Source organism: Erinaceus europaeus, chromosome 20 (assembly GCF_950295315.1).
Source record: "Erinaceus europaeus chromosome 20, mEriEur2.1, whole genome shotgun sequence".
Lineage (NCBI taxonomy): Eukaryota > Metazoa > Chordata > Mammalia > Eulipotyphla > Erinaceidae > Erinaceus > Erinaceus europaeus.
This window is the reverse complement of record NC_080181.1, coordinates 16,572,004-16,691,096: the sequence shown is the minus strand read 5'-3', so window position 1 is coordinate 16,691,096 and position 119,093 is coordinate 16,572,004. Positions and strand designations below refer to the sequence as shown.

Below are 119,093 nucleotides of genomic sequence, written 5' to 3'. Positions count from 1 at the left end.
CATAATAAAAGTGTTAGCAAGGATGTGAGAAATTGGAAATTTCATATCCTGCTTGGCAACTTTGGAAGTTTCTCAAAAAATTAAAGAGTTCCCATACTAATGTTCACAGTATTATTCATGATAGCTAAAAAGTGCATCCAACTCGAATGCCCATGTGTGAATTAAAGATGGTAGACTCACATAAATAATATTCAGCTGTAAAAAAGAATGAAACATTGATATGTACAACATGAATGAACCTTGAAAACATGCTAAGTAAGAAAAGCTAGACATAAAAGGCATGATACTGCCTTTTAATATATTGTATGATAGTGTCATTCATATATGAAAAGTCAAGTTTACAGGGACAAAAAAGTAGGCTAGTAGTTGTCTAGGTTGGAGGAGCTAGGAAGGAGTGACTGCTGCTGGATACAAAGTCTCTTGTATCTCCAGTGATCAAAACGTCAAAGTGGGGCAGGGGTAGACAACAATGGTTATGCAAAGAGACTCTCACGCCTGAGGCTCCAAAGTCCCAGGTTCAATCCCCTGCACCACCATAAGCCAGAGCTGAGCAGTGCTCTGGTAAAAAAAAAAAAATCATGTTGAGTGAAATAAGTCAGAAACAGAAGGATGAATATGGGATGATCTCACTCTCAGCCCGAAGTTGAAAAACAAGATTAGAAAAGAAAACACAAGTCGAACCTGAAATGAAATTGGAGTATTACACCAAAGTAAAAGACTCTGGGGTGGGTGGGTGAGTGGGTGGGGAGAATACAGGTCCATGAAAGATGATGAATGACATAGTGGGGGTTGTATTGTTAAATGGGAATCTGGGGAATGTTATGCATGTACAAACTATTGTATTTACTGTTGAATGTAAAACATTAATTCCCCAATAAAGAAATAAATTATTAAAAAAAAAAAAACGTCAAAGTGATGGTTGCAAAACTGAAATATTAAAAAAACCACTGAGGCAGTCATATACTTTAAATGGGTAAACTACATGATATGTACATTATGTCTCGAGTTTGCTTGCTTGCTTTCTCTTCCTTCCTTCCTTCTTTTTAAGTAAATAACTTTTATCTCACAATTTCTTTGGGTCATAAATTTGAAGTCGGATGATGCTGGCTCAGCAGCTCCCCATGAGGTCATGGTCATGTCTATCAGAACCGGATGCATCTACAGGCTTGAAGAAAGCTAGAGGACCCACTTCTATTGTAGCCTGCTCACACGGCTGCAAGCTTGGTGCTGTCTACTGGACAGATAGATGGCTCAGTTCCTCTCCAAAGAGGTCCCTGAGCATCCTCATGACATGGCAGTTGGCTTCTTCCAGTTTAAGTGGTCTAAGAGAGGCCAAGGAGGCTTTGTCAATGATTTTTGACCTAGTCTTAGAAGTCCCACATTTCAGTACATCATCTCACAGATTAGCCCTAGTCATTATAGGAGAGGGCTACACAAAAGATTCAACAGCAGGAACCGGGAGTTACTGGGCTTATCTTGAAAGCTACCAATAACTGACAAGAAAGAGAATGACAAACTAGATGCCAGGTACTGTTCTACGCTCACAATAAACCTACAAGGTAGGTACTATCATCTCCACTTTACAGATGAAGAAACTAAGCCAAGAAAAAAGTTAAGCAATTTAGTTAAGGTCACACAGTAAAAGATACAGCTAGGATTCAAACTCAGACAGTATAGGTCCAGAGACACACTGTCAAAAACTACTCAATATTAATCTCAAGTAAGTGTTGCCTGCTTGTTCTCCAAATGGAATGACAGGCTAAAACTAACGGTGAGTTCACAATTCAGGCTCTCACTTATTTTGGATAACCAAGAGATACAAAGCAGAAACTCATGTTTTAATTTCTATTTCTCTAATTACTTATGAGGTAACATAGCTGGAGCCATTCTGGTGTTTCCCACTCATATTCTTCGCCCGTTTTCATTCTGTTTTTTTTCCTCTAGACTAGCAAACATTCTTTCTACAAAGTCCCTTACATGGGCAGTATGTGGCCAGTTTTGGATACTGCATTACTTACCCATCTTTAGATTTTGACTGTAGTTTATCTCGTATGCTTTTGCCATCAAGGTTATTGCTAGGGCTTAGTGATCCCAGCAGACATTGTTCAGTTTTTTGGTAGATGGTGAGAGACAGAGAGATAGAGAGGGAGAAAGAGACAACCTGTGGCACTGCTCACCCTTGTGAAGCTCTTCTCCAGAGATGAGGACCAGGGGCTTGAACCAAGGTCTCTGTGTACGGCAACATGGACACTTTACCAGGTGAGCCATCACCCAGTCTCAGGTATACCTCATTATCCACAAGGTTTTAACCGTGAAATAGCCACACTTACCAAACTTTATAGATCATGCTTTGGGTTGTCTTTTTCTTTCTTTTTTTTTTTTTTTTATATCCCAAGTCAAAAGAAACTTTTTCCCCCTACTGATTGAGCATTTTTCCTTTCATTTAGATATTTAATAACTTTGGAATCTGTCTTTTTTAATATGCTATGAGGAAGGGATCCAACTCTATTTTTGTCCAAATAACCAGCTAATTTTCTGAGGACTGTTATCCCAGCTTTCCCCCTAATTTGTAGAGGCTACTATGTGTTTTAGCCCACATGTCTAAACAGCCACGTCTATTCCCAAGTCGAGCTTAGCACTAAATACTGACTTTCAAGGAGAAAGTCTGATCACAGTGAAAGATAATTCAAACTGCTTTTGCATGTAGTCTTGCCCAAAACAGAATACCCAGTTAAGTAAGAATTTAAAAAAATAAATGTGTGTTTATTTAAAAAGAAAAATGCTAGTCAAGAACAAACCCTGGCATACTTAAAAAAAAAAAAAAAAAAAAAAAAGAAATCAATGCTTCCTCTGAAAGCCAGCAGCACCAGTTAGTGTGGGCACACCTGAGAAGCCCAGGTATCAGTCCAAACATCGGTTGGGTCTCGAATGTTCTTCTGTCATCAAAACTTGCATTCAACAAAATGTTAGTCTGTGTGGACCCTGGTTGTTAGCACAGACAACTGTGACTGCTGGACATATGGCTGCCCTATGTCCACTATCACAACCCAATGCCATCAGGCTCAGAAAAGTTACATATCCTCAACACTCCACTTATATGCAAGTTCCTCTACCGCCTTCTTGCTGGCAAGCCTGGCAAAGCGCTTCTGTTCAAATCCATTGGATCTGCAATCAAGAGACACACTCATCAGCCAGAATCCTGAAGTGCAGATTTATTTTTGAAAAAAGAGAAGAAATCACAATAAAATGGAAAAGGAGGAAAGTAAGACAGCCATAGGAAAATATTTAAGGCATGGGCAATAGAAGCAAAAAGACAAAATACACAATTCATCCTCTGATGAGACTTGCTCAGACCATCATCCCACTTTAGAAATTACATCAGACATTTACCACTCTCTAAAGGACGAACATGCTCAAATAATTTCTACATCTCACACTTGTCCACTTAGTACACATTCAATCAACACTTGTTATATACTAGACACTGAGTCATGAAATGGGTATGACACAACACAGACTAGTACAGACAGACTGACATTTAAGCAGATAACTAAAAGAGCATAAACCATGGTAGACATATGTACTGGGTGTGATGGAAAAAAGAACAGGGATCTCATATAGCTGGGGGGGGGGGGCGGACAAACATGATCAGGAAAAGCTTCACAGATGGAGGCCGTATACTAAGTCTGAAAAGATAGCGAACTAGAGTTGGAGGTAGAGAGGGCCTTTCAGGAATGAGCACAGCATGAGCAAGTGCACACACACACACAAAGAAATGGCCTAGCCTGGGACATGCAGGAAACCAAACTTAGAAAGGTACGCAAAGGCCAACTCATAGTGAGTTTAATAGACCAAACGTTCAGATTACACTGAGCATCTAGCAGTGAAAGCATTAAAGCAGGAGCATTTACAGCATTTTGGAGATAGGAGGCAGGAAAGTTACTGCAATATTATTTAAGCAATAGATGATGAAACAGTAAGAGGGACAGAAAAAGAAAAAAGAAGATACAGTAGGGCTCAGTGATTGACTGGATATATAAGAACAATGAAGAAAGTAAGTTTGACTGGTAACTTAATAATTTTAGTGACTAAATGCAAAGTCTGCCTCTAACCATGATAGCACAGAAGAGCAGGAAACAGATAAGTTAATTTTTTATTATGATGCAAATACATACCAATAGAGAAATCCAATGCACATCTTGCTGTACAAAACTAAGTTGCAAATATAGATCTAGGAATCATACCCCCATATGTGGTAACTGATGGTATAACTTGCTAAAATTTAGTCAGACAGCACAGGAAACTATAGAGATTATTAATGGAACCATGAAAATCATTTAAGGCAGGAGTGAGGACTCTCTGGCTTAAGGACCAAGTCATTTAGTCTGGCCATGCCAACGCAGCCACAGGTGGGACTCAAAATTCAGTAAGTCGAGGAGCTTTTCCATAATAACATTAAATGCTAATTTTTAAGTTGACAGGTTTTACATGGCACACAAATAATGTTACAAATGGTCCTTGGCAGAAAATAGGTTCCTCACCCCTGATTTAAATGGTGAACACAGCAAGAGAAACTCATAAAGATGGACAAGAAGAAAGAAAAGAACCAAGAGTGGGGTGTCATGAGTTTCAAGGCATAGACATCAACTCCTTTCTAAGACTCTGTATGCACTCCGAATTCTTACAGAATTCCTGAAAGAGAGCTCAAATTCACTGTTTTTATTTCCTCACTTTACGTTCATTCTCTAACACATTTGAACTGGCATTTTGTTTCCCTGCACCAGAGTTAGCTCTCTGGCAGGTCATCAGGTGCTTTTCTTAATGACAGACTTTCTTTCAAAATCAGCCCCCAGGTCCTACCATTTTACCTACTAAACACTTCTCTACTCCCTCTTCTCTACATTCTTACTACCACTGTCACAGCTCAAACCACCCTCATCGATATAGCCCAGTCTACTGCACAGTGTCTGTCTCTCTATTCTTAGGCTTTCAGGCCCTTTACAATAATGCCATACGCTTCACCGATATAAAATGTAGAGCTGTTGTGAACCCTTCAGGCTCCCCCAACCCCTAAGATGAAAACCAAGCTCCAGAGAATTTGCTCCCAAGGCCTTCTGTGACCAAGCCCAGGTCAATTTGCAACTCCACTTCAAACTTGCAACTGTCAACCATAGCAAACTGCAGCCTCTCCTCACATACTATGATATCCCCTGCCTTTGTGACTTAGAAGGGAATTTAGTAATAATGTATCAGTGTTGGTTTCTTAAGTTTTGATGCATAAACCATGGCAATGTGATAAAGTGATGAAACTGAGTAAGAAGTATACAGTAAATCTTTATACTACCTTTTCAAATTTTATAAAAATCTAAAAATTGCTTCAGAATTAAAAGTTTGTTTTAAAAAATACAAGAAAATTTTTTCAAGATACTTCTCAAAGAACTTTAGAACACACATTTTCTTCAAGTGCAAAGAAACTAAGCACCAAGGTAAATCATATATTAGACCATAAAATATATCTTAATAAACTTGAAACTACTCCAGAGATGTTCTCTGACCACAGTGAATTTCAACTGGAGATCATCAACAGTAAGATATTTAGAAAAGACTGTCTGGAATTAAGCAATGCACTTTTAAGGAACTAGTGGGTCAAAGAATGAACCAAAAGGAAAATTAGAAAATATTCTGATAAACCATTATTAAATTAATAATAAAAAACTGTACTGCATTTTTTAAAAAGAAAATATTTTAAACATGAATCCAACATGTATTTCTAATGTAGAGATTTAGCAAATTAGAAATAGTGAAGAAATCCTTGTTAGAACAAAAGGCATGAATGCCTGAGGTCCCAGGGTTCTAGGCTCAATCCCCAGCTTTATCATACGCCAGAGATGAGCAGTGCTCTGGTCACCTCTTTCATAAAAATAAAGACTTTCATGAAGTATTCCAGGTCAGCAAAATAGCTCTTAAAGAGTTTGCTGCTATACCTTGTGTACAGCCCAAGTCCAAGCCTGGCCCCCACTGCATTAAAGACAGCTTTGATGCTATGGTCTCTTTGACTTTTTAAAAAAAAAAAAAAAAGGTATACATGTTAATAATGGGAAACTACAAAAAAATTTTTTTTTTTTTGCCTCCAGGGTTATTGCTGGGGCTCAGTGCCTGCACCATGAATCCACTGCTCCTGGAGGCCATTTTTCCCCCTTTTCTTGCCCTTATTGTTGTAGCCTTGTTATGGTTATTATTGTTATTGTTGATATCATTTGTTGTTGGACAGGAAGGACAGAGAGAAATGGGGAGAGGAGGGAAAGAGAGGGGGAGAGAAAGATAGACACCTGCAGTCCTGCTTCACCGCCTATGAAGTGACTCCCCTGCAGGTGGGGAGCCGGGGGCTTGAACTGGGACCCTTATGCCAGCCCTTGCACTTTGCGACACGTGTGCTTAACCCGCTGTGCCACTGCCCAACCCCTCCAAAAAAAATTTTTTTAACCTACAATTTACAGCATATCTAATGGTAGAAAGCAGAATGGTTGGTTTCTCTGCAGGTAAAAAATAAACAAAACAAAATGACTTTTACGACTTGACTATTCAACATCTGCACTGGAAATTCTAGTCAGAGCACTAAGATAAGAAAAAGAAACATGAGGTCTCTGAATTAGAAAGGGGAAATAAAACTGTACTTGCAATGAGCACGACTTTGGTACAATGAATTTGTATCTCTAACTGCAAAATCTGGTAGAATCCACACCAAAAAAAAAGCTATTTGTTGTGCAAAATATAGTTTACTTCAAAGAAAACAACTAGCAATATTTGTTAATGATAAAATTCAAGCTTTCAAGCATAAATTAGAACTTTTAAACCTGACTATCTGCCACCATGAACCCTTTAGCTTCCCAGCACATAAAGATTTTTATTAAAAGATCTAAAAGGTAATGTTAACAAACAGGTGGTTATTTTATATAGTCTAATGAAATATATTAACATTAAGTAGATCTTAAAATATCAGCAAAACCTATAATTTCCAAGGGAACAGTGTATATCACACATGAATAAGAGATCACTTTAAAATAGAACAAATAAATTTTATTGTGACAAAGTAATTTTTTTCATATGGTTTCAGAATCTATATTAGAATTAACTTTTATGAGATTACCACTTAAGGAGGGTGTATATAATATCAAGAAATATATAAAATACACCTTCCTCATTTAATTATCTATGTATAAGGCTGTACTTTCTTATATTTCAACTAGACATAATGCAACAAACTAGACTCAGAATACTGCTAAGTACTAAGACATACACAAATAAAAATTAATGACATTTTTCTATTTTCAGATTTGGAAAATGATTTTTTTCTAAAATACGGTAACATCTTTCTTTTCTCTGCCACCAGGGTTTTTATGCTGGACCTTCCTGCCTGTAGATACCACTGCTCCTGGCAGACTCTTTTTTTTTTTTTTTTTAACCTTCAGTATTTTTGTTGAGAAAATTCTGCTTTACAGAGTTGCTATCATAAGAGTACATTTCCACAAAATCTTTTTTCTTTTTTTTAATATTTATTCCCTTTTGTTGCTCTTGTTGTTTTATTGTTGTAGCTCTTATTGTTGTTGTTACTGACGTTGTTGTTGGGATAGGACAGAGAGAAATGGAGAGAAGAGGGGAAGACAGAGGGGGAGAGAAAGATAGACACCTGCAGACCTGCTTCACCGCTTGTGAAGTGACTCCCCTGCAGGTGGGGAGCCAGAGCTTGAACCGGGATCCTTACGCCGGCCCTTGCGCTTTGCGCCACGTGCGCTTAACCCGCTGCGCTACCACCCGACTCCCGACAAACATGCATTCTATCAGGTGAGCTATCTTGCAGCCCCCACTTTATTTTGTTTAAGAAGTTAATAAACAGGCCTTAAAACTTCTCACTTTTATTTCTAATGTGGCAGATGTTAAGAGATATAACCTACATAAACAGATTATTGTCAAGGTTCTCGATAATTTTAATTGGGACATGTGCAACTTTCCTGCATCCTTTTTCACTCATGTCAAGACAGATGGACAGAGAAAACAAAAGAAAGAGACACTGAAGCTTTCTCCGCTGTCACAGTACCTCCCATATCATAGTGGGGTTCACACCTGGGTCAGGCAATGGCAACTGCGTGGTGAGCTAGCTCTCAGGTTGAGTTTTCAATAATTTTACTGTATGTGCTGCTACAGTGAGCACTGAGTTTTTGATAGTTTTAAGAGTATAAAAGGGTGTTAGGTGGCCATGAATAATAGTTATATAAAGCATCTGTGATCTAGTCTCATAGAGCTTGTACATGGAGATTATTACTCTTGTAAAATATCTGAAGATATGATATTTTCAGGGGTCATCACCCTGGTAGCCTCATTCTATGGCCCGGGCTTCATGAACTTTGTCTTGTTTCTCTTTACTACACTTTTTGATGTAGCACTATACATATCCAATGATTTTTGTTTTCTCAGAACTTAAAAAAAGTAACTATTGACTGAAGAAAACACATTTTGAATATTTATAATGTCTATGTCACTTTCTAAACTGATTGGGTCTTAGATTTCCTTGGTTGTTCAGAGAATTGTAGATGAAGATGTAAATAACAATGGTGTATGAAGACTAAATATGCTTCTTATGAACAAAAAAAAGGATATTAAAATTTTTTAAAAAGTGAGAATCACAGTGCTAGAGTCTAAAACAATGTTCATATATGTAAATGGGAGCCAATGTGTACCTACCTACAGGGACTGACTTTGGATAGCAGCATGTACATTTTATCCAAAATAATAGAAAGGAAGGTAAAATATGCACTCAGAGGTGATAGATAATACACGACTATGAAAAGTGGCAGGTGTGAGACATTACAAGTAACTCCACAAGCAATGAAAAGAAAGTTCAAGAGCTATTGTAAAGAGAACACCACACAGAAGGTCTACTCTACCTCCTATAGCTCATCCCCTCTAACACTCAGAAAATATCACTAGAAGCCACCAATGCCAAAACATAAAGTGCCCTATCCAGACCACTTGAGTTGTTTGTCCAGCACTTTGAAAAGCTTTAAGAAGGAAACAGCAATAGTGTTCCATGCATTGCAGATGGGGTCTTAGCACAAACAGAAGCAAGCAAACTAATCTTGTGATTACTACTGTGATCAGAACAGAGAATGAGGCACAAGTGATTTAGGGAAGGTTAAGATGAGATGCAAGAGAAAACAGAAATGTGTTAAGTATTTGGGCTCACCTATCCACTCCATCCCATCGATATCCAGGCCAGATATTGAATCTGTTGGGAGGTGGTGCTGGACCACTATAACGAGGTCTCACTGAAAAAAAAAAAAGAGAGAGAGAGAGAAAAAGAGAAAGTGAACTATTTACCTGTGTACACCAGAGATTTATCAAAGTGGAAGGAGGAATCTTGTACAGAAATCTCTATTGAGATTCCAAAACTAAAAGAAGCAAAAGTGTTATGGGGGAACCTTCTTTCCACATAGTTATGGATCATCATCCTAAGGACTCTCTCTTCATAACCATCACTTCCATCTCTGAAGATCCCCAGAGGGCTCACCTTTCTTGTTCTTGTTTTCCTTGGCCTTATTTTTCTTGATAAAGTTGGCCATGGGGTCCCCCTCTCTTTCTTGTTCTCTCAGCATCTGGTCTAGATCTTCATCATCAATATAGCGGGCCAGAGGTTTCTGCATCTCCTTCATTGCATCTTCCAGATTTTGTTGCTGCTGACGGGTTTGAGCAAGCCTGGGCAAAAGGAGCCAAGAGTATATTGAGAAAGAGTACGTTGTTATAGCTGGAGAACCTCTTCTTCTTTGGCACAGGACAAATACTGATAATGAAATAGCCCTAGAGTACTAACTGGGAGTGTAGAATATGTCCATACGTTAGGAAGGAGACTGAGCACACAGAACTGTGCATTTCTCAAAATGGCCTTCTTGGAGGCAGAACAATGGACTGACAGGTCGGGAGAATAGAGGATGACTTCTAGTCCCCACTGCAGTCTCGCTTCCCTTTTCAACAGTTTCCTTACCCTTTTCCCCACTGGGCATATAGCTCATCTCTCTCTGAGTCCTTCTCTGCTTTTCTCCTTTGTTCTAAACGTTCCAGTTTTAGATTCCGCTTACGACCAGACTTATCTCGAAATACGGTTTCGGCATACTGGAATTCAGCTACAAAAGAAAACGACAATTTCAAAAATAAATACCAGGCATCAAAATCAGAAATAATATTCTAAAACAGCTGAAATCAACCATTTGGGATTTTGATGCTGGGTAAGAACCTCTGTAGCCACGTCACAAGTAGTTCTTCCCAATGTCTGAGTATGTATTGGTAAGGAACCTAAAAACATTTTTCTAAGAAGGGAAAGACCCACTGAGGAGTGCCAAGAATGCACAAAGCCAGGGTGGAAATCTGCTAGCAATTAAAAGTTTAAGGTACCAAGTACACTGTGCTACATTACAGGTAGTAAAGTAAAAAACTGCATGAGCCTCAGTTGACCTCTGCACCTTCACAGCTTTACCTTCAAGTGTCACGGTTTCTTGGTCCCGATTCTTGAGTTCCTGCTGCTCTCGCTGTATGTCCGTTAACACCAACCCAGTTTTAGCCCCAGAATACATGTGTGCAGCCTATGCAAGGGAAAAGGGAGCATCCAACATTAATGAGACAATGCAACAGCAGGTTGAGGAGGTATATATAGTTAGGTGCGTATTTGATAATCAGGAATGATCAAACCCAAAACTCACTATCTTCATTATCAACACAGGGTTAAAAAATAGAAAATAAACTTTCGTAGAAAATTAATGGCACTACGTAGTTTTAAAACAGAAACACAAACTAACAAGGTATTAAAAGGAAGGCTAAGCATCTGTATTTCTGGCTTTTCAACATGGAAGCTATACACATGAAGACGTGCTCTCAGATCTCCTGGTCAGAAACAAGTAAGAAACTAGGTCCTCCAATAGATAGCTGCATTGATAAAATACTCTATTCAGAAACTAACTCAAACAAACCTAAGTTTTTTTTTTTCATATTTCAGGATAATATGACCAAATGAAAACATTTTATTCAACTCTACTCAAAAAACAAAACCACAAAAAAGGAATATGCTATATATACTGATATTCCTAAGCAATTTACTAAATTTGATTATTATTAAACCAACCAAGGACTAAACATATATAAAATGTCAAGGGGTCCAGATGAAACACAGACCTCACTATATTTCCAAAGAGGAAAAAAACACTAAAACCCACTTCTTGGGCTGGGGACAGACTGGTCTCCTGTCTCAGGACCAGTAGGGGCACAGATGAGACTTGTATGAGAAGTCTGTGTTGGGGGAAATGTGACCAGCACTGGCTCTCCCATTCTGCTTCTTAGCCAACTGGAGGAAGATTCCTATACGAGGACTGGTCTTCTCTACAACCTAATGACTTAGAATTCATGAGGATGGGAGTCAGGCGGTAGTGCAGCGGATTAAGTGCAGGTGGTGCAAAGCACAAGGACCGGTGTAAGGATCCCAGTTCAAGCCCCCGGCACCCCATCTGCAGGGGAGTTGCTTCACAGGTGGTGAAGCAGGTCTGCAGGTGTCTATCTTTCTCTCCCACTCTCTGTCTTCCCCTCCTCTCTCTATTTCTCTCTGTCCTATCTAACAACTACAACAACAATAAAAAGGCAACAAAAAGAAAATAAATTTAAAAAAAAAGAATTCATGAGGACTTCTTTGTTAAATCTGAGCTGCAACATATATTTAACATAAAACACTGACTTTTGGGGGATATAATCCTAAAAGTAGTCTTGTGTTTGAAGTGTCTCTCTTTAAGTTCTATAAAGAGAGACCTATGGTCTACTGCATAATGATATACAGTTTACATTAAATACTGACGTTGTCTCAAGCACTGTCCTGAGATTTACTTCCACTAACTCATTTCATTATCACAATAATAATTATGTATGAATGAAGAAACTAATGCTTACAGATATCACAGATCATGAGTCGAAGAAGTAGGAGCTGAATAACTGATTTGTTTGATGCAAGATTTGTATTCAGAACTCTAATCTGAAAACTCTACTTCTCAGTTTATCCAGAAGAAAAACAGAAAAATTTTCTGATTCTAGTACAATGAGAATTGTGGAATTAAGAGAATATAGAGGCAGAAGCTACTTAAGAAACATGATATTTGCAAGTTCATCTGGGCTGGATTATAGGCATTCCTATGTCAGTCCTATTTTCGACCTCTCAACTAGATTTCCCATACTACCAAGAACGACCACCTCCTAACTCTGGCTTTTATATAGAGCTAGAGAGAGGAGTCACTCGAATTGGAATGGATTCTCAATGGATGCTGAAAAGCCCTACCTTCTTTCCAGGAGGCTTAACCCTTCGAGGTGGCGACAGATCAGAATCAGAAGACTTGGTCCTCTGTTTCCTCCTTGGTGGAGAGAGGTCAGAGTCAGAGCTCTGATGTCTAGGTCTGTTCCTCGGAGGTGACAGATCTGAATCAGAATCCAGGTGGCCTAGGTTTTGTTTATTCCCTGGAGGAGAAAGATCTAAATCAGAAGCTTTTTTGACTACCACTTGGATAGAGAGAAGAGCCAACATATGACACAGATGTCTTAGTAGGAAATTTCCTATGGCTGAAGAGAAAAGTCTAGAAATTAAAGAAAAAAGGGAGTCGGGTGGTAGCGCAGCGGGTTAAGCGCAGGTGGTGCAAAGTGCAAGGACCGGCGTAAGGACCCTGGTTCAAGCCCCCAGCTCCCCACCCGCAGGGGAGTCACTTCACAAGCGATGAAGCAGGCAGTGCCAACCTGGCTAAGCGCACACATTAAAGAGCAGGTGCTTTGTTCTCTTTCTCTGCCTCTCTCCATGTTCTACTGTTCTTAGTTTGTCCATGAGAAAATACCAAATCTTTCTGATTCTATTAAAATGAATTTTATGAAATTAAGAAGATATAAGGCAGAGCTAATTAAGAAATCTGGTGGTTCAGGCGGTAGCGCAGAGGGTTAAGCACACGTGGCACAAAGTGCAGGGACCAGCGTAAGGATCCCGGTTCAAGCCTCCGGCTCCCCACCTGCAGGGGAGTCACTTCATAGGTAGTGAAGCAGGTCTGCAGGTGTCTGTCTTTCTCTCCCCCCGTCTTCCCCTCTTCTCTCGGTTTCTCTCTGTCCTATCCAACAACGAACAACATCAACAACAATAATGACCACAACAAGTCTACAACAAGGGCAACAAAAGGGGGGGGAAGGCCTCTAGGAGTAGTGGATTCATGGTGCAGGCACTGAGTACCAGCAATAACCCTGGAGGCAAAAAAAAAAAAAATCTAGTATTTGCAATGTCTCTTAACGGCAAATTTTTTTTTTGTTTTCTTTTTTTAATCTATTTTTAATATTTATTTTTCCCTTCTGTTGCCCTTGTTTTTTATTATTATAGTTATTATTGTTGTTGTTATTGATGTCATTGTTAGATAGGACAGAGAGAAGTGGAGAAAGGAAGAGAAGACAGAGAGGGGGAGAGAAAGAGAAACACCTGCAGACCTGCTTCACCGCCTGTGAAGCGACTCCCGCGCAGGTGGTAAGCTGGGGGCTTGAACTGGGATCCTTACTCCAGTCCTTGCGCTTCGCACCACATGCACTTAACCTGCTGTGCTACCACCCAACTCCCAGCAAAATATTTTTTAATGAGTTTTTAATACTTATTTACTTACTGACTGACATGTGGGGGAAAAGTTTCACAAGTGGTAGAGAAGTGTTGGAGGTGTCTCTCTTTCCCTCTTTAACTTCCCCTTTCCTCTCAATTTCTCTCTCTACCCAATAAACAAAACATTAAGTAAGTAAGTAAATAAATAAATAAATAAATAAATAAATAAATGGTGAGAAGTAGAGCATCACTCTGGCACATGTGATACCAGGGATCAAACTTAGAACCTCATGGTTTTAAGTCCAACACTCAAGCCACTCGCTACCTCCCAGGCCACAAATAAAAGAATTATACACGACCTTTTTCCTGCTTCCTACAATTCAATACATGATGAAATTTCTATAATTTCTACAAGTATAGAAACTATACCTACATATTATATCTATGATATCTATATATTATAGGTATATATAACTATACCTATATAACTATATATAGTATATAACTACTATAAGGTAGTACGTTTACAGGGGGTGGGGTGAGTAAACAAAGGGATATGTAAAAGCTTCCTCCTGCAACTGCATAATACTGTTTGTCATCACCAGGGCTTCACAGTTCAGGCGAATGTTTTTCAAACAGAAAGACATAAAGACAGAGAGAGAGATAGACAAGACAGCACCGAATCCCTCCAGTGGGTGGGGGGAGCCAGATTCAAACCTAGGTCATGAATGTCAATGAAAATTTTTTAACTCTCATCATTTTAACCTCACAACATTTCCCTATAGTTTTCAACATCTCTTCAAAGAAACTCCATTTTTATTCTTTATTCTTTTTTTATTATCTTTTGTTAGATAGACAGAGAAACTGAGAAGGGAGAGAAAGAGAAGAGGAGACAGAGAGACACCTGCAGGCCTGCTTCACCATTCATGAAGCTTTCCCCCTGCCAGGTGGGGACCAGGGGTTTGAACCTGGGTCTTTGCGTATTTTTACTTTTTTAAAGATCGCAAATCAAGCTTAATCAAGCAAGCACATAAAGGGTCAGGAAGATAGCATAATGATTATGCAAGAAGATTTTCATGCCTGAGGCACCAAAGTTCCAGGTTCAATCCCCAGCACCACGATAAGCCAGAGCTGAGCAGTGCTTGAGGGGGGAAAAAATTCTGAAGAAAAAAAAAAAAAGCACATAAAAAGAGATTTATTTCCATGAACAATGAGTGCTCACCTTTAGAATCATGCTTATTTGAAAAATGGGGTTTTGCTTGCTTTTTACGTGGAGGAGAGAGGTCTGAGTCATATTCATACTTGATGTTCACTGGGAGTGATGGATAAGAGGACTCTGGACCCTTTTGATGCAGAGAATTTTTGATAGTGGTTCCTTCTGGGGCTTTAGTTGTTCTAGACAGTGAATGAGGGGCACTGGGAGCCAAATCAGGGGAGTCCTGACGGGTCCTCCTGAAGTGTGATGTGTCTGAAGAGTCAAGAGTCCTTCTAGTCTGTAATGTGTCAGGAGAGTTGTTATGGGCCCCTCTGTGGGGAGAGAGGTCTGATGAATTGTGACGAGCCCTCCAAGAAGATGTATCAGTGTCATGAGTGGTCCTCCTAGGAGACACACTTGAAGAATGATGGTTAGGCTTCCTGGGAGGTGAAGGATCCAGGGTGTCATGACGGGCTCTCCTGGGAGGTGAAGAATCTGGGGTGTCATGATGGGCTCTCCTGGGATGTGAAGGATTCGGTGTGTCATGACGGGCTCTCCTGGGAGGTGAAGGATCCGGGGTATCATGACGGGCTCTCCTGGGAGGTGAAGAATCTGGGGTGTCATGATGGGTTCTCCTGGGAGGTGAAGGATTCGGGGTGTCATGACGGGCTCTCCTGGGAGGTGAAGGATCCGGGGTATCATGATGGGCTCTCCTGGGAGGTGAAGAATCTGGGGTGTCATGATGGGCTCTCCTGGGAGGTGAACGATCCGGGGTGTCATGACGGGCTCTCCTGGGAGGTGAAGGATCTGGGGAGTCCTGATGAACCTTCCCAGGAGATGAATCTGGGGTATCGTGACAGGAAGATCTCTGTGTGGTTGGCTCTTCCTTCTGGCCTAAACACAATCAGCAGAGTCAGATCCCACAAATACTCTGTTCAAACTTAGGACTCAGTTTCAGAAGATGCCCTCACATCATAAATCTCAAAACTTCATAAACAAAACCTGTTATTTATGAAGGAATGACGAGAAGGGGTAAAAAGCAAACACACTGCCATTGGCTATACAAAACCCAAATGACAGCTAAAACCTAGGCTGTGACTCATTGGGACCACATATATCTTTCTTTCTTTAAAAAAAAAAAATTATTTATTTATTAGAAAGGTAAGACAGGGGGCTGGGCAGTAGCACAGTGGGTTATGCGCACATGGCGCAAAGCGCAAGGACCGGCTTAAGGATACTGGTTCGAACCCCAGCTCCTGACCTGCAGTGGAGTTGCTTCACAAGCGTGAAGCAGGTCTGCAGATGTCTTATCTTTCTCTCCTCTTCTCTGTCTTCCGCTCCTCTCTCAATTTCTCTCTGTCCTATCCAACAGCAACAACAGCTATAACAACAATAACAATAACAACCACAACAAGGGCAACAAAATGGGGAAAAAAAGCCTCCAGGAGCAGAGGATTCATAGTACTGGCATTGAGTCCTAGTGATAACCCTGGAGGCGAAAAGAAAAGAAAGAAAGGTAGGAAGAGGGAGTCAGGTGGTAGCACAGCGGGTTAAGCACAGATGGCGCAAAGTGCAAGGACTGGTCTAAAGATACCGGTTCGAGCCCCCAGCTGCCCACCTGCAGGGGAGTCGCTTCACAGGCGGTGAAGCAGGTCTGCAGGTGTCTATCTTTCTCTCCCCATCTCTGTCTTCACCTCCTCTCTCCATTTCTCTCTATCCTATCCAACAATGACGACATCGATAACAATAATAACTACAACAATAAAAACAGGGGCAACAAAAAGGGAATAAATACTAAAAGAAAAAAAAAAAAAGGTAGGAAGAGAGGGACAGAAAGAAACAGACATCACTCTGGTACATGTGCTGCCAGGGATCAAAATCAGGACCTCATGCTTGAGAGTCCAATCCCTTAATCACTGTGCCATCTCCCGGACCACAAGGGACCACGTATTTCTCAGTTTGTGTCTCTCAGCAGGAAAACCTACCAACCAAGTTCCTACAAAATCTCAAGTGATGATTTAAGAAAGAACAGCAGGCTGTAAGAATTCAGTGCCTCCTAGCAACTCAACCAATCCAAGAAATGATTTATTAATGGAACCTCCTTGTGCATGGCACAGAGAACACCAAGGCAAAACAAATCGCTATCATATTTGCTCAGACATGGTAACAATGTCCTTTATCCAATTCTCAAGAACTCAAAAATAAATAAATAAATAAATAATGATCAGCCTAGGAAAATAATAGAGAATAAGTGAAGGATAACACACTGTAAACTGCTAATACTTAAGGGAAGGACAGAAAAAAGACTAATGCAAATAAAAAGGACAAAAAACATCGGTCCCTTCTCCACACACTGACCCCTTCATCCTGGGAGAGAGCAGAGGTTGTTGAAGCGATCAAATGCTGTTCTTCAGAGTCCTGTCACTCCTCCCAAAGACCTGACTATATACGAAAGCTTCTGAAACTATTCTGAGGAGTGGGTGCTGAAAGGTCCCAGATGAACCACAGGAAGTCTTTAGTAACCAAAACACAAAAGAAAGTAAGTTACTTAGTCTCTGAATTCCTAGGTATTAGCACCTTTGAAGAAGTCCTGAATTATTTTTCACGTTCTGTTTCACGATACACTGAAACAAACTATGAACTCTTCGAAAAGAAAAGCACACAAAGAAAAAAGGGTCCCTCTACTGACTGGACATGTAGATTTGCCTACTGTTGTTAACTCACCTCCCATAAGCTTCCATTTGGTACTGGAACGAAAGGCTTCCATTTGCTTTACCTCTTCCGGTCTCTCATCCACAAACTCAGCCACCTGTGGAATTAAAGACAACAAACTGAGGAAATCCATAGGATCAAGACAAGAAGTACTACAGTCTCAAGAACCTGAAGCTACGACAATTCCTGGTGCTAATATAGAAGACACACAGGCCTAAAAGGGCTGAGAAGAAATACAAATGGGGAGTAGGGCGGTAGCGCAGCGGGCTAAGCGCAGGTGGCACAAAGCACAAGGACCGGCATAAGGATCCCAGTTCAAGCCCCCAGCTCCCTACCTGCAGGAGTCGCTTCACAGGCGGTGAAGCAGGTCTGCAGGTGTCTATCTTTCTCTCCCCCTCTGTCTTCCCCTCCTCTCTCCATTTCTCTCTGTCCTATCCAACAACAATGACATCAATAACAACAACAATAATAACTACAACAACAAAACAACATGGGCAACAAAAGGGAGTGAATAAATATAAAAAGAAACACAAAATGGTCCTAAATCACGTTTGCTCCATAAGCATCTGATTGTCACTGGAGGGTTCAAGTTTTTTTAAAATATACTTACTTGTTAAATATGAGAGATGTTCACAGCAGATAGAGAAAAACAAGTCTGAATACCACTCTGGTACATGCTGTGCCAGGGATCAAACCAAGAACTCTGATGCTCTAACAGTGAAGTTACTTCCCCCATCATTCCCTGACTCATCAATTACCCTCCAAAGGCTAATTTCTTTCATTATAAACCACTTTACTAACTTGCCAGGTAAACAGCTATCACTGGTAAACTAAAAGCTAGATTCCCTTTTGTTTTGTTTTTACCAGAACACTGATCAACTCTGCCTTAAAATGGTGTGGGGGAATTAAACCTGGGGCATTGAAGCCTCAAGCATTACTCTGTTTGCAGAACCATTATGCTATTGCCTCCACCCAAGCTAGATTCCTTCTACCATTGATTTTTACATTTAGAATGAAAACACAGACTTTCTGTCATGCCTACCACTAATCTAGGGCTTCAGGTTCCTTATGAAATCTCGCAGAATAAATCGCCACAACTCTAAGTTTGTTGTTGTTGTTGTTGTTGTTGTTGTTTTAATCCATTCAAAAAAAGTTGTTGTGGGTTTCATTGTTTAATATTTATTTGTTTATCTATTGGGGCAGGAGAGAGTACCACTCTATTCCAGCATATGTAGTGCAGGGGATCAAACACCACAGGGCTTCAGGCAAGATGATTTGAGGCCTACATCTCCAGCTCTGTGTACCTGGAGACTCAACCTCGTGGGCATGGGAAATGAAAACATTTGAAGCACACATACATGGGACGACATGAAACTAGAAAGATTCTACACATCAAAAGCAAACTACACAAAGATAGCCAGGCAACCTAGTAAATGAGAGAAGATATCCGCACATCACACACCCAACAAATGACTGCTATCAAACATCTATATAGAACTGGTACAGGTCTATAAAAGAAGTCAGACCAACTCAATAAAAGACTGAGTCAAAGAACTAAAAAGGCAGTTTCAGTTTTGTTTTGTTCTTGCTTTTCTGTCACTGGGGTTATCTCTAGGGCTAGGTGCTGGCACTAAAAGTCCACCATTCCCGGCAGCCATTTTTCTTCTTCCTGTTTTTTTAAAAATTGGATAGGGCAGAGAGAGATTGAGTGGGGAGGAGAAGATGAAATGGAGAGAGACAGAGACAACTGCAGACCTACTTCACTGATCATGAAGTGTCCCCAATAGGTAGGAAGCAAAAGCTCAAACCCAGGTCCTTCCGCATGGTAACATGTGAGCTTAACAGGTTGTGCCAATGCCCAGGCCCCACAGACAGTTCTTTTTTTATTATTTATTTTCCCTTTTGTTGTCCTTGTTGTTTTTATTGTTGTTGTAGTCACTGTTGTCATTAATGTCGTCGTTGTTGGATAGGACAGAGAGAAATGGAGAGAGGAGGGAAAGACAGAGGGGGGAGAGAAAGATAGACACCTGCAGACCTGCTTCACTGCCTGTGAGGCAACCTCCCTGCAGGTGGGGAGCTGGAGTCTCGAACCAGGATCCTTATACTGGTCCTTGCGCTTTGCACCACATGCGTTTAACCCACTGTGCTACCGCCTGACCCCCAGACAGTTCTTTAATGAAGAGATACACATAACCCAGACACACGAAGAAATGCTCCACTTTTCTTATCATTAGAGAAGTGCAAATTAAAACTACACTGAGATTCCATCTCACACCTGTAAGTATAGCTTACGTCAACAAACCAGGAAACAGCAGGTGTTAGAGAGGTTGTGGAGAAAACGGGGACTCTGCTACACTGCTGGTGGGAATGTGAACTGGTGCAGCCCCTTTGGAAGACTGTCTAGAGAGACCTTAAACAAGTAAACATGGAATTACCTGATGATCCAGTAGTACCACTCTTAGGCATATATCCAAAGGACACACAAACTAATTCCAAGGGGCATATGGAGCCCTACGTTCATAGCTGCATTATTCAAAGATAAGAAGCAGCCTAAATGCCTATCAACAGATGACTGGCTGAAGACACCTATTATTGTTATGCTGTCACTGGTATTGTGGTTATTCTAATTATTTTGCCACCCTTACTTGTGGTGGTAATGATACTATAGCAATAAAAATGAATCCAAGGGCAGGGGTAGTGGTTATGCAAAGAGACTATAATCCTTGGGGCTCCAAAGTCCCATGTTCAATCCCCTGCATCACCATATGCCTGAGCAGAGAAGTGCTCTAGTTTAAAAAAAAAAAAAAAAGTGAGGGGGCTGGGCAGTAGTGCAGTGGGTTAAGTGCATATGGCACGAAGTGCAAGGACCAGCATAAGGATCCCAGTTTGAGCCCCCCCACCCCCGGCTCCCCACCTACAGGGGAGTCACTTCACAGCAGTGAAGCAGGTCTGTAGGTGTCTATCTTTCTTTGCCCCTGTCTTCCCCTCCTCTCTCCATTTCTCTCTGTCCTATCCAACAACAACGATATCAATAACAACAATAATAACTACAACAATAAAACAAGGGCAACAAAAGGAAATAAAGAGTGACAAAGCAAAAAATTTAAAAAAAAAGAAAGTAATAAAGTTAGAGTTTTCTTTCTTTAGGATTTGAAGAAATCATAAAAGCAAAAGATAGGGAGTCGGGCAGTAGCGCAGCGGGTTAAGTGCAGGTGCAAGCGCAAAGTGCAAGGACCGGCGTAAGGATCCCAGTTCAAGCCCCCAGCTCCCCACCTGCAGGGGAGTCACTTCACAGGTGGTGGAGCAGGTCTATAGGTGTCTGCCTTTCTCTCCCCCTCTCTGTCTTCCCCTCCTCTCTCCATCTCTCCTGTCCTATCCAACAACAACGAGATCAGTAACAACAACAATAATAACTACAACAGGGCAACAAAAGGGAATGAATAAATAAATAAATAAATGTTTTTAAAAAGCAAAAGATAATATTATAAAAGAAAATACCTGACTGCATAAAAATTGAAATTTAAATGTAGCAACTATTATAAGTGAAAAGGCAAATAACTTTGAGACATAAAAGAGATAGTATATTCTATTATATAAACAGTAAGTCAATGAAAATTATAATTTAAGTTTCTAAAAAAAATGGATGAAACATCAAGAAAATTCATAAAATACAAATACCCAGTAAACATAAAAAGTGATTCATTTCACTTTTCTTTTTTTTTTTTTTTTTTTTTTTTTTTTTTTACCAGAGCACTGCTCAGCTCTGGCTTATGGTGGTGCGGGGGATTGAACCTGGGACTTTGGAGGAGTGAGAGTCTCTTTACATAACCATTATGCTATCTACCCTCCGCCCCATTTCACTATTTTTTCAAAGGAACAGAGGGACCAATTCATGGCATTCCCAGTAGAGCACACATATTACATCCATGATGACCTAGGTTCAAGCCCCCAGTCCCTACCTGCAAGGGAAAGCTTCTCAAGCAGTGGAGCAATGCTATGAGTCTCGCCTCCACTCACTCACTCACTCTCTCTCTCCCCCCTGCTCTATCAAAATACTGTTAATAATAATAATGATAGAAAAGGAAAAAATAGACACATGGAATGGTGGAATCATTTAATCATGTTGTAGGAACCAATCCCCAATAATAATCCTGGTGACCAAAAAAAAAAGAAAGAAAAAGAGTATCACTGTTCACTTGCCAAACTGTCATAGATTTCCTGTTGTCTTCCTGTAAATAATATTCTAGCACTGACAAGATGGGGAAATGTATTCTCGTACACACCCTACATATCCAGCCCAAAGTAGGAACAGAGTCTGCATTTCAAATTCCTCACAGCCACCAAAGGTACATACCACAGGCAAGTCTCCGTCATCTTCCTCTTCTTCCTTTTCTGGTTTAGTGGTAGACATGGAGGTCCAGCTTACATCGTCATCAACAATCCGCATGCTAAGTGTAAAAAACAAAAAAGACTGAGAAGGAGGAATCACTTTTATATGGCATCCTACAAATACTTATATATGGCATTTGTGATATAAAAGTACAATGGTTATGGTTTCCGACCAAGGCACAGAATTTTGGTGGTGAGTGCCAGATAGAATAGACCCCTGGGACCTTATTATAAGCCACCATTAAATCACTAATAAAAAATTAAAAAGAAAAAGTAATAGTGACTGTGTCTTTCTCATTCACAATGGCATCCTTAACCTACAGCAATTGCTGGCATAGGAGATAGTCAACAAATGTTTATTAACAGATAAGTTACGGTGGGGGGAGTGCTCTACTGGTGGTACTCATGGTTGAGTGCACACATTACAGTATACAAGGACCTGGGTTCAAGTCCACAGTCTCCATTTGCAGGAGGGAAGCTTCACAAATGGTGCTGCAGGGCTCTCGCTCTTTCCCTCCTATCTTCCCTCTTCTATTTCTGTCTTTATCCAAAAATAAAGAAATGTTTTTATAAAAGTCTAGGAACAAATAAGCTACGGATAAATCTAAATAACAATGACTATCACGATATCAACAATTTGAAAAGTTAACAACTACCATTTAATAGAGTGACGTCACTGAGTACTGTCCTCCTTTTAAAGATGTGGGGAGTCGGGAGGTTGCGCAGCATGTTAAGTGCATATGGCGCAAAGCGCAAGGACCCAGCATAAGGATCCCAGTTCGAACCCCGGCTCTGCACCTGCAGGGGAGTCACTTCACAGGTGGTGAAGCAGGTCTCAAAGTGTCTGTCTTTCTCTCCCCCTCTGTCTTCCCCTCCTCTCTCCATTTTTCTCTGTCCTATCCAACAACGACGACAACAATAATAACTACAACAATAAAACAAGGGCAACAAAAGAGAATAAATATTTGTTAAAAAGTTAAAGATGAGAAAACTGAGACCCAGGGAGATAAAACACCTTGCCCAAAATCACACACGGGCCATAAAGTGGGACAGCTAGAACTTTTACCAATATTGCTTCAACATTCAAGCTATTTTCACCACGGGGCACTGTCTCCATAGAACCCACAAAAGTCAGACAGGCAGGAAGGCAAGAGGCCAGGGAAGTGGCATAGGGACAGTGTCTACTTCACATGCATGAGGTTCAACATCCGGTCCCTGGCACACGGAGTTCCCTACACAGAGGCAACAAAGAGAACTCTCCATAAAATGTTTCTCCCTCTCTCTTCCTCCCTCCTTTGCTGTTTCCCTCTCGTTCTAAATAGACTAGGGGGAGGGGGGACGGAGCAACCCAGTTGTGACATACATATCAAATCTAGCAAATTATTACTATATTTTCTTATATATTTATTTATTTGATTTTATTGTCCTTGTTTATTGTTGTAGTTATTATTGATGTTGGACAAGACAGAGAGAAATGGAGAGAGGAAGGGAAGCCAGAGAGGGGGAGAGAAAGATAGACACCTGCAGACCTGCTTCACCGCCTGTGAAGTGACTCCCCTGCAGGTGGGGAGCTGGGGGCTCGAACTGGGATCCTTATGCTGGTCCTTGCGCTTTGTTCCACATGTGCTTAACCCGCTGCGCTACCCCCCAACTCTCTATTATTATATTTTCATAACCATAGCAGTGCTTAGTTCTGGCTACAGCGGTGCTGGGGATTGAATCTGGGTACTCAAAAGCCTCAAGCATAAGGTCATTTGTAGAACTGCTATGCTATTTTCCCCAGCCGGCAAACTAAAGGGAGGGAGAGAAAAGGTAAAACTAACAAGGTAACCAAACCACATAAGGAAACAGATTCGTTCTTCGCAACTAGCTGACTTTACTGAAATTAGTAGCTGCTACTGGAGCTGGGTGACTTAAAGAAGAAATGCAGTGTCACAGTTCTGGGGCCTAGAAGACAGCGGAGGTGGCAGTAAAGCAGTGCAACCTGCGACCCGGGTCGGAAGTGCTTCCCTCAACTCTTGCCATTTCTCACAAGCTCCAGTGTCCTGTGGCTGGTGGCCACATAAATCCATCCTCTTCACAGGGTTGTTTTTCCCTGTGCCTGTTTGTCTCCCAACTTCCCTCTTAAAGACAACACCAGACATATTAGAGTGAGCACCCACCCATCCTAGTCGCGTGAAAAACCTTGTCAGGAGTTGGGGGGGGGGGGGGGTGGATAGCATAATGGTTATGCAAAGAGACTCTCATGCTGGAGGTTCCAAAGTCCCAGATTCAATCCCCAGCACCACCATAAACCAGAGCCGAGCAGTGCTATGATAAGGAAGAAGAAAAAACAAAAAAAACCTATGCCAACTAATGACAAATGCAAAGGTCCTATTTCCATGTCATGTCACATGAAGCTCTGGATGGAGAGGAAGATGGCACTAATAAATCGACCACACAGTGTGTGTGTGTGTGTGGGGGGGGGGGGTGAGTCGGTTTTTTGTTTGTTTGTTCTTACCAGAGCACTGCTCAGCTCTGGCTTATGGTAGTGCAGGGGACTGAACCTGGGACTTTGGGGCCTCCGGCATGACAGTCTCTTTGCATAACCATTATGCTATCTGCCTCCGTCGGATAATAATAATAGTAATAATAATAGGGGGTGTCAGTAACGTCTACTGCTTCCCGGGAGTGTTGAGAAGTTTCAATCCATTCAGCAACGCACAGCGTCTAAAGCACAGCGCGCGGCGACAGGCAGGTGGCACAGGTCGCGGCCTGACTCGCTCCTGTTGGCAGCAGCGCCGCGGTGACAGGCGAGCAGGGGTCTCTGGCGTGAGCCTGGCCCCCCCACCCCCCTAAAGACCCAAGCAGAGGCTGCGAGTTTGCGGGCGGACGCCCCTCCCCGCGGGGGGAGGACACGGGGCTGCGGGGCGCGGGGAGGTCGCCGCCCGGGGCCCGGGGAGCGGCGACGCGGCGCGCGGGGGAGGCCGGAGGTGCGGGGCGACGCCAGGCCCCACTCACCCCTTGCCGCCGGGCCCGCCGGGCTTCGGTCGCTTTTTGCGACGCTTGCGACCGGACTCAGGACCTCCGTCGACGCCGGCATCTGCCCCAGACAAGTAACGCTTGAGATACTCGGCCTTGGAGAGCGGCGGAGCTGCCGCCATGGCAGCGGCGAGGGACTGGATACCGCGCGGCGTCGGGGACAAAATTGTTAAACGCGAAACGGAGACGGGCCGGACTCGGGGCGGGGGCGGGGCTTAAACCGGAAGTGGCTGCGGGCAGGGCCCTGTGTAAACAGGTGAAATCTTTCCTGAGCTTTGGGAGAACTAATTTAACGAGGTAGAGGCAGACAGCAACAGTAAAGTCAGTGGTTGCGGGGACTGAAGCTTTGCTATGTAGGCTTTAGAATGACATGCCACATAAATATCTGTATTTATTAGTATCAGGTGGGGAAGGAATCTGCTTTAAATTGACTTCCAAGGGCCATTCAAGAGGTAGCCAATCCCAAGCATCCCTATGTGTCAAAACATAAATACAAATTAATTGCGCAAGGACCGGCATAAGGATCCCGGTTCAAGCCCCCAGCTCCCCACCTGCAATGGGGTTGCTTCGCAAGCGGTGAAGCAGGTCTACAGGTGTCTTTCTCTCCTTTCTGTCTTCCCCTCCTCTCTCGATTTCTCTCTGTCCCATCCAACAATAACCACAAGGGCAACAAAATGGAAAAAATGGCCTCCAAGAGCAGTGGATTCGTAGTGCTGGCACCAAGCCCCAGCGATAACCCTGGAGGCAAAAAAAAAAAAATTGGGGACTGTGGTGGCCGACCTGGTTGATGAGCATGTTATGATACGCAAGGACCCGAGTTCAAGCACCTGGTCCCCACTTGAAAGTGGAAAGCTTTGCCAGTGGTGAAGCAGTGCTGCTGGTGTCTCTGTCTCTCTCCTTTTCTGTCCCCCCTTCCCTCTTCTCTGTCTTTATCCAAAAAATAAAGGCAACTTCTTAAACATTTTAAAAAATAAAAACAAAATAACTTACCTTCGTAAGAGAGGAAGGAGTTCCAAATGCCATATAATTATTTTCAAGTGCAGCTTTTTGCTTTGCTATGTTCGAGATCCAGATTTGACTCCAGTCCCCAACACACTGAAGGAAGCTTTCCTGGTGCTGTAGTCTTCCACCGTCTCTACTGGTGGAAGCGAACAGGGTTAAGTGCACACATTACCATGCGCCAGGACCAGGGTGGAGGCCCCGTGCCCACCTGCAGAGCGGACGCTTCACAACCGGTGAAACAGGTCTGCAGGTTTTACTCTCTCTTCCTCCCCTCTCAATTTCTGTCCTAGCTAATAAAAATACAAAGGGAAAAAAATGTAAAAATGGTCACCTGGAGCAGTGGATTCATAATGCTGGCACCAAGCTTCAGCAGTAACTCTGGTGGCAATTAAATAATAAAAAATAAATAAAAATGGGGCTTTAAAAAAATTATTACCACCAGAGCACTGATCAACTCTGGTTTATGGTGGTAATGGGACTAAATCTGGACTTTGGAGCTTCAGGCACGAGTCTCTTTTGCATAGCCATTATGTTATCTAACCCCATAAAATGGAACTTTCTAACCTATCTCTACCCCATTGATATTATCATAGCCCTAAATTATGTCTTGGTTGAATCTTCCCAATGAAAAGAATCTGGATCTATTTACAGCATTACAAGAACTGAATTCCAATATTAAAATTCTGAGGGTTTTTTTTCTTCTTGTGAGCATTAAGACCTTTGTTTGAATTATTTCATTTAGCGCTCCCAATTCTCAGATGATTTTATTATCCTTACTTTTCAGATGAGAACACTGAAGTTTGACAAGGTTAAAGCTGCCCAACTGCACAGGCAGAATATGAACCCTGGGAGCAGAGATTAGCACAGTGTGATGGCAAGAGGTAATCCAAACTTTCTGAAATAAAAGACTAAATCTCACCCTTTTCATTTTCATGTTAACTTTTGGTCAGTTTTTATAGTAGACTGTCAAGGTAGTTACATCAACAAATAAATCTTGGAATACGCATTCAGTAGATACTTCTATTTTACTTTATTTTAAAGATTTTACTTATTTATTGAGAAAGATAGGAGAGAAAGAACCAGACATACTCTGGTACACGTCCTGCCGGGGACTGAACTCAGGACCTTATGCCCACGATTCCAAGGCTATATCTGCACCACCTCCCGGGCCACCAATAGATAACTTTTTTTTTTTATTTTTTTTTTATTATTGGGGAATTAATGTTTTACACTCAACAGTAAGTACAATAGTTTGTACATGCATAACATTCCCCAGTTTCCCATATAACAATACAACCCCCACTAGGTCCTCTGAATCCTTCTTGGACCTGTATTCTCCCCACCCACCCACCCCAGCGTCTTACTTTGGTGCGATACACCTGTAATATATATATATATATATATATATATATATATATATATATATATATATATATATATGTAAGATATAGACAGCCAAAAATCAAGAGGGAAGAGGGGTGATAGGGAGAGAGCCAGAGAGAAACCTGCAGCCCTGACTCACCACTAGCAAAGCTTTCCCCCTGTAGGTGGGGACAAGGGATGGGGGGGGTGGTTTGAACCCAGGTACTTGTGCATTGTAATACATGCGCTCAGCCAGGTGTGCCACCACCCGGCCCCCCAATAGATACTTCTATATACTAGAACAAGTTTGATAACCACAAGCATGAACTTTTAACCACAGGCTAAGTGCTCACGGCACAAGCCCAGGAAGTGAAGCAGGCTGGGTCTCTGAGAGTATGGGAGGAGACAGTCAAATGAGGTCATTCACTAGCTGGAGCATCCTGTGGTGCCCCACATACCGCCCTTGCCATCACAGAAAGTACTAAGAGACATAGGTTTGGGAGTCAGTCCCACAGGAAAATATAAGACAACGCATGATAATTATCTCCTTATCTTATTCTCTGACTACTATATTTGAAATGCCTGCCCAACCTTCCACGGCACCACCCTTCCCTGCTTTATGTCTCTGAATAATGCCACTCACCATCTGACAGTTTTTACTTGTCAGTTTGTTGTCAGACCCTTGCCCACTGTTAGCCCATTTTCCTAGTCATACTTTGAACTCCACAAAAGCAGAACTTTGTCCACGGTTTTTGGTGTGCTGGGCAACTAGGTTACCTCTCGTGTCTCTATGGAAGGGATGAATGAAATGTCAACTTTAACCCTCCGATTACACACTGGAGAAAGTTTTCCTTGGGAGGTTGGATTCTACCAGCATGATGACAAACAAGGACAAAGTGAATTCAGAGGCCACGTAGGTCTAAAGGCCATTACTTTAATGAGAACATCTTCACCTATAGTGGACACCCTCCCCTCTCTCTCTTCAGGAGACTGTTGCTCTTCTAAATCAGTATTTCATATAACCACAGCCAACTCCCAGACTATATAGTCCACCTTTCCGACTTCAGAGTCCCAACCCTAGTGGAGAGAGCATTGTATAGAGGGAAGGTAAGTTTCTTCGTGGGCTGAATCAAAATCTCCAAACTAAGGTGAGGGAGAGCTCAACAGACTGGCGGCCTCATGATGGATTGTTGAGAAAATGTGCCTAGACCTGACACAGACCAGGAATGTTCTTCCCACATGTCCAAGGCCTGGTGGGGAGGACACTCCCTTTTCCAGTGACAATGCAATCTGAGCAGCGCAGGGAGCTGGCCTGGGAACTGCCTGTTGCTACTGCTGTGGGGACAGGCCAGTCTCATAACCTTCCGTCTTCATGTCATTGAGTCCCAGCTCCTCGTTTTGGTCAAACGTTCGCTTATAATGCTCCACCTTCATTTCAGGATCATCTTCAGGTGCATATACATTCTGTAAGGTTAAGGACAGATAATCAGTGACTCTGCCATCCTGTTATTCCCCGGCCTTCCCAACTCCCACTTTCCCAAGAACTTAATGACTTTTTCATTCTTTAGGGTCTCTAATTCCCATGTGTGGGTTCAGCCAGTCAGGGACAACAGAGCCCACATGGACCTGAAGTAGGATAGTAAGCCCTAGGCAGAATTAAGGAACAATCTGCCTACAAACACCGTTCCTACTTGCACCTTTCTTATAACAAGTGCACAGAGACTTTAGAATGGTTTTTGCCTGCTTCGTAATAATTGCTCAATAAATTAACTATTTCAGTCAGTCATGAAAATACCCCTGCCCTAGGCTGCTTAGTTCCCCTCAGCTTTTCTATCTTGATCTCTGGACAAAGCATCACTCCTCCTCACACCACAACCAGATCTGCAAAATGAAAACTCCCATTGTTAGTGCTGGCCAAACAGCTCACTTGGATAGTGTGCTGCTTTGCCATGTGGGCAACACAGGTTCAATCCTGGCCACCACTGCACTGAAGGAAAATTAAAGTGCTGTGGTCGCTCTCTCTGCGCCTCTTCCTATCTGTTCTCTTAACTGAAAAAGTCATCTGAGAGAGTGGTGAAGTCTAAGTAATAATCCAAAAAAAAAAAAAAAAAGCAAAAGAAACAAAGCTCTATTGGTAAACCTAGAGCTAAGGGAAAGAGCTAGACTGTTGGAAGTAGTGTAGGAGTATGCTTTTTCTCTCCTCCTGACACACAAAAGACCTTCTTCCTTCCTCACGTTTTCCATTATGTTCCAACTCTGCTAAAAGGTTTCCTGATCAAATCTGAAGGTTTCTGTGAAAGTGATAACACTCAAAGAAGGTCAGGAAATATCTCCATGAAACATCACAAAAGGGCTGCTGTACCTGCAGGTAGCTGTTTCCTGCTGGATCGTCCATAATAAAGTGAACCTTCATACTGCCCTCGAGGATCTAAGGCAAGAGATCACAGCAGGTAAATCTTACACAGCGCCTTGTTTCAAAGGGTTACGTCTGCTAGACAGGAACTAGCCCAGTTAATATTACAGAATCCTTAAAAAGTTTAAGAAAATGGCATAGCACTAGAAGTAGGGAGGATCTGAACTAAGGACTATTAGAAAGATGTTTCAGAAGCAGTTTAATATCCATCTTCTCATCTTCCACTTCAAACATGCCAACTACTGTCCTTACCCATCCCAGCAATAATTGAAGACTTGAGAAGTTACCACAGCACATCATCAAGTGGAGAATACAGGCCCAGCAAGGGAAAAAAGAGAGGAATTAAGAACAGAGGATTAGGGCCAGCAAGACAGCTCATGTGGATAGCACACTTGCTTTCTCATGGGCACAACACAGGCTTGAACCTGGTCTCCACAAGGCTGAAGGAAGCACCAGTACTGCAGTATCTTACTGTGTCTTTCTGTCTGTCTCTCTATCTGAAAAAGTTGGCCTGGAGCAGTGAAGCCCCAGTGACAACAAAAATAAATAAATAAGAAATGAACGTATGCTTGTTGAAAACAAAACATACAAATATCCCAGCCCTCCTGCCACTTAGCTGTCAGAACCTTGTTAGCAAAGACTTCATCCTCAAGGTCAGGAAAAGGAGGTACCCACTCATGGGAATCTGACCAGCCCAAGAAGAAAGACTCAACAAGTTTTGACACAATTAGCACAGCAAAATGGCTAAGTTAAATTACCTTACAATAAACCCGGTGTCAACAAGGCTCACCACCCCCCATTTTTTTCTCCTTTTTTTTTTTTTTTGTAGAGAAATAGAGAAGAGACACTGTAATACTACAGAGAGAATACCATATTACATTACATTGTAATACCACAAACAGAAGAGACACTGTAATACTACAGAGAGAATACCATATTACATTACATTGTAATACCACAAACAGAAGAGACACTGTACTACCACTCCACCATCCATGGAGATGCCCCAGTGCTGTGCATGCTACCATTGACACCTGGGCATGAACCCATGGCCTCACACACAGCAAGGTATATACTCTACTAGGTGAGCTATCTCGTGGATTTCAAGAATTTTAGTCAATGTTTAAACAGAAGAAGAAAAAAAAAAAAACCAATAACTACCAGACATCTTAGCAAAGTCAGAAACACTAGGAAGCAGAAACCAATACATAGGGGGAAAAGTTAAGAAAATATACACGATGCCAGGAAAACGTTAAAAAGAAAAGAAAAGAAAAGAAAAGAAAAGAAAGAAGACAACAATGGCCACAGGAGCGGTGGATTTATAGTGCAGTCACTGAGCCTCAGAATGCAGGAACAGAAGAGTAATCCTCAACAGAATCATACATTTTCTGAGACAAAGAGACACATGAGTTTCCAGAGTCAAAAGACCCACAACAAAAGATGACCTATTCCCATATTTGGCATATCCCAAAATGTCACATCACCGGGGACAATAAGAGGTCACAAGCACAGGAACTGGTAACATACAAAAGATCAGTGATCAGAATGCTGCCACTTATCAGAATGCCTCCAGAATTCTCAGCAGTCAAACAGGTCATTCAGAAATGCAATGCCTTTAAAATTCTGAAGATAAGTTATTTCCATCCTATTCCCAACCAGCAATCTAGTATGAGGGTGGAACAAAAACATTTGCAGACAAGTAAGGTCCCAGAAATGTTTTCCCATGCACTTTCCTCAGGAAGATGCTCCAACAAAATGAAGGAGAAAAAAGCAAGAAAGGTGATGTCGTACAGGAAACCAGAAGACCTGCCAACTTGATGTCTAGATGTTTGAAAAGTAGCACGCAGTGGGTCTGTAGCCTCACATTATAGCCCAGAGCCCTCTCACCTGGTCCAACTTCTGGCTAAACTCTTGTAGTTTCTGTGCCTGGTCAGGACTGAAACTGTCACCCAGTGTGAAAGGGTTCTTAGTCACCTGCAATAAATGGCATGCAAATTGTTAAAATACTGGCTGTTTAATTAGACTTGATCTTCAGCCTGGGGATGGGGGCTAAAGGGTGAAATATGGGGGGGGGGGGGTCCCAAACAGGGAAACCTGGTTTCCATTTACCCCACCACCACTCTCTGATCTAGGCAGCCACTCTAGGAGAGTATCAACTATCTGCTGAGACAACAACTGACATTATGAAACATATAAAAACATTCTCAAAGTCTGAGCTCTCATCCACATCTGAACAGCAACACAATAAATTTTATTTTACTATATAAATACAATTTGCAAAAAAAAAAAAAAAATTAAAACTAGAATTAAATGCCTAACAACTGATAATCAATTAAGGGAAATGATTCCTCAAGGGGAAAGATACAGGGGCTAAGTCACCACACCCATGAATACGTGTGGTGAGGCGCTTAAGACCCTGAAGAAGATCCTCACCCCCTCATTACCCAAAGCACAAACTATTAGTTGGAGCTGGGGAAATAGCATAATGGTTCTGCAAAAAGTCTTTTATGCCTCAGGCACCAAAGGTCCCAGGCTCAATCCCCGCCACCACCATAAACCAGAGCTGAGCAGTGCTATGGAAGAAAAAAAAAAAAAAAAACTATTGGGGGCCAGTGAGTGGTGCACATGTTACAAGCCCCCAGTTCCCACCTGCAGGGGGAAAGCTTCACAAGTGATGAAGCAGGGCTGTAGGTGTCTGTCTCTCTCCCTATCACCCCCTTCCTCTCAATTTCTGACCGTCTCTATCCAATAAATAAAGATTTTTTAAAAGTGGTCCGGGAGGTGGTGCAGTGGATAAAGCGTTGGATTCTTAACCATGAGGTCTCGAGTTCGATCCCCGGCAACACAGGCACCAGAGTGATGTCTGGTTCTTTCTCTCCTCCTGTCTTTCTCATGAATAAATAAATTCTTAAAAAAAAAAAAAAAAAAAGATAAAAAACCCAAAAATAAAAAACTATTGGGTTATGAAAAATATACAAAAATATGTCATGACTTTTCCAACCACCCAATAAATTGTCCCAAAGTTAGGTCTGGGAATTTGCATTCAGATTTTCCCAAAAACTTACCATCACAAATGAAAATATTGATACTTAAATCCTTTAAACCATCCTTGAGTGGGGGATATAGCATAATGGTTACGCAAACAGATTCTTGTGCCTGAGGCTCTGAGGCTCAAGCCCCTGCACCACCATAGGCCAGAGCTGAGCAATGCTCTGGTAAATAAATAAATCAACAAAATGCCCAACTATCATCTCCAAAACCTAGTATATCTGGAGGCTTCCAGTCCCTCCCCACAGCCATGTAGCTCACCAAATCCCGGATGTCTTTCAGCAGCCCCTCCAGTGTGGTGAACTTGCCTCCAAGGACAGCCATTCCCAGCTCGAATTCCAGCTCTGGGATTTCTATACTACATGTCTCCGACTGTGAGGTGAGAAGCCAAAGTAGGGTTTAAGCACAGATTCTCTACAGAAGGCTGGACAGAGTCCTACCAAATTAGTATCACCAGTCATAGCTTGGGGGCAAAGTCAACTTCCAGTTGTCTCTGACTCCTGTCCACGTGAACCAGAGGAACAGAGCCTAACTAATAGAAGACCACTGAGTCCAAGTCCCAAGCTGTCAGCTATCCTGTTACTGGAGGCTACAGACAAGGACCTCACAGACATTAGAGGCAAAAAGCTGCCCAGTGATCAGAAAGGACATATGAACTGCCTTCTGACTTTGCACTGCCTACCATGGCTTGCTTATCTCTGCCCAGGGAGCCTCAAACTCAGGGAAGCAATGAAGTACTTCTTGACTCCAGAACAAAACAAAAAAAGTGTTGTTGTTGTTTTGTTTTTTTAAATACACATATATCTTACAGATATTAACGAGAGATAGAGATAGAGGGAGGAAGGGAAGAGAACAAAGAGTGGGGGGTATCTGCAATGCTCAGCTCTGGTTTATGTGGGTGCTGGGGAGTGAACCTGGTACCTCAGAGCCTCAGTCGTCGTCGTCTTTTTTTTTATTCCCTTTTTATTCCCTTTTGTTGCCCTTGTTGTTTTATTGTTGTAGTTATTATTGTTGTTGCTATTGATGTCATTGGATAGGTCAAAGAGAAATGGAGAGAGGAGGGGAAGACAGAGAGGGGAAGAGAAAGATAGACACTTGCAGACCTGCTTCACCGCTTGTGAAGCGACTCCCCTGCAGGTGGGGAGAGGGGGGCTCGAACCAGTATCCTTACGCCAGTCCTTGCACTTCACACATGTGCTTAACAGCACCACTGCACTACCGCCCAACTCCCTGAGCCTCAGTCTTCTACATAGGCACAATGCTATCTTCCCATGGCCTAGAACAAAATTTTAAAAAGACAAGATTTCTGGGCCTTGGAGATATACATAGGACTTGCATGCTTCAGGTCCCAGGTTTGACAACAGCCAGTGATATGGCTCTGACTTCTCTTATGAAAATAAACAAAGAATTAGAGGGAAGTAAGGAAAGAGAGGAGGGAAGGAGGGAAAAAAGAAGGGGGGGGAAGCTGGTGTACTGTACCAAAGGAAAGGAATGAGTGCATGCGGGGGGTGGGGGGGTAGCTCCTGGTGCACAATGGTGGAGGAGGAACTAAGCTGAGGCTTAGAGTGTTTTACAGAAAATTAAGAAATTTTACACATGTATCAACAACTGTTATTTACTATAAATCATTAACGAGAGAGAGAGAGAGAGAATGGAGAAGAGAAAGACTGATTGGACGGGGCACAGTTCACCCGCTAGGGCATCCTAAAGGTAGCCCAGGTTGAGTCCCAGCCCCACATGGCAGTGTCACAGCACCAGAGGAAGCTTGAGTTCTATGATGCCTTTGTCTCTATATGAAGTTTAAAAACAAACAAAAAAAAAAGTGATAATTTTCTTGAAAAAAAATTTTTTTTCTCTAGGTAGAGATAGAGAGACAGACAGAAGTGTGAAATGTGAAGAGGTCAGTCATCTTCCAGAGGCTGTTACCTTGAGGAGATCTCTGGTCATATCTGAGGGATCTGTGATGTGAAAGGTGATCCTGGTGCCCAAGAGCTCTACTGCTCCTCCTGATTTCACCTGCACAAGTGATAGCAGTCAGGACAGTGACAGCCAACACTCCCGATCCTCCCCTGCTACTGGGAAAGCTCTGCAGAGTGCAGACCTTCAGTCAGTCACACTCATTACTGGCTTCCTAAAACACAGGCTCCTAAACCAAGTGGCAGAAGTTACCCAACTCAAAGAACAAGAACTGGCTGGCACTAGCAGCCTGCCAAAATACAGCCCACGTTATCATGAAACTCTGAATTTACTCAATACAAAAAAAAAAAAAATGAAAGCAAGTTTTGAGAGTTTAGCCTAACCCTTTCATTCATTGCAACCAAGACATGGTTCCATTTTTTTATATACCGGTCTAAGAATTTGACCGGTTTAAGGTTGGAAAGAGAGTATAATGTTTGCGTAAAAAGGTTTTCACAACATGACTGCTCTCGAGTGGCAGGCTCAAACCCCCACCACTGCCACCACCACAAACCGGAGCTGAGCAAAGGCTCTCATTTAAAAAAAAAAAAAAGTTTAATGCATGGATTTTAAAACCCTTCAAGGCACATTTTATTTGCAAACAGTTCTAGAAAGTTCTTGGAATCAAAAATAGGCCTTCCTGAACATTCACCCCTCTTGAGAATTGGTCAAGAATCTTCTCTCTTCCACATAATCAATCTTTAACACAACTTAAACAAGATTATTTCCCAGTTTTAAGACTCCTCACCCAAACCCCTCCTCCCCATAACATCCCAAAGCAGTTTAGAATGGAAGTCAAAGGGTCTTCTCAAGCTGTGCTTCCAAAATAATGGAGCCCACCCACCTCATTGGTCCGATGGCCACAGTTCTCACAGTTGGTAGCCATGATGATAACCTCCTTGAAGTGGGGGATTTCTGGAAGGTAGAGTTAAAGAAAGCTGCTGCCCAGATAGCAAGACCACCCTCCAGGGAAGAGCAAATCCAAACCCAAAGCTGCCTGTCCTGTGACTACAGGAAACACAGGAGGACAAAGTCGAGACTCATTCCTGTTCACAGGCATTGAAGACATGGTTTAGGTCAAACACAAGAGCCTCAAAACCATGGCCTAGTTCCCTCTTTCAACCCAAAAGTCAAGATGCAGTTGTCAAAGGCAACATCCGCTCTCCTCCCTCAGATCAGATAGTTTCCTTCAAGGGAGGAAGAAGGATTGTCCAGCTGAAGGTATCTTCATGCCTATATCAGATGAAGAGTGACCCATTGGCCCAACAAAAGATACGAACTAGCTTCATGTTGGTCTGAGCTGGAGCATTGCATTCTGGGCAGTTTGTGTTGAACTGTAGCACCTAGAATACAACATGGGGTCGGTCACAGGATGAAGCTCTCCCTAGAGGGCCACCCAGGCTAAAGCCATTCAGTTGGTGTGTGGTGCTCGCTTAGGTTGGTGGCGAGTGAGACAATGTGCAGCATCAGGCTGCACCCAAATGTCTGCTCCCGCCTCCACAGCAGCTGGTGGGACTCACTTCATTTCGGAGATCTTCCTCATCGGCTTTCTCTCCTGGTGCCTCTGTCTAAAGATGCAGAGATGCAAATCACAAGCTGGCAGGGACACTGCAGTCGCCCCAACACCCTGCCCCAAACGGGGAAGACATGTTTTGGCTTGCTTATGTCAGCTGCCACCTGGTCTGAGTTGTGAAGAGAAGTAGAATTTTGCAAAGGCCAGCTTCTAGCTGCCAGGGAGGTGTCAGAGCAGCACAGCGCAGGACTCACAAGTGCAAAGTACCAAGCACATTTACACTAGAGTGATGTTCCAGTTCACACACCTTCTCAAATAAATAAGTCTACAAAATAAATAAGCTCTAACTTAATGGGAAAAAAACAGACATTGGGATAGGACTACAGTAGTACTGCATTCTTTATTGTGAAGTTCTCCCTCAAACCTTGACACAAAGTAGATGAAAGGAACAGACAAGCTGAGAATGGGTACACAGGTAGCAGCAACAATATCTAAGTTTCCACTGACTCCAAACAACCGAGAATATTCTCCTGGCTTCTTAGGTCCACTTACCTGGAGTCCCAGCATCTCTTCCTGCTGTAGAGTCCGGTTATAGTGGGTGATCACCAGGGCATCATCTTTCTGGGGAGCGTAGGGGTTTTCCACAAAGCTGTTCCCAGAGGGATCATCAATGATCTATCAGTCGGATGAAGAGAGAACAAATGCAAGATATCACATCTAAACTTCCTCCTACGTTCAGACCGCAGACACCAGAATGCTAAAATCCTAGATGATCTGAATAGTCTCTCTGCCTGCCCCTCCCCCGATCAAGAGCATCTACAATCCCTCAATACTCACCAGAGTGAAAGGAGAGGACACTTGCTTGAGCTCTTTCAGTTTGACAATGAATTCATCAATTCTCCCAGCCATGGCTTCTTCCTTTACCTGATATGAACAGAGAGAGAGAGAGTGTTAGGCCTTATTCCTCTACTCCCTGTCATGCCCATCTCACTTTAATCAAGAAGCAGTGACTTCTAGGGGCCCGGTGGTTAAGCACACAATTTAGTATTCAAGGACCCAGGTTCAAGCTATCAGTCCCCACCTGTAGGGAGAAAGCTTTGCAAGCAGTGAAGCAGGGTTACAGGTGTCTCTCTTTCTCTCTCCCTATCTTCCCATTTCCTCTTGATTTCTCTCTGCCTCTATCAAATAAATTAAGTAGATTCTAAAAGAAAGATAGAAAGAAAACAAAAGTAGTGACTTCCCGTAGTGGGAGTAGAAACACAGAGACTCAAACTTCATGGTAAACTGTAACAAGTCAGTGTGAAGTTTAAGGGTATTGCCAGGTAAGCCTCATGGGGGGGGGGGGGTATTTTAACCAAAGCACAGCTCAGCTCTTAGGGTGGTGCTGAGGCCTGAATCTAGGACCTCAGTGCTGCAGGCCCAAGTTCTGCATAACCATTATGCTATATTCCTAGCCCTGAACCTTATTTTCCCATTCATTCAATTGTGCAGCCCAAACACTAGACTAGAGCTACAACTGTATATAACTCACCTTCCTCTCAGGAGCCTTCCCAATCAAGTGGGAGACAAATGACTGAAGAAGCATCCATGTTATTTCTGCCAAACTAAATTTAGGGTGCAATGGAACACCCAAAACACAGTAGTAAACCCAATGGAATTAGGAAAGGCTATTCAGATGTAATGTTGTATCATCTGTCTGAAGTAAGGCCTCAATAGATGTTTGGGGAGGGAACTGGAAAGGACAGCAGGGAGAATAAACCCTGGCAGCTCGAGCCCCATCAGATGCTTCCCAGAGAGTTCTCCAATACTCTGTCAGAGACACTTCAGTTACATAGAAAGGTGAACAGTCTACTGATTCCCTGGGCTGTGGCAATCAGAAAACCCCAGCTCACCCTTCGTATGGGCTGATCCTGCTCCAGGCCAGAGACAGCACGGCTGATCAATCCTTCCACAGTTGTCAGAGCTGGGGAAGAATAGCAAGACAGATGAGTTGGGTCTCTGTTAGTTATCAAGAACCTGTATGAGAAACTCTCTGACTTCCTCATCCATTCAACTGTAATAACAGTGATGCTGAAAACTCTGTAATAAGCACATCACAGTATGTCACTCTCTGCTTTACCGTGACGTTTTATCTAACTTTCCATTCATGCTAAACCAACAAAGACCACAGCACTTAAGTGGCCAAGCCTATATACAAGTCACCAGACTTGGCACCAGGGCATTTTGTAAACTGGTTAATATTCCAGCTAGGTATGAAAAGCCCAAATACTTGTTATCTTAAACTGACCTCCTTTCTGGCTGAAGGCAGGGATTTCAAAATCCAACTCTGGAATCCTTGTGGTGGCAGAGTCAGTCTTCACGACTTCTCTGTTCATGTCCTGGAGAGAAAGGAAAACATTTAGTCCATCCAGAGAGGTTCGTAGTACAGCTTTTCCTCAAAGCATCACATTTCCATCAGCCACCAGCCCAACTGTTTCATCCTCTCTCCACACCCAAGGAGTTAAGACTATTGCAGCAGTATAGCAACAGGTCATGTCAATCAGGAGATTCAAAAACGGTATCATCTGTTTTCCATCTACACCATGCCTCGGCCTCGCGTGAGCTTAATGTGCAGCTTGGCGATACGAGAATCCAGCATGAAGCCCAGCCAGTCTATCTTGGCGTTACTCTCGATCACACTCTGTCATTTCACAAACATCTCATAAAAACTGCAGCAAAGGTGGGCACGAGGAATAACATCATTGCAAGACTGGCCAGCTCCTCATGGGGCGCGAGCGCTTCCACACTGCGATCATCATCTCTGGCATTATGCTATTCCACTGCAGAATACTGTGCCCCAGTATGGTTCCGTAGCCCCCATGTCCACTTGGTCGATTCCAAATTATATTCCTCCATGAGGATAATTTCTGGAACCATCCGTTCCACCCCGGTTCCATGGCTGCCAGTTCTTAGCAACATCGCCCCGCCAGATATTCGTCGGGATGCGGCATCATCTAAGTTCATTTCCCACGTCTACGCTCGACTGGACCTGCCAATATACGCGGATATCTTCGCCCACCCTGTCCAACGCTTGACGTCTCATCACCCAATCTGGTCCCCTATGCCTACACTGAACTTCTCTGTTCCAGTCTCTTGGAAACAGAGTTGGCAGCCAGCTGAGGTAAAGAACAAACACCTCATCACAGACCCCTGCAAGCGTCAACCCGGCTTTGACCTAGCACGTTATGACTGGGCCCTCCTCAATCGCTATCGAACCGGTGCGCCGCTATGTTCCATCGCTGGGGAGCCAGAGACGACCCGAACTGCCCCTGCGGCTCCAGACAGACTATGACCCACATAGTCAACGACTGCCACCTCTCCAGATTCAAAGGAGGTCTCGAAACTTTACATCAGGCTCAACCTGACGCTGTTGACTGGCTACGGAAGAAGGGCAAACGCTAGAAGAAGAAGGAGATTCAAAGGGTGAAAGTACCCAACATCACCCTGGTATATGAGGTGCCAAGGATCAAACTTGGAATATCACGATAGCAAGCCCTGTTCCCTACTGGCTGAACCATCTCCCCAGCTGAAAGATAGTACTATTATTTTATATATTTATTGCCTCCAGGGCTATTGCTGCGGCTCTGCGCCCGCACCACAAATCCACTGCCCCGGAAGTCACCTTCTCCCTGCTGTTTATCATTGTTGTTATTATTGTTGTTATTGTTGTCACTGTTGCTGGGTAGGACAGAAAGAAATCCAGAGAGGGAAGACAGCGAGGGGGAAAGACAAGACACCTGCAGACCTGCTTCACCGCCTGTAAAGTGACCCCCCCCCCCCCCCCGCATGTGCGGAGCCAGGATCCTTACTCCAGTTCCTGTGCTTTGTGCCATGTGGGCTTAACCCGCTGCGCTACAGCCCAGCCCCCGATACTACTATTCCTAACTACTGATTATGTAATGATGTTGTGACAGAGTTTACGCGGCACATTCACAAATGTTACCTCACCTGAGCAGATGATCACACCAACGCTATTTTACAAAGCAAGAAACTGGGGCCTGGACACTGAATTCATGCCAGGTCCGACCGCCCGGGACCACAGCTCTGACTCCGTTCCCCCACCTTTCTCTAGACTCAGGTTACCTGTTCTGGGCCGCTCTCACCTGCTGGGCCTTGACCGTCAAAGTGTAGCGCACGCCCTGCTCCTGGATCCTGCCTGCCGACTGGATGTCCGTGTTGCTCCAGCCACAGTGCTCGCAGGAAAAGGAGCTCACGATTATTTCTCTGAAGAATGGGATCTTGGTGAGCAGGAGGCGCGTCATGCCCTGGGGAGGGGGGGAGAACAGCGAAGGCAAAAGTCAATGGGATCCCGGCTAATCGCCCTACCGCCTGCGCCCGCTTCCCGGGTCTGACCCACCGCGCCTCACCGCCAACCTCCCTCCGCTCGCGGCCGCAACCCCGCCTTACGTTGCGGTAACAGTTCATGCACAGCGACTCGATCTCGGTCGGCTGCTGTTCTTCATCCTCAGCGCTGATGGGCCGAAATAAGGTGCTGGTGGCGGGAGCCGGGGCCGAGGCTGGCGAGGGGGTAGCAACCGCCCCCGAGGGCGCCGGCTCCATGGCCCCAGCGGCCGCCATCGCCACCACGCGCAGCTCAAAGCTCAGCTTCCGGCTTCCGCCCCTGGGGGCGGGGGTGGGGACGCACACCAACGTCACTTCTGAAATCTATGCCCCGCCCTTTCTTAAAGAGATCTCACTCTTAGGGTCGTCAGGGAATTGTAGAGGTTTCCCCAATCCAAGGATAATGCGAGCAAGACTTCCATAGCCAGCCGCATTCTGGCTTTGTCTAAACTTCAGTGCGGCCACTTCCCCCGGAACACCTTCTTTGACTTAGGGTAGTTGTTGTTCCATAGTAATAGCTCCATCCTATAGTTTTTTGTTTTTTTTAAAGACTTGTTTGTTTATTTATGAGATAGACAAAAGGAAAGAGACCAGAGCATCCCTTGGAACACGACATGTCTGGGAACAAACTCAGGACCACATGCTTGAGGGTCCAACGTTCTATCCATTGTGCCACCTGCCAGGCAGCATCCTATAGGGTTAGAACTACTGATCTAGGGGCCAGAAGATCGCGCACCTAGTTGAGTGCTACAGTGCACAAGGACCTGGGTTCAAGCCCCCTCCCCCACCTGTGGGGAGAAAGCTTCACAAGTGGTGAAGCAATGCTGCAGGTTTCTCTCCCCATTCCCCTCTTGATTTCTGACTCCACCCAAATAAATAAAATTTTAGAATAAAAATAAAATAAAATAAAAACTACTAGTCTGTCTACATGACCCCCCAAGATCATGGGACTGGGTTTTTGCTCAGTATCCTGAGGAAGTGCTTCTATTCACTAAGAGCCAGACACAGCTGCCTCTCTGGATCTTTCCTCTCAATCCCTCCATCATCCTTGCCCTTTCTGTCCCTGCTACACCCAATTTCTGTCCTCATAAGCACCTACTCAAATCCTAGCCTTAAATGCACAGCCCTCATTATCACTCCCCCTCCCCCAAGCCCACAACATCCCAATACCCAGCTGACTCACACCAGCTTCCTAGGAAGCTTATTTATAGTAAACTTTACTTTCCAACAGCCTCTTCTCCCTGGCCACCCACCTCTTTCCCAGTTTTGTTGCTAAATGTGTGACTGTATCTGTGTGTGTGTGTGGGGGGGGGGTAGGTCATGGAAAAGGTCTAGTGAAGGCAGGAGTCCAAATTCATGTGGTCTGTGCTGAGGGAGTGGGAAGATGCTGAGAACCCTCAAAGGCATATGATAAGCCTGAAGGAAAAGGTGCTGGACAGGACACCCTAAAGGGGATGTATTTACCCTTTCTTCTACCTCCCCCCAACTCACCCACCTCCAACTTCAAAGTTCATAAGAAATCTATGAGATGTGTTTGTGTTGGGTGTGTGTGTTTGAGTCTCAAGAAAAGAATCAGTCAAAAAGAGGTCAACAGGGCCAGGAAGATAGCTCACCCAATAAAGTCCATGCAGGAAGTCTTACCATGCACAACATTCTAGGTTTGAGTCTGACACCCCACAGAAGCACCACCCAAGGTACTGGGGGAGCTTCACAGGTGGTGAAGTGGTGTTGTGGTGTCTCTCATCTCTCTTACTATCTCCTAGCCAGGAGAGGCCACTCAGTAGTGGCATCACTCATGTGCTTGGTCCTGGGTTCATTCCCCAGCATCACAGAGAAGTGCCTCTCAGTGTCTGGGACAGCAGGAACAAAGGAGACAGGTCATCTCAGAAGTTTCAGCTTCTCCAGTAGCCGCCTGCGCTTTGTACAGTGTCTTGCTGTCCTATCTTACACAGAATAGTGAGCAATGTAGGTGAAAAGGATGTAGGTGAAAAACCCGGTTCTTCCTGCAGACATTAACAGTCACCCCTTAAAACAGAGCCAGGGCCCCTGTGGACTGGATGAGAAAAAGCAGTGAAGGGGTGACCGTGAGTGATGGGTAAACTTTGGGGGATACTGGTGAGGCCATTCCTTTCCAGACAGGGTCCAAATGAGAGTCACACCAAGCAAATCAGCTTCCATCATAAGCATCTATTTCATTTGCATTTGAAGACTAGACTTCACCCTGAGAGTCAGAAGGGAGGAGCCAGAGATGGGGACAGTCACAATTTTCTCCCCAGAGGGGTTAAGAAGCCCCCACACTTTGAAATTCAGTCAGCTGTTTGAGCATGGAAATACTGGCTAGAGCTCTAGTAGCCCTCCCCCACCTTTTTTTTTTTTTAACCCACCAGCATCAGAGCCAGCGGGGGTCTAAGTACACGAACCTCTAGTGCTTTCCTTGTCGTATTTTCATCTTTTCTTCCTTCTCTTCCCCAACAGAAGCTATCACAGCAGTCCTGGGGCTGCCTCTCCAAGGGCTCCTCTCTGTGGACCAACTGCAGCAAGCGGCCACTAGGCGGCCACCAGTGGTTGGAGTCAAGCCTGGGCATCAAGAGACGGCAGGGCTTCCCAGCACCAAGGCCACAGGCTCGCACATAATTACGTGCACAGAGGACGCCTCTCCCGCGCCCCACTCCCTCCACCCCTGAACGGAGCAACTCATATGGATTCCCAAATGAGCACGGGAAGCTGCGTTTGCAAAGCCTGGTGAGTGTAATGTAGCTGCAGAGGGGTCGCAGGAGGTTGGACATGCCGGGGACAACAGTCCCTTCGGTGCCCTCACCTATCTTACGCAGGGCCCTCCACCCTCTACCCAACAGGCCACTGACAAGTGGCTACAGGGGCTCCCCAGACAAGAAGCTGGTCAGTGGGCCTGAGCAAGTCAGCCCTAGGGCTTCCGCTCCCCCCGACCCCGGTCGTGAATGCTATAGTGGATGTCTTCCCACAGGTCCTCCAGGCGGGCCTGTAGCTCTCTCCGGGCCTTGCCGCTGTCCTCGGGGTGGAATTCCGGGGTGAAGGCGCTGTGGCCCGGAGGGGGCGGCGCCAGCTGTTGTTGCACCTCCTTGGTCTCCTGGTCGATGGCTTGTGTGAACGCGGCGATCTGCAGGAAGGTGTCCTGGCGGAAGGCTTGGAGGCGCTGGCGCACTTCCTCCGACAGCGCCTGGGGGTCGGGCTCCTCCCTTTCCTCCTCGGCGTCTGCAGCTGCCGGGGTCAGAGCAAAGGCACTGAGCTCCTGGCGCAGCTGCTCCAGGTTCTGCTCGATGCGCGCGTGCAGGGCCTTTGCCTTGAGCGTGAGCTTGTGCGAGAGCGCCTGCACGCAGCGACTGAGGCGCGCGGGGCTGGCTGCTGCGTGCGGGGCCACACTGCGGTGCAGCTCCTGCACGTGGCGCCCGATACCGCTCACCAGGCGCTGGGCGTAGGGCTGGAAGAGCTCCTTCACGCGGCCCGTGTGGTACTCCACGCGGCTCTGCAGCTCCTGCAACAGGCCCCGCGCCTCGTCCACTGTGTCCTCCCCGACCAGGCGCAGCTGCTCCTGCAGTTCCTGGACGCGCAGGGCCACCTGCTCCATCAGCTCCACCGTGTAGGGAACCAGCTGCTGCCGCAGCCCCTCCAGGTTCCAGCCCACGCGCTGGTGCACCTCGGCCATGTAGGGCTCCATGCGTGTGCGCACCTCCGCCAGCTCCTCCTGCAGCTGCTGCCGCATGGCCACATCATGCAGGATCCTGGGAGGCTCCTTGCCCTGCCCACTCAGAGGGCCTAGCTTCTCCAGCAATGCGTCCATGTTGCTGAGGTCTTGTTCAAGACTGTCCTTCAGGCTCCTAGGTAGGGAACAGACATCCAAGCTATCAGACTGCTAGCTGCCCAACACCTCTCGCCCCAGAGACACTGCTCATGGATCTTCAGTGGAAACTCAAAGTGTGGGGTGGTGGCATCCTAGTCCCAGCTCTGAGTCCACCTCAAACTTCTCACATAGAAAGCACAAATACAGACCATGTAAGTGCACCTGGAAGTTTGCACGACCCTTTCTTGGGGAGCAGGGGGCACAATCCAGGTGCTCTCCGCCCCTCCCAGGCCCCACAGCTCTGTGGACAAGCAGCAAGTATAATAGTTACAGTGAGACCAAGGTCGAGGCTGCTGAGGGCAGGCGGCTCTTAGTCTGAGCAAGCAGAGCTAACTGCTCAAGAATCCCATTCCAGGGAAGACGAGGTGGCATGCAGAGTCCAAGCCCGCACTTGTCTCCCCCCTTGGCCCCACACTCACGTGGGCTCCCGAGCCAGCTTCTGCTGCTGCACCTGCTCCACCCTGCCTTTGTCACCACTTGTCTGGCTGAAGTAGCCCCAGAAGCCTTTTCGTGCCTGGGCAGTTGGAAATGCTGTGGAGAGGAATGGGGGCAGTTAGTGAATGAAACCCATGTACACACACTGGGCAACCACCCCTCCGCCCAGCCTCCACATGCCCCGCCCAGTTGAAGTCAGGGTGGGATACCTACCTACAAGGAGGGCCAAGGCCCAGGTCAGAACCACCACCGGTCTTGCCATTGTGGACTCTGAGCGAAGACATTGGAGGCCAGGTTAGAGGGAAGAAGTAAAGATGGGACATTTTCCAGCCCACCCCTCCTCCAACCCAGACAACCTGCCCCAAATTGGCTAGGCCTCCTGTGAGGTGTAAACAGCCCCGAGCTGACTAGGGTCAAGAGGACTGGCCTAAATGAGTGCAGACCGGAGGGGAGAGCTGTCAGCCTCAGACCTGGAATGGGCTCCCTGCTCTCTATTCACCTCACACAGAGTTTAGAGCTCAAATCACATTTCCCAGACCCCAAGAGCAACTCCCTCGGCCACCTGTGCCACCACTCCTTGACTGGCCTCCCTCTCTCTGGCTGTATGGCTGGGAAAATGGGTGCGTGCCTCCCAATCTAGTGTCCACCAACACCTCCATATTTAAGTCCTATCTCCCACTGCATGGCTGGGGTATCCCAAGGGAGGAGACACAACTCTGCCAAAGTGCACCCAGAGGGTGTCCCCAGTTCTGAGGTCCCACCCCTATCTCCAGCCAGCATCCCTGTGCCCTGGCTGCTCACCTGCTCCGTTCTGGGCACAGAGAGCAGACTTTCCGCTTTATATTCCAGGGGCCTGGGCCTCTGGCAACAACACCTCTGAGTAAATACCACGTGGAAGGTCAAAGAAGGCTGACCTCAGCTACCTCCTGGCACTCACCTCCTGCCCTTTTCTGGTACTCAGAGGGTTAACAGGAGCCCCCAGTAGCAGGCGGCTGCCCCACAGAGATGTGCTTACTGGGAAGTTTGACTAGAAGCAGGGCTGAATGCCTCACCACTGCCTCCCCAAGCCTCCTGACCTTCAACCTTCCCATGACATGCTGGCTGCCCCCCTCCGTGGAGACAAGGCTGTTTTTCTGCTGAGGGCCCTCCTTACTCAACTGGCCAGCGGCACTGTGCCCCAGACAGGTACAGTGTCCAGCCCTTGGCAACACCACACCAGGCTGTGTGAGCAGCCAGGGAAGATCAGTATTTATAGGGTTAAAGACCCTCCCACCTCCCAGTTTATGAAACTATTCTGGAACAAGCAGGGCAGGTTGGGTGGTATGGAAATGAGATAAGGAGAGGCCCCTGGACCCAGAATGTTGAAACAGAAAGTATCCTCCCCATGGGGGAAAGAATAAACTCGACCCACAGGCACTCTGAGGAAGGGACACCAACAAGCCCAGACCTTTCTCCGTGATGTTCTCAAGCAATAGACATAAACACACAGTGACAAATGCCACTTTTTGCACCTAGATGTCTCTTGAGTGGTCTGCCCTTCTCCGTTTGCTTGCTGCTCACAGCACAGCCCTGCATGTCTCTCATCTGAACGGCGCTCACAGCCTCCATTGACCTCTCTGCCTCGGTCCTGCCTGTCCCATTCATCATCTGCTATGGCCCCTCCCAGCACATTCCCAGCCCCATCGCCCTCCGTGCAGAACCCTTGGCATCCCTGAGCTCACCATCACTTCAGGTGGTAAGCCTTTGACATGCTATTCCTTCTGTTTGAAAGATCCTACCCCTTGATGTACTCCTGGTTCAGATGTGGTTCCAATCAGGCTCGCCTGAAACTGGTTAAAGCAAGAAGGTGGGGAAACAGCCCAGTGTTAAAGCACAGGACTTGCGTACCTGAGACCCCAGAGGCTCCAAGTTCAATGCCTGGTACTGCTATATGCCAGAGCTGAGCAGGGCTCTGGTCTCTGTCTCTCTCACAAACACACAAGTAACTAAATAATTTGTTTAAAAAAGAGAAACTAATAGCCTTAACAAGATAGAATTTCATGTCTCATGCAAACATTAACAGAAGAGGACTCCTTCAATGATAACTGTACTGTCATCCTCAACAAGAGGTCCAAGTTCAAGCTCCAGCACTCAAATCCACCTCCCAGACAGAAAAAAGGGAAAGAACAAATTCTTTGTCATTAAAGACACCCCCGGGGGCCCAGGAAGTGGCACAGCCGTAGAGCACAGAACTTGTAAGCAAGGGTCTTGAGTTCAATCTCCAGCATCACATATGCCAGAGTGATGCTCTGGTTCTCTCTCCCTTGTTAATAAGTAAATAAGCCCTTAAAATAAATAAAAAGACCCACACCAGAAATTGCTCTCACCACTTCTTCTGACATCTCATTAGCCAGAACATATGGCTACTGTTAGCCAAAAAAAAGAGGCCAGGAAATGCAGTCTTTATTCGAGGTGACAGAATTCCAAGTTGGAAAAGGGCTGTCTTACTTAGAAAGAAGAGAAGAGTGAACTTGAGGAGGACTTCAGCAGTGTGGGCTCAAACTTCTCTGCTCTAAAGAGAGTCCAGGTCTTCATTCATCACAGAACACTCTGCATATCCCTATTTTGGAGCCCTGAATATCTTGCAGGGTAATAATTGGTTAAAATGTCTAAGAGTTTTTTCAGTGCAGGGACTCTTGTCTAATTTTTCTCTACTGTCCCATTATGTTTGGCACAGCATCTGATATATAGAAGTTTGATTGATTGCATGCATTCACTCAATTGACTGAGGAACTGAGGTTTGGGGAGACTAAATGACATGTCCATCATTACACAATGAGATTTACACAATACAGCCAGCATTGGAACCTATGTGTTTAGTGCTGTTTCAGAACAGAAAATGCAGGAGAGTTAGCAAACTGTGACCAGGTCTTGGAGGACATTGTGTGGGCAGTCTCCAAAGGGCAATGGAAAGATGTCAGGGAGACTGTTTAGAGGTTGCTTCAGTAGCCAGAATAAGACATAGTGAGCCATCAAACCTCAGGTTCATATCTGTCCCCTTAGCTTAGTGTTGCCAGAACCCCAGGATCTACCATTGGAAATTTTATAGCAATTGGATATGGATACTTAGAACTCTAAGCTTGGGGAGTCACCTGCAGGGGAGTCGCTTCACACGCGGTGAAGCAGGTCTGCAGGTGTCTATCTTTCTCTCCCCCTCTCTGTCTTCCCCTCCTCTCTCCATTTCTCTCTGTCCTATCCAACAATGATGACATCATTAACAACAACAATAACAACTACAACAACAATGAAAAAATAGCAAGGGCAACAAAAAGGGAAAATAAATATAAAATTTTTTTTAAAAAAAACTAAGCTTGCCACTGAGTGTCAGATTCAGTAACTGGTTTGTTGTTGTTGTTTGTTTGTTTGTTGTTGTTTGTTTTTTTACCAGAGCACTGTTCAGCTCTGGCTGATGGTGGTGCAAAGGATTGAAACTGGGACTTCAGAGTCTCAGGCATGAGAGTTTCTTTGCATAACCATTATGCTATCTACCCCCACTGGTAATTGTTATTATTTTGCATATATATGTTGTGTGCGTGCGTGCATGCGTGTGTATTTCATGCTTAACTATTTGGGAATTGTAAATGGCATGCACTGAAGAAGAAAGACCAAAGTACCTCTCCACTGACCTGGGAATTCCACCTGTGTTTTGGTCCTGGGTGCTCCCAAGAGGTGTCATTGTCTGATCCAGAACTTTATGCTCCCCACCTGCGGGGGTGGGGGGGGTTGCTTCACAGGCGGTGAAGCAGGTCGGCAGGTGTCTATCTTTCTCAACCCCCTCTCTGTCTTCCCTCCTCTCTCCATTTCTTTGTCCTATCTAACAACGACGACATTAATAACTACAACAACAATAAAAAAAAAAAAGGGGCAACAGAACCTCATGCACAAAAGGCATGTGCTGTACCTGCAGATCCACCTTCCAGACAAATACATACTCTGAGTTACAAATACATATACTGATGGACTGAGGATGTAGCTCAGTGGTAGAGTTTATGGTTTGCATATGTGAGACCCTACACTCAAGCCTAGTACCACATAAAATATACATACTGAAGAAGAGACCACTTTGGGAAGTTGTTATAAATACTGCAGAAGCAAATATTAGGCCACAGGAAGATGGGGAATGGGAAAAGAGAGATCAAAGTTAAAGCATTCTGAAATCTTTGCATTATTCAGAGAGAAGGTAGGGACATTGATTATCTCTCCACTGTTGAGTCAAGCAGGAATATTAAAATTTCAAGGATAACACATTCAAAGAATACAAAAAGGGTAACTTTCAAACTAGTATATGGGGAAAAAGAGACTAAAGTACATCAGATAAGCTTCTAGTGAAGGTTGGTGGATTGATTGCCTGCATTATCCTCTGCTCATTGCTGAAATGCCAATAAAATGCCACATAGTGCATTTTAAAAATGCATAAACCTACAAAGAGAATAGAAGAAGATCCCCCAAACATCTAGAAAGCTTTTACATGGTCAAGCAATAGCAACTGAACATACTTGAGAAGGGGAATTTGAAGCAGCAAACGCCAAGAAGTCCCAGATTTGCATGGCTGAGCTCCTGGAAGCTTTGACATCAGCTACAGCTGATGGGGTCTTCAGAAATCATGGGTGTGAGGGGTGCTGGAAAGGTGGCAGTTAAGGAAAGGTCTGCTTCAGAAGCAGATCTCTCTCTTCTCCAGCTAAGTTGGGTTACTGTCCTTCCTTCACTTTTTTTTAAATTTCTTTATTGGGGAATTAATGTTTTATATTCAACAGTAAATACAATCGTTTGTACATGCATAACATTTCTCAGTTTTCTATATAACAATACAACCCCCACTGGGTCCTCTGTCATCCTTCTTGGACCTGTACTCTCCCCCCACCCACCTCTTCCTTCTTTTTCTATTATTTTATTTTGTTTTATTTTGCCTCCAGGGTTATTGCTGGGGCTTGGTGCCTGCCACGAATCCATTGCTCCTGGAGGCTATTTTTTCCCTTTTGTTGCTCTTGTTGTTTATCATCATTGTTGTGGTTGTTGTTGTTGTTATTGCTGTCGTTGTTGGATAGGACAGAGAGAAATCGAGAGAGGAGGAGAAGACAGAGGGGAGAAGAGAAGGACAGACACTTGCAGACCTGCTTCTCCGCCTGTGAAGCGAACCCCCTGCAGGTGAGGAGCCAAGGGCTTGAACCTGGACCCTGATGCCCGTCCGGCGCTTCGCGCCATGGGCACTTAACCCACTGCATCACCTCCCAGTTTCCACTGTTCTTCCTTCTAAGCACCAGGAAACTGGACTTTTGCTCATGGGAGAGAGGATCTCTGGCAAGGATGGGGGGGGGGAGTGAGGGAGGGGCAAACAACAAGGCATTGTTGGGGATCAGGGTCATACTTAGAAAAGGGGATTTAAGTAAAGTATTATGTATCAAATGTTGAGATGCCTCCCTATATTCAACATCCTTCCCCCTCTTTATTTTTATTTTATTTTTTAAATTTTTTATTTATAAAAAGGAAACATTGACAAAACCATAGGATAAGAGGGGTACAGCTTCACACAATTCCTACCACCAGAACTCCGTATACCAACCCCTCCCCTGATAGCTTTCCTATTCTTTAACCCTCTGGGAGTATGGACCCAAGATCATTGTGGGATGCAGAAGGTGGAAGGTCTGGCTTCTGTAATTGCTTCCCCGCTGAACATGGGCATTGACAGGTCGATCCATACTCCCAGCCTGTCTCTCTCTTTCCCTAGTGGGGAAGTGTTGTGCACGGGCCGTGGAGAAGAGAGAGAGAGGTGGTCCGGAGTGAAGAGGAAACACAAATCTTTATTTGCGCTGGCACCTCAGAGTTGGGTGCTAGAGAAGCAGGTTGGGCCACGTGGAGGTAGCGAAAATGGCCGCCTCAACGCAGTAACCTTTCCTGCTTCTGAACACCGGAGTGAAGCGCTGGCAAGAGAACAAGGTGCGGAAGAAGAAGGGCGTTTATAGGAGTAGCTTTCACGAGAATGGGAAGGGGGAGAAGTAACCATAGCACTCCAGGATAGGATGATAATTCTCGTGAGAATGGGAGGGGGGAGGAGTAACCAAAGCACTCCAAATATCGCAGGGATATAGCCAATGTCCTGAGGGCACAACATGGCGGAATAGGCACTCCCAGAATGTCCCAACTCTCACGGGAACTAGTAGCCTGAGGGGAAAACATGGCAGATGTGAATGCATCTGCACAATTTCCCAGCAGGGAAGGGCTCTGGGGAAGCGGAGCTCCAAGGCACATTGGTGGGGTTGTCTGTCCAGGGAAGTCTGGTCAGCATCCTGCTAGCATCTGGAACCTGGTGGCTGAAAAGAGACTTAACATGCAAAGCCAAACAAACTGTTGGACAATTATGAACCTAAAGGCTGGAATAGTGCAGGTGAAGCATTGGGGGGTCCTCCATTTTGTAGATAGCTAGTAGGCATGTTTTACTTATATTTCAAAGGGGCTGTAGCTATACTAGTGGTTTTTTTATTTGTTTGTTTGTTTGTTTTTTGCCTGAGCCTGAAATCTGATATGCAGGTGAATCCTAATTATTGTCTGGGGAGATGATGTCATGGCTGGGATATTTTATTTTATTTTATTTATTTTTGCAGCCCTAGGGAATAAGCCCAGGGTCCTGTGTATGTGCAATACCACTGTTGAGCAGCCTCTCTAGGCCAGTTTTGTTTCATTATTTTAGGGAAGGAGAGGGAAAGGCAGAAACAGAGAGAGAAGGAGGAAACACCACACCACTGCTCTACCATCTGTGGTGTTCTTCTCATCATTCACCATGTGTCAGGACTCGGGCTTGCACTCTACCTGCTGAGGTGTCTCCTGACAAGCATCTTCCCCTCCTGCCAAATGTTGCCCAGTTAGACTCTACCCTCCAGGAAAGAAAATGGAGCATCCCCTCTATGAAATGTGACTAACCCAATAAAATAGGCCTAAAGGAACACTGGGTGGGGGTGGGGGTCAGTTGGTGGTTCACCTGGTTAAGCACACATAGTACAAAGCACAGGGATCCCAGTTCAAGCCCCCAGCTCCCCACCTGCAGGGAGGACGCTTCACAAGAGATGAAGCAAGTCTGCATGTGTCTTTCTTTCTCTCTCCCTCTCTATTTCCCTCTCAATTTTTCTGTCTCTATCAAATAAAATAGAAAACACAAAAAAGGAAAAAATGGCTTCAGGGAGCGGCGGATTCATAGTGCAGGCACTGAATCTCAGCAATAACCCTGGTGGTAGAGAGAGAGAAAAAACAGAAGAGAATGCAAGAAGGGAAAGGGAAGGAAAAGGGAGGGGAAGGAAGCGACACAGACAGAGAGGAAAGACATCATACCACTGCTTTACCATTCACAGAGCTTCCCTGGGGCCATCCATGATGAGGCTCTAACCCAGGGTCTCATGATAAGGTTTATGCTCTACTGGGTGAGCCATCTTTCATTTGTCGTTCATATTTGTTTTTATTATTTTCCCCATCAAGTTCAAATCCAAGTTTATGCATGGCACTTAGATGTTAAGTACTCTTTAGTCTCTTCTAAAGAGACAGAATTTTTCCACATTAATTTTTTGAAAAGATGAAACCAATTGCTGTAAAGGTCCATGATTGCTCAACAATTTGTTTGGCTTTGTATGTTAACTCTCTTTTTAGTCACCAGGTTCCAGGTGTCATCAGGATGCCGGCCAGACTTCCCTGGATTGAAGACACCACCAATGTGTCCTGGAGCTCAGCTTCCCCAGAGACCCACCCTACTAGGGAAAGAGAGAGGCAGACTGGGAGTATGGACCGACCAGTCAATGCCCATGTTCAGCGAGGAAGCAATTACAGAAGCCAGACCTTCTACCTTCTGCAACCCTCAATGACCCTGGGTCCATGCTCCCAGAGGGATAGAGAATGGGAAAGCTATCGGGGGAGGGGGTGGGATATGGAGATTGGGCGGTGGGAATTGTGTGGAGTTGTACCCCTCCTAAAATAAAATAAATAAATAAATAAAAAAAAAGAAAAGAAAAAAAAAAATTTCCCATGTTTCTTTGTAAAGTCATAAACTTTGTCTAAATGAGATTCCAGATCTAAAGTATCAGTTATGCCCAGGCTCTGCCTAAAGCACTTCTGTCAAAAACACTTGAAAGGTAAAACGGGAACTCAGGACACATTATATCAGAACATACACTCCCAGGTGGTCTCATTTTGGGGGATGTTAAGTTTTGCCACTTGGCAAGATGGTTACTACAGAATTGCTTGTTTGTAAAAACATGTTATTTCCCTTTGTGACCAGGAAGTCACAGGATAGTGGTCCCATGGCACCCTGATGAATTTAACATACAGTCAAGATGTTTTGCCTGAATAGTTTCCTTGGAAAAATTGCGGAAAGAGGGGCAGAGGTAGATAGCATAATGGTTATGCAAAGAGACTCTCATGCCTGAGAATCCAAAGTTCCAGTACAATCCCTTGCACCACCATAAGTCAGAGCTGAGCAGTGCTCTGGTTAAAAGGGGGGGGGGGGCAGGTGGTGGTGTAGCGGGTTAAGCACACATGGCACAAAGTGCAAGGACCAGCTCAAGGATCCTGGTTCGAGCCCCCGGCTCCCCATCTACAGGGGTGGGGGGGTCGCTTCACAAACTGTGAAGCAGGTCTGCAGGTGTCTTTCTCTCTCCCTCTCTTACTTCCCTTCCTCTCTCAATTTCTCTTTGTCTGATTCAACAATGACAGCAATAACAACAACAATAACAACAACAATGATAAACAACAAGGGCAACAAAAGGGAAAAAATAGCCTCCAGGAGCGCTGGATTTATAGTGCAGGCACCGAGTCCCAGCAATAACTCTGGAGGCAAAAAAAAAAAAAGAGGAGGCCAGGTGGTGGCACACCAGGTTAAGCACACTTAGTGTGAAGCACAAGGAAACTGGTGCAAGGACCCCAGTTCGAGCCCCCGGCTTCTCACCTGCAGGAGGGTCACTTTGCAAGCAGTGAAGCAGGTCTGCAGGTGTCTGTCTCTCTCTCTCCCTCTCTGTCTTCCCCTCCTCTCTCCATTTCTCTCTGTCCTATCCAACAACAACAATACCAGCCACAACAACAATGGAAAAAAAGATGGCCTCCAGGAGCAGTGGATTCACAGTGTAGGCACCAAACCCCAGCAATAACCCTGGAGGCAGAGAACGGAGGAGACAAATTGCAGAAAGATGATTTTCTGATTCTGTCATTCCTTCTACATGTTGGAGCTGACCTCATTCTGTAAAGGAGAGCCCTCCCCCATCAGAGGAGCTGTGCAGTGTTTTCCTGAGGTGCCTGAGTACACAGCTCAATTAACTAACCAGCTGCTTCAATACTATCTCCTCATTATTTGAGAACTCATTTTTCTCAAGTACTAAATTTCCATATGTTCTTGGACTTATTCCTGGACTTCCCATTCTGTTCCATTAGTCTGTCTCTTATGACAACACCAGTCTGATTGACTTGGGGGTTTTATAGTATGTCCTGCCAGCTCCCTAAGGAATCCTCTCACAAACATAAAACAACCAAGGGTCATAGAACATCTGAGCAAAGTTTCTCACATGTAAAATGTGGACCATAATGAAAATTAAAAAACAGCAGTGGAGAAAAAAAAAAAAAAGAAAGAAAGAAACCCTGTAGGGAGAAGTATAGCTTAGAAAGCAAATACAGAGAGATCGAAGAAAAGATAATCTAACTAGAAAGCAAGAATGAAATCTATATTTAATATTTATTTATTTTTTTCCTTTTGTTGCCTTACTGTGGTAGTTGCTGTTGTTATTGATATCAACATTGTTGGATAGCACAGAGAGAAATGGAGAGAGGAGGGGAAGACAGAGAAGGAGAGAGAAAGATAGACACCTGCAGACCTGCTTCACCGCCTGTGATTCCCCTACTACTTGCAAAGCGATTCCCCTGCAGGTAGGGAGCTGGGGGCTCGAACCAGGATCCTTATTCCAGTCCTTGCACTTTGTGAGATTTCTTTTTAATGACCAAATGAATGGTCAGAATAGACTATATATATATATATATATATATATATATATATATATAGTCTTTCATCATATATATATGTCTTTCATTGAAGCCAGCAAATATTAGAGTAGAAATAGATCAAAACTAGGGGCTAGGTGGTGGCACACCTGGTTGAGAGCACATATTACAATGTGCAAGGATCCGGGTTTGAGCTCCCAGTTCCCACCTGCAGGGGAAAAGCTTTGCAAGTAGTAAAGCAGTGCTGTAGGTGTCTCTCTCCCTCTCTTGTCTCCTCCTTCCTCTCAATTTCTGACTGTCTCTATCAAATCAATAAAGATAATAAAAAATTTTACAAAGAAATAGATCAATACAGTAAAAGCTCTGGAGAAAGGTTACAGGATAAAGAAAGGCTTAGACAAGAGGAAAGAAAAAATAGGGAAGAGAACCAGCTGAGAAGGTGTAATATTCAAATAGCAACAGACAGAATAAGGGGAGGTATCAAAGAAGTCATTCTGGACATTTTCTCTAAAGTGAAGGAAATGCATTTCCAAATTGAAAGCACCCAGCACAGTGGATGAAAGAGACCCACGCCCACATGGCCACGGCTGCCCATCGCCAGAGGGAGAAAGAGACATCCCTAACAACTCCTGGAGAAAATGGTGACAACAAAAGCTCAGGTGCAGAACAGCTTCGATTTCTCCATAGCAGTGCCGGGAGCTACTGTCTAATTAGAGTCCTTTCTGAGTTCAGACAGAAAGGTTTTCAACTTCAAATGCTAAACCAGGAAAAAATATCAATGAGCACAAAGGTCAAATAGACACATGTTCAGACATGCAAGATGTCACAGACAAAAAAGCAAGTTTCATGGTCTTTTTTGGGGAAAACTAAGAAATGCACTCCAGAAAAAGAAGGAAGTAGGGGCCTAGGGAGTAGGGCACCGGGGTAAGTGCACAGAGTATGAAATGTAAGGACCGGTGTAAGCATCTAGGTTCAAGCCTCCAGCTCCCCATCTGCAGGGGGGTCGCTTCACAAGCGGTGAAGCAGGTCTGCAGGTGTCTATCTTTCTCTCCTCCTCTCTGTCTTCCCCATCCCTCTCCATTTCTGTCTGCCCTAGCCAATAATAATAGCAACAACAACAGTGGGAAAAAGATGCCCTCAGGAACAGTGGATTCATAGGACAGGCACTGAACCCCAGTGATAACACTGGAGGCAAAAAAAGGAAAAAAAGAAGAAGAAGAAGAAGAAGAAAATAAACTAAAAGGATGCCTGAGGTGTGACCCAGGTAGTGTAGCTTCAAATTCTGGCAAGTTCTCCTGCCTTGCTAGCCTCCTCTCACTGTGCCCATAAGTCAACATGTTTTAGGATTGTAACCCGCAAGAAGACAGCTGGTTTGGGAGAAAGAGACAATTGAATTGCAGAGAAGCCAGTGTCCCTCTGCAAGTTGATGTGGGCACAGAGCAAGAGCTCAGGGTCAGCCAGCAAAAGGAGAGCCAAGCACCAAAGCAGCTGCCAAGTCACTATGGGGAGTCTCACTCTTCTTCCGCTTTGCCCTATCCCACAGAGAAGCGTGCCCCTGCAGGGCTCCCCTTCCTGCCTGTCCCCTGCAAAGGTAGAGCCAGCTCCAGTTCTGGCCAGTTCACCAAATACTCTATGGACTGTGAGTCATCAGGTCTGAGAAACACCCCACAGCTAGATGTTTGTGTCAGAAACACCTGCCAGTCCATGGCGCAACCCGCTAGGAAGGCTGATGACATGGACTCTGATACCACAAAATGTCCTGAGCACATTCTGAGTCAATACAGTAGTGTTGGGCCAACAAAGATAAGGATTTTAGTTGTTTATTTGTTTTGGTCTTATTTGCATGTAATGTTCTTCACCCTGAAAGGGTTGAGGTTACTGACAATGAAAACTGAGAGATGGTTGGTAGGTGGGTGTGCATTTAGCACCAGTTTCCCAGTGCAGAGGGAAGCAGTGCTACAAGTGTCTCTTCTTTCTGTCTCTCCCTGCCACCCTCCCCAGCAAAGAAAAAGGGGGGGAAATGGCCACCAGGAGCAATGGAGTCCTTGTACAGACAACAAACCCCGGTGATAAATGACCCTGGTGGCAAAAAGAAAAAGAAAAAAAAAAAGAAAGAAAGAAGGGAAAAAGAAAGAGAAATAGAGATAGATAAATAGAAGAGAGAAAAGCTGAGAGATGATGGTGAGGAGGAAGAAGAGGAGAAAAGAGGTAGAGAGATGGGCAGGAGACCCTGAGGACCAGGCAAAACAATAGGAGAGAATTATGCCCTGGTAAAGCACACGGCCTACAAAACATAAACACAGAGGAAGCAAGGAGTGGCAAAATTGCAGAGATTGACTTTCATGTTGGTTTTGTAGTTCCTGGAAGCCCATGAAAGGGGAGATTCAGGTGGTTACATAACTTTCATAATCAGAAGAAAGAATCAATGGGAAAATTTTTGAAAAACATTGAATTGCAAGAGAAGTAGCTCTGGGGGAGTCGGGCTGTAGCTCAGCGGGTTAAGCGCAGGTGGCGCAAAGCACAAGGACCGGCATAAGGATCCCGGTTCGAACCCCGGCTCCACACCTGCAAGGGAGTCGCTTCACAGGCGGTGAAGCAGGTCTGCAGGTGTCTATCTTTCTCTCCCCCTCTCTGTCTTCCCCTCCTCTCTCTGTTTCTCTCTGTCCTATCCAACAACGACAACAACAACAATAATAACTACAACAATAAAACAACAAGGGAAACAAAAGGGAATAAATAAATTAAATAAAATAAAATAAAAGAGAAGTAGCTCTACAGGGCTTTATAGACAGAGACTTTTGAATCATATCGGAAACTCCCCGAGGACTTAAGCTCGGTTTTGCATCAGCTCAAGGTGAAGTAGTCCAGACAGAAAGCTCCGGTGGTCAGGTCTAGATGTATGTATAGAATTGTGAGAGCCTGTAAACTAAATAAACAAATCTGAAAAGAAAAAGTATCTGATCCTTTTGAACATGTAGTCCTGCCCACTAAAATATTAACTAAAACTAGTAAATAAATTTGCAATTTTGTTAATATTTAAAAAAGTACAACTTAGGAAAAATACAAAATATAGATAAGAAAGATATATAGGGAGTCGGGCGGTAGCACAGCAGGTTAAGCACACATGGCTCGAAGTGGAAAGACTGGCGTAAGGATCCCGGTTTGAGCCCCCAGAGTCACTGCAGGGGAGTCACTTCACAAGCAGTGAAGCAGGTCTGCAGGTGTCTATCTTTCTCTTCCTTTTTTTGTCTTCCCCTCCTCTCTCCACTTCTCTCTATCCTATCCAACAATGACGACATCAATAACAACAATAAAACAACAAGGGCAACAAAAGGGAATAAATAAATAAATACTAAAAAAAAGAAGGAAGATATATAATTGCCCACAATGCCAACATCAGCACTAGTATATTCCTCCTTTTTTTTTTTTAATCTAAGCACATACATGTGCTTTTTGCAAATATATTTTTATGGGCTCAAGCTATTGAGTCACACAGTTCGTTACAGAGGACATCATAGAGCCTGGAAGACAGCTCAGCACAACAGAGCACAGGACATACATGACTGTATGATCAGCTTTGATCCCTGAGCTCAATGATATTGTGGCCTCTCTCAAAAAATAAGTAAATAATGAAGCAGATTAATTTCTTACTTTTAATAGTTGGAGAAGTAGCTCAACTGGTAGAGTACAGGATTTACCCCACCTTTTATTTGAAATTCTATATCATATAAAATAAAGAAAAAGGGGTCAGGCTGTAGCACAGCAGGTTAAGTGCAGGTTAAGGTCTGCAGGTATCTATCTTTCCCCATCTGTCTTCCTCTCCTTTCTCCATTTCTGTCTGTGCTATCTGGCAATAACAACATCAATAACAACAACAACAATAATAATCACAACAATGATAAAAACAAGGGCGCAAAACTCGAAGACTGGCATAAGGGTCCAGTTCGAGCCCCCAGCTCCCCACCTGCAGGGAAGTCACTTCACAGGTGGTGAAGCAGGTCTGCAGGTGTCTATCTTTCCCCATCTGTCTTCCCCTCCTCTCTCCATTTCTCTCTGTCCTATCTGGCAATAACAACATCAATAACAATAATAATAATAACCAAAACAATGATAAAAACAAGGGCAACAAAAAAGGAAAATAAATAAATAAATAAAATATTTTAAAATATTTATTATTTGTTGCCCTTGTTGTTTTATTGTTGTAGTTATTATTGTAATAGTTGTAGTTATTATTGTTGTTATTGACGTCATTGTTGTTGCAGAGGACAGAGAGAAATGGAGAAAGGAGGGAGAGACAGAGAGGGGGAGAGAAAGATAGACACCTGCAGACCTGCTTCACCGCCTGTGAAGTCAACCCCCTGCAGGTGGGGAGCCGAGGGCTCGAACCTGGATCCTTACGCCGGTCCTTGTGCTTTGTGCCACCTGCGCTTAACCCGCTGTGCTAACATCCATCTCCCAGATAAAATATTTTTTAAAAAATAAATAAATAAAACAAATATTTAACAGGGGAAAAAAAAAGCTCCAGCCTAATCAATTGCCTCACATTCACAAAAGGATACATCACGGCAGTGAACCTGCAGCTGGCCCACACTGTACCTATGTGTGGATGAGAAAAGCCTCCCCTTTCCTAAGACTCTACTGCCATCTGCTAGGCATGTGTGATAATAAATACACAGTCCCAGGGGGCGGGCGGCAGCGCACAGGGTTAAGCGCACATAGTACAAAGTGTAAGGACGGGAGCAAAGATGCCAGTTCAAGCCCCCAGCTCTCCACTTGCTGGTGTAAGAGGAAGGTCGCTTCACAAGTGTTGAAGCAGGTCTGCGTGTGTTTATCTTTCTCTCCTCCTCTCTGTCTTCCCCTTCTCTCTCAATTTCTTTCTGTCATATCCAATAAAAATGGGCGTGGGGGGATGGCCTCTAGGAGCAGAGGATTTGTAGTGCCTGCACTGAGCCTCAGCGATAAACCTGGAGGAAAAAGAAATGTCTAAAATAAATACAAAACCCCATGGTGTCTGCAGTGCAAGAAAGGTGCCCTCAGAGTTGTCCAGTGCACAGCTCCTCCCCTCTGTATCTCCCCCCTCCTCTCTCAATTTCTCTCTGTACTATCCAACAAAACAGGAAAAAATGGCCATCAGGAGTTGTGGGTAATGCATAATGCCAGCACTGAGCCCCAGTGAATAACCCTGGAGGCAAAAAAAAAAAATTAAAATATCAGGAGCTGTGGATTCATCATGCAGGTACCAAGCCCCAGCAATGACCCTGTTGGTAATAAAAATAAAATAAAATAAAATAAAGTAAAATAAAATAAAATAAAATAAAGAGGAAAGGAAGACCTGGTATTTTTACCTTGGTGGTTCCCTCAACTAAGGGTTCCAGTGGCTCAGCACACTGTGATTGTACAGATGAGAGGAGTTTACACATGAGCACACAGTCAGCAAGTGCTATTCATGGAGCTGGAAATTCAAATCAAATGTAAACCCCCCCACACACACACACTTATTTTAAAATATTTATTTATTCCCTTTTGTTGCCCTTGATGCCATTGTTGTTGGATAGGACAGAAAGAAATGGGGAGAGGAGGGGAAGACAGAGAGGGGGAGAGAAAGACAGACACCTGCAGACCTGCTTCACCGGTTGTGAAGCGACTCCCCTGCAGGTGGGGAGCCGGGGGCTCGAACCGGGATTCTTTTTTTTTTTATTATTCCCTTTTGTTGCCCTTGTTGTTTTATTGTTGTAGTTGTTGTTGGATAGGACAGAGAGAAATGGAGAGAGGAGGGGAAGACAGAGAGGGGGAGAGAAAGATAGACACCTGCAGTCCTGTTTCACCGCTTGTGAAGCGATTCCTGTGCAGGTGGGGAGCCGGGGGCATGAACCGAGATCCTTACACTGGTCCTTGTGCTTAGCGCCACGTGCGCTTAACCCGCTGTGCTACCGCCCGACTCCCTCGAACCGGGATTCTTACACCTGTCCTTGGCTTTGTGCCATGTGCGCTTAACCTGGTGCGCTACTGCCCGACTCCCACACACACACTTTAAAAAAATGATTTATTGGGGGTCGGGCATTAGCACAGTGGGTTAAGCACACATGGCTCAAAGTGCAAGGACTGGTGTAAGGATCCTGGCTAAAGCCCCAGCTCCCCATCTGCAGGGGAGTTTATTCACAAGCCGTAAAGCAGGTCTGCAGGTGTCTGTCTTTCTCTCCCCCTCTCTGTCTTCCCCTCCTCTCTCCATTTCTCTCTGTCCTATCCAACAAGGATGACATCAATAACAACAACTACAACAGCAATAAAAGCAACAAGGGCAACTAAAGGGAAAATAAATATAAATTTTTTTTTTTTTAATGATTTACTTATTTACTTACTAACTTGTGAACACATGAGAGGGATTGAGAACCAGAACACCACATTGGCAGATACAAAGCTGTGGATCAAACTTGGGTCTCAGGACTCATGGGTGTTTTACCAGCTACACACTTAAACTTAAGCAGATAATCAAGATTACTGGACATCTGAGGGAAGATTCTAATGGGAAAGACAGAGACCAAAACACACATGTCAGAAGAAACTTGGAGGGTCCAGGAGGTATCTCAGCAATTGAGTCCATGCCTTCCATGTGTGAAGCCCTGGGTTTTATCCTTAGTCCACATGCAAACAAAAAAGATGAGGCTAGGTGGTGGCACCCCTGGCTTAGTACACATGCTACCACGTGCAAGAAATTGAGTTCAGACTCCCAGTGCCCACCTACATAGGGCAAGCTTCATGAGTGGTGAAGCAGTGCTGCAGGTATTTCTCCCTCTTTCTCTATCAATCTACTTCTCCCCATCACCTCTTCCCTCTCAATTTCTGTCCTATCAGTTAAAAATAATAAATATTTTCAGAGGAATAAAAAAAAAAGAGAGAGAGAGAGAAAGACGGGAGTCGGTGGGTAGCACAGCGGGTTAAACGCACGTGGCTCCAAGTGCAAGGAACTGTGTAAGGATCCTGGTTCGAGCCCCCGGCTCCCCACCTGCAGGGGAGTCGCTTCACAGGCGGTGAAGCAGGTCTGCAGGTGTCTCTCTTTCACTCCCCCTCTCTGACTTCCCCTCCTCTTTGCATTTCTCTGTGTCCTATCCAACAGCAACAATAATACCGACAACAAAAAAGGGCAACAAAAGGGAATAAATAAATATTTTATAAAAAGAAAATAAAAAGAGAGAGAGAGACAGTATCAAATGGTGGAGCACCGTTTTGCCACACACACACACACACACACACACACACACTTCTAATTTCAATGTCCCATGAGTCTAAGGTTCTAGATCTTTTTAAAAAAAGTTTATTAGTTATTTACAAAATTATAATAGGGAGGGAGTAGGGCAGTAGCACAGCGGGTTAAGCACACGTGGTGCAAAGCGAAAGGACCCGCGTAAGGATCCAGGTTCAAGCCCCCAGCTCCCCACCTGCCGGGGAATCGCTTCACAAGCGGTGAAGCAGGTCTGCAGGTGTCTGTCTTTCTCTCCCCCTCTCTGTTTTCCTCTCCTCTCTCCATTTCTCTCTGTCCTATCTAACAAGGACGACATCAATAACAACAATAAAAACTATAACAACAGTAAAAAAAAACAAGGGCAACAAAAGGGAATAAGTAAATATTTAAAAATATATAACAGGGATAGAATTCCACACCTTTCCCACCACCAAGGTTCTGCGTCTCCATTCCCTCCAATGTAAACGGCATTAGTTCTCCCAAGATCACAGATATGAGTTGACTGTTATTTCTTTTAAAAAATATTTTTAAAATATTTATTTATTTATTTGATAGAAGCAGCCAGAAATCAAGGAGGAAGTGAGTGGTAGAGAAGGGAGAGAGATAGAGAGACACCTGCCACACTGCTTCACCACTCACAAAACTTTCCCCTTGCAGGTGAGGGGCTGGGGGCTTGAACCTTAGTCCTTGCGCATTGTAACATGTGCACTCAACCAGGTGCACCACCACCCAGCCCCCTTGACTAATATATATATATATATGCCTTTTTTCTATGATCCTGCCTTCTCTTTTTTTTAAAGTTTTTTAAAATATTTATTTACTCCCTTTTGTTGCCCTTGCTGTTTTACTGTTGTAGATATTCTTATTGTTGTCGTTGGATAGGACAGAGAGAAATGGAGAGAGGAGCGGAAGACAGAGAGGGGGAGAGAAAAATAGACACCTGCAGACCTGCTTCACTGCTTGTGAAGCGACTCCCCTGCAGGTGGGGAGCCGGGGGCTTGAACCAGGATCCTTCTGCCGGTCCTTGCGCTTTATGCACTTAACCTGTTGAGCTACATCCAACTCCCCTGCCTTCTCTTTCTTTCTAAGTTATACCTACTACTGAATGTCCTTCTCTACACCTCCCTTTCTTTTTTTTTTCCCCTTCTTTCTCTCCAGGTTCTGATGGAATTGAAGTTCAGAGCCCTCTGGCATCTTCCCCTAACATTTACCCCTCTGGGAGTATGGATAAGAATTCTATAAGGGGAGCAGAAGGTGGGAGTTCTGGCTTCTGTACTTGCTTCTCTGCTGGACGTGGGCGTTGGCAGGTCGATACACACACACACACACACACACACACACACACACACACACACACACACACACACACCCCTAGCCTGTTTCTGTCTTAGTGGAGGTTCTAGATCTTAATCTCTATTTTGGTTTGGTTTTAATTTTTGGTCTCAGTTTTTGTTTTGTATCATTTTGTTGTTTTTATTTTTGGTTTATTCTTTAGAGCACTACTAAGCTCTGGCTACTGGTGTACTAACAGAACGGGAGCTCTGGAATGCAAGTCCTGGGCACAACCACAGTCAGACACCGCTGGCCCCACCTGTTCTCAGATACAGAGACGAACCCTGTGCTTCTTGTTTCCCTCCACAAGGCATGCCACTCACTGTGCCCTCCCTCCTGGGGCACAGGGCATCCCGCGATAAGACTAGGAGGACACAGAGTCCCTGTGTAGACACTGCTTTTGACCAGCCAGGGCAGTGTCCCTTCTGAAGCTGGCTAGTGACTTCTGATCACTGGGCTGTGGGGCTGAACACAGGGTGTAGCTGCCGTCCCAGCCACCGCACTCAGGTTCTAGCCACATACTCCTTGAGGGGCGACCCCCTCCCCCAGAGAAGCCCTTGATCTCCAGGTCAACTAAAAAGTCAAAGGATCTGGGAGCTTTGGGTCTGGAATTGTGCCAGGCTGTGGGTAATCAGCACTGTTGTTGGTGAGCTGCCCCTTCTGGGTCACTGAACAGCCTTCCCTGGCACCAGCAGAGGATGCCTCCTGCATGCTTCTCCTTCATGTGAGCGCTTCAGGCCTCTGGGGGGTGGGGGGCAAAGCCTGGACCTGGGAGAAGCTCTGATGATGAGCTGCTCATTTGCAACAGTACTTTTAAAGTACTGTTAAGATGATTGTTATATTTGGAGTTGGAGATGTGGGGAAATGAACTTTGCATGGTTTGTGGGAATGCAAAATAGTGCAGCTGGAAGAGAGAGAGAGGAGAGGAGAGGAGGGGGAGGAGAGGGGAGGAGAGGAGAGGAGAGGAGAGGAGAGGAGAGGAGGGGAGGGGAGGGGAGGGGAGGGGAGGGGAGGGGAGGGAAGGGAGGAGAGGAGAGGAGAGGAGAGGAGAGGAGAGGAGAGGAGAGGAGAGGAGAGGAGAGGAGAGGAGAGGAGAAGAGAAGAGAAGAGAAGAGAAGAGAAGAGAAGAGAAGAGAAGAGAAGAGAAGAGAAGAGAAGAGAAGAGAAGAGACGAGACCGACCGGGCAGTAGCACAGAGAGTTAAGCACACGTGGCACAAAGCATAAGGATCAGAGCAAGGATCCCGGTTCGAGCCCCCAGCTCCCCACCTGCAGGAGGGGTTGCTTCACAAGTGGTGAAGCAGGTCTGCAGGTGTCTATCTTTCTCTCCCCCTCTCTGTCTTCCCCTCCTCTCTCCACTTCTCTCTGTCCTATCCAACAACAATGACATCAACAATAATAACAATAATAACTAGGGCAACAAAAGGGAAAAAATAGCCTCCAGGAGCAGTGGATTCATAGTGTAGGCATCAGGCCCCAGCGATAACCCTGGAGACAAAAAAAAAAGTGGTCTGAAACATGGTGCAGTGGATTAAGTGATTGGACTCTGAAGCATGAGGTCCTGGGTTCAATTCCTGGCAGCACATTGTATCACAGTGATGTCTAGTTCGTTCTTTCTCTCTGTTCTCTTTTCTTTCTCATTAATAAATAAAATCATTAAAAAGTAACATAAATGTACAATATACACCTGGTCTAGGAATTACACATCTGGGTACATACAAGGATGGATACATGGGACTTGAAGGAATATTTCTGCACCCAAATGTGTAACAGCATCATTCACAACAGCCCCAAAGTGGAAGCAACCCAGGTCCCACGAGCAGTTGGTTGGGCAAACAGACAGTGAGGTCTATGCACAGTGAACACTATCCAGCCTGAAAAAGAAAATTCTGGCCCACACTGAAACATGGAATAACCTTGAAGACATTTTGCTATGTGAAATAAGCCAGTCACCAAAGGTCAAATATTGCACGATCCCACTAATGAAATCTCTAGAGTGAACAAAAATCACAGAGATGGAAAGTAGAATGGTGACTGGCAAAGACTAGGAGTAGGAGGGATGTTTTCTTTAGTGGGTATGAAGTTTTATTTGGGGAAGTTGAAAACATTCAGGAGCTAGATGGTTGCCCAATAAAGTGAATGTACTGAGTGCCATAGAACTAGACACTTAAAGCTGGTTAAAATGGCACGTTTAGGGAGTCGGGCGATAGCGCAGAGGGTTAAGCACAGGTGGCGAAAAGACCAGCATAAGGATCCCGGTTGAGCCCCTGGCTCTCCACCTGCAGGGAAGTCGCTTCACAAGCAGTGAAGCAGGTCTGCAGATGTCTATCTTTCTCTTCCCCTCTCTGTCTTCCCCTCCTCTCTCCATTTCTCTCTGTCCTATCCAACAGCGATGACATCAATAACAACAATAATAACTACAACAGTAAAACAAGGGCAACAAAAGGGAATAAATATATATTTTTTTAAATTGGCATGTTGAATGTTTTGTATATTTTACACAATGGAAAAAAAAAGAAATGCAATGCTAAGTGCCTCAGAATGTTGGGCACAGAGTTGCCTTAGATCCAGAAGTTCCACTCTCAGGTACCCTCCCTAAACAAATGAGATGCCTGGGATCAAACTTGGGACTTTCTGCTTGAGGGTCCAGTGCTTTATCTATTGTGCTACCTCCTGCACTCCTGGCTCCAAATAATTGAAAATAGGAACTCAGATTGACATACAACACTCACTGCAGCACCATTCACTATAGCCAAAGGGAAACAAAACAGTTGCCAGTAGGTAAATGCATAAACAAAAGGCGAATAAACAAAATGTAAGAACCAGGTAGTGGTGCACCTGGTTGAACACATATGTTACAATGCCCAAGGAACCGGGTTCGAGCCCCTGGTCCCCACCTGCAGGAGGGAAGCATTTCCAGTAGTGAGGCAGTGTTGCAGGTGTCTCTCCCCCACCCCACCTCACCCCACCCCTTTATTTATTTATTTATTTAGTTAGTTATTTATTGCCTCTCGGGTTTTCACTGGGGCTCAGTGCAGGCACTATGAATCCTGCTCCTGGAGGCCATTTTGTCCATTTTTTAAATTAGATAGGACAGAGGGAAACTGAGAGGGGAGGGGAAGATAGAGATGAGGAGAGAAAGACTGACACTTGCATACCTGCTTCATTGCTTGTGAAGCAACCCCCCACAGGTGGGGAGTAGGAGGCTTGAACCGGGATCCTTGCACTTCATACTATGTGTGTTTAACCCAGTACACCATCACTTGGCCCCCCTCTCTCCCTTTCTCACCCACTTCTCTCTCAATTTCTGGCTGTGTCTATTCAATAAATACATAAAGATAATTTAAAAAATTTTAATGTATAAAATAAAAATTATTATGAAAACATTATGTTTTGATCCTGACACTGTAAAAGACAGAAGTTGGCAGCAAAGCTGCCCCCTCCTGAGATGGAGCTGAGGAGCTGGTTGCTAGGTTCCCAGATGTCTTTTATGTAAGTCAGCTATGGGGATTCAGATGTATTTCAGCAGATGAACAACTAGTTTCTGACAAAGGTGTCAGGAATTTACAACAGAGAAAGGAAAGTCTGTTCAATGAATGGCACTGGGAAAATTGGAAAGTCATATATAAACGAGTTTCACTCATCCACCATCTTACAGCACATACACAAATCAATTCACAACGAATTAAAGGCTGGGATGTAAGATATGAAATAATAAAATCTTCCATGTGCTGGATAATATACCTCATTATCCTGAAATGCTTTTTCCTTTTACTGCATTTTTCAAAGGACCATGAGAGTCACTGTAGCATGAATTTTCTTTAAATTTTTTTAACTTTGTTCTTTATATTTTTATTTATTATTGGATAGAGACAGAGTCAGAGAGAAATTGAAAGGGGAGGAAGAAATAGTGAGACAGAGAGACACCTGCAGCCCTGCTTTGCCACTCATGAAGCTTTCCCCTGCAGGTGGGTAAATTTTTTTTAAATAATGTATTTATTCCCTCTTTTTGCCCTTGTTGTTTTATCGTTGTAATTATTGTTGATGTTGTCATTGTTGGATAGGACATAGAGAAATGGAGAGAGGAGGGGAAGACAGGGGGAGAGAAAGACAGACACACCTGCAGACCTGCTTCACCTCCTGTGAAGCGACTCCCCTGCAGGTGGGTTAAATTTTTTTTAATAAAAATATTTATTTATTCCCTTTTGTTGCCCTTGTTGGGGGGTAAATATATATATATATATATATATATATTTTTTTTTTTTTTGGCCTCCAGGGTTACTGCTGGGGCTCGGTGCCTGCACTATGAATCCACTGCTTCTGGAGGCCATTTTTCCCATTTTTGTTGCCCTTGTTGTTATTGTTATTGTTGTCACTGCTGCCATTGTTGTTGGGTAGGACAGAGAGAAATGGAGAGAGGAGGGAAAGACAAGAGAGGAGGAGAGAAAGATAGATACCCACAAACCTGCTTCACTGCTTGTGAAGCAACCCCCTGCAGGTGGGGAGCTGGGGGCTCAAACCAGGATCCTTACACCAGTCCTTGTGCTTCGCACTATGTGTGCTTAACCCAGTGTGCCACCACCCGGCCCCTGTAAAAATTTTTTAAGAGGGAGACAGAGAGGGAGAGACTCAGAACCCCATGTTTGCAAGTCCAACACTCTACCACTGCTCCACACTTAGACTACCATAATTCATCTTTAAAGAAGAGTGTGTGACATTTTTCCCTGGTCCCACTTACAGCACTCACCCTCCCTTCACCCCTTCTGTGGGCCCAGCTCCCCCCATCGACTGGATCCCCCAAGTGTCCACTGCCAGCCCTCTCTCTGCTCTGCCGAGCAGTGTCCCTACCCCCACGCCAGGCACAGCAATATCAAGAGAAAACACTGCATCCAGACTGTGTCAGTTTGTCAACAGCTTTATTGAGTAGGAAAAGGTGGTATCGTCACCTTCCACTGGGCATGTGTCCTCAAGCTCATACCAGACCTGCTTTGGGACAGACAGACAGACTGGTGGCCGGGCAGGACAGGTGCCCAAGGGAGGGAGTGGACACCAGGGGCAGCTTAGCTCTCGAGGGGGGCTGGAGTCTGTGCCTGCTCGGGGAGGGCCAAGGGCTTGTCCCCGCTCTCTTTCTCCTTGAGGGTGCTGAAGAAGGAGTTGACCTTGTCCCTCAGGTCCTTCTCCAGGAAACTCAAGTGGCCTTCCACGTCCCCCGAATAGGGACCCAGCTTCTGCCTGAGCTCCTCCATCTGCTGCACCAAGACCTTGTTGAAAGCGTCCCCGTAAGGGGCCACCCTGCGGCGGAACTCTTCCACCTGCCGGTCCACCTGGATGCTCAGCTCGGCCAGAGACCTGTGCAGTTCCTCGTTGTTGCCACTCAGCTTGCCGCGCACGCTCTCGGCCAGGGGCTCCAGCTTCTGCCGCAGCTCCTCGGCATTGCTGGAGAGCTGGGCCTTGAGCTGGTCCACATTCTTCTTCATCTGGAAGGAGAGGCCCTCGAGCTGGTGGTTGAGCTTGTCCTGCACGTCCTGCGCCAGCGGGGCCAGGCTGCGGCGCAGCTCCTCCACGTTCTGGTCGATCTTGGTCTTGAGCTCGTCGCTGTAGGGGGTGAGGCTGCCCTTGAGCGTGTCCATGTTCTGGCCTATCTTGGTCTTGAGATCGTCGGCGTAAGGGGCCAGCGAGGCCTGTATGTTTTCCACGTTCTCCCGCAGCACGGCGTCCATGCGCTGCGTGTACGAGGCCACCTGGCGCCGCAGCTGCTCGGTCTGCGCCGTCACCTGGGTGCGCAGCTCCTCCGCCAAGGGCTGGAAGCGCTGCTGCAGCTGAAGCACGTTGTCTCCAATCTTTTGGCTCACCTCCTGGGCGTGGGGCAGCAGCTGGGCCCGCAGGTCTTCCAGCTCCTTGCGAATCTGCTCCTTGACCTTCTCAGAATCCTTGGTGAGGCGCTCATGCAGCTGCGTGGCGAAGGGCACCAGCTTCTTCTGCAGGTCGTCGGCGTAGGTGTTCACCTCGCCAATTTTGTCCTGGAAGAGGGCACTGCGGGGAGATGGCAGGGGGGGAGTGAAGGGGGGGTGGATACCCTTACACCTGGCAGGGTCTGATCTTCTTCCTTTCTTTTTAAAAAATATTTCCTTTAAAAATTTTTTTATATTAGCTTTATTTATTTATTGGATAGAGAAAACCAGAACTTGAGAGGGGAGGGTATGATAGAGAGGGGGAGAGACAGAGAGACATCTGCAGCCCTGCTTCACCACTCATGAAGCTTCCCCCCTGCAGGTGGGGACTAGGGGCTCGAACCTGGGTCCTTTCTCACTGTAACATGTGCGCTCAACCAGGTGCACCACCACCCAGCCCTAAGGGTCTCATCGTCTTACTTCCTGTCTTCACTTGGGATAGGTGAGCATATTCAGAGGGACTAAGTTCAACCAGTTTTATTTTATTTTGTTTATTTATTTATTTATTTATTTATTTATTGTGTGTCTGTGTGTGGTCACCTCTCCAAGCCAGTATTTTCAGATAAAAAATAAACTGGTCCAGGAGGGGATATAGTAGGTACAGGGCTGGACTTGTCAGCATAAAGTCCCAAATTCAGTTCCCAGCATCACATGTCTCAGAATGATACTCTAGTTCTCTCTTCTCTTTCTCTTCATTATTAGTAAACAAAGCATTTAAAAAGGAGAGAAGTAGAGACAGAAAGAAAGACGCCAAAGCCTACAATTTCTTTTAGTGCTGGGGCCAGACTCAAACTTCTAGTGAGCAAGGCTGCAGGTGTCTCTCTGTCTGTCTCCCTCTCTCCCTCTCTCTCTCTCCCCATCCTCTCTAAATTTCTGTTTCTATCCAATAATAAATAAATATATTAAATAATAATGTGTCTATATAATTTCATTTAAATGTTTACACTTCTGCTTGTTCTATGTAAGGTAGAAACTAAAACTATTTAAAAGGCATACAATACCAGGGGATTATTCTTTCTTGTTTTACAACATTTACAACCAAGCCACATTCACCCCCCCCTTTTTTTCTTTTCTTTTTTTTCCTGGTGGCCCTTCTCTATGGGGACCATGACTGGAGAAATAATATGTAACAGACTAAGTGACTCCATCGAGTTTCCGTATCTGGATGACCCCAAGTCACAGTGACATGTGACCTTGAGCGGTTTGCACCCCTCTCCCTATCTATAAGAAGGTGGACTTTGAGGTCCTTCCCAGCTCAGGTATGTTGTGACAGGATTACATCTGCAAACAGAAGGTCACCTTCTGGACCTCTCCCAGGGTCTTCTAGTGATGCCCACCTACCTCCCTTGGATTTATTTCACAAGGGCCTGGCTTTCTGGAATGGATTAGAACCTTGCTCTGCCACAGTCCTTCCTTCCCTTTCAACCATCCTCTTCAGTCCTGTGATGTGGCCATTCCCTCCCTCCCCCACAGAAAGTTCTAGTTAAAACCTTAGGGGTTACCCAGTCCAGTCTCCCTGTTTGCATATGAGAACCCCAGGTTTAGAGACCTCAGGGTGCCATGGTGAATTACAGCAGGGCAGTGGGGATCCCCAGCTCTCTGGACTCAGCCCTTGGCTAAGAAGCCCCGTCCCTGAGTGGTGTCGCTCTTACTTCAGCTGCTGGGTGAGTTCAGACTTCTGGAGATGCTCCACCGCCTCCTTGGCATTGCTGCTCAGCTTGCTGAAGTAGTCCCACACCACCGTGGCCACCTGGTCGGCACTGACCTCAGCCCGGGCACCTGGACAGGAAGCAGCACACTGTGTGAGGCCCTGGCTCCTTCTCTGCCCTGCTGCCCCAGCCCTGCACTGCACACTGGATGATGGAGTTGGGGGGTGGGGAATCTGTCTCTCCAGGCCCCTTTCTGTGCTGGGCTGGTAGGAAGCCACTGAGCCATGTGGCAGAGACATCCCACTAATACCCACGTGCCTATTGCTATGAATGGGCCAGTTTTGCTGGGAGCCGCTGGCCACTGGGGGCAGGCAGTCCTGCAAAATTATCCCTTGGATCGGGAAGATACTTCAGTGGTAGAGCACAGAACCTGCATGTCTGAGGTGCCAATGTTCAATTCCTGACACCACTATATGGCAGAGTTGAGCAGTGCTCTGGCTTCTCTCTGATGAAAATAAGTAAATAAATAGGGTTTTGGGGGGGGCAGATAGTGGCGCACCTGGTAGAGCATACACATTATAATGCTCAAGGACCTGGGTTCAAGCCCTCAGTCCCCACCTGTAGGGGGAAAGCTTCGCAAGCAGTGAAACAGTGCTGCAGGTGACTCTCTGTCTCTCTCCCTATCTCCCTGTCCCCTCTCAGTTTATCTCTGTCCTCTCAAATAAATAAATATATAAAACAATTTTTTAAAAGAACTGCCCCCTAGCCATGCCCCCAAGCTCTCTATCCTGTCCCACTCCACACAGCAGATGAGAGCCCCCACTCACCGGTGAAAGCCACCAGGGCCAGGGTCAGGACCACCGCCTTCAGGAACATCCTGGGCTCCTCTCTTGGCTGGACAAGTCTCACACTACTCTGATGCTTCTGGGATTGATCAGAGGATCTCACCAGGGCTATTACCCGAACTGACTGTGGCTGAGCCATCCAGCCATTTAAACCCTACTTTCCCCGCCTCCCTCCTGGCGTGACTCCACGCTGGAAGGTGACACATTCCCAAGGAGGCCTCTTGGACTTTTGTGACCCTAAGACAACGTGGAAGCTGACAGCAAACAGGGCTCAGGCAAAAGCCCCACCTGGTTGGGAGGGGGAGGGGAGCCAGATCCAGGGAGGCCCCTGAACTCAGAACTGATGCCCCAGAGGGCCTGCTGGCAGCTCTGGGTCTGTGCCAGGCTGGTGGGGGAGGGTCAAAGTTCACATCTCCTCTCTCTGCCCCAGGAGAAAGCCCCTCACTCTCACCTCTGCTCCAATTCTGACTCAGAGCAGCAGACATTGACTGGTACCAGCCCAGGGCCACAGATGAGGACAGTGAGGTATAGTCTAGGGCTCTGCTCAAGGAGGGGGTGGGGAGCAGGAGGAAGGGCCCTGGAGAGCCTGTGGGCTGGGTTGGGGAGTTGGGGGTCAGGCTCTGTGTTGAAGGAGTTCTTTGTATGTGTGCATACTGCCTTCACTGCCAAACTGTGCTACTTTGATCTAGTGATTTGGTTTGGCTCAGGGTCTCCTTAGAAGCCAGGACTGGAGGGTGCAGGAAGAGAGGGTTGTTGTAAAGAGGACAGTGGCTGGCTCAGGGCCAGTGTTACAGCACAGTTGTTAGAGCTGAGATGGTAGCTCTTCCGGACAGTGATAGGACAGAGAAAATTGAGAGGGGAGGAGGAGACTGAGAGGGAAAGAGAAAGAGAGACATATGCAGACCTGCTCCACTACTTGCAAAGCTTCCCCGTGCAGATGAGGACCAGGGCTTGAACCTGGGCCTTTACACACTGTAACATGCATGCCACTGCCTGGCTCCCATAATAGTATTTTCTTAACTTGTGACAAAGCAATGAGGGCAACACAATGCTTACCCCCCCCACCCCCGTGAGAGTGACAGAGTGGTGACCAAAGGACAGAGTATTGAGAGTAGGACACACCTAAGAGCTGATTCTTGCTCCCTGACTCCCCAGAATGATACTCCCAGGGCAGGAGCAGGACCTGAGGTTCTGGAGGACTTGGGGAGGAGGCAAGAGGCAGGGCCTGCCCATGGGGTCTTGTGCTGTAACTTTCGATATTGTCTCCAAATGAGGTCACACACACAATCGCAGAACGACGTCCATATCAAGATCGTCACAACCTGATCTAACTGGGACATGAGGTGAAGTCCATGGCTGCACTGTCTGCACACTCGGTATGGGGAGGTGGAGTCGCCATCATTCGAGTAGACTGCAGTTGTACCAACTCTGACTCACTGCATGTCCAGGTTTTCATATGCTAGAAGTGGCTTAAAGTTTCATGGACTTGGGCCAGGGAGATAACAAAATATTTCTGCAAAAAGACTTCCAAGTGGGAGTCAGGCAGTAGTGCAGTGGGTTAAGTGCATGTGGTGCAAAGCGCAAGGACTGGTGTAAGGATCCCGGTTCCAGCCCACAGCTCCCCACCTGCAGGAGGTCGCTTCACAGGCGCTGAAGCAGGTCTGCAGGTGTCTGTCTTTCTCTCCCTGTCTTCCCCTCCTCTTTCCATTTCTCTCTGTCCTATCCAACAACAATGACAGCAATAAAAACAATAATAATTACAACAATGATAAAACAAACAGGGCAACAAAAGGGAAAAAAATAGCCTCCAGAAGCAAAGGATTCATGGTGCAGGCACTGAACCCCAGCAATAACCCTGGAGGCAAAAAAAAAAAAAAAAGACTTCCAAGCCTGAGGCTCCAAGGTTCAATCCCCAGCTCCACCATAAACCAGAGCTGACTAGTGCTCTGGTAAAAACAAACAAACAAACAAACAAATAAACAATGGCAGCAGCAAGCCAGAATATGGTATTTTTTATCTTTATTTATTTACTGGATAGAGATAGTCAGAAACAGAGAGGAAGAGGGAGACAGGGAAAGAGGCAGAAAGACAGCTGCAACCCTGCTTCACCACTCGCAAAGCTTTCCCCCTGCAGGTGGGAGCCGGAGGCTCGAACCTGGGTCCTTGGCACTGCAACATGTACACTCAACTAGGTGCACCACCACCTGGCCCCAGTATTTTTTTTTAAATAAATACATGGCTTTCTTTTTTTTAAAAAAAAATTATTATCTTTATTTATTGGATAGAGACAGCCAGAAATCAAGACAAGAGGGAGAGATAAGAGAGGGAGAGAGGAAGAGAGACACCTGTAGCCCTGCTTCACCACTCGAAAAGTTTTCCCCCTGCAGATGGGGACTGGGGGCTCGAACCCGGATCCTTGTGCATTGTAACATGTGTGCTCAACCAGGTGCGCCACCACCTCAGCCCCAAGATATGGTATTTGACTTTTAGGTATAGAGTCCTGAGTTTCATCCCTGGCATCCCATGTGCCAGAGTGGTGCTGATTCTCCCTCTCTCTCTTTAACACCTATATCTTTAAAAATAATAATAAATAGACGTTATTTTTAAATATCTCGTGGATTTGAAGACAGCTAAAAAACCTCGTGATGTCTGAACCCCTTCTGCAGGCTTCCCTCACGTCCCTCCGTGGCCAACTTCAGGGTGTGTGTGGGGGCGGCTCATCCTTCCCGGAGCAGCCTAGCAGTCCCTCAAGTAAGGGTTAGGAGTAACGATTCTGGAATCGGACTCCCTTGGTTTCCAGCTTTCTGTCCGTGTGACCCTAGGCAAGTCTCTTAACCTCTCTGAGCCTGGCCACAGATCTGCTCCTGGGCCTTGAGGGCCTCCTGAGCTAACCTGTGCAGCCCAGGAGCGGCGGGCGTGTAGTACGTGCTCTGAGCATTTGCTAAGGGCTTACCTGCGGGGGAGAGGGTCAAAGGCCAGCGCTGCACAGCCCCCATCACTTCCTGGGGGGACAAGGAGGGCATGAATCAGGGACACCTCAGCTGCAGTTGACCTCCTGGACCCACAGTGCGCGCAGCAAGTGCTACCAGCGCGTGACAGGTGCAGAGTTTGCCTGCACCCCACAGGCCCAGTTGAGCCCGCACTGGGAGCGTGTGCGCCTGCGTGAGCTCTTGGACGCGGCTACCTGTCGTGTGCAGACTCACACAGGCCTACACGTATTTCACCTGTTACAGCTCAGGCTGGTCACCAAGGGACCCACACCTGGCGTGGATGGCTCACCCTTATGAGTAGCAGCTGGAACCAGCGACCTGGATGGAATCCCCCTTAAGGGGACCAGGGCGCGAGCTACTGGGTGTTGCCCTCCTAGGTGCCAACTCCTTTGAAAGAGATACGGCACTCTCTCTACCCAGCCTCCACCCACAGCCCCTGCACTCTCTGATCTCCCATTGCCAGGCTGGAGTGAGTGAGTGAGTGAGTGAGTGTGTGTGTGTGTGTGTGTGTGTGTGTGTGTGTGTGTGTGTGTGTGTGTCTTGTCCTCCATCTCAGCCTGGAATCTGTATTCTCAACTCTGGGGCTGATGACCAGGCCAAAGTGGAGCTTCCACCTTTCCCAAGTCCATCAATGCCTCCTCCTCACCTCCTGACCTTCCCCTACCACATACATCACCATGCTCAGAAAGAGAGCTCCCCCCTTGTTTACTCTGGGATGTGAGTGCCTGCTACATCCCCAAGAGGCTCATCTCTGTTTGATACCAGTTCTATCACTAATGGGGCTGTGTTTCTGCTCCCTTGGGCCTAGAGTTCCTCACCTGTTAGGAGTAGTAGGAGTCAATAATCCCTACTTTACAGGAATGTGACTATTTGCATTTTAACAAGTCTAAGTCAAAGGTATGAGTTTCTAGCAGTGGAATTTCAAGTTTTATTCCCAGATACAGAATTTTGAGGGCAGGACCAGACCATGTTCTTAGATCTCTGATTTCACATGATGAGGTTAGTTAGTCCTACCTGAGAGAATGGTGGCCTGCCCCGAGACCCTATTACTGTAGGAGAGGCTCCTCCTGCCTTGAGAACAGAGCTGTTTGGAGCTGGGAAGGCGTCCTAACAGGGAGGGTGAGAGTTTTCTCAAACCCCCTCCATGACCAGATTCCTTGCAGGGAGCTTATTGTCTTTCACTGAGACTCTGACCTGTGGGTGTTCTAGCCCCATTTTTCAGGGGAGTGATGGAGGTTCTGGGGTGGACAGTAGATTCCAGATGAATAAGTGTGATGGGGCATAGTTTTAACCCAGGACTTTTTGGCTCAGAAATCTCAGCTTCCACAATCAAAGCTCCCAGCTCCAGCTGTCTCAGCCACCTCCAACCCTGAGCCCTGCTGCTGCTGGTTTGGGTGGGGGTTATCAGTGGGTCCAGAGGGCAAGATGAGGAGGCTGGGAGGCAGCAAGGAGCAAAGGCCTTGGACTCTAAGCATCTTTTGCCCTTCTCCTGCCAGCCCCTGTCCTGCCCTGAGTGCAGCTCTTAGAGGCTTCTGGGAGAGTGGCCAGGGAGTGAAGTCTGGAGATGAGATGCTGGGGAGGGACCTGTGTGAATGCCACTCATTTACTTGCCCCCACCACCACCACAGTCTCTGCCCAGGATCTTCTGTGACTTCATCCTACATGCCCCAGTGCAACCCACCCAGCCATCCCCAGTCTGCAGTGGCCCAGCCCCCTCTCACCCACACTACCCACTTTATGGCTACTTCCAGAGTGTGGTGGGGGTGGGAGGCACAGAAAGCTGCGAGTGCAGGGCCCAGGTGCACCCAGAGGCCGGCCTCTAACCCCCTGCCGGCTGCTTGGAAGCAGTGAGGAGGTCTCCCTGGGTCTTAGTCATGCCAAATTTGGAGCCCGTTTGGCTGGAGGGCTGGAGCAGGGCAGGGTGGGCACACAGGCTCCCAAGATTTCCCAACTCTCCCAGCAGGCTGCGCCCACAGGCCCTGGTCTAGACTGGTCAGCAGGTGACCTTTGCCCAGCTCACTGAGCCCTCTGTGCCCGCTGCCCTCGGGACAATATAAAGCAGGTCAGAACCCTTGTGTCTGCTGTTCCCAAGAAGCAGCTGCTCCAGGTAATGCCGCTGGGGAGCAGGGGGAGGGCGAGAGGGGGGGCAAAGGGGACTTAGAAGGGCCCAGTCAGGCCCAGCAAAGCCTGGGGGAGAGATGATCAGAGATGTGTCCCTCACCACTGGTTGCAAGCTGGGGGGAAACTGAGGCCCATGGAGGGGAAGTCACACACCCATCTCCAGAGAGTGTGGTTCCATGTCTGCATACTCTACCCTCCTTCTGCATGTCAAGAGGCTATGGGTGGGGGGACTCCCAGTTGCCTACAGATGACCTTCACCCATGGCTTTTGCTCTTGGTTTACCTCAGGGGTTGGATGTCGAGGGCTGGGAGAAACCTTAGACACCTTCCCCCTTACCACAGAAAGGAAAACTGAGGCCCAGAGAGGAGTACAGGGCTGCCCCAAAGCCACACAACATGTCAGCAGCAGAGCTCAGACCAGAGCCCAGATGCCGCCATCCCTAGCCTGGTGGACCATCTGCTTGGTCTCACCCTCCCTCTCCCCGCACCTCTCTGCCTCTCTCTGTCTCCAGTCTGAGAGCCCCTCCTCTCCCCATATCAGCATAGAGACAGCCCCTCCCCTCTTGACTTGAATCAGCTGGGAGGCCTCACTGGAGTGGGGGGGTGGGCAGAGAGAGATTCTTAGAGCCCTGCTGACCGGACCCTCCTCTGCAAGCACACAGGAGCTATGCGGCCCCAGGTCCTCCTTGCCATTGCCCTGGTGGTGCTTGTGGCCTCTGCTCGTAAGTGGCACTGGGTGGGGACTGGGCTGGGGGGGGGGCAGGTCAGGGCAGCTGTGTGCCTGGAGGACTGCCGGGAGGTGGCTGGGGACCTCAGATCCTGCAGAGTGACCCCACTGTGCAGGAGCCCAGGACCCTGTGGTGTCTGAGGAGCCCTCCATCCTGGACGTCATGCAGGACTATGTGCACCAAGCCACCAAAACCGCCCAGGACGCACTGACTAGTGTGCAGAAGTTCCAGGTGGCCGAGCAGGCCAGGTATGCCACCACTCTCTGCCTGCCACTTAGCCCTCTCAGCCTGCCCAGGACCTGAACCTCTGGGAGCCTGCACACTGTCCCCTGTAATAAAGACAGCCACAGACCCTTTTAACCCCTTAGACCAGCTGTGGATTAGGTGCTATGTCCCCATTTCGCTGATGAGCTCATCAAGGCTCAGAGAAGTTAAGTGACTTGCTCTGGGTCACACAGCCAGCCGGGTTTCTCTCATGGTTCTCCTATCTAGAGGCTGCCTCCTCCCCCCCCCCCCCCGCCCCACTGAATGCCACTCCAGGAGAGCGGGGCCAGTCCTCCTGGAATAGAACAGCCTTGCCTGTCTGCTTGCCCAGCCACTTGTCCCCAGGCTGAGCCCCCTGGTGGCCCTGAGGTTCCCCACACACACACACAAACACAATGGGCTGAACTTGTGTCTTCTCTCTGCCTGGGTGGCAACCCTAAGGTGTGACTGCCTGAAGTCTTGGGGATGGGTGGAGGTATGGGAGATGTCAAGTGGATGTGGGTGGGGGGTCCACAGTTCCCTACAGATGGACTCTCACCCATCCATGGCTTCTGCTCTTGACTTACCCCAGGGGCTGGATGTCCACCCACTTCAGCACCCTGCATGACTACTGGAGCACGATTGCTAGCACCGTCACTGGCTTCTGGGAGCCCAGTGCCAAGGTCGAGCCAACCCCACCCTCTGAGGTTGTGTAGACCTGGACGCCCACCTATCCTGCCACCTTCAGTACCTTCCCTGCCTACCCCAGTCCCCCCTATGCCCTCAGACACGCTGTCCTCCCAATAAAAGTGGAGAGAAGCCGTGGGCATCCCCCGTGAGCCTCCTGTGTTTGGGCCCCATAATGGGGCTGGGTTGGGGGTGGCCTGCACGATGGGTATGTCTGGGGGGGGCATCATGAATTTCATCTGAGGCAGGAATGAGCTACCTACCCTGTCTGCCACACAGTTTGGGGGGGAGCAGGGGAAAGGAGGGACATCAAAGTGGAGGCTGGTTTGCAAAGATTTGGAGGAATTGTCAGTGCTGGGTCATGTAGACTGAGCTTGTCTCCCCAGGGGGCCACCCATGGTGTGCCTTTGCTGAGATGTTGGAGCTGGCTCACACCACCCAGGTCACCTGCCCTCCCAAGCACACCAGAGGCAAGAAGGTGGGCGGAGGACTTGAGCTCCAGCTGGGCTCTGGCTGCACCGCCTCTCCCAGCTATGGCCACAATCTGTCCAGTGAGCACAGTACAGTAGGTGGCTGTCATCACTGCTCTGGCTGAGCCGGCTGTCTCTGGGGACCAGGACTGGAGTGAAGAGTCAGTGTCCTGGGAGCCAATAAAGAGCCCAAGGTCACCCCATCAGGGGGCTGCTTCCTTTCTTCCTCATCACCCAAAGAGGTTCAAAGCAGGGAGTTTCAGAACCACAGAGCAATGGAGCAATGGAGCTAGGTTTCCCAGTCTTCTTCTTTTAGTTCAAGATTTATTTACTCCAGGCTGGGGAAACAGCACAATGGTTATGTAAGAAAATTTTAATGTTTGAGACTCTAAAGTCCCAGGTTCAATCACCAGCACTACCATAAACCAGAGCTCAACAGTGCTCTGGAAAAAAAAATTATTCATTACATCAATAGATAAGTTAAACCACTAGATACAGAGAAGGAGAAAGAAGCAGAGCGTCAGTCCACCACACTTGATGCCAGGGATCAAATTCAGGAACTCATGTGCCACCTCCCAGGCTGTGGTTCCATGCTCTTCTGATGGAAAAACAAGAGGTCAGAAAGGTGAAGGCTCTTGTCCAGTGTTGCAGTCAGCAAATGGCAGGGCGGGACCTGCAGCCCAGGTCAGCTACCCAGACTCTGCTCTGCTGACACAGGGAAACGCTTGGGTGCTGCTGAGTCAGGAGTCAGAGGGCACAAGACAGACCTTGGTGGCAGCAGTACATCCAGCCCCAGTGGGAGATGTCCACTCTCTCTCTTTATTTCTCTGGAAATCCACCTGGGCTGCTCTGCTGACCTGAATGGGTCAGGGATCCCAGCACCCACAACTGGAAAGCGTCCTCACCCAAGTCTGGACTTGGCATCTGCTATTGCAGCTCTGGGTGATTAGGAATTGACTTCTTTATTCAGGATGGAGGAGATGGAACCAGGGGGCACCCCGAGGGAGAGAGAGTTTCATGAGTGCTCTCCTCACCATGAACACAGATGTGAGGGTACAGACACTTGGTGGCGGGGGCTGGCTGTGCAGAGCATATACGTGTGAGAATGTGTGCACTCCTTCCCACTTCAGCATCTGCTCCCATGCTTTTTAAGAATAAAGAATCGGGCGGTAGCACATTGGGTTAAGTGCACGTGGCACAAAGTGCAAAGACTGGCGTAAGGATCCCGGTTGGAGCCCCCGGCTCCTCACCTGCAGGGGAGTCACTTCACAGGCGGTGAAGCAGGTCTACAGGTGTCTGTCTTTTTCTCCCCCCTGTCTGTCTTCCCCTCCTTTCTCCATTTCTCTCTGTCCTATCCAACAATGACGACATTAACAACAATGATAATAATAACCACAACAACGATAAAACAACCAGGGCAACAAAAGGGAAAAAATGGCCTCCAGGAGCAGTGGTTCCATGGTGCAGGCACCGAGCCCCAGCAATAACCCTGGAGGCAAAAAAAAAAAAAAAAAAAAAAAAGACTAGAGAATCACGGACTAGGGAAACAGCATAATGGCTCTGCAAAAAGACTTTAATGCCTGAGGCTCCAATGCACCAGGTTCAATCCCTAGCACCACCATAAATCAGAACTGACTAGTGCTCTGGTCAAAATAAAATAAAGAAAAAGCAAATATATGAGACTGCTCAGGGATCAGGTGGGTCTGGAGAGGGTAACGTGCTTCTCAGCCAAGGAGAGCCACCTCCCATTGTGCACAGCCTCAGCTGCACCGGGGTGTCCACCCCACCCGAGCACACAGGGACAGAAGCAGTGAGATACAGGCTATGAAAGCATGGTGGAAACAGATGAGCTTGGTGCCCAGCTTTAAGAGGTGGTGGTGAATTTTCTGACTTAGACCAGAGCTGGCAGAAAGAGGGGGTGACGGAGCTTGAAGCCCCACAGGTGGGATGCTGGGCTTATACAGCAGTTCCCAAGTGACAGCTAAGAGAGTGAGGAGTGGCAGCTGCCCTTGTGGGAAAAGATAGCTAAGTGGATAGATTGCAGGACTTGCGTAGCTGGGGACCCCAGGTTCAGCACTGCACATGCTCTGGTCTCTCATAAGTAAGTAAGTCTTTTAAATTGAATGGTTATGTTTTAAAAAAGATAGGTTGGTTTAGTGTTTTTGAATTCATAAAGGAGCAAACTACAAGTTCTTCATTTGAACCTGCCTGAATTCTCCATGAGGTTCTTTCAAGCCAGACTAGAGCCACAGAGAGGCTCCTGTCTTCTACCCTCTGAGGACAGGGATGCTACTCTTCCTGTGGTTGGAGACTCTAGCTTACTCCTTCAGGACTACTTTTCTACTTGGGACTCTACCAAAAAAGCAAGAAACTGCACCCCACTGCTAGCAGCCAGGCCTTCCACAACATGAAGGGCGGGGAGGTGGAAAGGTGAAGAGGGGACTACGGGGCCCAGGCTGGTGGGTCTGCACCATTATCATGGGGAAGTCCCTGCGCCCTGGCCACAGTCCCTACCACCGTTCATCCCCTTCCTCTCACTCTCCCAAAGACAAGAAGCTGCATCCCGCTTTGGAAATGTTTATTGTAAGAAACGGGAAGGTGAAAAGGTGGTCCCCCCTGGGGTCCGCAGGCCAGGAGGCTCACTGGCTGTCCAGCTTCTTGCCTAACTCCTCCAGCATAGACATGGCGCCGGCCTTTATGCCCTCCCACAAGGGCTCCAAGCCGTGGCGCAGGTCCTGCAGCGTGGGCTGGGCCTTCTCGCCGAAAGATTTCAGGTGCTCGCTCAGCTTGGTTTGGTATTCAGCCAAGTCGCCGCTCTTCGCCTTGATGTCCTGGAGGCGCTGGAGCAGCAACTTGCGCGCCTCCTCGCCGTAGGGCGCCAGGTCGGTGCGCAGCGCGTCCACGTGGGTGCGCACGCGGTCCCGCAGCTGCTCGCCCAGCTCACCCGCCTTCTGCTGCAGCTCCTGCGCCTTCTGGCTCGCTTGCTCGCGCCACTCGGCGCTCAGCGGCGCCACCTTCTGGCGGTAGAGCTCCAACTCCTCCTCCACTTTCTTCTGGAAACTGTCCAGGTAGGGCTGCACCTTCTCCTTCACCAGCTCCAGGTCCTTGCTCACCGTCTGCCTCAGTCCCTCGGTGTCCTTTTCCAGGTTACCCCAGAATTCCATGGCGATAGGCTTCATCTGCTCATGAGCCTTGAGGAGAGCACTGCTCACTGTGTCCCAGTTATCAGCAAGTTTCAGGCTGCAGGGAGCAGGGCGGGTGGGGTTGGTCAGGAAGGAGGTTGGGGGTCTCCCAGGCACCCTGGCCTTCCCAGGGCTGCAGCCCCAGTCCTCAGTTTACCTGTGGCAAGACCTGCACAACACCTGTCTCGGGGGGAGGGGGGTGCAGAGACTGTGGGCCCAGTTTTGCTCACAGCTAGCTCACACAGTGCCCCCCCCCCCCAGCTTCTCATCCTCACCAGACCTCCCTCCCTCTGTCGCCAGCCCTTTCTTTCTGGGATGCAGGCCAGGGGGTGAAAAACAGGAAGGAGCCTGTGGTACTTGCTGTGACTACCCAGCAGACAGGACCCCCAAGGCTACTTGGGGAATCCTGCTCCCCTTTCTCTATCCAGGCAGCAGGCGGGAATCACATGCACACAGTGTACTCAGGCACAAGCAGCATATTCAGAGGACCCTCTCTCCCCACAGGCCAGTGTGGCTGTACCCCTTCCACTCCCCCCCCGCTCCCCCCCCCCCCCCCCCCGTCTCTCTGCCTCCAGGATGGGCCACCACTGCCTCAGTCCTTACTTAAGCTGCTGTCCCAAGGCAGAGGTATCCAGTGAGGTAAGGTAGTCTTTGCCAGAATCCTTGGCCGTGTCCACATAGACAGTCAGCATATCTTTGATTTGGTCCCAGTAGGACTTGGCTTCATCATGCTGCCACAGGTACCGAGCCTGGCTCCCTGGGGGTGGGAGGCAGACCAGCTCAGGCCAGCTCTGGGAGGTGGGGCTGAGCCCAAGTGCCAGGCTTGGAGACAGGGATGGGGAGATGGAGCGAATGAGAAGTCCCATCATGGCGGGTTAGGGGTTTAGAAAGCCCCATGGATGTCTCCTTAGTTTGGGTGGGTGGGTGGGCGAGTGGGGGAAGCACCTACCCGTGAGGAAGAGCACGGCCAGGGTCAGCACCACGGCTTTCATCCTGCAGGCTGTGGGCAACCTGGAGGAGAGGGGCCAGCTGAGCTAGTGTATACACACACACACAGCCCTTCCCCTACTCCCCCTCTCACTCCAGCCAGGGGGGAGCACGGGCGGGGAGGGGGAGGAAGGCCACAGACAGCCAGGGGCAGAATCTGAGCATGGGATGCCCAGTGCAGGGGGAGGCAGGGTGCCCTGGAGAAGAGCCACACTTACCTCCAAGGCCCCAGCGGTGTGTGAGCACTAGGTGAGCACTGCCTTCTCTCTGCTGTCTATTTATGTGTTCCTGCAGGGGCCGGGCCGGAGGCCACTTAGCCCAGCCCAACCTTGCCTCTGCAGCTCCCTGGTGCTGGCGATGTGGAACTTAGAGTTCAAGGATCAGTGCTGTCCCTGGGGCCAGGCAAATAGAGTGGGCAAACAGGAAGCAGCGGGGGCTGCAGGGCCAGGGGTCAAGGGTTCAGGCGGGGGTGGAAGGTAGGGTGCTCACAAGCCCCTGAGGTCCAGGGGTCAGCTGTACCCACCCCCTTCTCCTCCCCTGGTGGGGGTTCCTATTGTCCATTCTTAGAGCAGCAGGAAGTAAGATGAGATACAGGCTGGACCACCATTCCCCATTCTAGAGTGATTATTCCACAGTCCTCTTCCTCCACCCCACCCATTCTCCCAGCAGCACTCCTCTGCTGCAGTCCCACCATGACCCCAGGGGGAGGGTTGCCAGTGGCTCCCAGACTTTGAGGCTTTGGAGACCTTGATGTGTCAAGACAAATTCTAGAGACCAACACAGAGGTTGTTGTTGTTACTAGAAAGATATTGCCGCCCACATCCAACACCTGCTGCCTACCAGGATCAGCATTCTGAAAAGATCATATATTTTCTTTAGATCTATTTTTCTTTTTTTAAATATTTACTTATTCCCTTTTGTTGCCCTTGTTTTATTGTTGTAGTTATTATTGTTGTTGTTATTGATGTCGTTGTTGGATAGGACAGAGAGAAATGGAGAGAGGAGGGGAAGACAGAGTGGGAGAGAAAGAAAGACACCTGCAGACCTGCTTCACTGCTTGTGAAGTGACTCCCCCGCAGGTGGGGAGCCGGGGGAATTGAACCAGGATCTTTATGAAAAAATCCATTATTCTTTCTTTCTCCCTTTCTTTCTTAGGAAGAATCACCTGCCTTGCCCAAGAAAAATACTTTTAACACTGCAAATTGGCATTACTTCAGAATAAAGGACAGTTACTTAAATGGAACACCTGTGTGTGAGTCCTGGGCTTAATCTCTGGCACCATGGACAGCACCAAGGGACATCTGTGCTGCGGGTCTATCAAAAATATGAAACAGAGTATCGGGGACTTCTGGTAGCACACCCAACTGAGCACACATGCTATCACGTGCAAGCATCTGGGTTCAAGTCCTCCAGTCCCCACCTTCAGGGGAAGCTTCATGAGCAGTGAAGCAGTGCTGCAAGTCCCTATCTATCTATATTTATTAATTTATTAATTATTGGATAGAGACAGAAATTGAGAGGGGAGGGGGATTGAAAGAGGGAAAGATATAGAAAGGGGAGGTAGGGAATGTAAAAATAAAAAATAAGTAAGAAAGAGGGAGTCAGGCAGTAGCGCAGCGGGTTAAGTGCACGTGGCTCAAAGCACAAGAACTAGCATTAAGGATCCCGGTTTGAGCCCCTGGCTCCCCACCTGCTGTGGAGTCTCTTCATAAGTGGTGAAGCAGGTCTGCAGGTGTCTGTCTTTCTCTCCCCCTTTCTTTCTCCCCCACCTCTCTCTATTTCACTTTGTCCTATCCAGCAACAACGACATCAATAATAACTACAACAATAAAAGAACAAGGGCAACAAAAGGGAATAAATAAAAAAAAAAAAAGAGGGAAAGAGAGATGCCTGCAGCCCTACTTCGCCACTCGTGAAACTTTCCCTCTGCAGGCGGGGACCAGGGGCTTGAACCTGGGTCCTTGTGCACTGTAATGTGAGCACTTACCCAGGTGTGCCACCAAGTCCTGCCTTTTAAGTCCCTACCTACCTATCTTTCTATCTATCTCCTTGTCCCTTTTCAATTTCTCTCTGTTCTATCAAAGAGAGAGAAAGAGACAGAGGGGGAGAGAGAGAGAAAGGCAGCTGTGAGTAGTGGATTTGTTATGTAAGCACCAAAAGAGATTGCCCTGGTAGGAGGATGGGGAAAAAAATATGGATTAAAGTAAATGGAACCCAGCATTTTGTTTTTTAATTTTTCCTATTCATAGAGGGCCACACAGGTGAGAATGGGTTTGAGGGCTGAGGGATCATGAATATGGGGGCAAGACCTGGGGACTAGAGAGGGCAGGAGCTCTGCTTTCTCATTTCATTCTGCCTCCAAGTGGCAAAGTCCTGGGGGCTGGTGAGCCAGGTCCGAGACATCCTGGAGCCGAAGTTCCTCATTGGCAGACACTGGGCGCTCAGTGTGTGGAGGGCCTTCCAGTGGGAGGTGCTGTGTGCCGGAGCTACTGGGAGGCCAGGACTCCTGCCACCAGCTCACTGACAGAGCCTGAAGCAAAAAACCCATGAATTCTCAGGCTGAAGGGAGCCTTCAGATGAACCAGGGCCCCTCCCAGGCCTCCACCTTACAGAAACAGAAACTCCATTGAGTTGAGAAGTTTTCTCTCTTCTCCCAGGGAATTTGAGGCAAAACTTAGAGCCCAGCTCTCTGGACTTGGGACCCTGAGAAGGAATGCACCCTGTGCTGGCTGCCCAGGAAACTCCCTGTATCTCGGACAGTCAACCCTGTGCCCCAGGCCCCTCCCCTCAGGGAAGGGAGCTTTGGAGTCTGAGGACCTTGGGTTTGACTGCCATCTCGCACTTACTAGCTGTGTGACCCTGCAGGGTTCCAGTGTCTCTGCCCTCTTTTCTTATCTGTTTCTTGAAGATAGCGCTGGGACTTGCCTTAGCCTACAGTTACAGTGTAAGGCTGGCAGAAAAACTGCCCCACCCCCCAGATAACGATCTTCGCCTCCAGAACCCAGGTGATTCCTACCTTATATGGCAAATGCGACTTTGCAGGTGTGCACAGGAGGTCCTGGAGATGGGGCGTTACCCTGAATTACTCAGGTGGATTCGATGCCACCAGGTGTTCATGTGAGATGGTGGAGCTGGGGCATACACAGAACTGGAGCACAGGACTGGCACACCCGAGGGCCCGGGTTGGATCTCTGGCACCGCTTATGTCAGGGCTGTGTTTGACTGCTTACAAACAAACAAACAAAAAAAAAAGAAGTAGTATCGAGCTTCTCTGTAATTGCAAAAGACAGAAAGAAAAAGGAAAGAGGATGGAAAAAGGAAGAAAGAAACAGGAATAACCAGGCAGGTGGTGCAATGGTTAGGCTCTGGGATTGCAAGCATGAATTCCTGAGTTTGATTCTCTGTGATCACGTATACCAGAGAGATGCTTTAGTCTCTATCTCATAAAATAGACTTAAAAATTTTTTAAAATTTATTCCCTTTTGTTAACCTTGTTTTTATTGTTGTGGTTATTATTGTTGTTATTGATGTTATCATTGTTGGATAGAACAGAGAGAAATGGAGAGAGGAAGGGAAGACAGAGAGGGGGAGAGAAAGATAGACATCTACAGACCTGCTCCACTGCCTGTGAAGCGACTCCCCTGCAGGTGGGGAGTCGGGGGCTTGAACCGGGATCCTTACACCGGTCCTTGCGCTTTGCGCCACCTGTGCTTAACCTGCTGCACTACCGCCCGACTCCCAAAATAAACTTTTTTTTTTAAAGCAGGGGAAAGCGTTTAGTATATATGGCATTGAAGAACATCCAAGAAGGCAGCAGGAAAGGCCAACTCAGAGGAGAAGAGAAGGTAAACACTGAGTGACAAGGAGCATGGGCACCTTCGAGGAGTTAGGAGAGGCAGAGGAGTCAATTTTTCCCTGAGAGCCTCCAGGAGGAACCCAGCTCTGTCAACACCAGGATTTTAGCCGATTGTGACCAGTTTTTGACTTCCAGAACTATACTATAAGATGACAAGTAAGTGTGGCTGAAGCACTTGATTTGAAGAAGTATGGCAACACTGACAGGCACCTGGCCTTTCGTAACTGCCCTGTGTGTCAGAACACTAAGTCCAGAGCTATTTCGGGAGTGTGAGACCCACCAATGAAACTTCCTTTGTCTCCTGCTTTTTGGGAGTTTCCAAAGTGAGCATTTCTGAAGTGGGCTATCAGGTGGCTGGCCGCACGTTCTCTGCCACACGCGGGAGTGGATTTTGCTCAGACTGATCAGCAGCTCATTTCACAACTGATGTCCCACCACCTTGTACTGGTCAGTCTGCCCTGGGACGACTCTGTCCATTGCTAGGCCTGCCACATATCACACCAGGCAAATATTTGCTCAGTGGATGGCACTGGCACATGAAAGGAGGGAGAGCTGCCTGGCAGAGGAGTGGGCCTAGGCAGGAGGTGCCAACTCCTGAGCACAGGAGCCTGTGTCCTCTACCCCATTCCAGATTTCATGGAGAGCATGAGTGCAATGAGTGCAGGCCAAGATGGGCAACAGACTGAGATGGTTATGATTGAGCAGGGGAGAAAGGAGTGCCTCTCCTCCCCCCGTTTCCTATCTGGCCGCTCCAACCTAGACCCTAAGGATGGGCTCTCACCTCTTGTTTAAGAGTCAGAGGTGAAAACAGAAATCTAACTGGGCAGCCAGCAAGACAGCTCACCGGGAAGGTACCTGGCCTGTCATGCGTGTTGATCCTTGGCCCCCATGGTCTGGGGCAGCTTTGGAAAGGTGGTCTCTTTCTATCTGAAAAAGTTGACCTGGAGTGGTAAAACCCTGATGTCAAAGTCATCATCATCTTTTTTTTTTAATATGTATTTATTTATTCCTTTTTGTTGCCCTTGTTATTTTATTGTTGTAGTTATTATTGTGGTGTTGTTGTTTTTTATTGGATAGAACAGAGAGAGATGGAGAGAGGAGGGGAAGACAGAGGAAGAGATAAAGATAGACACCTGCAGACCTGTTTCACCGCCTGTGAAGCGACTCCCCTGCAGGTGGGGAGCCGGGGGCTCAAACCAGGATCCTTGTGCTTTGCGCCACGTGTGCTTAACTTGCTGTCCCTGACTCCCATCATCATCATCTTAAAGATACAGATACTTAAAAAATAGACTACCAACCAACCCAAGTCTGCACAGTAGCCTGCCATGGGGAAGGGGGTGGGTGGGGGTAGCAGGGTGTACTGGCAAAGGCAGAAAGGAGCCCAGTGAGGCTGTGCAGATGGGGCCCACGTCTAAGAAACAGCATCTGGTTTCCTTGAAGCTCTTCCCACCTCCAGTCAAAGGCTGACCTTAGGATGGAGCGGTGGCAAGATGTGGTGGGTCTCTCCCCATCTGAGTCCTGTACGCCCAACCTCCCATGGCAGTGTGTGGACTTCGGATTTCCAGAGGACCCTGGCTTTGTGTTGCAGAGTTGGTGACTTGTGCATGCCCAATGCCACCACTCCTGGTTCACGTTTTTTTTTTTTTTTTTACTCAGAGAGATCACGGCACCACAGCTGCCCCAGTGCCACCACACCTTCCTTACGATGTAGGGGTTTGAACTGGGGCCCTGTGCACAGCAATGCATGAGCTCTCTCTCCAGCCCGTAGAAGGCCCTTTTTGGAAAGCTGCTTTTCTGTTCTAAGCTGTCCCACGGCGGCTTTCTCCTCCACCACAGAGTCAAAGACTTTTCCAAGTTCTCTCCTGTCTTCTATGAGCTCATTCAGTAACCTTTCTTCACAGATGACCTCTCATCTGTCATCTCCTAGCCAAGCCTGGAATCTTGTTGGAAACTCTGCCTGCCCTGCAGAGCCCAGGTGGGAAAAACCTACAGGCCAAATCCCCCTTCCTGTCCTTATAGTCTTTGTTTGTGGTCCTCTTCCTTGGCTGTGTCAAGATCCCCTCACTGAGGCCCCCCACCTGTGCCAACCCTACTCCTTCAGAAGTACCCTTTCAAGGAGCCCGTTTCCATCTGACTCAGCAGTGCTCTCTCTGTGGGGGCAGAGTTCACGCTGGGTGCCAGGGGACGCAGCACCAAGCTGAGCCCAGGTTTCTAGGGAATGTTCCTTGCACAATGTGCGGGGAGATAGCGGGCAGGCTCAAAGCTACACCCAGCACGCGCAGACTCTGTAGCTTCTGGCCTTTTAGCTGCCACTCACCTGGCAGCTCCTGCCCAGACTCTGAACCAACAGGCAAATAACATTTCTACACAAGATCATAATCAGCTTTTTATTTTCACAATCCCCCTACTGTCCAACTAAGTCATGAGTTGTGAGTGCCCGCAATAAAAAGAAAGGGGCCAGAGGTCTTACTGCCACTTGGATCTGAAGATTGTTTTTCTTTTTATATCTATTTTTTTTTTTTTTAGTTCAACAGAAATGGGAAAAGGAAAAACAAAATTGCTTCGGACATTTCCAAGAACAGAGATAGGAAAGTATATTCATATACATTCAACATATACTGCGTATATCGGTCACTACAATACAAAGCTATGGTTTTCTTTAAAAGTGTAGTTTGCAAGATGGCACGGTTAATAAGCTCACTGGCTTTCCTGGGGTGGTGCTGGAGGGTGGCGATCTGTTCTTCCAGAAATACAGTACCATGTAAACAGAACAGGCTGAGCATGGGGTGGTGGGGGGCCGCGGTGGGGAGGGGGGTTGCTGGGGCTGGCAGGAGCCCAGAAGTCAGTCACATAATATCTGTCAGTGCTTTCTTGGTCGTTTTCTTGGTCGCTTCCTCCTGGCAAGAAGCTGCAGGCCTCACCGAGCGGAGCGGGGAGTGGGGACGGACTGTGGGGATCCAGCGCAGATCCCTAGAAAGGCTCTTGCACTGCAGGGATCCATTGGAAGAGGGAGATGGGGACCAGGGGGCTGAGCTGCCGGATCAGTGAGAAGGACAAGCTGCATGGGGGTCCCGTCGGCAACAGCAGGACGGCCATGCTGGACACCCGCTTTCTTCTGTGCAAATTCAGGAGGAATGACGAGGAGGGGGCTGGGGACCCTTGACTTTCTCCTTTCCCAAGAAAATGGGTCCGGGAGTCTGAACATCTAACGTCTCTTGTCTTGAAGATCAGAGAGAACCCCAATCCTCTGTCATTCCCCAGCTGGCAGAAAAGACTTTGGTTTCTAACAGTGGAGAAAAATAACGATAAGAAAGCGGATGATAGCTATTGCCTATGTGTTACTTCACCGGGTGAGAGGAGACTACAACACTGGACACTGGCACAACGGAGAACCGTCCACAATGACAAGGTCTAAAGAAAAGCCTTTGAACAGAAGGTGCAAGTCACAGTCCAGATAGAACAGGATCTGGTTAGATATTTCTTAAAGAAAAAAAAAATCCTTTCATTTTTATCATTAATAATAACAATTATATCGACATTTATAAAAAAAAAAATCCTACTTGATCAAGAATTAAAATAAGGTCTGAGGAAGCCCAGGGAGGATTCGGAAAGGGAGGGGAGAGGCAGGACTCAAGACAGACTCCTCCTCTTCTTGCCTGTGACAGAGACTAGAAGGGAAAAGGATATATATATATATATATATATATATATATATATATATATATCATACCCATAGCCATATATATATATATATGTGTGTCTGTGTGTGTGTGTGGAGGGGAATCTTTTTCATAGTATAATATAACAGAATGTTAGGTGATGAAGAAACACACTGCACCATTCCTGGGTGAACCAGCCTAATGGCAGAGGCAACCAGCTTTTGGGTAACAGGAGGGGTGCTGGACTAGTCAACAAAAGGAAGGCACGCTGAGACTCTAAGCAGCAGGCAGTCAGCACCAGGGCACCAGACTCCTTGCTGGAGTGCTCATGGAACCTTGGTCAGACTGGACACAGTTTCCAGGGAATTCCGGCCAGAAAGATCTACCGGGCAGTAGGCTTAGGGGTCTCTCCAGATACCAGAGCCACTACCCTTGCCTCTCTCTTCTTCTCCAGCCACTGAGGTCTGATGGCGGTGACCTTTCAGTGCCCACTCCCAGGACAGCCTCACAGAGGAAAGGCAGTGTTCTGGGGACAGAGGCTAGGAGGGGCATGGCTCTGGGCCCTGGTCTCAGTGTGCAAACTGCTTTGTCCTTCTGTCCCAAATAAAAAAAGAAAGGATAAACAGAAGGGAAGCAAAAAAGGAAAAGTCACCTCCAAAAGAAAACATGCCCCCCTCCTTCACAAAAATAACAAAAACATAACCCCATCCAAACCCAAACCAAACCAGACCGCCAACTCAAATACACCAAATACACTTTCACAAAAGGTGGCGAGTGTGGACTTCCTGTTTATTTCCTCAGCGACTTGGTCATACAAGTGAACGTGGCAAGACCCCCTCTGAACCCAGAGAACAGCACACTGATGAGTCAAAGCGAGGGAGAGAGCCAGGGCATTCTGGGTGGAGAGAAACACAATGGCAATTTGGCGCAATGCTGCTAGATACTGTTGGTTTAAAGTCAGCCTTTCCGTCCTGAGCTGTACACAAACCTGCAACAAAGCAGATGCAGAGTGAGGTTCACCGGAGAGGAAGGAGACTCAGATAAACAGAAACAGAGGGAGCTTTTTAAAAAATATTTATTTATTTATTCCCTTTTGTTGCCCTTGTTGTTTTATTGCTGTAGTTATTATTGTTATTAATGTTGTTGGATAGGACAGAGAGAAATGGAGAGAGGAGGGGAAGACAGAGGGGGAGAGAAAGACAGACATCTGCAGACCTGCTTCACCGCCTGTGAAGCGACTCCCCTGCAGGTGGGGAGCCGGGGGGGGGGGGGGGGCTCGAACCGGGATCTTTATGCCAGTCCTTGCACTTTGCACCACGTGCGCTTAATTAACCCGCTGCACTACCGCCCAACTCCAGAGGGAGCTTTTTATTGCATTACTATTATTATTATTTTTAATGCAACTGGTTCACTTCATCTTTGGCTTTTTTTTAAATCTTTATTTATTTATTGGATAAAGACAGCCAGAAATTGAGAGGAGGAGGGGAGATAGACAGGGAGAGAGATAGAGAGACACCTGCAGCACTGCTTCACCACTCGCAAAGCTTTTCCCCTGCAGGTGGGCACTGGGGGCTCAAACCTGGGTCCTTGTACACTGTACTATGTGTGCTCAACCAGGTGCACCAACCACTCGGTCCCAACATCTTTGGTGTTTTAAGAGACCTGTCACAGTGAGGCTCTAATGTGGATTTGCCAGGTCTAACTAAAGAGTTTTTAAAGACAAAACCGTATAATACTACAATACCAATACCTAGCAGGTATGGTTAAGGCTTCACTCCAGTCAAACTGGTTCCTTTGCTGGTTTTCTACTGCTGGCTTCTGCTTCCGTATTTCCCCTGCCTGGAATAGTCTGTCACTGGCAGCACAACCTTAGAAACATACAACAAGGTGTGTTGTCTTGCTGGGACTGAGATTCATCCTTTAGGACTGAATTCAAGGACTATCACCTCTCTTTATCATCCTGTTCACAGGCCTCCTCCGACCCCTCTCCCTCCCAAAAGCAGTCACTAAACTCTTTTTTTTTTTTTTTGCTACTAGGGTTATTGCTGGGGTTTAGTGTTGGCGTTACAAATCCACAACTCCCAGTGCCCATTTTTTCTTGTCTTTTCCTTCCTTTCATCCTTTTATTGGACAGAGAGAATTTTTTGGGGGGGAAAGAGAGACGGAGACAGAGACAGACCTGCAGACCAGCTGGGGCAATACTCACTCTCTGGTCCGTGTCACACGCCTGCCTGTTCCATGCTGAAGGAGACCTCTGGGTGCTTGTAGCTGAGCAGAATGTCTGTAATACACGTGGACGGGTAGCAGGAGTTTAAATGCTGGCTGCCCTCGGTCAGGCCTGGGTGCTCGTGACCTCCCAGGCTCTCCCCACATTCTGTAAGACCAGAGGAACAGGTGAACCGGGGGGAGAGAGGAAGACGAAGTCTGAGCCTGACTCCTGGTGCTGACATCTAGTTTGTGACAAAACCTCAATAAGCTCAGTGACTGGGCTGGGTGGGGGCCCAGACTTCTCTTCTGTCCTCCATGATTCCTAGCTTCTCTTTTCTTCCACTGTCTCTCACCTTCAAGCACAACCAAGCCCTGGAGTGCGGAGATGTGGGACACTACTCCTTCAGAAAGACTTATCTGCTTAGGGGAGGGGACAGTTTTTCTGCCAGGGTGTCCTGGTTCATGGGCATTCTGTGTTCCACTTGAAACTTGCTGAGCCAGCTCACCCTCACAGCACAACCACAGGCATGAGATGCAATTATTCCTTGCCCGTCACAGGAGGCTCTAAGGGCTCAGAAAGGTTCAAGGCCTTTCCCATGGGGTCTGAAGAGGGAGCTGGTCCATTCCAAGGACTGTGTGAACTTTTTGGGTGACGGACCATTGGGGATATTGCTGGGGGTCAGTGCCTACAGTACTCTCCCACCACCATTCCTGGTGAGCTTTTCATTTATTTATTTATTTATTTTCATCTTTATTTATTTGTTGGGTAGAGACAGCCAGAAACTGAGAGGGAAGGGGGTGACAGAGAAGGAGAGAGACAGAGAGACACCTGCAGCCCTGCTTCACCACTTGTGAAGCTCCCCCCCCTCCAGCAGGTGGGGGACTGGGAGCTCGAACCTGGGTCCTTGCGCACTATAACATGTGTGCTCAACCAGGTGCGCCACCACCTGGCCTTACCTTTTTTTTTTTTTCTCCTAATAGAGGGTAAGAGAGATAGAGGGGGAGGGAGAGATACGTGCAGCACTGCTTCACTGCTTGTGAAGCTTCCTCCCTGTAGGTGGAGACCGGGGCCATGAACTCAGGTGCTCATGCATAGTGATGTGCTTTGCTCACTGCTGCCTCCCCTTTCCTGAGCACTAGTCAAGAGAACTAGTTTCCTGAGAACTAGGCAGTGGACTCCATAGGTTTCTGCCACTAAAAGCAGAGAGTTCTTTTTTGGCAGGTGATTTGAGGGTCTGGGAATGTTAAACAAGTTTCCCGTATAAATTAATGGTGATCGTGTGCCTAGACCTCAGAAACAGCCTACCCAATCACACCACAGCCTACTTTCAGAGAGTAGGGGGATCTTGTCATCAGAAGTGGAAAAACAGTCATGAATGAAGCATTGTAACAGAGCTCTGCCGGCATGAACACAACAAAAGCCCTGAACTCAGACAGAAGACACCCTGTTTGGTGCGCTCAGGTCTCCAAGAGGGAAGTGGGGCAGGTTTTCTGTCCAGAACCAGATTTGGGGGTGGGGGGAATCATCTTGTGTGGCTCTGCTTCCCTACGAGCTTGCTACTCAGCGAAGGGGAACACTTGCTAGAGGAGAGGGGGGCTCTCCAGGAACTACAGTTACACACAAGCCCCCTTACCCTCACTGTTCCCATCCTGAAACTGCTGGCTCCCCATGAGCGAGGACTGACTGAGCACGGCATCTGCCATCCGGGCAGAGCTGAGTGCTTTCCCAGCCACGAGGCTCATGCCCGACAAGTTATCCAGCTGCACCTGTGGAAAATGATAAGGAAAAGAAGTGAGGATGACAGACAAGACGCCGCTACTAGGCGCCACTCAACACTGGTTGTTCCCTCTGAGAGTCCAGGCAAAGGGCAGCCTCCTGAGCAGTCCTACCCAGACTCCTTTCCTCCCTATGCCACCCACAGGTGGGCCACCTCCAGTTTCCCTGCTGATAGCAGGTGGGGGGTAAGAAATGACCTTGAATCTCATGGCCTGGCCCAGGCCTGGCCTATCCCATCACCACCAGCAGTGTCTTAGGACAGCATTATTCACTACTGAGGACGGAAGTGTTTCCATCCCATTTTTTTTTTTTTTTGCCTTCAGGGTTATCACTGGGGTTTGGCGCCGGCACTACAAATCCACTGCTCCTGGTGGCCATTTTTCATTTTTATTGGAAAGGACAGAGAGAAATTGAGAGGGGGATGGGGAGATAGAGAGGGAAAGAGACAGACACAGATCTGCTTCACCACTTGTGAAGCAATTCCTCTCTGTCCCCCTCTCTTAAACATGCTGCTACCAGTTACAAGTGGCCACTAAACACCTGAACTGTGACAGGTGTGATGAAAAATTTACATTTTTAAAATTAATTTATTTATACTTATTTGTTTACCAGAGCACTGTTCAGTTCTGGCTTATGCTGATGCTGGGAAATGAAGCTGGGGCCTTGAAGCCTCAGGTAGGGAGTCTGTTTGTATAACCACTATGCTGCCTACTCCACCCACAATTTTTTATTTATTAGGGGATGTGTGAGGCCCCAGATTCAAGCCCCTGGTCATCACCAATGGGGAGATGTTTCAGGAGCAGTGGAGTAGTGCTGCAGGTCTCTCTCCTTATCTGTCTCTCAATTTCTTTGAAACTCAAAGAAAGAGAGAGAGAGAGAGGAGGAAAGACAGAGATCACTGGGAACAGAGCAATGGGATTGTGTGGACACCAAGCGCCAGCAATAACCCTGGTGGCAAGAAAAGAGAGCCATTTATTTATTTATTTATTTATTTATTTATTTTTTGCCTTGGGCTATTGCTGGGGCACAAATCCACTGTTCCTGGAGGCTATTTTTTCTCCTCTGTTGCTCTTGTTGTTTATCGTCATTATTACTGTTGTTATTGTTGTTGTTGTTGTATAGGACAGAGAAATGGAGAAAGGAGGGGAAGACAGAGAGAGGGAGAGAAAGACAGACACCTGCAGACCTGCTTCACCACTTGTGAAGTGACTCCCCTGCAGGTGGGGAGCCGGGGGCTCGAACTAGGGTCTTTACATCGGTCCTTGCACTTCGCATCATGTGTGCTTAACCCGCTGCTCTGCCGCACAGCCCCCAATTTATCTTTTGTAGTGCAGTGCCAGAGAATGAACCTAGAACCATGTGCATCTCTGATGAGTAGTCTCCCATCCCAATTCTTCCCTGCCTCCCTCTCTTTCATTTCTTTCCTTTTTTTCTTTTTCTTCTTTCTTTCTTGAGAGGGAGAGAACACAGAGAGAAAAGACACCACACAGCACCACTCCACCATCCACAGAGCTCCCCTAGTGTCCTCCATGGTGTCCCATGATGTGCTGGGCTCAAACTCAGGATCTCTTGCATGGTAAGGCGTGCACTCTACTGGGTGAGCTCTGTGCCTTGAACTATATTTTTGTCTCATTGCATTTATTTCTAAATAGCTACATGTGGCTAGTTGTCACTGCATCAGCCAGTGCTGGTCCAGGGAAGCAGCTTAGCTGAGCTGGATTAGCTCCTTTATTTGCCCAAGTCAGTGCATCTGCCAGAAGACTAACCAAGAGCCCAAAGGCTCATTTTCTGGGACTTGGGTCAAGACTCTTCAGAGAGCAGTTTAGTAGAGAAGACTACCAAGGACAGACAACACACAGCTGAGTACAGGTGGTCATTTGGGCTCTAGTGGAATCAAGGGGCTGGCCTGTTAGTGTGACCCTGACATGCCCCTCTATTGCCCAGAAGGGCTAGGTTCTGGCTGAGAATGGAGAGGGGACGTCACCCCACTGTGTCTGGATTGGGACTGGAAGGGCTCCACTCTGGGGGAACAGCAGGAGTGACATACGTAAGCGTCGTCACTGTTCTGGATGGTGTGGTGTCTCTGGAGGGTCCGGGGCCTGTGGTGGTCGCTGATGGCAGGGTGTGCTGGGTACCCAAGCCCATTGTGGTCCGGCAGCTCCATCGCCTGTGCTGGAGAACTTCTATCCATGGAGTTCCCCAGGACTGACTCTGAGGAGACAGAGCAAGGGGGGTTCAGCAGACCCAGGGTTGCTACCCCTATCCCTACCCCTCAGCTGGTGATGGTGCTGGAGGAGATCTGCAGTAAACGTCACCACCATCTCTTGGGTGACTGACCAGCTATGCTCCTAGTTCAGAGGACCTGTTTCTGGAGCTCTCTGTAACTCCAGACCATAAGATGGGCTCCAGGTTACAGAAGCTTCTTTCTCCTTTCTTTCCTGGGCTGCCAAATCAAGTGTACCACCCAGGGCCTCTGTTCTTTCTGTCACTCCACCTGGTGCCCCCAACCCTGTCCAGGCTCCTCTTGTCTTTTTTTTTTTTTTTGCCTCCAGGGTTATTGCTGGGGCTCGGTGCCAGCACTACGAATCCACTGCTCCTGGAGGCTATTTTTCTCATTTTGTTACCCTTGTTGTGGTTGTTATTATTATTGTTGTTATAGCTGTTGTTGTTAGATAAGACAGAGAGAAATGGAGAGAGGAGAGAAAGATAAGACACTTGCAGACCTGCTTCACCGCTTGTGAAGTGACTCCCCTGCAGGTGGGAAGCCAGGGGGTCGAACCAGGGTCCTTGTACTTTGCGCCACACACGCTTAACCTGCTGCGCTGCCCGACCCCGCTCCTCTTGTCTTTAGACACAAACATACTTTTCATTGCTACCCTTGACCCTCTCTTACTTTCTGTATGTCCTTCAGCAACAGCATGTTTCCACTTCAACTGTCTTTGGCTCGATGTAAACATTTCCTGAAACCTTCTTTCAAGGTCCAGATCCCTAAGTCCAATTACTTCCTAGATATATTTCTAGTTGGTACGCAACAATGTAAGATTCCAAACAAGTCAACTTCCTCTGTGGTCAGCAACTCTTTTTGACACGGTGTTTGCATGACTTTTTCATCATCTCCCAGATATGAGATCTTAGGGTCCCGAATAGTTTCTTACTCCTGATCGCACATCATGTGTTGTGTCGTGTGTCTGCCCTGCTCAGCTCTGACTGATAGTGGTGCAGGGGACTGAACCTCAGACCTCTGGCATGAGAGTCTCTTTACATAACCATTAGGTTATCTCCCCTTCACCCCACTTAGTGTTAAAGTCTAAAGATTCAATATCTGCAGGGTTGGTCAATTCATTTCTTTTCTTTTCAAACTCACTGATTTTACTGAGGCCCTATCATCTCTTGCTTGGATTACAGTAACTTCCAACCCACTACCCTACAAAAATTAATCATCTTTTCTTCAGAGTGAGGGCTTGGCATATGCATTACTTCACTGCTATGGGCTCATTATTCATTCATTCATTCAGACAGTAAGAGGGATAAACAACACAGCACCTGGGCTGTGTGCATGCCAAGGCAGGTACCCTACTGGGCAAGCTATTGATCCATCGTGTAATCTTTCTATAGACGTTGATCATCCTGTTTGTTTGCTTAAGATTTTATTTATTGATTGATGAGAAAGATAGGAGGAGAGAGAGAGAGAACACACTAGACAATCACTCTGGTACATGTGTTGCCGGGGATTGAACTCGGGACCTCAAGCTTGAAGTCTGATACTTTATCCACTGTAGCACCTCTGTGACCATACCCACCCACTGTTTTCACAATACCATCCCAACTTGTCTTCCAAGTAGTCACTCCCTCCCTACATTCTTTTTTCTTTCTTTCTTTCTTTTTTGCCTCCAGGGTTATTGCTGGGGTTCAGAGCCTGCACCATAAACCCACTGCTCCTGGAGGCCACCTATCCCCCCCTTTTGTTGCCCTTGTTGTGGTTATTATTGTTATTGATGCTATCTGTTGTTGGATAGGACAGAGAGAAATGGAGAGAGGAGGGGAAGACAGAGAGGGGGACAGAAAGACACCTGCAGACCGCTTCACTGCTTGTGAAGCGACACCCCTGCAGGTGGGGAACTGGTGCTTGAACTGGGATCTGTGCGCCAGTCCTTGTGCTTTGCGCCACGTGCGCTTAACCCGCTGTGCTACCGCCCAATCCCCTCACCTCATCCTTCTATGTCCCTCTCAAATGTTACCATTTTAGCTAAGGTTTTCCTTTTTCAACAGAAATATCTCAAAAGTAGTAACTCAAAAATAATCAAAAGGAGAATTTTCAAAAGAGCAATTTGAAACAAATTTTTTTCTTCTAGAAAGTTTTGAAATTTCCTATTTTCTTCCTGTGAAAATTCTTCCTTTAAATGTCAGAAGACTTGACTGGGCTGATTACCCTTCATGCCATGATCAATCATGTCCAATCATCTTAGTCACCATGGTAGATGGTTTTGAAAACAAGAACTGTATCTTATGCCTGTCTGAAAGTTGGCTGTGTCCTATCTCCAGCAGGTGTTTAAAACTTAATCTCTTTAACTGACATTAGTAAGTGTTCTCTTAACATGGGGGAGTATTTTATTAGTCACGTTAGGCCTATAAATCAGATCTTGGAGATAAAGAGGAGTTTAAAAACAAATTTCTCCCTGATAAGGATGGACCCTACATATACTGATAGGGTCTTTTTAAAAAAAAAACAAAACTTTATTATCTTTGTTTATTAGATAGAGACAGCCAGAAGTTAAAAGGGAAGGGGAAGATAGGCAAGGAGAGAGGCAGAGACACCTGCAGCATTGCTTCACCACTTGTGAGGCTTTTCTCCTGTAGGTGGGGACTGGGTACTTGAACTCGGGTACCTTGCTCATTGTAACCTGTGCTCTCAACCAGGTATGCCATCACCCGACCCCTGGTAGAGTCCTTCTGATAGCATTTCTGTTCTCATTCCTTAAGAACCTGGAACTTGAACATTCATTTCATTTGCTTGGTTAGCTCCTCTGAACTAGGTTTGAGAGCAACTATTTGGCCCATCTCCTAACTATACATTAGAAATACCAGGTTAAAAAAAAAATTAGTGGGAGACACAGCCCTTACATACTCTCCCCAGTATCAATCTGAATAATGGAAGTCAACGTGCTACTTGAGTGCTGGGTACAGGGTTAGGTCATGGTTAGGCCTGGGCTCAGGGGCTGAGTAGGGCGGGAAAGGAGAGAACTCAGTGATGTGCATGCTGTTCATGCAGGAACATTTTGGAGACTACTAAAGAGTTTCCCAACTTCCCAAGCTAAGCACAAGTCAGAAGTCCTCTGAAAGCTGTCTGAGCAAAGAAGCAAAGAGCAGTCTCGAGCCAGTTTTCCTACTGCTGGAAGCTAAAGGGCATCGGAGGGAGGGGAGGACCCACTCTGTGGGTTAGCTCACCCGCCCTTCCGAGCCAGCCCTGCTCCTCAGCAGGCACAGCTCACATGCTGACCCCAGAGCCAAACCAAACCACTGGCAGGAAGTGGTGCGACACTAGCTCAGTGGAGTAGCGAGCTGGCTCCAGCTTGCTCTGCCAAGAAGCAACACAAGGAGCTGCTTCTTATTTTCAAAGAGATTTTTTTTTTCTAGTCTCTCCTTTGATAGTAGACAAAACCCACTAAATTCCTTGGAGTTATTAGTATTACTCGATGCAAATCTCATCAGCTCTACCTCCTTGCTCCCCCTCCCGCCTCCCTAATGGCCCCTTCTGTTAAAAGGGCTTTAACAAACACAAGTAAAAACAAAGTTAGTCAGATGTACATGGCCCTGATTCCTTCCCACCTCTTCCGGAGGCCTCATTGTGCTTGTTTGATATGTAGACTGGATTTCCTCCCCTCCCATCCCTTTTCTCTCTTTCCTTCTGGCCTTGCCTTTCAGATGGTCGCTGGGGACCTCCCCTCCTTGCCTGCTCTCTTCCTAGGCCTCAGCACTTATGCCAATGGGCCTGCAAGAGTCCAAGTCATACAAGGAGCCTTCCTGACTCCCAGGCCTGAAGCTCCTGAGCCTTTGCTCCTGGTCCAGAGCCAGGAAGACCTGGGCTTCGGTTCTGGCCTCCGCAGGGCCCCAGAGCAGCAGCATCATGGCCAAGTGGCCTGTCTTCGCTGGGTCTGTCTCCCTTCCTGCTAGGCAGGACTAACCTCACAGGGATGTAAGAACTCAGTGAAGCTCAGCCTAGTGGCAGAGCTCAGAAAAGACTGGTATCATTTATACTCAGCTTAGAGATGTTATATCTGTTAAAAACAAAAACAAACAAACAAAAAAAAAACCCATGAAAAATAATTTTAACAAGGAGCCTTAAATTCCAGAATGTAAGGGCCAATTTACTCACAGGTAAGTAAAGTGAACAAATGAGCTCCCCAAGTCTTGATTTCTAGAGAAGCTGCCTCTAGTTTAGAAGAGATAAATATGAGCTTAGAACCAGATGAGAAAGAAGCCTACTGGAAGGAACTGGGTAACAAACTAGGGCTCTGTCTGCACAGACCCCGCACGGTCAAGTGGACAGAGATCTGGAAGAGTGTCCACCTTTTGCCTGGCTTGGCTGATGTGCTTGGGCAGTGGAGAATGAGATGCCAGGAAGCAGGAAAGAAAGAAAACAAGACAAGGGAACCAAACAGCTTGAAGTCAGGATCTAGCTCCATCCTGGAGGAGTAAGGGGGAGTCATTAAGTCTCTCTTAATCTCAGTTTTCCTACTTGAGAAATGAGCTCAAAAGACATTCACTGGGCCAGAGAGACAGCTCACTGCGTAGGAGGAGAACATGACTTGCCAGGCACCAGACACGTGGCTCAGGTTCAAGCCCTGACACCACATGCAGTGGCTCAGGACGAAGTTCTGGTGCTGTGAAGTCTCCCCCGTCCCCACCTCATGAAAAAGTCAGCCCTGGGAGTTATAAAGTCACACACCCATGAAGCCTTAGCATGTGCATGTGCACGTAAACACACATACACACACACACACACACCACATGAAAGAGTTTTTAATAATGAAATGTACACCAATTGACAAAGTATGATTTTTGGTATAAAAGTTAACTCCTTCAGCCAGGGAAGTGCTGCAGCCTTGGACTCTCAAGAATGAGGTCCTGGGAGTTGGGCGGTGGCGCAGTGGGTTAAGTGCATGTGGCGCAAAGCGCAAGAACCGGCGTAAGGATCCCGGTTCGAGCCCCCGGCTCCTCATCTGCAGAGGAGTCGCTTCACAGGCGGTGAAGCAGGTCTGCAGGTGTCTGTCTTTCTCTCCCTCTCTCTGTCTTCCCCTCCTCTCTCCATTTCTCTCTGTCCTATCTAACAACGACGACATCAATAACAACAAAAACTACAACAACAATGAAAAACAACAAGGGCAACAAAAGGGAAAATAAATATTTTTTAAAAAATTTAAAAAAGAATGAGGTCCTGAGTTTGACACCCTGCATTGCATATGCCAGAGTGATGCTCTGGTTCTCTCTTTCTCTTTCCCATTAATAGATAAATAAATAAATCCTTCTAAAAGGTCTGTGGGGCGGGCAGGGAGGAAGAAGCTGGCAAAATAGCTCACTTGGATAATGTGCTACTTTGTCATGTGTGGCCCAGGTTCGAGTCTAGCGCCCACTGTGTTGAAGGAAGCTTTGGTGCTGTGCCTGCTCTCCTGGCCCTTTGTCTGTGTAACTGAAAAGAAAGAACGAGGACTCTTGAGCTATGACACTCTAGGGGGGAACCACCAGGCAGTTTGGAGTAGGGGGGGTAAGTAGACTAACCCACAAATCTTTGGCATCCTTTGTGTCAACCCAGCAGCTAAAGGATCTATCTAGCCCACCAAAGAATGGATAAATAATGAGAGGAGAACAACATCTGAAAGCAGGATTCTCAGTTATTTACTGAAGCTGAGACAGATGAGAAAGGACAGAGGGGAGGGTGGTCATCTGATCACACAAGGGAGAAAATACACAAGTGGACACACAACCACCCACTTGCTTAGGGAACTTTGGGCAGCTTGCATAACTCTGTATTGAATCTGTCAATGTTGACTCATCCTTACTCATTTACTGGGCTGTAAGAGTAAAGGAGACGGATGGCGTAGAAGCCTACCTCTCCAGAAAGGCTCTGAGGGGTAAGCCCTCCCCAGGGTCTACCCCCTACCCCCTTCCCCCAGCGAGGTCTCAAGTCCACTGATACTGCTGCGGCTGCTCAGCGCAGAGAAGAGGACGTGTGCGGCTTTCTGGCGAGCTCAGCTGGTGACTTCACTGAGAAGCCTGGTTGTGTTGCTGCTGACTTATTTGCGAAAACTCAAGTGCGTGTAATACTTACGGAAGCGAGAGAAACTTTTGTTCTACTTCTCGCATGGCAGATGTAGCCTGGGTCATCCTTGGACACAAACCGGTGGTGGGCTCCATGCCACATGCTCTGGCAGAGTCTGCCTGGCACAGGTCAGTGGCAGACAGCCGTAAAACATGGAGGTCACCGTGGGCACTGATGTGCTTGACACCAGCAAGCCTGACTGAGTCCCCTGTAGAAAGATCACACCAGCACTCCTCTTCACCAGGAGAGGTCTCAGAGCACTTGCTGTTAATGCTGCCTGTGCTCTTGTGCTCCCCGCCCCACACTCTCAGAGGACAGGTCTTGACTTTTTCCTCCTAGTATTCCCCACAGAGCCTACAATAGAGCCCAGTCATGTAATAAATGCAGTTGAGTTTGCTCTCTCTTGGAAACAAAAGCTGCAATGCTTTGAGACAATGAAATGGAGGTATCATTCATAGAAGCAGTAGGTATTCCTCCCTGCCCCCAAAACAAACAAGTGTGAGCTCTCTCCTCCTGCCTGCAAGACGGGGGTACCTTTTGGCAAAAGTAACAGCAAACTATCCATGGTTCTCCAGCAATGCGGAACTATGAGCTCTCATGTTTCTAAAAGAATAGAACTGTGCCAGGATAAAGGAGGCTGAGGCTGTGGGGTCACAGGTCTGGCTGTAAAAGAGCATGCACACCCCAGGGCGGTTAAGAAAAAAGAAACAAGGGGAGTCAGGCAGTAGCGCAGCGGGTTAAGCGCACGTGGCGTGAAGCGCAAGGACAGGCCTAAGGATCCCAGTTCGAGCCCCCAGCTCCCCACCTGCAGGGGAGTCGCTTCCCAAGCGGTGAAGCAGGTCTGCAGTTGTCTTTCTCTCCCCGTCTCTGTCTTCCCCTCCTCTCACCATTTTTTCTCTGTCCTATCTAACAATGACGACATCAACAACAACAACTACTACAATAAAAAAAAAAGAAAAAAAAAAAGGAAAAAAGAAACAAGTAACCAAGATGGAAGTACCAAGAACAGGACAGAGAAACCATAAACACTGATTCCAGGGCCCCTCTCTAATGGGGGAAATTAGCATGACATCACTCAATGCAGATGGAGGATGGGAGGAGAGGCCTGCACAGAGTAAGCTCATGTGGTTTAAGGTAAGTGCAAAGGAGATATCTCAGGAGGAGGGGCCATTTTCAACACATAGTCCATCCAACTCCACAGGGGTTTGAACTCTCCAACAGCACTGAATCTCCCTAGCTGGCACCTTTACTTTTGTCTTATCTCACTGTACAGGATTCTGAATTCACACAGTGATAAAGTGTTAAAGGTGACTGTATTATGCTTCCAAGACACAAGAGAAGAGTGGTGCTAGAAGGAAATCAGATGAATAGTATCTAGGCAGGAAAAGGCACACTTTAGGGCTAGGGAGAGAGTCTAATGGTTATGCAAAACAAGGCACCAAAGATCCCAGGTTCAATCCCCAGCACTACCATAAGGCAGAGTTGAGCAACACTCTGGTAAAACAAAACAAAATAAAATAACAACACACACACACACACACACACACACACACACACACACACACACACACACACACACACACACACACACACTATAGCTAATTTAACAGATCAGCAGGTTGACCGCACTGTGGATAAAGCACTGGACTCTCAAGATTGAGGTCCTAAATTTGAACCCTGTCCTATCTAACAACGATGACATCAATAATAACTACAACAATGGCAACGAATGGGAATAAATAAATATTTTTAAAAAAACCTTAAAAAAAAAAAGAGTAGTATAGGGAGTTGGGTAGCGCAGTGGGTTAAGAGCATGTAGCGCAAAGTGCAAGGACTAGAGTAAGGATCTCGGTTCAAGCCCCTGGCTTCCCACCTGGCAGGAAAGTCATTTCACAGGCGGTGAAGCAGGTCTGCAGGTGTCTATCTTTCTCTCCCCGTCTTCCCCTCCTCTCTCCATTTCTCTCTGTCCTATCTAACAATGATGACATCAATAACAACAATAAAAACTATAACAACCGTAAAAAAAAACAAGGGCAACAAAAGGGAAAATAAATAAAATAAATATTAAAAATAAATTAAAAAAACAAGGGCAACAAAAGAGAACAAATAAATAAATATTAAAAAAATATATAACAGGGATAGAATTCCACATCTTTCCCACCACCAAGGTTCTGTGTCCCCATTCCCGCCAATGTAAACGGCATTAGTTCTCCCAAGATCTCAGATATGAGTTGATTATTACTTCTTTTTAAAAATATTTTTAAAATCTTTATTTATTTATTTATTGGATAGAAGCAGTCAGAAATCAAGGAGAAAGTGGATGGTAGAGAAGGGAGAGAGACAGAGACACCTGCCACACTGCTTCACCACTCACAAAACTTTCCCCTTGCAGGTGGGGGGATGGGGGCTTGAATCTCGGTCCTTGCGCATTGTAACATGTGCACTCAACCAGGTGCACCACCACCCAGCCTCCTTGACTATTATATATATTTGCCTTTTTCTATGATCCTGCCTTCTCTTTCTTTCTAAGTTACACCTACTACTTCTGAATGTTCTTCTTCGTTCTCTCCCCCCTTTTTTCCCCTTTCTCTCCAGGTTCTGATGGAACTGAAGTTCAGAGCCCTCTGGCATCTTCCCCTAACATCTACCCCTCTGGGAGTATGGATGAAAATTCTATAAGGGGAGTAGAAGGTGGGAGTTCTGGCTTCTGTACTTGCTTCTCTGCTGGACGTGGGTGTTGGCAGGTCGATACACACACACACACACACCCACACACACCCACACACACCCACACCCCTAGCCTGTTTCTGTCTTAGTGGAGGTTCTAGATGTTAATCTCTGTCTATTTTGGTTTGGAATTAATTTTTGGTCTCAGTTTTTGTTTTGTATCATTTTGTTGTTTTTATTTTTGGTTTATTCTTTTTTTTTTCCTCCAGGGTTATTGCTGGGCTCGGTGCCTGCACCATGAATCCACCGCTCCTGGAGGCCATTTTTCCCCCTTTTTGTTGCCCTAGTTGTTGCAGCCTCGTTGCGGTTATTATTGCCATTGTTGACGTTGCTTTGTTGTTGGATAGGACAGAGAGAAATGGAGAGAGGAGGGGAAGACAGAGAGGTGGGGGAGAGAAAGATAGACACCTGCAGACCTGCTTCACCGCCCGTGAAGCGACTCCCCTGCAGGTGGGGAGCCGGGGGCTCGAACCGGGATCCTTACGCCGGTCCCTGCGCTTTGCGCCACGTGCGCTTAACCCACTGCGCCACCACCGCCCAACTCCCTGGTTTATTCTTTAGAGCACTACTAAGCTCTGGCTACTGGTGTACTAACAGAACGGGAGCTCTGGAATGCAAGTCCTGGGCACAACCACAGTTAGACACCGCTGGCCCCACCTGTTCTCAGATACAGAGACGAACCCTGTGCTTCTTGTTTCCCTCCACAAGGCATGCCACTCACTGTGCCCTCCCTCCTGGGGCACAGGGCATCCCGCGATAAGACTAGGAGGACACAGAGTCCCTGTGTAGACACTGCTTTTGACCAGCCAGGGCAGTGTCCCTTCTGAAGCTGGCTAGTGACTTCTGATCACTGGGCTGTGGGGCTGAACACAGGGTGTAGCTGCCGTCTCAGCCACCGCACTCAGGTTCTAGCCACATACTCCTTGAGGGGCGACCCCCTCCCTCAGAGAAGCCCTTGATCTCCAGGTCAACTAAAAAGTCAAAGGAGGGGGTTAGGCGGTAGCGCAGCAGGTTAAACACTTGTGGTGCAAAGCGCAAGGACTGGCGTAAGGATCCCAGATCAAGCCCCTGGCTCCCCACCTGTAATGACGACATCAATAACAACAACAATAAAAAACAAGGGCCATAAAAGGGAAAATAAACAAATAAACAAACAAATAAAAATTATTTTAAAAAGGAAGAGTAAGCTTAGGTAAACTGGGTTTGGAAATAAGGAAGAATAATCTCTGTAATACACTGGCAAGCAGGGCAGAAGCTAAGATGGCCATTTCAATAAATAAGTAAAACTTTATTTGGGAGCTTCTCTCTGCCCTTGTCCAGCTTTTTATAGTCTTATCCTCAACTCTGACACCATCTTCCCAGACAATACTCCTAGCTCACCTGCATGTTTGCTATTAGGCTCAGTCAAAAATTAGCAAAGTCATGGGCCCCTTGGAATATAACTAAAATAGACTTCCTAGCTCTTTCCAACATGAAGACCCCAAATTTCATCTGCTATAGTTTTACTTTTAGGTTCCTTATTATTAAAAAAAAATTGTTCTGCTTAGTATCTTAATGCTTTTCAGACACCAAGTTGCAGATGATACCACGATGCCAACTTGATTTCACTGGGCAGAAGACCTTATCAATGTGTCCTGGAACCCCACCTCCCCAGATCCCTGCCTCACTAGGGAAAGACAGACACAGGCTGGGAGTATGGATCAACTTGTCAATGCCCATGTCCAGCAAAGAAGCAATTATAGAAGCCAGACCTTCCACCTTCTGCTCCCCATAAAGATCTTTGGTCCATACTTCCAGAGGGATAAAGAATAGGGAGCCTTCCAGTGGAAGGAAGGGGATATGAAACTCTGGTGGTAGAAATTGTATGGAATTATACCCCTCTTATGCCACATCTTGCCAATCATTATTAAATCACTAATAAAAAAACTAGGGAGTCGGGCAGTGGCACAGCGGGTTAAGCGCACGTGGCGCAAAGCACAAGGACCGGCGTAAGGATTCCAGTTCGAGCTCCCGGTTCCCCACCTGCAGGGGAGTCACTTCACAGGCGGTGAAGCAGGTCTGCAGGTGTCTGTCTTTCTCTCCCCCTCTCTGTCTTCCCCTCCTCTCTCCATTTCTCTCTGTCCTCTCCAACAACATCAATAACCAGAACAATGTTAAACAACAAGGGCAACAAAAGGGAAAATAAATTTAAAAGAAATTTTAAAAAGTTCAGGGGGAAAAGATGAGAAAAATAGTGAAGCAGATAATATGCCAGACTTTCATGCCCCAGAGGTCCCAAGTTCAATTCCTGGCAACACCATACACTAGCTGAGCAGTGCTCTGGTCTCTCAAACAAGAATAAATCTGTCTTTGAGAACCTGCCAGTTTGAACAGCATGCCACTACTGGGGCACACACAGCTAGATCTAAACCATTCTCTGGACTGCAGAATCTTCTGCCTTTCATGCCTACATTCAAATCACCCCACCTCCAGACACCCCAAAGATGCTCCCTGAAATCCAAGTGTTCTTCACTCACACTAGTTAGAGCGAGACTTTCTGCTCACCTGGTGCCCTGGGACCTGACTCTACTAGGAATGGAATGGTGGGTACTGGCTTTTAAGAATAGAGAAGATGCAGGTGGCTCAAAGAAGGGAAGGAGAGAAGAGATGCTTGTTTCAGGGCAGCCTATTTTATGGATAAAATCATTTTCCAAACCTTCGATGAGTATAGTCCAGCTTCTGTTGAGGGTGACTGCTATGACCAGTCTCTTTCTGATGCTGACCCTACCCTCATTAAGGTGACAATGAATGCACCCAGCAGTTATGAAGTCACTAGTTGTGACGTGAAATGATACGGGGCCTCTGACGGAGATATAGTTTTCTGCATTTACCTTATTAATGAAATGATCACAGGAATAATACCTCCCACTTACACATAATATACCAAACTGTTCAACTGTCAAGTCTTTCTCACACAAACACACGATAATCACAGATATGAATAGTTTAATCTTCACATATACTCTGCAAATACTTCTGACCCCATTTGACAGGACAGTAGGAACCTAGGAATAAAGGAACAAGGCTCTGGTTCCAGAGTGGAGGTGTTTTAACTCTTGGTCCAACACTAGTTGTCATCTTTCCTTTGTACCAGCTGACTTCTTTCAACTGCAGAAGTTGAAGGCAGCTATTTTGATACCAGTCAAGAAATAATGGCATGGATGAGAAAACCCGAGGCGTGGAGATGTGAGTCTCACTGCTGGTGCTGGTTAATCATCTAGAACTGCCCTTTTATTCTGAAAAATAAATGCTTTTACCCACTTCCTACGTGCCTCTCTCCCCAGAGGTTCTAAAGATCTGCTCAGGGATGCTTTCCCCTACAGGAACACAAAGGACTTGATGAGACCAAGGCAAATGACTGAGTTCCTGGGATGAGGGCAGGGCGGCCCAGACCTTTGGCTCTGGAGGGCCTCTTACCTCGGCTGGACACTTTATTCCTACTGAACGCAGCCACCGGCTGGGGGTGGTACGGGTGCAGCCCCAGCTCCTGCGCATGACTCACAGTTCCCAGCAAGGATTCAGGGTCCCCAGGTGCGCCCGTACTCAAGAGCAGGGGGCTGTCGTGGCAGCTTTTGGTCAGAGACCCAGAACTCTTCCTGTCGGGGAAGGCCTCCTTGGCGCCCTCACAGGAGCACTCCTCCTCCTCCATGCTCTCCGAGTGCAGGAGCACCGGCTGCTGCACATAGCCCTGGGGTGGGGCCGGAGGGGACGCCTGCGACACACAGTCCTGCGGCCTGATCTGCAGCAGGTGCTGGGGGCTGGTGTGGTGGTGGTGATAAGAGTCAGTGTTCTGATAGGATAAGGCCTGGCGCTCGCTCAGGGTCTGTCCCCCGAGGCTGGGAGTCAGGCTCCCCGTGTCCCCCTGGTTCATGTGCCTGAATAGCTCCTGGTACTCTTGGTGCTGCCGCTGCTGCTGCTGCTGTTGCTGCTGCTGCCGCTGCCGTTTGATGAGCTGTGCAAACTCTGCGGGGGGCAGTCGGATGTCCGAGTGGCCTGTGAGTGAGTGCCGGGGGGAGAGCAGTCCTTGGAGGATGTGGGGAACCTGCTGGTGTCGGGTGTAGTCTGGTGGCGTGGGGGACAGCAGGGCCTGCTGTAGCGCGGAGGTGGTATAATGTGGCTGCTGGTGGCCACTGGGTGGGAAGGTGGGGAACTGGTCAAGCGGAGGGACTTTCAGAGCTTGGGCTAGAGGGAAACCCACTCCGGCTGAAGGGCTGTAGCTGCTGGGGGAACCCTGGGACTGGTCCGAAAACAGATGGGGGTGTAAGTGCGCCTGGTCGTAGTTAGCAGGGGAGAACCGATTCACGTTCAAGCTGCAGACACAAAAGAGGGTGAGTACCAGGCATTGAGGTAGCAAGTGTGTTAGACTCCCCTGGGGAATAGCTACTCCTCCTTCTTAAATGGGAGTCCCCACTGGTAAAGAGAACTGTGCCATGGAGCAGGGTGGGGGTGGGGTTGAGACATCATCCCTACTCATCCCCTCACTGTAACTTGTAAAGCAACTTGACCCAGTAACTTGCAAAGGACTTAGGGCACCATGTGGGCAACACAGCCATCCCTGGCATGAAGGCAGCAGCCCGGCCTTCCTTACGTCAGCAGGACTATTAAGAAGCACCAGTCTCTGGGCAGAAGTTAGCTCACAGGGTAAGGTGTCTGTCTCGTCATGCAAAGGGCCCCAGTTTGAGAGCAGGTTCCACATGGGAATGCTGTGACACCTGGCTAAGGCACCTCTCCCTCTCTCTGGGTCCCTATTTTTCTCTTAGTATAAACAAACTGGCATTTCCCAAGCCCCTCTAAAAGGCCGTCTGCTACTCTGCACACACAAGGCATGGCAGTTCTTCCATTTTCCTGTCCCATGGACATTCTGATTTAAATAGGTTTCACATTCACCCAACACCCATCCCCGATTTTAAAAAGGGTGGAATAAGCATAGTCCAGGCGGACTCATTCTCTTCCTCCACTTCTCTTACACTGCTAACGGGCTCCCCCCATTACATGGATGCCTGGTGGGGTGGCACTGGGGGCCTCACCTGTGGGCCTCGGCGCTGTCAGCACTCAGCTGCTTGGACAGGGGTCGGTGCCCATAGCTGAAGCTGGCCATCAGGTTGGTCCGGTGCTGCATCTGGATCTGACTGGTGCTGGGACTGATGGCCACTCCCCGTCCGGCAGAGCCTGCAGCCGGCCCGGCCAGGCTGCTGAGTATGTCCACAGGCTCCTGCACCTGGATGGTCACCTGCTGTGATTGGGCTGGCTGCTGCATGCCCAAGCAGGTGAGGGCCACGCTCGGGGGAGGAGAACAGTTCTCAGGCTGCTGCTGGAAGATTGCACTTCGGGAGGGGAGTCCTTGGAACTGCGAGGGAGAGGCCACACCTGGAGGGACAGGAAGCATAGTGACTGAGGGAGCTGCTGGCTAGGATAATTCCCTGCAGCTGTTCTGGGCAAGAGAAGCTCCACTTCAGTAGCAAGAACCAGGAGACCAGGCTGGGCTCTCCAGAGGATCTAGCTGTGTGGTGCCACAAGAGGCCCAGATTCCAGAATTCATTTTTTTTTTTATTTAAAAAATATTTATTTATCCCCTTTTTATTTTATTGTTGTAGTTATTATTGTTGTTATTGATGTCAGCGTTGTTGGATAGGACAGAGAGAAATGGAGAGAGGAGGGGAAGACAGAGAGGGGGAGAGAAAGAGAGACACCTGCAGACCTGCTTCACTGCCTATGAAGCGACTCCCCTGCAGGTGGGGAACCAAGGGCTCGAACCGGGATCCTTTTGCTGGTCCTTGTGCTTTGCGCCGCCTGCGCTTAACCCACTGTGCTACCGCCCGACTCCCGGTTCATTAAATTCTATCGTTATCCCTGTTACATTTGAGAAAGCTGACATACACAGAAGTTAAATTCCATGTTTCAGGGCTAAGGAGCTGGAAGAGTGTGCTCTACCAGGTGAACTACCTCCCAACCTCTTCCCCTGCCTTTCATATACATTGCTGTAGGCCCAGGCGACAGCACAGCAATGGCAGCACACACACTTGGGTGCCTGGCCTCAGTACTCCCAGGCTTAATCCCTGGCACCACTGTGTGCCAAAGTTGCGCAGTGCTTTCATTTTGCTTCCTATCTCTCATTAAAACTTTTTTTTTTTTAAAATAAAAACAATATGCTGTGATGCTCACTTTAAAACCCTCTTTCCATATGGCCTGCAAGACCTGGCACAGCCCAGACCCCCCCCACTCACCATGAGATTGCATCATGGGGCTGTTCATGGGAGGAGGGCTATTACTGGGTTGTCTGAAGAGATGGTTGCTGGGGTGGTTGGGAGGTGGGCTGGATGGTTGAATCCTTAGCCTTAAAAACAACACAGAGAAACAAGTAAGCTTCAGGAGGGGGTAGTGTAACTTTAAGATCAGCCTCAGGCAGACCACTCACACCGACAGAAATGCGCCACTTTCATTTTGATTAAGTCTCCAGGTGAGAGAGACCCACACAAACACTGTTCTCCCCAGCGAGCCCACACCAATTCGAGACTTGTTTTATCGGGATTGCTAAAACAAAGGTCACTGTGAGCCTGTGTCTGATTACTCTGTTCATGTCTAAGAGAATGATGGTGGCACAGGAAGTCAGGACTGGGGGTAGGGGTGGGAGGTACTGCTGGAATTTAGCCTGGTGTCTCTGCCTATCACACTGGCTCTTTCTGAGATGAGCGCTCAAGTCAGTTGGTATCTTACACACAAGTCAGGCAAGGACAGAGGCAGTGCTCAGGCCTGAGACAGAATGGCCCCTTACCTCTGGAGCTGGTGGGTGAGGAGGGCCGGCTGGTTTTCACATGCAGCTTGAAGGGGTGGAGAAGGTTGAGGACAGATAGAATCCTAAAATGCAGGGAAGAAAGGAAAAGATGAGATTGCAAGGCTAGAGATCACTCAGGCCTGTGCTCAGGAAGAGCAGACACGGTGAGAGCTCTCTGTGACAGAGACGCAGGTTTCTGTTCTGTTCATCACCAGGTTCGATGGCCTTTACTCAAACATGCCAACCACACCATTAACTCCATGTCGCCCTGTGGCAGCTCCTCCAAATTTCATAGGCAAATCAGCCTGGGAGCAAACTCCAAACAGGTTGGAGAAGGCAAGGAGTAGAGGCCTACTTGGATCTGCTGCTGGAGAATTTGATGGTGTTGCTCCTGCTGGTATAACATATGCTGCTGCTGGGTCTTCTCCAGGGTTCTTTCATCAATCTGCCCCCCGTACATCTTCTGCAGCTGCTCACACTCCTGGAGGAAGAGTGGTTAATACAGATGGGGTACAGCCAGGCCCGCCTCGGGCCGTGGTGTCAGCGGATGCAGGTGTGCCCCCCAAGGTGTCCTGGGCAGAAAGAGCCACAAGAGAAGAGCAGAGTCTCTGATGGGCTGTTAGCCCACCAACAGAGGGATCTGTGCCAATATATTTCACACTCTGCTCGGCGGGTGTGTGTGTGTGTGTGTGTGTGTGTGTGTGTGTGGCTGGGAAGTGCCAGGGTGGCCTGTGCAGGGTGAAGGTGGGCAGCGGGAGCTCTCTGAGCAAGTCACATACCACTCAAAGCTTGGCTGTGAGCCAGGCAGAAAAGAATCCAGACCTTTAGAGAAGGCTGGGTGGGGTGCTGCTCCTCCCTCCGGGAGCACCATTCTACTCCGACTGGAGACGGGGCCAGGTGGCCACAGTGCAAGGCAGGTCCCAACAAGACCCAGCACCCAAAACCCATGAGGGTAGTGCCAAAGTGGCTTAATGTAGAACTTCTCATGGAAACTCAAGCCCAGAACTTCTCCTCCAGTGAACCTACTGAGACAGCAGGAAGATTTGGTCTCCTCATGGGATAAGCAAGTTTTGACCCTGGGCAGAACTTTACACAAGTGTGGTGAGCCAGGGAGGAATCTCAGTGGCAGAACATAGGACCTGCATGCTGGAGGCCCCACGGTCAACCCCAGCACCACCATATGCCAGAGCTGAGCAGAGCTCTCTCATAAAAATAAATCAACCTAGAGTTGCGGAGATGACACAACGATAGTGCACAGGACTTGCATGCAAGGGGTTCAACTCCCTATACCACCAACAGTCAGATCTGAGTGATATCTGGCCAAAAGGAAGAAGTCAGTGAAAGTATTAGGAAGCTGTATGTGATGGGAATCTATGCAGCTCAAGTGCTGCTGACGTGAAGGTGGGTAGAGATTTGAACACCCCGGTGCTCCTGCAGCACTCGTCTGTGCTGCCCATGCTTCTCCAGGGATGTCTGCCCTCTCTGGCATTACCTGCTGCAACTGTTTGATGCTGCTGTTGTTGCCCATTTTTTCCAGGTGAGCTTTGAAGGCCTGGATGCTTGCAGCCCCATCTGAGAATCGGCGCACGGGGGAGAAACGCTCCGTGGGGAGGTGCAGGGTGTTGGAGTCCTTGTAGGGAGAGCTGAATATATGGGAAGAGAAGGTTAGGGGCTGGCTGGGACTCAGGTGTCTGAGCAAATCACCTAGGGACTGTTGTTCCAGACAGATGCCAAGAAGGCTGGCTGCGGGTGGGGCCCTGCACATCAGGCCACTTCCAAGCCTGAGGCCACCCACTTCCCTAGCCTGCCTCCCTGCAGAGGGCTCCAGGAGCACATCTTCTTGTTCCACTTACCTTTAGTTGGCTTAACTTCCAAGCCTGCTGAGGTCCTGGGATCAAATACAACTGGTTGCTTAGAATTATACTAGGTCAGGGAGAAAGAGCTTTCTCAACAGCCCCCAGGCCTAACATTATGGGGACTCTTGCTTATATAACCATGTTTCTTCCTAGTACCTCTAGAAACCTAGAATTTACATTTCCCCTGAAAAATAATCTTGGTTATGATCAGAGGGAAAGTACAGTCAGTTCTGTGGTCAAAGGTCAGGCTTGGAACGTATAAGCTGTGGAAGCAAATGCAGGGTGGATGAGTAGGGTGAGTGAGTAGGGTGGTGGTGGTAGTGGTGGGGTGACAGGGACTTCTGATCCTGAGATGGAGAGAACACATTCTTAAGGAATGTGGCCTCAAGACCCTGCATGTTCCTGGCCAAATGCAAATGAGACTACCTAGTATGAAAATTCACTCCTCAGAGCAGCACTACCTTCCCCACCACCCAATGAAAGAGGAATAATGTGGATTACTTTCCAGTCCCCCACCACTCAGTCAGAACACAGCCAGTACCCTACAGAGAGGAAGAATGAGCTACTGATGATAAGGAATGCCTAAGACAGCACTGAGACTAGAAGCCAGCACCATACTTGTGACCTGTCCAGAAAAAGATGTTTATGGGCTGAGTTAAGCAGATAAAAGACTGCCAAGGCAGCATTCCAGCAGCTGATGGAAGGGATGGTGGTTTCATGTCCAGGGCAGAGATGACATCACACTGAGCCATGGGTGAAATGATGAACCACCTTGCCAATTACTCATCTGGACTGAAGCAGAACCAAGGCTAAGGAAGCGGGTTAACAAGCAAGTTCAAATACACTGCAGACAGGGAGGAGGGTCTAGGAGAAGCTGATGACTAATGCAGAGATGCCAAGAGTCTGAGCAGCGGGTGAAAGCCCTTTACCCTCTTTGCTAACGATGACTTCTGTTTCTATCTGGAGCTTGACAGCAGTGGTGAGCTTGTGGAATGAGCATGGACACTGATTTGTTTCAGCAACACAAAACAAAAATGATGTTGGCAGACACAGTCCAGAAACAGTGATCAGGAAACTGTTTTCAGGAGCAGTTCCTCAGTTCTTCTAATTTCTGGTTCTACTCCAGGCGTTTAGAATTCAAGCAAGCAAAATGCTGTTTGCTCCTAAAATTCGTGATCCTGACGCTTTCAGTATTTTCCACTAATGGACACATTTCTGATGGACTCAGAAATATGTGTTCTTCAGGTAGTTAATACATTCTATCTGCACAAAACCAATTCTCACCCATCAGAGCAATACTCCCAGGTCCGGGTATTTCACGACTTTTCCAGAAGCTCAGGTTCTGAACAGACTGACACTGTGATCAGTCCAGCACAGTGACTTCAGAGGAACAGTTCTGATGCAGTTGCTCATTTCTGGAAGCACTGACATTGTCAATTATGTTTTATTTTTATTAGAAATCATGTTCAAACTCAGCATAGCCTCTTATTAGGCTGATAGTCTTACTAGCGTCCTCAAAAAGGGACTTGGTTTCCCACCTCATTAATCTTCTGTTATTTTATAAAAACATGTAATAGAACACATTGAGTTTGAAATTACTCATTTTCAGGGTGGAAAAAAAAAACAGAACAGATCCCCTTTCTGATTCCATGTTAGACTTTGCTCTTTTTATACCCCAGAAGAATAGATATACATGCTATTCTTAAATCATTAAAAAAAAAAAAAAAAAAAGGAGGGGGGAATCTAATAATCTATCCAAGCCATGCATTTTCAGTGTTTTATGGCCTTGGAAAGTTTCTCTTTTCCCCTGAAGACTAACACGAGTCTCCTGTTGCCATATTGTGATAACCCCATCAAGACATGCTGAGTTTGCACGCATGTTCCACCTCACACAACCTGCTACTCACAAAACACACATTCCAATCCAGACTGACTTGACCACAAGAAACTTTTAGAACACTCTACTAAGAGTGTTCACACACACACACACACACACACACACAATAAAACAGACAGCAGACAGATTCCCAGCAGGCAAGGCCTTGACAATGACTGGAGGCAGGGTGGGAACCACACACACAGCTGCAGGCCAATGTGTCCTGTCTTCAGTGACAAATGTCCACAGGGCATAGGGTCTATGATTAAGGCTAATTGTGGAGAGGTGCTGGTCTTCTGTTTCTCTGGTTAGAATACCTCCTGAGGATTGCTTAGAATTAAACAGGGATACCCAAGGGACTTCAGTTCAACAAGTGTTATGCCATGGAGGAGTGGATATTAGAGACAAGGAGAAAGTAAATAAGTGGTCTGTTAAGTAGAAGTATAGAGCTTGGAACTACTGAAAAGGTCATGCAAAATGTATGGGGTATAAAAGACAGCTCTCCACATACCACTCAATTTATCCTCTGATGTAGTGCCCCAAAAGTATAGGGACCTAAAAAAAAATTGTCTTTTTGTGCCATCAAAAAAATATTGTCTTTTTGACAAGTATTTTTTTTTGTCAAATATTTCTCATATTTGACAATATGAGAAAAATATTATCTTTTTGTGCCATCAGAGCTTTGAGAATCTTCACTCTGGCTACTCTTCAAAAGACTTTTTTTTTTTTTTTTTTACTAAGTTACCTATAATTATTTATAAGAGCTTATCTTTCTTCTCTCACAGTTCCAGCGTGGCACTCACTATGTCTCTTTCTGCTCAGAGTTCACCTGTCTCTGTTGATGACACTGCTGATTGGTGGATAACTGGTCATAATGAAAGCAGTGGCAAGCTTGCCAGTGTGAGCTGGGTGCATGATCTAATAACAACACATTTTCAAATGTGACTTCCTTAGAATATGGCTGCTTTGTAAACTCCCCAAGTTAAGGCTGCTTTTCACTGGCCTACCCTCCAAAACCTGAAACAAAATAAGCACTAGTAATTGGTAGTGCCTTTGAAAGCATGGCCCACCACTTTGGAGATAGCTTCAGAAAAGGGCTAACAATTTAGTTATCTGAGAATTTCACAGAAGATTAGTGTTAATTACCTTCACCTAGCCAAGTGTGAGTCCCTGTTTCCAGACTTAGCTGGACTCCTGTGGGGAAGTTTCTTGGTCTGGAAGATTAAACTTGTTATTTCTTCAAGAGAACGAATTGTCAACATACAGAGACCTACTAAATGATTCTGCATTAGAACATTAGAACAGAATGAATTCTCAAGCACAGCATTCAAGAGGATGTCATCTCTGCTCTACCACTGAAAAGGGATGTTATCTTCCTCCACAGCCAAGTCAAGATTCAGTAGCAATGTAAGAAGTGCTCCTGCTCTTAGGAAGGTGATGTGCTACTAAAGGTCAAGCCTGTGGATACAGCTACAAATCCTATTTTCAGCTGGCCTCTGAGAACTTCCTTGTGGGTTGCAGGTTCAATAGTATCTATGAATCAACATCTAGAATCACAAGAAACAACTGCAGAGAGTGATTGTGCCTACGATCAAGCTAATGGAGAAAGATGAGTCTCGTGTTGCCCTATGCTTAGTATAAGGATCAGAGAAGATGAAAGTGGAGGATGCTACTTAAAGCCTCAGTGCCGATCACCACCACGGCAAAGACTAGCCAGAAGGGTGCCTGGCCAACGTGCCTCAAGGAGCTCTCACAAAGCTCATGTGGCTACTCACCGATGCTGATCAGGTACCAGGTGAGGGGGCCAGACCCGGGAACGGAAAGGTTGCTGTCCTAGCTGCCACTGGAGGTCCGGTGGGATCTCAGCTGTAGGGTTGGTCATGGCCAGTGTATGTCTTTTGGACCTATTTGCCAAGTACCTGCAACAAGCAGGAGCACATTTCACAGTAAAAAAGACAGGCAGGGATACTCCTCAGCCAGAGCACTAGAAGTTAATCCAAAGCACGCAGAATGAAATGGGGCCAGAGCTCAGACAGGGCTCGATGGCCAACAGATCACTGACCAGATGAAAGTGAAACATGTCCAACTGGCCAGCAAAAGCTGGCTTACCACTCTCGTGGCTGAATTCTGGATATAAGAGCAGTTACTGAAGAGAAGAGAAGAGAGAAAATCCACAGAGAGGATCAGTATTCCTTACTTCATTCCAGTCAAGGCAAGATGATATTGTCTACCAGTGAATTTTATTCCTCCTTCCCCTCCAAAAAAAAAAAGGAAAGAAAAAAAAAAAAAAGCCAGAGGAAATGATCTCTACAGATTGTCCTTAAGATGAGCCAAAGATGTTCAGAAGGGTTTCACATATGTCTCTTGATCCTAAATGCCCCCATTACCAGACTGTCATTACTATTAGTCACTGAAAACAGATTCTATCATTTGAGGGGAAAGTAAGTCCCCAAAATACCCCACTCCCAACCATGTACATGACTATAACTCACTCACAAGAGAAGGAAAACTGATATGGTCTCAATAGGAACCAACATTCACTAGAGGATGAAGAGGAAACCATACAAAATGCTTGAGATCATTTATTATTTTTTTTAACAGGGGAAAAACTTTCTTTGAGGCACAGCAAGAAAATGCAA

General features: G+C 46.8%; 7 protein-coding genes and 3 long non-coding RNA genes across 12 annotated transcripts in view; 4 read left to right on the top strand and 6 right to left on the bottom strand.

Moving 5' to 3' along the window:
- Positions 1 to 2,742: 2,742 nt before the first annotated feature.
- BUD13 (BUD13 homolog) lies at positions 2,743 to 25,121 on the bottom strand. Its single transcript, XM_060180010.1, has 10 exons — positions 24,936 to 25,121; positions 21,901 to 21,994; positions 17,559 to 17,643; positions 14,862 to 15,728; positions 12,362 to 12,537; positions 10,526 to 10,631; positions 10,037 to 10,175; positions 9,566 to 9,750; positions 9,242 to 9,323; positions 2,743 to 3,165 (listed from the first exon to the last, which is right to left on the bottom strand). Exons 1-10 carry the CDS (start codon positions 25,076 to 25,078, stop codon positions 3,072 to 3,074), a joined length of 1,971 nt encoding a protein of 656 aa, XP_060035993.1. The 5' UTR covers positions 25,079 to 25,121; the 3' UTR covers positions 2,743 to 3,071.
- An 809-nt stretch (positions 25,122 to 25,930) lies between these two features.
- LOC132534995 (uncharacterized) lies at positions 25,931 to 26,876 on the top strand. Its single transcript, XR_009546766.1, has 2 exons — positions 25,931 to 26,200; positions 26,743 to 26,876. It is a non-coding gene; the product is annotated as an uncharacterized LOC132534995 (long non-coding RNA).
- Positions 26,877 to 28,234: 1,358 nt separating this feature from the next.
- On the bottom strand, positions 28,235 to 40,912 carry ZPR1 (ZPR1 zinc finger). Its single transcript, XM_007522981.3, has 14 exons — positions 40,697 to 40,912; positions 40,393 to 40,554; positions 38,538 to 38,628; positions 38,143 to 38,213; positions 37,088 to 37,174; positions 36,803 to 36,925; positions 36,258 to 36,305; positions 36,014 to 36,080; positions 35,582 to 35,652; positions 34,708 to 34,797; positions 33,043 to 33,153; positions 31,621 to 31,707; positions 29,683 to 29,748; positions 28,235 to 28,784 (listed from the first exon to the last, which is right to left on the bottom strand). The coding sequence occupies exons 1-14, from the start codon at positions 40,865 to 40,867 to the stop codon at positions 28,650 to 28,652; spliced, it is 1,380 nt and encodes a 459-aa protein (XP_007523043.1). The 5' UTR covers positions 40,868 to 40,912; the 3' UTR covers positions 28,235 to 28,649.
- A 1,885-nt stretch (positions 40,913 to 42,797) lies between these two features.
- APOA5 (apolipoprotein A5) lies at positions 42,798 to 46,145 on the bottom strand. Its single transcript, XM_007522995.3, has 4 exons — positions 45,958 to 46,145; positions 45,156 to 45,212; positions 44,927 to 45,038; positions 42,798 to 44,484 (listed from the first exon to the last, which is right to left on the bottom strand). Exons 1-4 carry the CDS (start codon positions 46,031 to 46,033, stop codon positions 43,554 to 43,556), a joined length of 1,176 nt encoding a protein of 391 aa, XP_007523057.2. The 5' UTR covers positions 46,034 to 46,145; the 3' UTR covers positions 42,798 to 43,553.
- Positions 42,830 to 47,298, top strand: LOC132534996 (uncharacterized). Its single transcript, XR_009546767.1, has 2 exons — positions 42,830 to 43,372; positions 46,458 to 47,298. It is a non-coding gene; the product is annotated as an uncharacterized LOC132534996 (long non-coding RNA).
- Positions 47,299 to 68,414: 21,116 nt separating this feature from the next.
- On the bottom strand, positions 68,415 to 72,094 carry APOA4 (apolipoprotein A4). Its single transcript, XM_007522994.3, has 3 exons — positions 71,943 to 72,094; positions 71,119 to 71,245; positions 68,415 to 69,548 (listed from the first exon to the last, which is right to left on the bottom strand). Exons 1-3 carry the CDS (start codon positions 71,989 to 71,991, stop codon positions 68,576 to 68,578), a joined length of 1,149 nt encoding a protein of 382 aa, XP_007523056.1. The 5' UTR covers positions 71,992 to 72,094; the 3' UTR covers positions 68,415 to 68,575.
- A 5,589-nt stretch (positions 72,095 to 77,683) lies between these two features.
- APOC3 (apolipoprotein C3) lies at positions 77,684 to 78,870 on the top strand. Its single transcript, XM_007522993.3, has 3 exons — positions 77,684 to 77,792; positions 77,914 to 78,046; positions 78,634 to 78,870. The coding sequence occupies exons 1-3, from the start codon at positions 77,738 to 77,740 to the stop codon at positions 78,755 to 78,757; spliced, it is 312 nt and encodes a 103-aa protein (XP_007523055.1). The 5' UTR covers positions 77,684 to 77,737; the 3' UTR covers positions 78,758 to 78,870.
- A 2,891-nt stretch (positions 78,871 to 81,761) lies between these two features.
- On the bottom strand, positions 81,762 to 83,735 carry APOA1 (apolipoprotein A1). Its single transcript, XM_007522980.3, has 4 exons — positions 83,586 to 83,735; positions 83,330 to 83,391; positions 82,984 to 83,137; positions 81,762 to 82,438 (listed from the first exon to the last, which is right to left on the bottom strand). The coding sequence occupies exons 2-4, from the start codon at positions 83,370 to 83,372 to the stop codon at positions 81,838 to 81,840; spliced, it is 798 nt and encodes a 265-aa protein (XP_007523042.1). The 5' UTR covers positions 83,373 to 83,391; positions 83,586 to 83,735; the 3' UTR covers positions 81,762 to 81,837.
- A 5,861-nt stretch (positions 83,736 to 89,596) lies between these two features.
- Positions 89,597 to 119,093, bottom strand: part of SIK3 (SIK family kinase 3) — a 250,121-nt gene continuing 220,624 nt past the window's right edge. Inside the window, exons 15-25 of one of the 3 annotated variants that reach the window (XM_016188098.2) lie at positions 118,230 to 118,373; positions 114,215 to 114,365; positions 113,078 to 113,203; positions 112,723 to 112,805; positions 112,175 to 112,284; positions 110,978 to 111,317; positions 109,368 to 110,260; positions 96,915 to 97,078; positions 94,725 to 94,857; positions 93,089 to 93,256; positions 89,597 to 91,870 (exon numbers count right to left, since the gene is read on the bottom strand). In XM_016188098.2, the coding sequence (XP_016043584.2) occupies positions 93,102 to 93,256; positions 94,725 to 94,857; positions 96,915 to 97,078; positions 109,368 to 110,260; positions 110,978 to 111,317; positions 112,175 to 112,284; positions 112,723 to 112,805; positions 113,078 to 113,203; positions 114,215 to 114,365; positions 118,230 to 118,373 (2,299 nt within the window). In that variant the 3' untranslated portion in view covers positions 89,597 to 91,870; positions 93,089 to 93,101. The remainder of the gene's footprint in view (positions 91,871 to 93,088; positions 93,257 to 94,724; positions 94,858 to 96,914; positions 97,079 to 109,367; positions 110,261 to 110,977; positions 111,318 to 112,174; positions 112,285 to 112,722; positions 112,806 to 113,077; positions 113,204 to 114,214; positions 114,366 to 118,229; positions 118,374 to 119,093) is intronic. The other 2 variants (XM_060180000.1, XM_060180001.1) reach the window with 2 other exon arrangements.
- LOC132534998 (uncharacterized) overlaps positions 118,757 to 119,093 on the top strand; it is a 2,024-nt gene continuing 1,687 nt past the window's right edge. Inside the window, exon 1 of the long non-coding RNA XR_009546769.1 lies at positions 118,757 to 119,093. This exon is cut by the window's right edge and continues 68 nt beyond it. This is a non-coding gene — a long non-coding RNA (uncharacterized LOC132534998).

Coding starts and splice junctions, on each gene's coding strand:
- BUD13 (XM_060180010.1), bottom strand. CDS start 25,078: ATGGCGGCAGCTCCGCCGCTCTCCAAGGCCGAGTATCTCAAGCGTTAC. Junction 21,995..24,935: donor GGCGGGCCCGGCGGCAAGGG/GTGAGTGGGGCC, acceptor TTTTACACTTAG/CATGCGGATTGTTGATGACG. Junction 9,324..9,565: donor GGAAAACAAGAACAAGAAAG/GTGAGCCCTCTG, acceptor TTTTTTTTTCAG/TGAGACCTCGTTATAGTGGT.
- ZPR1 (XM_007522981.3), bottom strand. CDS start 40,867: ATGGCGGCCGCTGGGGCCATGGAGCCGGCGCCCTCGGGGGCGGTTGCT. Junction 38,214..38,537: donor TGCCTTCAGCCAGAAAGGAG/GTCAGTTTAAGA, acceptor ATTCTTCCCCAG/CTCTGACAACTGTGGAAGGA. Junction 37,175..38,142: donor AGGATCAGCCCATACGAAGG/GTGAGCTGGGGT, acceptor TGTTCATATCAG/GTAAAGGAAGAAGCCATGGC.
- APOA5 (XM_007522995.3), bottom strand. CDS start 46,033: ATGGGAAGGTTGAAGGTCAGGAGGCTTGGGGAGGCAGTGGTGAGGCAT. Junction 45,213..45,957: donor GCTTCTAGTCAAACTTCCCA/GTAAGCACATCT, acceptor GTCTTCGCTCAG/AGTCCACAATGGCAAGACCG. Junction 45,039..45,155: donor GGCCTTGGCCCTCCTTGTAG/GTAGGTATCCCA, acceptor TCCTCTCCACAG/CATTTCCAACTGCCCAGGCA.
- APOA4 (XM_007522994.3), bottom strand. CDS start 71,991: ATGTTCCTGAAGGCGGTGGTCCTGACCCTGGCCCTGGTGGCTTTCACC. Junction 71,246..71,942: donor GGCCCTGGTGGCTTTCACCG/GTGAGTGGGGGC, acceptor CTTCCTGTCCAG/GTGCCCGGGCTGAGGTCAGT. Junction 69,549..71,118: donor GAACTCACCCAGCAGCTGAA/GTAAGAGCGACA, acceptor ATCTCCCCGCAG/TGCCCTCTTCCAGGACAAAA.
- APOC3 (XM_007522993.3), top strand. CDS start 77,738: ATGCGGCCCCAGGTCCTCCTTGCCATTGCCCTGGTGGTGCTTGTGGCC. Junction 77,793..77,913: donor GGTGCTTGTGGCCTCTGCTC/GTAAGTGGCACT, acceptor CCCACTGTGCAG/GAGCCCAGGACCCTGTGGTG. Junction 78,047..78,633: donor CAGGTGGCCGAGCAGGCCAG/GTATGCCACCAC, acceptor GACTTACCCCAG/GGGCTGGATGTCCACCCACT.
- APOA1 (XM_007522980.3), bottom strand. CDS start 83,372: ATGAAAGCCGTGGTGCTGACCCTGGCCGTGCTCTTCCTCACGG. Junction 83,138..83,329: donor GGCCGTGCTCTTCCTCACGG/GTAGGTGCTTCC, acceptor TCCCACCCCCAG/GGAGCCAGGCTCGGTACCTG. Junction 82,439..82,983: donor GCCTTGGGACAGCAGCTTAA/GTAAGGACTGAG, acceptor TGCTCCCTGCAG/CCTGAAACTTGCTGATAACT.